General features: G+C 37.0%; 2 protein-coding genes across 3 annotated transcripts; both read left to right on the top strand.

Moving 5' to 3' along the window:
* Positions 1–35,914: 35,914 nt before the first annotated feature.
* On the top strand, positions 35,915–57,764 carry LOC311592076 (vomeronasal type-2 receptor 116-like; the record flags this gene model as incomplete). Its single annotated transcript, XM_084772027.1, has 6 exons — positions 35,915–36,120; positions 49,157–49,436; positions 49,800–50,606; positions 51,310–51,537; positions 51,895–52,018; positions 56,800–57,764. The coding sequence occupies 6 exons, from the start codon at positions 35,915–35,917 to the stop codon at positions 57,717–57,719; spliced, it is 2,565 nt and encodes an 854-aa protein (XP_084628153.1). The 3' UTR covers positions 57,720–57,764.
* Positions 57,765–65,000: 7,236 nt separating this feature from the next.
* On the top strand, positions 65,001–142,462 carry LOC311590021 (uncharacterized protein). Of its 2 annotated transcripts, XM_084768799.1 has the most exons (14): positions 65,001–65,406; positions 67,515–67,629; positions 67,804–67,977; positions 72,406–72,512; positions 73,663–73,800; positions 78,432–78,493; positions 94,980–95,010; positions 103,359–103,431; positions 107,309–107,396; positions 116,670–116,698; positions 124,080–124,186; positions 127,107–127,239; positions 140,748–140,845; positions 142,239–142,462. In XM_084768799.1, exons 1-11 carry the CDS (start codon positions 65,156–65,158, stop codon positions 124,107–124,109), a joined length of 1,098 nt encoding a protein of 365 aa, XP_084624925.1. In that variant the 5' UTR covers positions 65,001–65,155; the 3' UTR covers positions 124,110–124,186; positions 127,107–127,239; positions 140,748–140,845; positions 142,239–142,462. The 2 variants fall into 2 exon arrangements, with proteins under 2 accessions (XP_084624925.1, XP_084624924.1); XM_084768798.1 differs by lacking the exon at positions 127,107–127,239.
* Positions 142,463–144,179: the final 1,717 nt, after the last annotated feature.

The raw sequence follows: 144,179 nt of genomic DNA, 5'->3' as shown, positions 1-144,179 counted from the left end.
TTTCTCTTATGAACGTTGATGCAAAAACACTCAATAAAATACTTGCAAAATAAATACAACAGCATATGAAAGACATCATTCACCATGACCAGGTAGGTTTCATTCCAGGCATGCAGGAATGGTTTAACATATAGAAATCCATCAATGTAATCCACTATATAAACAAACTGAAAGAGAAAAACCACATGATCATCTCCTTAGATGCAGAAAAACATTTGACAAAATCCAACACCCATTCATGTTTAAAGTTCTGGAGAGATCGGGAATACAAGGCACTTATTTAAGCATAACAAAGGCTATATACAGCAAACCAATAGCCAATGTTAAATTAAATGGAGAGATACTCAAGGAAATCCCTCTAAAATCAGGGACCAGACAAGGCTGCCCACTTTTCCCATATCTCTTCAATATAGCTCTTGAAGTTCTAGCCAGAGCAAAAAGACATCAAAAAGAGATCAAGGGGATCCAAATGGGAAAGGAGGAAGTAAAATTATCCCTATTTGCAGATGATATGATAGTGTATATAAGTGAACCCCAAAATTCCACCAGAGAACTCCTACAGCTGATAAACACCTTCAGCAAATTGGCTGGATACAAAATAAATGCAAAAAAGTCAGTAGCTTTCCTATATACAAATGACAAACAGGCAGAGGAAGAAATTAGGAAAACTACTCCCTTCATGATAGCCACAAGCAATATAAAATATCTAGGAGTAACCCTAACCAAGCAAGTGAAGGACTTATTCGAAAAAAAGTTTAAATCTCTGAAGAAAGAGGTTGAAGATGACATCAGAAGATGGAGGGATATACCTTATTCGTGGATAGGGAGAATTAACATAGTAAACATGGCCATCTTATCAAAAGCAGTTTACAGATTCAATGCAATCCCTATCAAAATACTTACAAAATATTTTGAAGATATTGAAAGGTCAATTCTCAACTTCATATGGAGAAATAAAAAGCCCAGAATAACAAAAACAATCCTACACAATAAGAGATCCTCCGGAGGAATCTCCATACCTGATCTCAAGCTGTATTACATAGCAACAGTAATTAAAACAGCATGGTACTGGCACAGCAATAGGCTGGTGGAGAAATGGAATTGAATTGAAGACCCAGAGATGAATCCACACACATTTGGTCACTTGATTTTTGACAAAGAAGCCAAATCTATTCAATGGAAAAAGGATAGCATCTTCAACAAATGGTGCTGGTCTAACTGGATGTCTACATGTAGAAATATGCAATTAGACTCCTATTTGTCACCATGCAAAAAACTCAATCGAAGTAGATTAAACACCTCAACTTAAAACCAGAGACATCAATTCAGTTAGAGGAAAAAATGGGGAAGATCCTGGAACACATAGGCACAGCAGACAACTTCCTGAAGAGAACACCAACATTCCAGGCCTTATTGTCAACAATTAATAAATGGGACCTTATGAGGCTGAGAAGCTTCTGTAAGGCAGGTGACACTGTCAGCTGAACAAAGTGACAGCCTACAGACTGGGAAAAGATCTTCACCAATCCTTTATCTGACAAAGGTCTAATATCCAAAATATATAAAGAACTCAAGAAATTAAATGCTACCAAAACAAATAACCCAATAGAGAAATGGGGCTCAGAAGTAAACAGAGAATTCTCAACAGATGAATATCAAATGGATGAGAAACACTTAAAGAAATGCTCAACCTCCTTAGTCATCAGAGAAATGCAAATCAAAACAACACTGAGATCCCATCTCACACCCATCAGAATGGCTAAGATAAAAAAATTCAAGCGACACCACATGCTGGCGAGGATGTGGAGAGAGAGGAACACTCCTTCATTGCTGGTGGGAATGCAAACTGGTATAACCACTTTGGAAATCTATCTGGTGCTTTCTCAGAAAACTGGGAATAGGGCTTCCTCTAGACCCTGCCATTCCACTTCTTGGAATATATCCAGAAAAATGCTCTACCACAGAACAGGGACATATGCTCAACCATGTTCATAGCTGCCTTATTCATAATAGCCAGAACATGGAAACAGCCTAAGTGTCTCTCAGTAGAAGAATGGATAAAGAAACTGTGGTACATTTACACTGTGGAATACTACTCAGCTATTAAAAACAATGAATTCCTGAAATTTGGGGACAAATGGATTGAACTAGAAGTGATCATAATGAGTGAGTTTACCCAGAAGCAAAAGAGGTAAATGGTATATGCTCACTTATATTGAGACACTAGTCCATGGGATATGTCCAGTGAAAAACTTTACTTACCAGGAAAGTGGGTCAGAGGGGAGGACAGCCTATTGAGACTTTAGGTGAGAGAAACATGGGAGAATGGGGACATAGAAGGATCCTGAAAGTCCTGGAAACCTACAAGAGGAACCTTATGACAGGTGGATCTGGGTCTTCGAGTCCTCCTCAAACTATGGCACCAGCCAAGGAAAATATAGGCAGTAAACTTCAAACCCCTACGCAGACTAGCCAATGGACAGGATGTTCTCCACCGCTGAGTGTGAGAATGAGATCTGACTTTCACACGAACCATTTCTGACCATGTCCTCTGGATGGGAGGCCTGGTGGCACTCAGAGGAAGGATAGCAAGTTACCAAGAAGAGACTCAATACCCTAAGAGCATATATAGGGGGAGGAGGTCTCCCTCAGTCACAGACATAGGGGAGGGGAGAAGGGGGGAAGTGGGAGGGAGGGAGGAATAGGAGAATACAAGGGATGAGCTAACAATCGAGATGTAATATGAACAAATTAATTTAAAAAAAAAGAAAAAAAGAAGAAGAAAATTATCCCCATTTCCTTTAAAGAGGTTGGGTAAGTTTTTGGTTGCTTTTTTGGGATATAGAGGGTTACTTTCAATAGGAGTTGTTTATAATCTATTATTGGTCTTATTTAGAGAGAAAACCAGGTTAGACTTAAGGAAGTCTCTCTTTTCTTTTATCTTCCATTCTTAGGATTGGAGATAGGGTTGAAAAGAAAGAAGGAAGAATATAGAGATATATAGTGAAGATAGGACAAAAAGTAGAGTAGTGAATCTACTCCTTAACTTAATGCCTTAATTGTCACTCACATGTTTATTTTTAATTCATTGGTGTAGAATTTTGTATATAGATACAAAATAATGAGCATATACAGGGAGAGGAAATCCCCCTCAGGAACAGTCATAGGGGAGGGGAATAAGGGGAAAATGGAAGGGAGGGGAGAATGGGAAGATACAAGGGATGGGATAACCATTGAGATGTAACAAGAATAATTTTTTAAAAATAAAAAAATTGAAAAATATAAGTTTAATTTTAAATACAGTGGTATAGAATTCAATTTTATATCATATTCCATACACATTATATATATTTCTACTCTAATGAGGTATTGCACCCATATAAGTCAATTATAATACAAGGTTTACCTACAATATTTTGAAAGTGCTGTTGCAGGCTGTTTAGAATAAATACACTACAAAAGTTTATTGTTAGTTGTTCAAATCTTGGTCATATCAATTACTAGTCTATTTTTATTACAAGAATATACACCTTAGGTGCAACAGATAGATATTATTCTATAGAAAGATAAGGTAAAATAGTACATTAGGTCTTCGAAAACATCAGAGACATACAGAACATGGCATTCAGAAATGTTTTTATTATTTTAAAGATTCATTGACAATGAGACAGGTTAACTCCTGGCAACACCCAGCCTACCTCAAAGAGGATGATAAGCATCAAAGAACCTCCTTATGGAGATGGATTCAAATGTGGCAAACAAGCCACTGGGCAAAACATCCTCATTTCCACCACAGACTGAAATCTGCCCTAAAAGGGCAAGCTTGGATGCAGGCACAGTCGATAGTGAACCTCTGCCAAGACAGGGTAAGTAAGTCCTCATTAGTTCCTGCCCCACAAATATGTCTGTCAGATATACTGGTCCAGAGGGCTGAAGATGATACTACAATGTTATAGAGAAGTTTGGGTGATTGCTCAGGTAGCAAACTGTCTCTGCCATCTTCTCATTTGGAAAGCTGCTGCACTCAACCCCCTGTATACTCAGGTAATTAAATTTATTCCTTCTCAAGTCTCTGATGGAGTTGAAGACTAGATAGTTTAGTTTTACAAAAAAGCTTAGCTGTTTAGAAGTTAAGATGCTTTAGGTCTAGATAGATGTTTTTTTTCCTTTTTAAAATTAATTTACTCTTGTTACATCTCAATGGTTATCCCATCCCTTGTATCCTCCCATTCTTCCCTCCCTCCCATTTTCCCCTTATTCTCCTCCCCTATGACTGTTCCTGAGGGGGATTATCTCCCCCTGTATATGCTCATAGGGTATCAAGTCTCTTCTTGGTAACCTGCTGTCCTTCCTCTGAGTGCCACCAGGTCTCCCCCTCCAGGGGACATGGTCAAAGGTGAGGCACCAGAGTATGTGAGAAAGTAATATCCCACTCTCCACTCTACTGTGGAGAATGTTCTGACCATTGGCTAGATCTCTGTAGGGGTTTAAAGTTTTACGGCCTGTATTGTCCTTGGCTGGTGCCTTAGTTTGAGCGGGACCCCTGTGCCCAAATCTGCCTATCATAATGTTCTATTTGTAGGTTTCTAGGACCCTCTGGATCCTTCTACTTTGCCATTCTCCCATGCCTCTCTCATCTAGAGTTCCAGTAGAGGTGCTATCTCAGAAAAATGGGAATACGGCTTCCTCAAGACACCCCCTATTTCACTCCTTGGAATATACCCAGAAGATGTTCCAGCACACAACAAGAAAACTTGCTCAACCATGTTCATAGAAGCCTTATTCATAATAGCCAGAACATGGAAACAGCCTAAGTGTCCATCAGTAGAAGAATGGATTAAAAAAAACTGTGGTACATATACGCTATGGAATACTATTCATCTATTAAAAACAAGGAATTCCCAAAATTTGTGGATAAATGGATTGAGCTAGAAATGATCATAATGAGCCAGTTAACCCAGAAGCAGAAAGACTCAAATGGTATATACTCACTTATATCTGCATATTAACCCAAGGGGCATGTCCCATGAAAGCCTTCACTTACCAGGAAACTGAGACAGAGGGGAGGACATTCTATTGGGACTCTAGATAGATGTTTTAAGTTGGAAATGGTGCAATATGGTAGATATTGATTTTCATTTAGAATTTTAGATGCACCAAGAAAAGAAAGATGTTTTCTTCAAGGCTGCCAAATACAACTAGCCAAAACACTAAGAATGTAACATTTTTAATTCCTGATTATTTCATGGTTCTTCTTGCTGTAGTTTATTATAATAATATAAAGGTATATGTAAAAATAAAAAATATTTAATTAAAAATAAATATATGTGTATATCAAAATTAACCTTATATTTATATCACTATATGAAGATTTTCATCAGTGAAAATTGCCAACTGTGTGAATATACAATACTCTATAACAATGTATAGAAGAATAACCTTATTTTGAATAACAATTAAAGATTTAAGAAAGTAGATTTAAGAAACTACCTTTTGTCTTATTATTCTCAGACGATATCCCTATATTCTCTCTTCTTTCTTTTAACCTCTTTAGCCTAATTAGGATGGAAAGAGAGAAGAAAAAAGGAAACAGTGAAATCCATGAATCTATGTTTTAAACCTAGTTTTTTTTTTTAAAAAATCATGACTATTAATGACTTGTAACCAACTCCTCTAAATGATGACAAACATTCATAGCCCATTAGAACAACCAAAATCTACCCTCTCCAACCTATGAGACATCCATTGATTATGTTGTCTCCTGCTGAGTTTTGGGTGTAGAATACCTTTTTGGGGGCTGAAAGGAATTGGGAAAAATGGTTAAGCAATGTAGTGTCGCGCCTCGCTTGACCGGCAAGAAAGACGCGACCACCGGTTCTTCTCCTAAGCAGCTTTATTCAGGCCTTTCTTCTTTGCTTCGGTGAAAATCCCCCCAAGCCACTCCCCCTCACATTCATTTATAGCACTCAAACAGCCAATCACACCAAGACACGTCTCACGCTCTGATAGGCTCGCGAGCAGTGGGCCTTTTTCAAATAAGGGGTTGTTTAAATCGAAACAGCTCCGGCTGCATGCCGGGCGCCCTGTGGAGGTGGGGGTCCACAAAGGGCTCCGTGGCTCTCCACAGTTCCTCCTTTTTGTTTTATTAGTGCTGACGCAACAGGTGAGAGTAGAGGTCTGATCTCCAGGAGGACACTGATGTATAACAGCCCACAATCTAAGCCCTCCACCAGATTGAGTGCTGAACCCGTCCTGTTGAATGGACACTGATGTACAACAGTACTCAGCCAAAGCCGTTCACTTGGCTCAGCACTGGACCCATCCAGTACCTTTTTTTCTGGAGGTGGGGTCTGGGGTACCAACCCACATGCAATCAGACTTGCTCCCCAGGAGGCCATTAACTGCAAACAATGTACCTCCTGTGCAGTGCTCTGCCTCGCACCCTGAGCTTGACGAGGTGATCAATTCTTCAGGACCGCCAACCACACTTGTGGAGATTGCCCCGCCTCAACTGCTGCAAATGCCTGAGCCATCATAACTTGAGTACGCATCTGAGACACACACAAATGACAAATACACCAAAAGCATACCACACATACTGCAAACATCAAGAGCTCCAAGGCTCCTATCCCTGCCCACTCTTCCAGGTGGTTCATTGCTGCCGCCATCCATGAAGAGAAGCTCGTGGCAAGGGACAGGTCCCCGCGCATGGAATTAACAGCTGCAATCACGACACGCAAGTGGTTGAGTGCCTGCTCGAGAATGGCTGACCAATTTCCCTGGAGTTGATCTGATAAAAACTTAGACAGATTAGCGGCTTGGGTATAATCTTCATGAACCATCATAACTACCATTATATAGGATGAACAAAAAGGGGGGCCAATTTGCTCTTCCAAGGGTACAAAGGGCAATTCTAATTTAGCATTTGAAGTAAATAAACAGGGAAAAGCTTGCGCATCATGTCGAATCGGCATCAGCTTCGGGAAAACTGACAGTATCCCCCATTGGTGTTCCTGACTATGAATGCACGGGAGGAGGGTTATCATCCACAGGATCCACAGGAAGATCATCTCCATGGCACCTATGGACGAGACGTTCTGGAACCCACACCGGGTCGGTTGCTGTCCGGGGAAAAACACAAACAGATCCTCTCGCCCATGCCAGGACTGGATCGGGGCCGTGCCATACACCAGTCAAGACATCCTTCCATTTCACCAAACCTTGTCCACAAGGCACAGTGGAGGAATGGCGATCAGCAGAGGATCGTCCGAGTATATCCAGATTTAAAAAATTTAAAGTAAATAGGGCTAAAGCTATTCTTTCTTTCAGGGTGCGGCCATTGCTTATTCCCCCTTTTTGTTTTATTAAGCATTCCTTTAAGGTCCTGTGAGTGCGTTCAATTATTCCCTGTCCTTGAGGATTGTATGGCAATCCATGTTTTAATGTCACTTCCATATGTTCACAAAAGGAAGCAAAAGATGCTGCTGTGTAAGCAGGACCATTGTCTGTTTTTAGTTGTTGTGGTTTCCCCCATGCAGCCCATGCCTCAAGGCAGTGGGTCATCACATGGGAAGCCTTTTCTCCTGTCAAGGGAGAAGCAAAAATGATACCTGAGCAAGTATCCACTGATACATGCACATATTTTAATTTTCCAAATTCTGCAAAATGAGTTACATCCATTTGCCAAACTTGTAACGGCCGAAGCCCACAAGGATTTACCCCGTAGGACGGAGGATGGTGATGGATAACACATTGTGGGCACCGAAGCACCACTTCTCGAGCATTCGCTCGGGTTATGTGAAATTTAGCCTGTAAGGTCCGGGCATTAACATGAAACTTAGAATGAAATTCTTTTGCTAACTCCAAGCTAGAGGCCATGAAGGCAAATTGCATGCGGGTGCATTGATCAACTACATCATTACCAGTAGACAGAGGACCAGGAAGACCTGTATGAGCTCGAATGTGCTGTACAAAAAAGAGTTTATGTCTCTCCTTGATTATTGTCTGCAATTCTTTGACTATTTCAAAAATGGGCCTCCTATCACTGATATTCCCCGCTACTTCCAGGGTCTTTACTAGATTCACAACATAATTAGAATCAGAGATTAAATTAAAGGGTTCCGGATGTCTTTTGAAAACTTCTAAAACAATTTGCAACTCAATTCGTTGAGGTGATGTAGGATGGAATTGTATGAGGATTGGTTTTTGACCTTCAACTAAGAAAACCCCACAACCGGTCTTTGATCCATCTGTAAAGATATTAACAGCTCCACTAATGGGCTGGGATCGAGTAATTTTTGGAAACACTACGGGATGTACCTTAAAGAAGGTCATCAATGGATGTTTAGGATAATGATTGTCAAAACACCCATCATAACTAGTTTTTAAAATAGCCCATTCATCAACTGTTGCAAACAAAACTTGAAGTTGGTGACTATCATAAGGGACAATAATTCTTTCAGGGACCATACCGAAGAATTGTAAACTCTGTTTTAGGCCTTCCATGGCTAATTTTGCAATGGCTGTGGGATAATGATCTATAGTTTTTGCAGGAGAACATTTTGGGTGGATCCATAATAAAGGTCCATCTTGCCATAGAATTCCTGTAGGTTGGTCTGATGTTTGTAAAATGCACATTTGAATGAGAATTCCTTCTTTTATTCTATTTAGGCAAGCTTTCTGCAATTCCTGATTAACTTTATTTAAAGCCTTTCGTGCTTCTTCATTTAATTGTCGAGGGGAATTCAAATCACTGTCCCCTGCTAGAATTGCAAATAATGGCTTTAAGATATAATTTGGAATCTTTAAATAAGGTCTAATCCAATTAATATCACCTAACAATTTCTGAAAATCATTTAAAGTGTGTAGGCAATCCAGGTGTAACTGCAATTTTTGGGGGCAAACTTGTCTTGGTAGAATCTTTGCTCCTAAATAACTCACTATGGTGTCTTGTTGTACCTTCTCAGGGGCTATAGACAATCCCCTTCGTCGCAGCAATTGGTCTAGTTCGGAGAAAGCTGTATGCAAAAGGGTTTCATCATTGTGTGCCAGAAGGATGTCATTCATATAATGGATACATCTTAATTTGGGGTATTTTTTCCTCAATGGCTCAATAGCTTGTCCTACATAAAGCTGACACATCGTAGGGCTATTAGCCATACCTTGTGGCAACACTACCCATTCATATCTCTGGTCTGGCTTTTCATGATTACAAGAAGGAACTGTGAAAGCAAAACGTTCCCAATCCCTTTCATTTAAAAGAATGGAAAAAAAGCAGTCTTCGATATCAATAACAATTATGGGCCAATTCTGAGGCAGGGTAGAAAGTAGCGGGAGTCCACGCTGAATTGGTCCCATCACTTGCATTTGCTCATTAATAATTCTTAAATCATGCAACAGCCTCCATTTTCCAGACTTCTTTTTAATAACAAAAATGGGGGTATTTCAGGGTGACACAGAAGGTTGAATATGTCCTAAGCTAAGCTGTTCCTGAACAAGGGTTGTGGCTGCCTGTAATTTCTCTGAGGAAAGTGGCCACTGGGGAACCCATACAGGGTCCTCAGTCTTCCATGTAATGGGAGTCCCCTCCCCAGCGGCCCCTAAGAAAAACCCAAACCCTCTTTCCCTTGTTTTTGTTTTGGCTCTATAGGAGAATGCCGTCCCTGGAGATATTTTCCTAGGCCAAAACTGGGATGATAACCCATATGGTTCATTATTCCCTGTGATTCTTTCGAATATTCATTAGTTAGTCTAAAGCCCAAGTCTTGTAATAAATCTCTTCCCCATAAGGTGACCGGTAGGTCAAGGACATAGGGCTGAATTTCTCCAACATGACCATCCTGATCCTGCCATTTTAGCAATCTGGAACTCATGTCAGGGGCTTTGGCATATCCCAGTCCTTGCAAGATCTGTGAAGAAATTTGAACGGGCCAAGCAGTAGGCCAGTCCTTTTTGGCAATAATACTGCTGTCGGCTCCAGTATCTAGCAACCCTGAAATTCTTTTACCCTCCACTAACAGGTCCAAAATCGGTCTCTTATCCAATTGCAAAGAGAGGAAAGTTAAATCAACTCCACTGGACCCAAAACCTTTCTTTCCTCTCTCTTGTTTAGCTGATGGAAAATTAGTATGTAGACTAGGGAGAATCACCAATTGTGCTATGCGATCGCCTGGTGATATGGCCACAATACCGCGAGGCGAGGAAACCATAATCTTAACAGTACCATAATAATAGGGGTCAATGATGCCTGGATGTACTATTAACCCTCGGAGAGCAGTGGAGGATCTCCCAATCAAGAGCCCCACTGTTTGAGGCTTCAGGGGTCCTTTGAAGTCAGTCTCTATTAATTGGACACCCATTTGGGGAGTTAACACCAATCTGGTGGTGGAACGGAGGTCCAACCCTGCGGAACCCGAAGTGGCTCTCCGTGGTTCTTGGGATGACGGAGAGATGGCCATCTCTCCTCCTCCCAGCTTTCCTGGTTCCCATTGTCCATGGCCCCATATATTTGCGGGCCCTGGGGACATGGGCCCCGCTGTCCGTTTTTTGAATGAGCTCCACCATAGCCAGGTGTCAAATGCTGACCGTTAATATCTTTCACCAATCTACACTCATTTGCCCAGTGGTTCCCCTTTTTGCATTTGGGGCACAAACTTGGTTGTCTCGGTTGAATGTTTCCTCCCCTTCCCTGTCCACTTCCTCTCTCAGGACATTGTCTTTTTAAATGTCCATGTTTGCCACACTTGAAACAAGTGCCAGGGGGAGCAGACTTCCTTCCTCTTGAGAGCTGTACTACTGCAGCGGCCAGACCAGTATTAGTCAAAGGCCCACCCAGTTCTTGACAAACTTTCATCCAGACGGGCGACAAAATCAGAAAACGGTTCTGTGGTACCTTGCATGATCTTAGTCAGGTTCCCACTTACCTCCCCTTTATTGGGTAAGGCCTTCCATGCCCTAATGGCAATTTGGTTAATCTGCTCATACACTTGCATTGGATACCCCGTCTGTTGATTTGCAAATCGGCCCTGTCCTAGAAGCATGTCCCTGTCCCAGGCTGGATTTCCTGCCGCAGAGTTAGCGGCGGCCTGTTCAGCGGCAAATTCTATTACAAAGGCCTTAAAATCAAGGTATTGACCAGGAGTGAGGCAGGCCTTGGCAAGGCTACCCCAATCCGTGGGCGTCATGCAGTGTCTGCTCAGTGCTTCAACCTGCACCACTGTGAAGGAAGCCGAAACGCTATAGGCACGTACCGACTCGGCAAGGGACTTCACAATTTTGAACTCTAGGGGCTCGTGGTAGCGCTGTCCCTGAGCATCCTGGAACACTGGAAAACCCAAGGCACCAGCTCTAACGTCCCTCCAAACTTGCGGGCAGAGAGACCGAGCGCTTGCGGTTGCCTCTGGCCCAGGATTAGGAATGTTCACTTCCTCCTTTGGCAACTTCCCCTTTTTAAATGGAGTCAGGTCTGGATACAAGGTGGACCTCTCCATTTTTTCTGCTAATTCCTCAATATCTTCTTCCAAGTCTGAACTGTCGCTTGATGTGTCCCCTTTCTCTGACCTCAAAGACCTTTCTTCTTTGAGCTGCTCTAAGGCCCGTTTCCCTACTTCCAGAGCCTGTGAGCATCTGGTATCCTCCAAGCAACTGCGTACCAGCCTCCATATAGGTCTTATACCTCTTTTCAGATCGCCTTGTCCCCAGGCGAAGTCTAGATCTCTACCTAACTTGTCCCAGCTCGAGGAGGCTAGTTTACCCGATACAGCAAACCACGGGGCTACGGTATCACATTCTGATAAAAAGGTTTCCAAAGTTTTACTCTTTAATTTGATTCCCTTTGATTTTAACAGCTCTTGAAGAGCGGCGAAAACTGGATGAGACTGTGACGCACCCATATTTTCATTTATTGGCTCCCTCCCGGAGACCTAAGAATTAGCTCCCTTCCGGAGACCTAAGGATAGCCTCCCTCCCGAGGACTTTCCCCTTCCCCAGGGGTTGTAAGCTCCACTTACCAGGAACTTACCCGCCGTCAATCCCTGACCACTTGGCGTTCTGAACTTGACGGTGGGGGAGTCGGTTCCCCGTACGGGCCACCACTTGTCGTGCCTTGCTTGACCGGCAAGAAAGACGCGACCACCGGTTCTTCTCCTAAGCAGCTTTATTCAGGCCTTTCTTCTTTGCTTCGGTGAAAATCCCCCCAAGCCACTCCCCTCACATTCATTTATAGCACTCAAACAGCCAATCACACCAAGACATGTCTCACGCTCTGATAGGCTCGCGAGCAGTGGGCCTTTTTCAAATAAGGGGTTGTTTAAATCGAAACGGCTCCGGCTGCATGCCGGGCGCCCTGTGGAGGTGGGGGTCCACAAAGGGCTCCGTGGCTCTCCACAATGTAGAAATAACAATGGTCCAGTCTCTAAATGTTGAGAATATATAGGTTTAAATGAAGTCCTGTGGAACAGTATGAAAAGATCATTTGGGATCAGCACCTTTATTTGAAGATGTACTGTAAGCAAACTTAGAGGGCACAGCACCTGAAGCAATCTGTTGGATGCTGTCATATCTTGTGTCAGCATCTCAGCATCCTCCAGCATGAATCCTTTCTGGTCAGATCCAACTTTAGTAGTGCCCTGATCCTCTGCTTTGAAAATCATAATTTCTTGCAAGTAATATACAGTTCTAAAATTATAAATGCATGAGATGTGCAGGATGCACAGATCAATTAAGGTTATTTTTTTAAACTATGAATGACACTTTATTTAGTCATTTTCTTTACAACTGAAACTCTGGGAATTCAAAGTTAATATCTTCATCTGTGAGCTTGTTATACACACCAGAAAAGGTTTCCACTTCGTGTTCCATGTTGTTCTGTTGTGCTTTGTCTAGGTGAAACTTATGAGCTGGCTGACATCCAGTTTCATGCAAATCCTCTTACCCACAATTTTACTTGGGAAAATCATGTCCTCAGTGATTTTTTATGAGTAGGTGAAAGACATGTCTTTCTTAATCCAGTCTGAATTCTATATCATACTCTAATACTAATTTCCATTTCTTCCACATGAAGGGATTATATGTAATAATAATTTTTGAGGATTTTGTAGCCAATAAGATTTATTAGATATGCATGCTGAAGCTCTTCCAGGAAATATTTACATATCCCAGTCAGTTTTAGAGCTGTTCCAATTTGGAGGGAATCATCAAATTATGTTACCTGTCCTGTTTGATCTTCTTGATTACTTTCGCCTTATGTGTGGTCAAGATCTTCAGGGGATTTCCCCCTGTCCAATATGATCTTTATTATTTTGGATTGAATCGAAAGACTTTTCTTCTTTCCTGTTGACATAAACATAAAACTTTCTCTCCCAAAATGACATAGCTTTTGTCTTCAAGTTTGAAGTAATTATACATATAGACTGATTTAATTTAGCAGTCACATTCTTATCCAGGTCTGCTTTATCTTGTCCTCTCTCAAAGAGGGTGTATAATGTCACCATTGCCACTAAACATATAACAAGTTTCATGTTTATAAATAAAAGCAGAACTTTTGGAGCTGAAACATTCTATTTCATAGAAAATATTTTTACTAATTTTAGTGAGACAGGTTTCTCTGTGTAGCCAGGGTTGTTTCTGGATTTGTTCCATAAAGCTCTGTAGATTAGGCTTGCTTCAAATTCACAAGGAACTTATCGGTCTTTGTCATTGTCTCCCAAGTATTGGGATCAAAGGCATGTGTTTATTTATATTTTCTTTCCCTCTCTTCCTTGGAGTTTTAATTTCTATGTGGATATTCTCTCCTAATTGAGACAGTGTTTATATGTATAGCTTTGGTTGTATTGGATTTGCTATGCATATTAAGCTAGCCTTGAACTCACAAGAAGCCTATTTGTCTTTGTCTTTGTCTCCCAAGTATTGGGATAAAAGGCATGTATTTAATCATTTTTAATTAGATATATTTATCCTTTCATTTTCTTTTTTGATTTTAACATCCTTCCCTGTATTCAACTTCACTTAAACTGCTCTATGCTTAGTGCATAGTGCTCAGCCACATTTTTAAGTATTGTAATTATTTAGAGGTTTTGGTCTTGGTTCTGTATTTTGTGTTAGGCTAAGGTCAGTTCTCCTGTGGGAGTCTCACATCTTAAAGAGACTGGCTGGGTGCTCAGAGCAGTAGGGTATCCCATCTTTGTTAGCCTTCAATAACTCTGGGTTGTAGAAGGCATGCAATTTGCATGTTCATCTCTGATTTTAACTCTGGGTCTTCATATTGACTAATAGAATATATCTTTTCAAGGGCAAAGTTCCCTTTGTTCTCCTGTGGGAGCTCCACATCCTAAGGAGAGCAGTTGACTACTCAGAGCGGTGTAACATCCCTTCCTCTTTATATACATTTAAGATTGCTGTATATATATCTTTTAGATCAATAAGGAAATTGTTATTTATTACTAAGCAATATATATATATATATGTATATATATACATACATACATATATATATATATATAGTGTAATTAGGGAAAATATGTCATTTTAAATTTTAGACTATCGTGTGTCAGTGGTTTTATCTTGTCAGCAGGGGTCCCTCCATGATTTTATTGTGTAGTCCAGGCTTATGGAGAATTCACAGAGATCCTCCTGTCTTTGTGTTTTGTGTGCTGGCATTACAGGTGTGCTCAAATATTTCACTTCAATTCCAAATCACTGTAATCCTATAATTTTAGAAAACAAATTTGAAATGTAGTGACATTCTGAACTTATTTAAAATCTTTAAAAATTCCTTATGTTTTAGCAATGACAAACAACAAAAATATAAAGGATATTTCTTGTTATTAGGGAAAAACAGAAGCTTTAAAACAAAAATCAAGAAAAGAAATAAGAAAATTTTAAGTTTTGGGTCAGTTGTTTTATCTCATGCAATACCAGCAGAGCCTCTGTCTATTATTCCTTGGAATTTAGATGTATTACACTGTATTGGTGGGACCTTAACAGAAATAGCTGACAAACATCTTGTCGCCAGAGAGTGCTGAGTTCCAGCTGTCATCAATTTTGTTCTATTGAGAAGAACACTTTTCCTTTTTCTATTCTTATTGCTTGTAATTTATCATTCCACCTTTCAGTTCTCTCCTTATTAAGTATGATTTATTTTTTAACTTTATTAAAGAGGGCACAGAAAACTGTGATAATTATTAAATATATTGTAGTTAGCTCCATTACTTCCCCAACATAAAGAAAGAAATGCCCATAAATATATAAGAAGCCTATGGAATTCCAAATAGATTGGACCAAAAAAGAAAATCCTCTGGCCACATAATAATCAAAACACTAAGTGTACAGAACAAAGAAAGAATATTAAAAGCTGCAAGGGAAAAGACCAAGTCACATATAAAGATAAACCTATCAGAATTACACCTGACTTCATTTCCATAGACAATGACAGATGTCATGCAGATACTAAGAGACCACAGATGCCATCCCAGACTACTACACCCAGCAAAACTTTCAATCACCATAGATGGAGAAAACAAGACATTCCAGGGCAAAACCAGGTTTAATCAATATGTAACAACAGATTCAGCCCTACAGAAAATACTAGAAGGAAACTCAAACCCAATGAGGGTAATTTTACCCAGGAAAACAAAAAAAATAAATAAACCCACATCTGTGAAACCAAAAGAAAACACCACCACCACCACCACCACCACCACCACTACACTACTACTACTACTACTACTACTACTACTAATAACAATATCAAAGAAAAAACAGAAACCAATAACCACTGGTTATTAATATCTTTCAATATCAGTGGTCCCAACTCCCAAATAAAGAGACACAGGCTGACAGAATGGATGCAAAAATGGGACCCATCATTCTGCTGCATATAAGAAACAAATCCCAGTAACAATGATAGACATTATCTTTCAGGGAAGGGCTGGAAAGTGGTATTCCAAGCAAACAGACCCAAGAAGCAAACTTTAGTCACCATTGTAGTATCTAATAAAACAGACTTTCAACCAAATTAATCAAAAGACATGGTGAGGGACAGTTCACCATGACTAAGTAGGCTTCATCTCAGGCATTTAGATGTGGTTCAATGTACGGAAATCTATCACATAAACAAACTAATAGAAAAATCCCCACATTATCATCTCCTTAGATACTGAAAAAGCATTCGACAAAATCCAACACCCATTATGTTAAACATCCTGGAGAGAGCAGGGATACAAGGCACACACATAAACATGAAAAATGCAATATACAGTAAGACATAAACCACCATCATTCAAATGGAGAGAAACTTAAATCTATCTGACTAGAACCAAGGACATGACAAGGCTGTGCACTCTCTCCATATTTCTTTAGTATTTGAAGTCCTAGATAAAGCAATAAGACAACTGAATGATATCAAGGGGATTCATATTGGAAAGGAAGAAGTCAAACTTTCACTATTTGTGGATGATATTATAGTATACATAGTGACCCCGAAAATTCAACCAAGGAACTTCTACAGCTGATAATCACCTTAAAAAAACTGGCTGGATACAAAATCTACCAAAAATTCAGTAGCCTTGATGTATACAAATGGCAAAAGGGCTGAAAAAGAAATTAGGGGAATTACACCCTTTACAACATCCATAAATAATATAGAGTATCTTGGTGTAATTCTAACCAAGCAAGTGAAAGATTTCAAGTCTCTACAGAAAGAAATTGAAAAAGATATTAGAAGATGGAAAGGTCTCCCATGCTCATGGATTGCAAGGGTCAAACAACAACCAGGATAACACAGGAAATAGATAAATTCATGGCAGAAAACCATAACCAGACAAATACACAAATGCTCTACCATAACCAATATCAAAACCAAGAAACTTAACAGTACCTGGTCATTAATATCTCTGAACATCAATGTTTTCAACTTTCCAATAAAAGGACACAGACTAACAGAATGGGTGCATAAACAATACCCAATATTCTTCTGCATTCAAATCATATCTCAACTACAATTAGAAACATTACCTCAGGTTAAAAGGCTGGGAAAAGTTGTTCCAAGCAAATGGACTTAAGAAGAAAGCTGGTGTAGCCATTCTAATATCTAATAAAATAGACTTTCAACCAAAATTAATCAAAAGAGATGAGGAAAGACACTTCATAATCATCAAAGGAAAAGATCTCCCTTGCTTATGGATTGAGAAAATTAACATAGTAAAAAAGGCCATTTTACCAAAAACAATTTATAGATTCAATGCAATCCCTATCAAAATACATAGACAATTTTTTAAAAACCTTGAAAGAGCAATTTTAGCTTCATAGGGAAAAACAAAAAGTCCAGAATAGCTAAAACAATGACATAAAATAAGAGATCCTCTGGAGGAATCTCCACCCCTGATCTCAAGCTGTAGTTTAGAGTAACAGTAATTAAAACAGCATGGTACTGGCATAGTAATCAGCTGGCTTATCAATAGAATCAAATCAAAGACCCAGATATAAATCCACACACCTACACACTTGATTTGTTACAAAGAAGCCGAATCTATTCATTGGAAAAAGGATAGCATTTTCAACAAATGGTGCTCATCTAACTTGATGTCTACATTTAGAAAACTGCAAGTAGACCCATATTTATCACCATGCTCAAAACTCAAGTCCAAGTGAATTAAAGACCTCAACATAAAACCAGATACACTTAATCTATTAGAAGAAAAAGTGGAGAAGAACCTTAAACTCATTGGCACAGGAGACAACTTCCTGAACAGAACTCCAATAGCCCAGGGTCTAAGGTCAACAATTAACAAATGGGACCTCATGAGGCTGAGAAGCTTCTGTAAGGCAGAAGAACTATCCACAGAACAAAGCAACAGCCTACAGACTGGGAAAAGATCTTCACAACCCCTACATCTGACAAAGGTCTAATATCCAAAACATATAAAGAACTCTAGAAATTAAACACCACCAAACCAAATATCCTAGGAAATGAAGTTAAGAGTTAAACAGAATTCTCACCAGAGAATATTGAATGGCTGGGAAATATTCAACATCCTTAGTTATCTGAGAAATGCAAATGAAAACCACTCTGATAGTTCATCTAAACCCATCAGAATGGCTAAGAACAAAAACCCAAGTGAAAGCACATGCTGGCAAGGATATAGAGAATGGGGAGCACTCCTCCATTGCTGATGGGAGTGCAAACTCATACCACCACTTTGGAAATCATTTTGGCATTTTATGAAAAAACTGGGACTAGGGATACATCAAGACCCAGCTCTTGCACTCCTTAGAATATACCAGAAAGGTGTTCCACCACACAACAAGGACTCTTTCTCAACTAAGTTCATAGCAGCCTTATTTGTAATATCCAGAATCTGGAAACAACAGATGTCACTCAGTCGAAGAATGGATAAAGAAATTGTGGTACATTTACTCCAAGGAATACTACTCAGCTATTAAAAACAAGGAAATCTTGAAATTTGCAGGAAAATGGATGGAACTAGAAATGATCATCCTGATTGAGAACAATATACAGAACAATACACATGGTATATACTCACTTATAATGGGACACTAGTCCAACATGGATGTCTTCTGAGAGTCTTCACTCATCAGGGGATTGGAACAGATGGTGGTATTTCCTATTGAGACTTCAGGTGAGAGAGATATGGGACAATGGAAAAATAGAAGGATCCAGAGAGTCCTGGACCCCTTCAATAAGAGCATCAAGGCTTGCAAACCTGGACCTTGTTGCACCTGCACTACTGTACCAACCAAGGACAATGCATGCCATAAACCTAGACCCCCCTAATCAGATCTAGCCAATGGACAGATCATTCTCCACAGTTGTGAGCATAGTGAAGACTCAATCTCACATAAACTCTAGTGTCCTCTATCTGACCACTTCTCCTTGGAGTTGAGGCCTGGTTGCATACAGAGGAAGGGTAAGCAGGATACCCACATGAGACCTGACTGACTATGATCATATGGTGGGGGAGGAGGTCCCCTTCTGGCACAGACCTAGGGGAGAGGAGCAGGGTGAAAAGTGAGGGGCAGGAAGAAGGAACGGGAAAATGCAAGTGAGTGGATAACAATTGAGATGTAATCTGAATGAATTATTTAAATAAAAAATAAAAAGAACAAACTAATCTTAAATTTCTATCAATATACTATACAAATGTAAAATATTTGAGGCTAGTAGATCCAATAATCTTATCTTTTACTCTATAATTCTATTTTCCCTTTTACATTTACTTTCCCCCCTCATTTCCCCTAATAGTAGATAAGATAGAGATATAAGACTGAAAGAAGCATATAAAGAATAAAGAAAAAAAAACCGAATCTACCCTTTACTAGCTTATAACCAATCCTTCGAGACAATAACAAACATGTGTAACCCACCCAAAACACCCACCTCACCTATGAGAAAGGGGACATTGTGTTCTTAAAATTATTTTTGTCTTTGAGGGTAAAAACATCTTTTGGGTAACCTGAGAATGTTAGAATATTGGCAAAGTGCTAGAAAAGCTAGCTGTATCTTTTTCTGTCCAGTCTCTATGGGATCAATCATTTGGGATAGCTCTTTTGAAGTATATCTGAATGCAAAGTCTTGAGGAAACAATAGCTGAGGCAGTCTGTAAAACAGAATCACCTGGGATACTTTGTCTTCATTATTACCTGGTCTTTTACTCTGAAAATAAACAAAGTTTAAAAGGTAGTGTGTGTGTATATATATATGTTATACAAGGTTCACATATCAGCTTGCACATATCAGCTAAAGATAATATTCTGCCCTATATTTGAGCAGGTGAAAGGCATCTAACAACTTTATAGGTCTGTTTGAACTGTAATATCCATGATATATGAAAAAATGGCATGCCATGAGGACCAGGTAGCTCATAAGACTCCCTTGATATGCAAAGACATTCATATTTCAGATAGTAGGAAGTCTTTTTTGGTCAGATCTAATCTTTATAAATTTTGTTGGTAACCATATTTTTTCATTCCCTGTAGATATATAAGGATAAATATATCCACTTTACAAGAACTATTGAAGGTTTCCATTTCATTGTCAACAGATTCTCACAGTATATTGGTTGTTCTAGTTACTCAGTTTTTCTATAACCCAATGTCTCTCAACTTCTGTTGTTCCTATTCACCAACATTAAGAGAATTTCAAGTCAACAAAGCATTATTAATCTGTCTCTTGAGGCCTTTACCATTCCTTTTGTTTAGTAAGCATCTCTTTTAAAGTATAATTAGCTCTTTCTACAAATTCTTGTTGGGAAGGTTTGTATGATATACCAATAATGTGCTTTATATTATAATTACACAAAATTTTCTTCATCTTATTGCATGCATATGTGGGAGCATTATCAGTTTAAATTTGTGCGGGTATCCCCATAATTGCCATTATTTCTAATAAATGTATAATTACACAATCAGCCTTTTTAGAACTTAAAACAGCTGTCCATTGAAACACTGAATATGTATCAATGGTATGATGCACATACCTTTGTTTTCCAAATTCTGCAAAATGAAACTTATCCATCACCAGACTTCATTTCTTTTGGTACTTCTAGGGTTGCTTCCATCAGGCAATGGAGTTTGATTATACAGAGAACAGTTAAGAATCTTTTAAATTATTTCTTTGGCTTATTGTAAAGTGATAAAATATTTTTATTTAAATCTTTACTGATAACTTGATGTTTTTCATAAAGTTTTGAGGCTTCTAACACATTTCCTATTAGTAATTGGTCAATAACCTCATTTCCTTGTGTCAATGGACTTGGTAAACCTGTATGAGATTGAATATGGGTAATAAATAATGGATAGTTTTTACTTTTGATGTCCTGTTGCAATTACATACATAAAAAGTCAATTCTAAATTAACAGGAGTAAATTCAGCAGTTTCTCTATGCAAAACAACTCTTTCTGCATATCAAAAGTCAGTTATTATATTAAGAAATCCGGGGAGCAGGGGATCCAAGATGGTGGTGCCCAACACACACAGTATCTGATCTGCAGGATGGAGACTAGGGACGCAGCTGGCAACTACAGACCACAAGACCTGGAGAGGCCTAGGTGAGAGGGGTCCACACAGTGCAGAGCACAGTTGGGACTGGCCTCAGTCCAGCCAATTGGCCCCCAGAGGACCATTACCCAGGCCCCAGAGTCTGGACTCATACCCACCTATGAACTGCAGTCATGTTCTATATTGTGGACTGGTATCTGGAACTGTACTATGGAATGTGAAGAACCAGAGTCTGGAACTGCTGGCCTGGGGAAAACAGGAAAATGTGTGGATCTGACCTCACCCGCTGCCACCAGTCCACAGAGAGTGCCAGGGGCTGGCTACCATGAGGGCACAATATCCAAAGCCCAGCACAGCCTAGCTGTGCTGTACCTGTGCTCTTTCTCTTTCCCTCTCTGAATGATCTGTGGGCCACACATAAACAGGGTCTGCTGGCACAGGGGAAGCTGAGAGTGTGGATCTGGAATAGATCTGACCTCAGATCATCCTAACAGTCCACAGAAGGACCCAGGGCCTGTATAGTACCCAGGCATCTGTGGGCACATTCTCCAGCTATAGCTCTATAGCTGCACTCTTAGGTTGACTGATCTAAGGTGGCAAAATAGGAAGGGATCTGGCAGAAACCTAGCCAGCCACCCCAGCTGGCTGTTCCCACACATTTGGGTGGAAATGAAACAGCCTGAGTGGATCTGATTGTTCAGAAGCCTAGCCAGCCACCCCAACCCAGGGAGCCATTCCTATAAGCTCAGGCAGAGCCTAGCCAGATGCCACAACCCAGCAGGAGTTCCAGTGTACTCAGACAGGACTTAACCAGCCTGAAGGGAAGCCTAGCCTACCACTATAAGCTAGAGGGCAGTATCTGATCTCTCAAGCCAGACTGAACCTAGGCCCTATGGTCTGGATGGATCAGGAAGAAGCCTAGCCAACTACCATAAGCCAGCAGGGGTTCTGGCAGTCTAAAGTGGACTGACCCTAGACCCCCAAAGCCCCAGTGCCTGAGGGCAGGGTTTTCAAAGCCCAGCCAAAGGCAGGATAACCAGCTTTATGTACACAATGCTGAAATGATCCTTGGGCTGCAGAGCACCAGCACCTGCCTCTGCTGACTCAATGGGGAGCCCAGGGTGTGGAGGAAAGTCCTCCAAACCTGAAACCAAGTCACCTGTCTAATCCAATGAAGAGTTTCCTGATCCCACAGGTGAGGGCCCTTGATCTATGGACACTCATCAATGAACTGCTCTCAGATACCAGTGAAGGACACCAGAAACTACCTTCCAGCATCAGAGACAGAAAGATGACTAAAGGCCAGCATAAAAACACAAACAACAAAAACTAAAACAATATGGCATCCTCAGATGCCACCTACCCCAAAGAATTCAGCCCTGAGAACTCAAACACAAATGAAGCCCAACAAAAGGACCTCAGATCCTTAGTAATGAAGATGATAATGAAGGAAACAAATAAAATACGTAAACAAATGTGGGAGGATGCAGCCAAACAGACAGAAGACATTAAAAAGGCCTATGGAGAGGCACTGGAAGAAATTCAGGAAAATACAAACAATCAGATGACAGAAATCAATAAAACAGTTAATGATCTAAAGATGAAAATGAAAACAATGATAAATGCACAGAAAGAAGAAAGCCAGGCACAAGAGAACTTAGAGAAAAAAACAGGTAGTGCAGAGGGAAGCTTCTCTAACAGAATTTAAGAGATGGAGGAAAGAATCTCAGGAGGAGAAGATACAATTACAGAACTTGATGCCACTGTCAAAGAAAATTGTAAATCTGGAAATTTCCTCACTCAAAACATCCAAGAACTCAAGGGCACCATGAAAAGACAAAACCTGAGTATAATAGGCATATTCTGGGCTTCAAAGCCCAGAAAATGTTTTCAACAAAATCATAAAAGAAAATTTCCACAATTTAAAGAAGGAGATGCATATAAACATACAAGAAGGCCACAGAACACTAAATAGAATAGACCAGAAAAGAAAATCCTCTTGCCACATAATAGTCAAAACGGAATGTACAGAAGAAAGAAAAAATATTAAAATTGGCAAGAGAAAAAGGCAAACAAAGAAAAAGGCCAAGTAACATATAATTTCAAACCTATCAGAATTACATGCAACTTCTCAGCAGAGACCATAAAAGCCAGAAGGGCCTGGAAAGAGGTCTTTCAAACTCTAAGAAAGCACAGATGCCAGTCCAGACTACTATACCCAGTGAAACTTTCAATAACCATTGATGGACAAAACCAGATATTCCATGACAAAACAAATTCAAGCATTTCCTATCCTTAAATCCAGCCTTACAGAACTTACTAGAATGAAAATTCTAACCCAAAGTGACAAACTACACCAAAATAACACAGGAAATAGATAATTTCACTTTTGCAAAATATAATCATATAAACACTCTACTGCAACCAAAATTAGAACCAAGGGACTTAAAAGTTCCTGTTCATTAACATCTCTCAATATCAACAGTCTTAATTCTGCAATAAAAAGACTAACCAAATGGATGCATAAACAAGACCCAAAATTCTTCTATATTCAAGAAACGTCTCTTAGCCACAAAGATAGATATTACCTCAGGGTAAAAGGCTGGAAAAAGGTATTCCATGAGAATGGATACAAGTGCAAGCTGGTGTAGCCATTTTAATATCTAATACAAAAGACTTTCAACCAAAATTAATAAAAAGAGATGAAGAAGGATGCTTCATACTCATCAGAGGTAAAGTCAACCTAGATGACATCACAATTCTGAATATCTACTCTCCCAATACACGGCAACCCACATTTATAAAAGGAATATTAGCAAAGCTTAAAACAGACATAGAACCCCACACATTAATAGTGGGACACTTCAACACCTCAATTTCACCTAAAGATAGGCCAATAAAACAGAAACTAAACCAGGAAATAATGACACTAACCAATGTCATGTATCAAATGAATCTAACAGATATTTACAGAACTTTTCACCCAACCACAGAAGATTATATCTTCTCAGCACCTCATGGAACTTTCTCCAAAACTGATCATTTATTAGATCTCAAAGCAAGTCTCAATAGATACAAGAAGATTGAAATAATATCTTGTATCCTCTCTGACCAGCATGGACTAACACTGGACTTCAACAACAACAGAAATAACAAAAAGCCTACACTCACATGGAATCTGAACAATGCACTACTCAATGACAATTTGGTCAGGGAAGAAATAAATAAAGAAATTAAGGACTTCTTAAAATTCAGTGAAAATGAAGGAACAACATAGCCAAATTTATAGGATACATTGAAAGCAGCGCTAAGCACTAAGTACCTTCATAAAGAGATTGGAAACATTTCATATAGGCAACTTAATGACACATTTGGAAACCCTAGGAAAAAAGAATTAGAAATACCCAGGAGGAGTAGAAAACTGGAAATGATCAAACTCAAAGTTGAAATCAATAAATTAGAAACAAAGAGAACAATTCAAAGAATCAATAAATCCAGGATCTGGTTCTTTGAGAAAATCAACAAGATAGACAAACCATTAGGCAAATAACTAAAAGGCAGAGGGAAAGTATTCAAAAAAATCAGAAGTGAAATGGAGGATATAGCAACAGACACTGAAGAAATACAAAGAATCAGAAGGTCTTACTTCACAGGCTTATATGTCACAAAATTTGAAAATCTAGGGGTAATGGACAATTTTCTCTATTGATTCCACTTGCTAAAGTTGAGTGAAGATCAGATAAACAAATTAAATAGTCCTATTTCTCCTACAGAAATAAAAGCTGTCATTGAAAGTCTCCCAAGCAAAAAGACCCATGGCCAGATAGTTTCATCACAGAATTCTACTAGATCTTCAAAGAAGAACTAATACCCATACTCTTCAAAGTACTCCACAAAATAGAAACGGGTAGACTATTTACCAAACTCATTCTATGAGACCACAGTCACTTTGATACCTAAAACTCTTGAAAACCCAACAAAGAAAGAGAATTTCAGGCCAATTTCTCTAATGAACATCGTTGCAATATACCCAATAAAATACTTGCAAACCAAGTCCAAAAACACATCAAAGATATCATTCACCATGACCAAGTAGGCTTCATTCCAGGTATGCAGTGATGGTTCAATATACAGAAATCCACCAATGTTATCCACCATATTATCAAACTGAAAGAAAAACAAACACATGATTATCTTCTTAGATGCCAAAAAAAATTGACAAAATCCAACACCCATTCATGTTTAAAGTCTTGAAGAGATCAGGGATACAAGGCACAGACAAAACATAAAAAAGGCTATATACAGCAAGTTGACATCAAATTAAATGGAGAGATACTAAAGGAAATTCCACTAAAATCAGGCACTAAACAAGGTTGCCCACTATCTCCATATCTGTTCAACATAGTACTTGAAGTTCTAGACAGAGCAATAAGACAACAAAAGGAGATCAAAAGGATCCAAATGGGAAAGGAGGAAGTCAAATTGTCCCTATGCACAGATGATCTAATAGTATATATAAGTGGCCTCCAAAATTCCACCAGAGAACTCAGTTGATAAACACCTTCAGCAATTGGCTGGATACAAAATTAACTAAAAAAAATCAGAAGCCCTTCTGTATACAAATGACAATTGTGTTGAGAAAGACATTAGGGAAACTACACCCTTCACAAGAGTCACAAGTAATATAAAGTATCTAGGTGTAACTATAACCACGCAAATGAAAGGCTTGTATGAAAACAACTTCAAGTCTCTGAAGAAGGAAACAGAAGATGGTATCAGAAGATGCAAAGATCTCCTATGTTCATGAATTGGGAGAATTAACTGCAAAATGGCCATCTTACCAAAAGCAATTTACAGATTCAATGCAATCCTTATCAAAATACCTATATAATTTTTTAAAGACATTGAAAGATCCATTCTTAACTTTATATGGAAAAACAAAACAAAACAAAAAACCAAAATAACTAACACAATCCTGTACAATAAAAGATCCACATGAGGAATATCCATACCTGATCTCAATCTGTAGTATAGAGCAACAGTAATTATAACAGCATGGTACTGGCATAGCAAAAGACTGGTTGACCAATGGAATTGAATTGAAGACTGAGAAATAAATTCACACACATATGGACACTTGATTTTTGACAAAAAAAGCCAAAATATATTCAATGGAAAAAGGATAGTGTCTTCAACAATTGGTGCTTGTCTAACTGGATGTCTACATGTAGAAAATGTACATAGATCCATATTCATCACCATGCACAAAACTCAATTCCAAGTGGGTTAAAGACCTCAGCATAAAACCAGACACATTTAATCTGTTAGAAGAAAAAGTGGGGAAAAACCTTGTACGCATTGGCACAGGAGACAACTTCCTGAATAGAACTCCAATAGCCCAGGCTCTATGGTCAACAATTAATAAATGGGACCTCATTGGGCTAAGAAGCTTCTGTAAGGCAGAAGACACTCTCAACAGAACAAAACAACAGCCTAGAGACTGGGAAAAGATATTCACCCACCCTACATCTGACAGAGGACTAATATCCAAAATACATAAAGAGCCTACACCTCATGGAAACTGAACAAGTCTCTACTCAGTGACCTCTAGGTAAGGGTCAATAATAATGAAAGCAAACCATACACAAACTTATAGGACACAAAGAAAGCAGTGCTAAGTGCCAAGAACCATCCTGTTAAAAGAGCTCATTAGGTATGTGGGCTTTCTAGGAAGTGATCCAGTATTTTGCAATCTCTGTACTGTGATGCATCCCCAGAATTGCTTCCAGCCTCTGACATAATGTTAAGAGCCATTGATTTGGGGAGGTTCAGTAGGCATGACAGAATACTGGAAGGGATCTGGTATTTTACAATCTCTGTGCTGTCATGCACCCCAAAATTGCTTGAACCTCTAACAATCCCATCAACTCTGCACTGCTGCATCTCTCTAAAATCTGGCATTAGAGCCAGACATGGTAGTGTCTTTAATCCCAGAACTTAGGGAGGCCGAAGCAGGGGGATCACTGTGAATCTAAGACCAGCTTAGTCTACAAAACCAGTTCAGGACAGCCAAGACTACGTTCAAAGGCAGCCTGGTATACAAAGTGGAGTCCAGGACAGCCAAGGTTACACAGAGAAACTTTGTCTTGGAAAACAAAAAAGAAATAATATCTGGCATTTGTTTAAACTGTCACTTTCTGGGTATTGACCAGTTATGATTGAGCAAACCTCCTACGGGATCTTACTGAGTGTGTACTGTTGTTCATATGAATTAATACCTGATTATGGAACCCAAGATGACAAACCCTGGCCAGGGAGAGCATCCTGGAATGGGCCTGTTGTTCCTGCCAAGAGTAATTTATTGCAGCCTTCTTTTTTCTCATTGCCTTGGCATATTCTATCTCTTTTCTTTCTCCTAACCTTACTTCCATGCCAGGACTTTTAAGACATGACAACATTGCTATGAAATGCCCTAATATAGGAAACAAAAAGCCCAGAATAGCAAAGACAATCCTATACAATAAAAGATCCTCTGGAGGAGTCTCCATACCTGATCTCAAGCTGTACTATAGAGCAACAGTAATTAAAACAGCATGGTCCTGGCACAGCAATAGGCTGGTGGAGCAATGGAATTGAAATGAAGACCCAGAGATGAATCCACACACATATAGTCACTTGATTTTTGACAAAGAAGCCAAATCTATTCAATAGGAAAACAATAGCATCTTCAACAAATGGTGCTGGTCTAACTGGATGTCTATATGTATAAAAATGCAATTAGACATCTATTTGTCACCATGCACAAAACTCAAGTCCAAGTGGATTAAAGACCTCAACATAAAACCAGAGACATTATATCAGTTAGAGGAAAAATTGGGGAAGAGCCTGGAACACATTGGCACAGGAGACAATATCCTGAACAGAACACCAACAGCCCAGGCCTTAAGGTCAACAATTAGTAAATGGGACTTCATGAAGCTGAGAAGCTTCTGTAAGGCAGGAGACACTGTCAAAAGAACAAAGTGACAGGCTATAGACTGGGAAAAGATCTTAACCAACCCTTTATCTGACAAAGGGCTAATATCCACAATATATAAAGAACTCAAGAAATTGAATACCACCAAACCAAATAACCCAATTGAAAAATGGGGCTCAGAACTAAACAGAGAATTCTCAACAGAGGAATATCAAATGAATGAGAAACACTTAAAGAAATGTTCAGCCTCCTTAGTTATCAGGGAAATGCAAATCAAAACAACTCTAAGATTCCCTCTTATACCCATCAGAATGGCTAAGATAAAAAATTCAAGCGACACCACATGCTGGTGAGGATGTGGGGAGAGAGGAACACTCCTTCATTGATGGTGGGAATGCAACCTAGTACAGCCACTTTGGAATTCTATCTGATGCTATCTCAGAAAACTGGGAATAAGGCTTCTCAAGACCCAGCCAGTCCACTCCTTGGAATATACCTAGAAGATGCTCCAGCACACAACAAGAAGATTTGCTCAACCATGTTCATAGCTGCCTTATTCATAATAGCCATAACCTTGAAACAGCCTTAGCGCACCTCAGTAGAAGAATGGATAGAGAAACTGTGGTACATTTACACTATGGAATACTACTCAGCTATTAAAAACAAGGAATTCACGAAATTTGTGGACAAATGGATTGAACTAGAAATGGTCATAATGCTGTGTCCACTCAAGTGTTTGGAGGAGTTTCAGGGTGTGCAAAGGTTGTGACTCCTGAACTCAAGGTCATCCATCTGTGATGGGAGAGCGAGCTAGTTCTGATATTCACTAGCTTCTTCTCTTCAGTCCATGTTGCAGCCTCCAATCTCTGCTCCCTAGACATGGTAGATATTGCATGCTGCCATCTTAGTTTCCCCCCCTGAAAATGCATTTAAAGAAGCTAATAGAGGTTATGAATAAACTAGTCCTAACAGATATCTTCAGAACATTTCACCCAAACACAAAAGAATATAATTTGTCTCAGAACCTCATGGAACATTCTCAAAATTGACTATATACTTGGTCGCAAAAGAAACCTTATGAGATATAAGAAGATCAAAGTAATACCTTGCATCTTATCAGACCACCATAGATTAAAACTGGAACTCAACAGCAAGCCTACAACCTCATAGAAACTGACAACTATTCAAGGACCTCTAGGTCAGTCAGGAAATAAAAAAGAAATTAAAGACTTCCTGGAAATCAATGATAATGAAGGCACAACATAAGCACACTGATAAGACACAATGAAAGCAGTGCTAACAGAAAGTTTGTAACACTACATTCATAAAGAAATTTGAGGGGGCTGGAGAGATAGCACAAAGGTTAAGAGCACTGACTTCTCTTCCAGAGGTCCTGAGTTCAATTCCTTGCAACCACATGGTGGCTCATAACCATCTATTATGTGATCTGATGCCCTCTTCTGGCCTGTAGGTGTACATGCAGTCAGGGCACTGTACACCTAATAATTAATTAATTAATTAATTAAAAATAAAGAAAAGTGAAAGATCCCATACTAGAAACTTAACAGCACACCTTAAATCTGTAGAAAAGAAAGAAGTAGACTCACCCAAGAAGAATAGATTGCTAAAAATCATCAAACTCATGGAGGGAATTAATAAATTAGGAACAAAGACAAAAATTCAAAGAATCAACAAAACCAAGAGCTGGTTATTTGTGAAAATCAACAAGACAGACAAATTATTGGACATACTAGCTAAAAGGCAGAGGGAGAATACTCAAGTCAACAAAATCAGAATAGAAACTGAAGACATAATGACAGACTACGAAATATAAAGAACATTAGCTCTTATTTGAAAAGCCTATATGACAAAAAATTTGAAATTTTAAATGAAATAGACAATTTTCTAGATAGCTACCAATCAAGAAAATTGGATCAACATCAGTTAAACAAATTAAATAGTCCCAAGGAAATAGAAGCAGTCATCAAAAGTCTCTGAACCCGCCCCCCTAAAACCCAGGACCAGATGGATTCAGTGCATAATTTATACTGATCTTCAGAGAACAGTTAATAGCAATTATTTTCAAAGTATTCCACAAAATAGAAACAGAAGGCTCTTTACCAAACTCATTCTTTGAGTCCATGGTCACCTTGATACCTAAACCACACAAAGACTCAAAGCATCATTATTCATGGATGATATGATAATATGCATAAGTGACCCCAGAAATTCTACTGAGGAATTCCTACAACTGATAAACATCTTCAGCAAAGTGGCTGGATACACAATCAACTAAAAGTAAATCAGTACCCCTCCTGTATACAACTGGCAAATGAGCTGAGAAAGAAATTAGGGAAAATACACCCTTGGCAATAGACACACATATTATAAAGTATCTTAGTATAACTCTAACAAAGCAAGTGAAAAACTTGTATGAAATAACTTCAATTTCCTGAAGAAAGAAATCGAAGAAGATATCAGAAGATTGAAAGTTACCCCATGTTGATGGATCAAGAGAATCAACATAGTAAAAATGGCCATAATACCAATAGCAACCTACATATTCAATGCAATAGCTATCAAAATACCTACACAATTCTTTGTAGACCTTGAAACATCAATTATCAGCTTCATTTGGAAAAACCAAAAACCTATACTTGCTAAAACAATCCTGTAAAAGATCTTTCACCATCCCCGATCTCAAGCTGTTCTATAGAACAGCAGTAATATAAACAGCATGGTACTGGCATAGAAACAGGCTGGTTGATAAATGGACTAAAATCAAGACCCCAAAATAAGCCTACATACCTATGGACACTTGATTTTACAAAGAAGCCAAAACCCACATAATTGAAGAATGATAGCCTCTTCAACAAATGGTGGTGGACTAGCTGGATGTATACATGTAAAAAATGCAAGTAAATCCATATTTATCACACTACACAAAATTAAATTCCAAGTGGATTAAAGATTTTGGCATAAAACCAGACACACAAAAACTGTTAAAAGAAAAAATGGGGAATAACCTTGTACTCTTAGGTACAGGAGACACCTTCCTGAACAGAACACCAACAGCTCAGGCTCTAAAGTCAACAATTAATAAATGGGACCTCATGAAACTGGAAAGCTTCTGTAAGGCAATAAACACTGTCAAAGAACACAATGGCCTCTTACAGACTGAGAAAGGGTCTTTACCAATCCTACATCTGAGAAAGGGTTAACATCCAAAATATATAAAGAACTCAAGAAATTAAACAACAACAAAATAAATAAGCCAATTACAAAATGAGTACAGAGCTAAACAGAGAATTCTCAAAAGAGAAATATCAAATGGCTGCGAAACACTCATTTAATGAAATGCTAAATGTCCTTAGTCATCAAAGAGATACAAATCAAAACGACTCAGTGATTTCATCTTACACCTATCATAATGGCTAAGATGAAAATCTCAAGTGACAGCACATTCTGGCTAGGATGTGGAGAAGGATGAACAATCTTCCATTGCTGATGGGAGTGCAAACTTGTACAACCACTTTGAAAATCTATCAGATGCTTTTTCTGAAAACTGGAAATTGTGCTTTCTCCAGACCCAGCCACACCACTCCTGGCCATATATCGGAATAAGTCTCCACCGTATGAGGACATTTGCTCAACTATGTTCATAGCAATTCTATTCATAATTCCCAGAATCTGGATACCACCTGGGTGTCTGTTAGCCATAGAGAGGATAAAGAACATGTGGTAAATTTTCACAATGGAATACTATTGCATAAAACACAATTGTGGAATACAAGAAAATCTGGAAAATTTCAGGCAAATGGATGGAACTTGAGAAGATCGTCCTGAGTGAGGTAACCCAAACCCAGAAAGACATGCCTAGTACATGCTTACTTATATGTGGGAATTAGCCCAACATAGAGTCCGTTAAGAGACTCCACCCAGTGGGGAATCAGGACAGATGCTGGAACTCGAAGCTGGACTCTGGGAGAAGTGCTGAGAGTTACATGGAAGAGTTGGGGGCATAGAAGAGACCAGAGGGTTCAGGATCTCCTCTAGGAAATCTTCAAGTCCAACAGAACTGGACTCAGCGGTGCCTGCACAAACTGATACACCAACCAAGGGCATTGGAAGCAGAAAACCTTGACCCCTGTTCAGACATAGCCTATGGACAGCTCATTCTTCATTTTTGCCTGGGAAAAGAGAGAGGGGAATGCCTCTGAAATTTACTCTGATGCCCATAATTTGATCACTGCCCGTTTGTGGTGTGGCCTTGCAGGAACACAGAGGAAAGGGATGCTGATGAGACCTGATAGACTCAGGTAAGATGGTGGGGGAGGAAGGCCCCCTGTCAGAGGTCTCAGGGAGGGAAATAAGGCAGAATAGGGAAGGAGGATTTCAACATAAAGATAAGAGCAAGGGGATAACAATCGGGATGTAATGTGAATAAATTATAATAAAATTTTAAAAACCAAAAAATATTTCATGAAATTATTTCATTAAAAAAATTTAAAAATATGGTTATTGATTAGTCTGCCATAGATGCATTGTAGCTTACTGTTTTTTTAAAGTGTTAAGTTTTAAGGAAAAATGTTCTTTGATTAGACTGTTCTAAAATTTGCAGTAACTTATGGACTTTTAAGGTAAGATGCCTTAATTTATTGGTCTATTGAGTGATACTAGTGGAGCCATTTTAGTATTTGGATGAAATTAGAAATTAGCATGAAGCTAGAGAGAATATTAACATCTAAACTGTTTAACAGTATATGATTGCACCTTTCTATGTATACAAGGACTAAGAATAAGAACTACAATATAAACTCGGGCCATACAACCACTTATAACCCTTGAGTCTTTGGCCCTTTATTTATATCCATGTGACATTTTCATGGACAGGACAGGAGTGTGTCATGAAACGTCCCATGGGTATTGTCAAGAATCTACCGAGAGGCTGATAATCTTGACTCACATTACAATGTACAATATTTCAGAACAATTTAAGAAATTTGTTAGCTTCCTTAAAATCACTGTGACAGGAATTACTACTAGTGAACTTCTAATCAAGATGATATCTCTTTGTATATAATACTTTGGAAAACTTTTCTGGGGAAGATGTGCACATTTTAGACATGCAGGGAAGGTGTAAGTGACTAATCCATATGTATAATTATAGAAAAAACATGATGATAAGATTATGATAGGGATAAGGTCTCCAAAATTCTTAGATGATGTTGCAATTTAGATGTTACTGTGTCTTACTCTGAAATAGCATTGGAGACAAGGTATAAACACAAAGAAACAATTCTTTGTTCTAGTCAATACCTTTTAAGACTTTGTTGTCCATTCCTTCCCATCAAAAGTTCACCAAATTGCTCTAGCTGGTGTATTTTCCTGTATTTGTTTGCTGTGTCCTGAAATACTTGAAAAGATTTATTCTTGGGAGTCCAGAATACTGGACACTGTGGAAGTCAATAGTAAGTATGAGCTTTCTCAAGACAAAGTCATACTACATTCAAAATAGAGACCTCTTCTAGTATGAATAACATGTAAGCATATTGTCTGTATTTCATGCTTAGTTTAATGCTTAAATGATGAGAGAAGCTTCAATTCAACTGAATTTGGAGAAACTGTTGATTGTGCCAAAATGACCCACCACAGGAGTCTTAAGGGGCTCATAGAGAGAAGTAAAATTCCCCTCCTCCCTAAGTTCCTTCTATAGGCACAGAGTGACTGTATTAAGGAAAGTGAATATGTGGATTGTGAGGAAGAATAGTTAAAGGTAGAAAAGTATCTAATAGCATATAGATCAAGAAATGAGAGGCAACTTGAATATTTGTGGTGAAGCACATCTTTAATTCCAGTACTAGGGAGGCAGAGGAAGTTAAATTGCTGTGACTTTAAGGCCAGTCTGGTCTACAAAGGGAGTCTGGTACAGCCAAGGCTACACAGAGAACCCCAGTCTCAAAAAACAATCAGACAATCAAACAAAAACCCAACAACGATGACAACAACAAATGTCATCTAAGGTTTAACTTAAGAATGACCAGTACAAGGGACTCTGGTAAGAAATATGTAGCATCTGCCTTTTAGTTTAATATCATTATAAAAATACAAAAAACCTTGGCATAATGAATCATGATCCTTTCCTAAACCCAAGAGTTGTGAGATTAAAGTAACCATTTCAACCATGCTATAAAAATGGAAAAAAAAAGGCAGGCTGTACTGTAATCATTATGTGATTTGTTATCCTGTGTTTCTGACAGTGAGGCAGGTAATTTAACCAAATTCAGTTTGAAAAGACATTAAACTTCTTTTAGGTAAAGAAAGCATCAGGGCGAAATTTAAACCAATATTTTAGAGACTCGTCCATGCTAAACTAGAGGCAATGAAAATAATAAAAATCCATCATTGGCCCTCTAACACACCTTCAAAGCAGGCAAAATTGTTCTTTTGGGTGAAATATTCTGCCATAGCTCATTTTAAAGTAAAAACATGGTATTCCCAATGTGACTTAGTGGATGTATGAACCAACGAAGACATTCTTTCAGACTAGACACACTTTCAGACTTAAAAATATCATTTACATTTTTATTCTTTACCCAGATCCATTCAGGTTGAGGTCTATAACTTCACTGGGCAAAGTTGTGTTTATACACACGTCTCCTGTATTTTTGCCTGTGTATGTATGTTTACATGACCATGGGGACAAGAGTCCAATGATCAACGAGTTGCTAAATGACTCTTCATCTCTCACTGCACTTGAAGACCACATTAATGCTCTGTATTGGTGCATGTTTTTCAGTACTACCACTTTAATGTAAGAGATGACCTTATTGAGACATATAAATACACTATGCCCTTGGCAAATCATTTTCTGTAATGTGACAATATCAAGTCATTTTTATTGGAAAAATGAAGTAAACATTTTATTCATAAATTACAGGGCCAGTTGCCAATTTCAAATGTAAGCATTAAAATCAGTGTTGGAGATGAAGAAGTACCTGATCATAAAATATTCATCTCTGGAAAATGAGATTTTAGTTATGCACTAGAACCCTAATATGCAGTGTAGTTTCTAGCCTGAATATTGAGGAACTGGTGAGTAGTTCTGGACTCACAATTTTTATTTACTCTCTCACATTTGCAGCTCCAGGAGATTCTGTGCAGTAGCAGGCACTCAAATGTGTGTGAGTCATACAGTGCATGCTCTGTGAATGCTGGATGCCAAATATTTAAAAGTACTATTTCCTGTCATGAACAATACTGGTCACATTACCAGTATGTCTGTAAAAACTGTCTAGAAAAAATATTTTTGACACTTCCACTTCAAATCTCATTTGGAATGTCTGACGTAATCCAAGTCATATATTTTAAATGGTATCCAGAGAACTGATTTAATCAAATAGGCCTCTTAACAAAGGTTCCCTCAAAAGAATTAAGTCTGGGGACTTTATGTCAACTGTTTTAGATGTAACCATAAGGGATACGGAGGAGAAGGATAATAATAAACATTATTATTACTTCTTATTTGTCACCTGGACACAGAACTCAGATGCAGAGCCCCAGGCCAGAGAGTGCTTAAGAAACCTCCAGAGGCAAACAGGGAACTGCAAAGTACTGATAGAAGGGCACACATTCTTCTGTAGTAACTACAGTAATAAAAAGAGACTCCTGGATGTGTTCATGAATAATTGATACATGATATCTGCCTGCATGTTGCATAGTCTTACTTTTTTTTTTGGTTTTTGTTTTGTTTTGTTTTGTTGTTTTTCAAGATAGGGTTTCTCCGTGTAGCCTTAACTGTCCTAGACTCACTTTGTAGACCAGGCTGGTTGCAAACTCACAGAACTCTGCCTGGCTCTGTCTCACAGAGTGCTAGGATTCCAGGAGTGTGTCATTCCACTGGGATTGGCTCATTTCTTAGTGACATGAAAAAGATGTTCTCTTTTATCTTTATCTTCTTGGTTATGAAGCTTTTCTTTTTTTCCTGCAGTTTGACTGACCCCAAGTGCTTTTGGAGAATAAAAGACACAGAAAATTATTTAGGTGACAAAGATGCTGACTGCTTTTTTTCTATTTATACAAAGCACGGTTATGTGAAAAATAGTCATTTCAGTGGGAATCTAGACAAACAGTAAGTTCATCTTTCATTTACATGTTTTATTTTATCATGGTCGATAAAGAATTCTAGGGATTCTGACAGGTAAAGCCTGATTCTATTTATCTTCTTACTGTTCCTCTTCTTGTTCCAAAACTTAATCAAAATGTATTCCCTCTTTTACTGCTATTTAGGGCATAGCTTATTTGTAATTTTTGAGTCACAGTTTCCAGGTTGAAGCTGAACAAATGAACCCCATTGTCATCCCTGCTTCTAGAAATATGACATCAAGTTGACAGTTCCTAACTGGTGGTGTCATGCTATGTCCCTGTGAAACACAGCACCAAACACTGATTTCTATTTATTTCATAGAGGCTACAAAAAAGTGGTCTTTTTTCTGTCTGCTAGTGTTTCTTCCCTTAGTATATATACCCAAGTCCTTAAATCTGATGTTGGTATCCCTGCCTGACTTTTAGTTACATGTATTGAAAAGATACACAAATTTGTTCAAATAATACATTTGTCATAATTTCAAAAGTGTTGTATTTTATGATTCCTACATCTGAAATCAAGGATGGAATAGTGTGTATTTCACAATGAGAATTTTAATCTTTCTTTTTATTTACATTGTGTTTCATATGCACAGCCACATTTTTGTTGTATTAAAAATGTTAGAATCTTTCAAAGCCCTAAGTTAGAAACTTATAATGCATCCATCTATTCCATGAGACAATTTATTAGTTTTTAGAAGAGACAGTGCTCTTGCAAGCTATGACTTCCTATTTTCCTTTTCATGTGGTAGAATAAAAAGATGGTGTCCGTGGTGCCTGCTAAGAGATGAGAGTGGAATACTATGTTTACAAATTTCATCAGAGTTTTCATTTACTGATTTCAGATTTTCATGCCTCAAATTGCTGCATATTTTCATCTATTAAACACATTCCACATTCTAATCTTTCTCCTTTTCCCTAATTGTGTAAAATGTGTTTGTATATTGTGTGTATGAGTACACTACATATATTTTGATTTATATATTTGGTCATAATTTCTGTGTATTAAAGAGATTACTAGATATGGGATTTCACTTGAAGAAATTGTGAGAATGTCTCTTGTAATATGTCAGGGGAAATGTCACACATAGCATTCTAAATGTTCCATTAAAAGATAATTAAAGATGGGACATTTATGAGTTTGATGACTAGCACAGTTAACTTTATAATTTTAGATAAAGGTTGTGTTCATTTTATTATTTTTATTTTTATATTTATGTATTTGTTCCCTTTACCTCCTGATTGTAGCCTTCCTAATTCTCCTCCTAGTCACATCCTACCTCCCTCTCCTCTGTATCCCCTACATTAATCCTCACATAATGAGAGCCCCCCCTATCAACACACATCAGCACATCAAGTCACATCAAGACTGAATGCATCTTCTCCAGCTGTGGATTGGTGAGACATCTCTGCCATGGGAAATGATAAAAAATCAGGCAACAAAGTCCATGCCAGACAGAGTCCCCTCTCCCTTTTCTAGGCGATCCACATGAAGACCAAGCTGCCCGTAGGCTATGTATGTGTGAAGGGCCTAGGTAGAATACATGCATGTTCCTTGGTTTGTGCATCAGTTTCTGCAAGACCCTCTGGGCTCAGGTTAGTTGGCTTTGATAGCCTCCTTGTAGAGCTTTTGTCCTCTCCAAGGGTACTGGCAGAGAGAAGAGAAAATGTGGGTAGAGGCATCTCTATGACAAGTTGAGGACTAAGACAGACAGGGTAGGCTCCTGGGTGCATGTGGGGTTGATTCTAGCTAAGACTCTTCGTTGTGTTGGTCAAGAAGATCGAAGAGGGCACTATCTAGCTAGACAAGACTCTTTGTGGAAGGAAGGGAATGACAGCCCACTCACAAAAAATTTGTGTTCAGTTTTTAAGAGAAAAGCAAAGAATGAAATTCAAAACACAGTAGAATATCTGTGCCTGTGAAAAAGATAACTAAAAATTCTCAATGAATTTGGGAAATTGCGGTAGAACTATGTGTTGAAGTGACAGGGAAAGCCATCATTTAACAGTTAAAAAAAAAGAAAAATTCATGGCAAAATACAGAATGGAGAATATCATACAGAAGTCCAATTGACCAGAGATATATGAGAACTATTATAGGGTATGTTGAGTAGTTTGAAAAAAATATCCAGAAATAACTGTGTCTTGTTTCTCATAAGCCCATTATAACCTAAACCTCAATGCAGATGAGCCTTCTCCTAGATGTCAAGAAGACGGTGTTTGTAATTTATTTTAATTTGTTTTCAATTTTCATTAGCTAATGAATCAATATGTCTCACTGCTGCAAACTCTTGTTTTAAGAGTATGATATGTTGAAAGTGCAGTATTTTATAACATATGAGATTATGTATTTTCATGGTACAAGATGAGAGAGATTCAGAAAAATATTTTAATTTCTTCTAAGTCATGAGTAATGAAGAAAATAGCGAGGCAAGTATTTATTTTTAATTAATTTATTCAGATTACAACTCAATTGTTATCCCATAACTTGTATCTTTTCGTTGCTCCCTCTCACCCCCACTGTATTCCCCTCCCCTAGGTCTATGACCAAGGAGGATCTTGTCCCCCACTTTATGGTCACAGGCTATCAAGTCTATCTATTCTTTCTTTGAGTGCCACCAGGGCTCACCACCAAGGCAAGGTCGTTCAATATGGGGCACCAGGATTCATGTCAGAGTTAGTCCCTGCTCTCCACATAACTGTGGAGAATGTCCTGTCCATAGGATAGATCAGGGTAGGGGTTTGATTTTTACTACTTTTATTGTCCTTGGTTAGTGTAATAGTTTGAGCAGACACCCCTGGGCCCTGATCCATCCATTACGATGTTCTTCTTGTAGGTTTCTAAGATCATCTGGATCCTTCTATTTCCCCATCTCCTATATTTCTCTTACCTAGAGTCCCAGCAGGCTGTCCTCACATCCATGCCAATCTACTGGTAAGTGAAAACTTTCATGGAACTTTCCTCTTGGGCTAGTGCCCAATTATGAGTATATACCATGTGAGTCTTTCTGTTTTTGGGTATACTCACTCAGTATGGTCATTTCTAGTTCCATCAATTTGTCCACAAATTTCAGGATTTCTTTGTTTTTTTATAGCTGAGTAGTATTTCATAGTGTAACTGTATCACAGTTTCTTTATGCATTCTTCAACTGAGGGACATTTAGTCTGTTTCCAGGTTCTTGCTATTATGAATAATGGCTATTATGAACATGGTTGAGCATATGTCCCTGTTGTGTGGTGGAACATTTTCTGGATATATTCCAAAGAGTGGAATAGCTGGGTCTTGAGGAAGCCCTATTCCTATTTTTCTGAGAAAGCTACAGATAGATTTCCAAAGTGGTTGTACAAGTTTGCATTCCCACCAGCAATGAAGGAGTGTTCCTCTCTCCCCACATCCTCGCCAGCATGTGGTGTTGGTTGAATTTTTGATCTTAGCCATTCTGATGGGTGTAAGATGGAATCTCAGAGTCGTTTTGATTTACATTTCTCTGATGACTAAAAATGTTGAACATTTCTTTAAGTGTTTCTCAGCCATTTGATATTCCTCTGTTGAGAATTCTCTGTTGAGTTTTGAGCCTCATTTCTTAATTGGGTTATTTGGTTTGGTGGTGTTTAATTTCTTGAGTTCTTTATATATTTTGGATATTAGCCCTTTGTCAGATGTAGGGTTGGTGAAGATCTTTTTCCCAGCCTGTTGGCTGTCACTTTGTTCTGTTGACAGTATCTCCTGCCTTCCAGAAGCTTCTCAGCCTCATAAGGTCCCATTTATTAATTGTTGACCTTAGTGCCTGGGCTGTTGTTGTTCTGTTCAGGAAGTTGTCTCCTGTGCCAATGTATACTAGTTTCTTCCCCACTTTTTATTCTAAATGATTTAGTGTCTCTGGTTTTATGTTGAGGTTTTTAATCCACTTGGACTTGAGTTTTGTACATGGTGACAAATATAGGTCCAGCTGCATTTTTCTACATGTAGACATCCAGTTAGACCAGCACCATTTGTTGAAGATGCTATCCTTTTTCCATTGAATAGATTTGGCTTCTTTGTCAAAAATCAAGTGACTATATGTGTGTGGATTCATTTCTGAGTCTTTCATTTTATTCCATTGATCAACCAGCCTATTGTTGTGCCGGTACCATGCTGTTTTAATTACTGCTGCTCTATAGTACAACTTGAGATTGGGTATGGAGATTCCTCCAGAGGATCTTTTATTGTATAGGCTTGTTTTAGCTATTCTGTATTTTTTATTTTCCATATGAAGTTGAGAATTGAACTTTCAATGTCTTTAAAAATTGTGTAAGTATTTTGATGGGGATTGCATTGAATCTGTAAATTGCTTTTTGTAAGATGTCCATTTTTACTATGTTAATTCTCCTGATCCACCAACAAGGGAGATCCGCCCATCTTCTCATGTGTCTTCCTTCAGAGATTTAAATTTTCTTTTCAAACAAGTCCTTCACTTGCTTTGTTAGAGTAACTCCTAGATAGATATATTATAATGCTTGAGGCTAACATGGAGTGTGTCGTGTTCCTTCTTATCAAGAGTCCTGTCTACGCCTTTTTACCAACAAAAGGTAACACATTACTATGAAAACTGACTCATGGATGCATACATGCTTCTGTTGTAAAAAAAATGTTATTCGGTACTGATCATTTCCTTAATTTTCTTCATATAATTGCAATTGAATAAACTTTCCTATATAGTCTGACTATTACATAACAAATATGTATCCAAAGTGACATTGTGCCTTTGGATTGCTAAATAGCTATTCAATATTATTGTATTAGCAAGTTTGGATGTTTCTGTCATAATTGTAAGCATGTTATCACAGTCAATAAACAAGGTAAAATGTTGGATTATTAATTCATCTACATGAAGTTCTTAGAAAGAGATATACTATTATATCAAAGTAAGAAAAATATGACAAGTGATCCACACCTTTTTCAATGATCACTGATGTCGGGGAAGCTATGGCATCTATAAGACCCCTTTAGTGGTAAGCCGATTTTTCTCTACAGAATTTAGTTCTTATTAATTGAGAATTAATTATATTCATGTGTAAATGCCTAACATTCTTTATCCATTCATTAGTTTGCAGAAATTAAAACCCATTTCCATTCTCTGACTATGGATACAGGAAAGCATAGACATAAATAGCAAGCATATGTATGTGGTTTAGTTTCCTCTCATATAATACTGATGAATGAAGAGATTCATCATATGGCAATTCATTTTATAGGCACATCTATAGGTTAATCCACAGTGATTTAAGAGAATAACCCAAGTGATAATCCCTTTATGAATGCAGAAGTGATTCACTAATATTCTCACACAACTACACTAGTTTGTCTTATGTTTTTAAAAATATTTACTATGCATTACATGATTTCATAGGATCCACTATAATCATATTCATTCCTTTTCAAAACTCATACAGAACCATGCCTCATTCCAGTTTACCATACCATGTGTCATATTTTTTAAAAAATCATCATGTCCAATATGTACTGCCCACATGCTGCTGGATATATGGCCTTCCAATGGTCCATCTTTAATACACAGGGTATTCAATAGTTAAGACAACTCATTCTCTCTCATTCAGCAATTATCAATTGTCAATATTGGTCCAAATTTTAGTCATGTTTTTCTATGAGGAGCAATCTTTGGGGTAAGTTATGTCATATATATAATATGGGTTTATAAAGTACATTTATACTGCATAATTAGAGGCTAATGACTGAATAGCACTTTAAGTTTAATAATTCACAATGTCTCTTCACTTTAATGCTTAGAAATAGAAAATAATGTGGTACATTCCAGAAGAGAAATTTTTCAGATAAACACCAGCCTTTCCACAGATCAAAGATAAAACCCACAACTGATAAGTAGAGGCTACCCAAGCTTGTGAGAAAATGTAGCATTTTGATGATTACAGAAAGAAAAAATATTTTAAAATATGAATCTGAAGGCAATTAAAGATTTTACATAGATACCTTTTAATTAAACATGACTGTATAAAAGAAGTATTAATGAAACTGGAGCTATGATTCCAAAAGACAAAATAAAGACAAATTCTAAGACAGCTAATTTGTTTTATTGGTCATTTTTTTGGTTTGGTTTGGTTCAGACATAATTTATTATTTGTTAATATAAAGTATAAATGCAAGAAATACGGATGTATTATTTGCCCCAAAGCAGTCAGAAGGAACCTTTAGAAAATGATGCACCATTTCCACTAAGTGGAGTTGGTTAGGTTTTTAGTTTCTCACTTGTCCTACAGAGGTTTATTTTCACTGAGAGTTGGTTATAAGTTATTATTGATCTTATTCAGAGAGAAAATGAGTTTGGACTTATGGCTGTCTCTCTTTTCCTTTATCTTTCTTTCATAGATATGGAGATAGGGGTTGAAAAGAAAGAAGAGGGAATAGAGAAATATATAGGGTTGATAGACAAAATGTTGATTACTTACTCTACTCCTCAATTTAAGGATACACACACACACACACACACACACACACACACACACACACACACACATACCTATATATATGTACATATATATATATTTATATATATATATAAAACATGTGGCATTTTAACCATACAACTCAGTTATAAAACATGGTTTACTTCCAATACTTTGAAAGTGTTATTGCAGGCTGTTTAGGATAATTAAGTAATAAAAGTTAATTGTTAGTTAATCAAGTCATGGTTATATCAATTAGTAGTCTATTTTATCAAAAGACTATGCATCCTAGATTTACAGATACATATGATTATATAGATAGATAAGGTTTTCAAAATCCTCAGAGATCTGCAGAAATTGACATTTAGCAATGTTTTTAATATTTTTAAGATTCTTTGACAATAAGACAGGTTAACTCCTGGCATACCCAGACTACCTCAAAGAAGATGATGAGTATCATCAAAGAACCTCCATAGGGAGATGGCTTCAAATATGGCAAAATGTCCTAGTTTCAGCCACAGACAGAATTCTTCCTAAAATTGGACACACCTGTATGCAGGTAGTGTTGACAGCCAAATCCTGCCATGACAGGGTAAGCAAGTATTCATTAGTTCCTGCCTCACAAATGCTCCAACGTTATAGAGAGTTTTGAGTGACTGTTAAAGAAGCAAATTGTCTCTGTCATTGTTTCATTTTGGAAGCTGCTAACCTGCACTTCCAGTTTACTCAGGTAATTATTTTTTTATCTTTTTATTAATTTATTCATATTACATCTCAATTGTTAGCCCTTCCCCTGTTTCCTCCCATTCCTCCCTCCCTCCTACTTCCTTCCTTCTCCCCTCCCCTATGTCTGTGATTGAGGGAGACCTCCTCCCCCTATATATGCTCTTAGAGTATCGAGTCTCTCCTTGGTAACTTGCTATCCTTCCTCTGAGTGCCGCCAGGCCTCCCCATCCAGGGGACATGGTCAGAAAATGGGCACCAGAGTTCATGTGAGAGTCAGATCTCACTCTCCACTCAATGGTGGAGAATATCCTGTTCGTTGGCTAGGTTTTGGTAGGGGTTGGAAGTTTATTTGTGGACAAATGGATTGATCTAGAAATTATCATAATGAGTGAGTTCACCCAGAAGCAAGAGGAGACAAATGGTATATACTCACTTATATCAAGACACTAGCCCAAGGGATACATCTCATGAAAAACTTTACTTACCAGGAAAGTGGGTCAGAGGAGAGGACATCCTATTGAGACTTTAGGTGAGAGTAGCATGGAAGAATGGGCAAATGGTAGGACCTATAGGGTCCTGGAAACCTACAAGAAGAACTTTATGACAGGCAGATCTGGGTCCTGGGGTGCTCCTCAAACTAAGGCACCAGCCAAGGAGAATATAGGCAGTAAACTCAGGTAATTAATTTTATTCCTTCTCAAGTCTCTGATGGGGTTGAAGACCAGATGATTTAATTTTACAATTATGCTTAGTTGTTTAGGACGTTTTTCAGTTTAGATAGATGTTTTAAGTTGATAGAGTTGAGCTATGATAGATACTGATTTACATTCAAAATTTTAGACTCACCAAGATAGAAAAGACGTTTTCTTCAAGTTGCCAAATTAAAATAGCCAAAACAATATGAACGTAACATTTTTATAGTTCCTGATTGTTTCATGGTTCGCTGTATGTTGTTTATTGTATTTATGTGTAATAAGATAAATGTATACATAAATAAATAAAATCTTTAAAAATAAATAAACTAATTAATAATAATTAAAAAGAAATATAGATGTGTGTATCCAAAACATCAGTTAAGTTTCCAATATTTAGAATATTTCATTAAGAATCCCAAATGCTGTACATTTAGCTCTTACCTTTTTATCACCTCATCGCTATCCTTTTGTAAGATGAAACTTCTATCCCATACAGTTATATTGGGACAATTAATATAAATAGGATATTATGCTTTGTACACTGTTATGTTTTTATGATAGGCATAATATTTTCCAGGGCCATTTATATTTATAGCAAAAAATCAACCTTATATACCCTGCATTTATCATATAAAATATATTTTATATACTGTATTCAGAGTATGGTTTTCAACCTTCAACTCTACTTTTAAAAATTCATATTCCCATCTCTTCTGAACCTACATCATTTTTTTCTTTCATTAGAAAATGAAGTCATCTAAAAAATTGTAATAAAATAGATGAAACAAAAATAATCCATGAAAATAGAAATAAAATTCCCCAGAAGAGGACAAAACAGAAAAGCCAAAAAACAAACAAACAAAGAAATAAACCAAACCCCCCAAAACCAAAACCCTAACCCAACCCAAGCCAAAACAACAAAATAAAAAACAAACAAACAAACAAAAAACAAAGAAAAAGTATGAGATACACCAGGAGACATACACATACTTACTTACATATAGGAATCCCATAAAGGCAAAAATCAGGAAGCCATAATATAAATACAACAGACCATTTTTATTGACCCAATTTTAATCCTATAGCAAAATATTATAAAACAAAGAATCTCCAAATATGTCACAGAATTCTTTTGGTCAGCTACTGCTCTGCATCTGGCCTTCCTGTAGTGGTGACTTATATCACCAATGAGACCCTGTTGGAAAGAACTAATTTTGTTTGCAAGTGATGATCAATTGGATCTGTCTTCTGGCTTAACAATAGTGATGCTTGTACACATCTTTGAGTCTGAGAACCCAGTGCTCCTAGACCTATGCAGGCCCTGTGTATGTTGCCTCAGCTTCTGTGAGTTAATATGTGCACAAGTCCTTCGTTTTGAGAGTCTTATTTCCTTTGTGTTCTCCATCCACTCTGACAGTTAGAATCTTTCTTTTCCTGTGAAGTTTCTTGAGCCCCAGGGAAGAGGTATTTGATGGAGACATCTTATTTAGAACTGAATGATCCAAGTTCTCTCACTATCAGTACATTGTCTTGTTGTGGAAACCCTTATTTGTCCCCACCTTTTCAGATGATATCTGAGGAATTAAAAGTTCTATGTATATGGCAGAATGTTAAGATTCATTTTGTGGCTCTGTACTTTTAGCAAAACAGTAATTCACCTCCCCCCAGGTTTCTGGTCTGACTGGTTTCAGGTTGTTGAAGACAAATCAGTATCAGACGTGGGTTCTATCTCTTGAAATCTGCTCTAAAACAAATCATATGTTATTTGGTTGCTCTGACAAGCTTTGTGACATTATTTTTCTTGTTCATCTTGCAGGGCAGTGGCCATTGTAGATCTAAAGGTTTGTAGTTGGATAGGTGTTTATGCTTCTTTTTTGGTAGTCTGGAGAGTATCTTGGAGTACTATGAAGAGTAGCCAGTAGATATGAAGGCTCTAGGTAGACAGCAGATTTACTTCCTCATCATCAATAAACTGTATCATTGTTGTCTTCAGTCATATCCCTTACAGACAATTTGTAAAGAAATATATATAGCCAAGGCAATATCTTGGGTTGTTTGTGGTTCCTGTGGAGCCCAGTTGGTTAAGCTTCATTTGTTGACAAGAGATATTCTTTTGGTACTGGTCTCCTTTATTATTTGGAAATTTCATTTACATCACCTTCAGACAAGTATGTATATTTTAGGACCCATGATGTTTTAGACTTCCATACAATGAACATAGCTGAGCAAGTATCTTTATAGTGAGATGTAAATCCATTTGGATATGAGCCTCAAAGTGATGTGCTAGGTATTTTCATTTACACTTGACAGGAGTTAAATCTTCTGGCATGACGGAATCACAATTAAAATGATGCCTCCATAAAATCTGGATGTAGACATGCTCGAGAGGAATTTTCTTAATTAGAGATTGGTGGAGGACAATCTATACCATTATGAATGGAACAATTTCTGGGCTGGTGGTACTGGGGCTTCTAAAAATGGAGAACATATAAGAAGGAAGCCAGTAAGTAACAAGCCTTCTGTGGCCTCTATAGTCAGATCCTGCTTCTAGGTTCCTGCCATGGGATTTTTTTTGATGGCATTCTGTCATGAACAGGGATATGGATGTGTAAGGCAAATAACCTTTTTCCTTCCCAATTTTTTTTATTAATGGTGCTTTATCACAGTAACAGAAACTCTAACACAAGCAGTATAACTGAATCTTGAGGTAGATGTACGCCAAGCTTCCTTAGGAACTACCACATTAACATTAATAGTGCTATACAAATTTTATGCCCCACCAGCAATCGGTGATTATTCCAGTCACATGCATTTTTGTACCATGGGCTGTAATTTGTCTGACTTCTCTTGGATATTTTAACTGATATAAAAAATTTCAAGTTCTTTTGATTTGCATTTTCCTGATGACTAAGGATACTGAACATGTATGTGTTTCTCAGACATTTGTGCTATCTGTATTGAGAATTCTGTTTATATTTGTACTCCATTATTAATAAATGTTGTTTGTCTTATTGACGTCCAGTTTTATTTGCTCTTTGCTTAAGTTAGATATCATCTTTCTATCAGTTGTGCATTTATTTAAAAAAGAAAAAATTCTTAGTCTGTGTCCTGATACTCTATCCAAATGATGGTTCTCATTGACAAAAAAAAGGCTTTTCTGTTTTCATAAGGTCTCATTTATTAATAGTTGTTTTTGAAGACTGTACTATTAGTGTTCTGTTCAAAACACCTTTTGCTATTCTAATGAGTCCAAGAATATTCCACAAAGTTTGCTTTTATCAGATCTAGTGCATTTTGTTTTTCATTGAGGTCTTTGGTCAGCTTAGAGTTGAGTTTTGTGCTGGGAGGTAGGTATTTGTGTTCTTCTCCATGTAGACATCCAGTTTGGTCAGCAACATTGTTGAGGATGCTTTCTTTTTCTAATATTTTTTCTTGATGCCTTATCAAAAAGCCTGTGTCTGAATGTGTGTGTGCTTATGTCCAGGACTTCATTACATTACATTACATTGTACTCTGTATCTAATTTTGTACCAATTTTATACTGTATTTATTACTTCAGCTATGTAATACAATGTGAGATTAGGTATGGTGATATCCCCAGTAGTATTTAAGAGTGTTTTAGCTACCCAGTGTTCTCTGTTTCCATATGAACCTGATTTTTACCATTTATCTTCTAAAACAGCTAATTTGTAAAAAAAAAAAAAGTCCATATTATTTGACATATTTAACCTCAGGATGGTAGTTGCAGTTGGATTAATTGGAGAGCTCAGTTTTGTTTGTTTCTTTGTTGTTGTTTTTTGAGACAGGGTTTCCTTGTGTAGCCTTCGCTGTCCTAAACTCATTCTGTAGACCAGGCTGGCCTGGAACTCACAGCAATCTGCCTGCCTCTGCCTCCCAAGTGCTGGGATTAAAGGCGTGCGCCACCACACCTCGCAGAGAACTCAACTTTAACCACACACACACACACACACAGACACATACACATGTCTCCAGTACAGAGTGACAAAGGCCTAGAAAATATGGAATAACTCTAGGTTTTTCTTGAAGTAAGACAAATTTGCAGAAATAAACAAATAAGACACTATAGAAAAAAGCGATAAATGCATGAAAATAGAAAATTACCGAGAATGTAAATGGCTCAAGAAATGAAAACCAGCTTTACTGCCACAAAGTATGTCTAGTTACTTGACTCTGTACTGTAGTCACCATGCAATACAGAAAATACAGATGAGTCAAAGGCAAAAATACTCTGGAACAATGCACTGAAATGGTATGTTATTGCTGTACATTATTATCAAACAATATAGAAGTATATACAAAGCAGTTATCACCAGTTAAAGTATGTTAAATGAAAGAAAGAAGACAAAACATTTCAGGACAAATCTCAACCAGCTAGAACCTAAGGCCAGTTATGAGATGCCCAACTCACTATAGAGGAAGAAGGAATCTATACAACTGGTGTGTCCATCTGAAGTGAAACGAAGGCATTCCTCAAAGGAAAAAATTGTACTTATAACCAATCTTATATCAATCAGCATTGCACATCCTGAAATAAAAAATGAAAAGGCATCAACTGTGTAAAGGGAGAAGAAATAATAATAACTATTGTTCTATTTGCTTTACATAAGAATCCATGAGCCTTTTCAGAGCTTTTGACTCAGGCAGATTTGTAGCCGTAAAAATGTAATGACATCATCTATTGCTGTCTCTGTGTAAAAATGTATAACATACAGACTAGCACATAATTTTAATTTATTTTCCAAACAAGTCAGGATTGTAAATATAAGATCAAACCATGAGCAGAGTCAGTGCTGGCCAGGAAAAATTCTTTTTACCAGTTGACATCACACAGATTTATCAACATGTTCATAAAAAACAGGATGGAAACTGTAGAAAATTTCAAAATGATATAATATCATTAGTATGAAGTTTACATAAAAAAATCTTTAAGAATTCTCATGTTCTCCCACAGGTCTCATATTCTTACACACCATACCAATGGGCCCAAACTATAAAACAAAACAAACAAACAAAAATCCTCAGAATTTCAGTGCTTAGCTCACATTGAGTTTTATTTAAAATTGTCACTTATCATGTTTAAGCCTTAAACCTCTCATGATTGATGTGCTCCGTTGTCAGGGTTACACCTAAGGCCATCCACATGATTGTCTCTGTTTATTTTGCCATGGAAGAAATCAATAGGAACCCTCATATTTTACCCAACATTTCTCTGCTTGTTAAAGTTGAATGTAACTTGTTTGCTGATGCTAAGAAAATTGGATTTTCTTCAATAAGAAAGGCATATACTCCTAATTACTACTGTACAAACCAGAGAAGATATATAATTGTACTAACAGGACCCATATGGGCAGTATCTGCCAAACTTGGACGATTTCTGTACATCTCCAAAACTCCAGAGGTAAGTCTGGGTGGGTTAGTTTTAATGAAGAAGTATCTATCTTCAGTCTGACTTTCTGAGTACCAAAGCAGTTCAAAAGGCAAAGAATGTTTATGAGTATTTTGATCCATTAAGGATAACTACTCAGACAACAACTTTATCACAAATGGGCATGAGAAACAGAAGTAATGTGAGATATTTTGCCAGAATACTAGGTACTGGCTTATTGATACTTGTTTTGGTAATAAAAACAAGTTGGATATGGTCTTACTAATTAGATAAAAATTCACACTTTCAAAATCTCATAATTTACTTAGCACATTTATATCTTTGCACACTATGCACTCCATCTTCTTCAATTGTTGTTTATATTCTGTCCTTCAGCTTTACTATGGTCATTTTCATCCTTTCCTGAGTGAACTTGAACACTTCCCTTATCTCTACCAGATGTCTCCCAAGGATACATCTCTACCACTAGCCATGGTGTCCCTACTGGTTTACTTCAGATGGAATTGGGTGGGAGTAATCATTTCAGATGATGACCAAGGAGTTCAATTTCTATCTGAATTGAGAGGAGAAATGCAAAAATACATTGTATGTTTAGGATTTGTGACTATTATCACAAATAACCTAATATTATACATGAGAATGGCTAATAAGTATTATAAGCAGATCATGTTGTCATCAGCAAAAGTTGTAATTGTTTATGGAGACAAAGAATCTAAAGTGTCACTTTCCCTAATTATATGGAAACCTAATGACTTTGGCAAACTCTGGGTCAGTGTGTCACAATTTGATATGATCACACTTAAAGGAGATTTCCTGCTTAACCCCATTCATGGGACTCTCATTTTTTCACATCAGCATTCAGAGATGTCTGATTTTACACAATTTATGCAGACAGTGCACCCTTCTAACTACAGTAATGAATTTGCCCTTCCTAAACTATGGTGGAATTATTGTAAGTGTACTTTGCCTCTGCCTAATTGTAAGAAGCTGAAGAATTGTCCATTAGAAACCTTAGTCAAATGGATATTCAGACCTCCACATGGAATGTCCATGAGTGATACATCTTACAACTTATACAATGCTTTATATGCTGTGGCCCATTCACTCCATGAGATGCTTCTGCACCAAGTAGACACATGGTCAAAGAATAATGGGAAGAATCTGGAATTTGACTCTTGGAAGGTAATGAGTCTTACACTGCATAGAATGTGTGTCATAGAGATGACATTCTTAAGGGGAACCATATGGTTTAAGCACATGTGAAAAGAACACTTTTTCCAGAATTAATATATTTGTTTATTCTATCAGTGCATCTAAGGCAGATATATTAGTGTGATAAATTGTGATATAGTCAACACTGGCACCCACATAAGCATTTCATAATCTAAGTCGATAATTTTTTAAATATTTCAACCAGACATGCATCTCTAGTTTTTAACATTTGAAAAAATATTTATTCATGAAATTCTTAAGTATCAATAAAATGAATTGTATTTTGTGTCATCAAAAGTTGCTGATCAATGTGATAAATAAATCTCAACTAATATCCAGTAGTTCTTCCACCTTTTGTCTTATTAATAATCACAATTCCATAAGTATTGGTCAAATAACACTGTTGGAAGAAAGAAGTAGATAATGCCACATTAATTTCCAGGCATATAATTCAGGTGTGTGTGTATTAGGGCATCAAATTGAGTGAAAAATAGTTATTTTAAAGCATAGTGAATTTTTGCATCTCCATGGAATTACTTCCTTTTTGTTTACTATGGAGCACTTCTAATAATATTATATTTTAGGAAAGTGTAATGGAATTTAGGGGCATTTCAAACTTTATATATTCTGACTTAATGTATAGGCATCATTGAAACTTCAAATTGTGTTTTAGATGTTCTATTTTCTGAAGAACATAAAATTTGTAAATCCTGCTGGAGATGTAGTGAACATGAACCAGAGTTTAAAACTAGATACAGAGTATGACATTTTCTCTATCATGGATTTTATGAAACACTTGGGAATTAAAACAAAAGTAGGAAAGTTTTCTGGTCATTTTCCAAATGGTCAACAACTATATGTGTCTGATAAAATGATAGAGTGGGCCACCGATATCAGACAGGTAATTTAGTCTTAATAGTAATGCTTTACATGTAGTGCAACTACTCCAATATCTAATGGTCTACTTGTTCTTCATCATGGTATATGAGTTTTGACATTTACTTATTTATTGACTCATTTTTCACCCTCCTAGTTTCTTTCTCCCTCTTCCTTTCTCTTTCATTTTCCTACTCTCACTTTCTTTCTCATGTGTTCTTCATAATATGTAAATTAACATATATTCATATACAAATAATGCTTTATATTATATTGCATGTGTGTGAAAGGGGGTCTTTCAGTAGCTCTATGTTGTGAATCACTACACCTCTTCTCACATAAATTGACTCTTCTCTTCTATAACATATCTAATTTTCCTCAGACTCTACCCTCAGTATGTAGTATGCCTTGCAGCCCAGGACTCAGAAAATCCCCTCAGGAAGGAAAGGCTGTCTGCTGTTTTGATTGCAGTCCCTGCCCAGAAAACGAGATTTCCAATACCACAAGTATGTTTAACCAAAAATAACAGATTGTTTTCTTCTCCCATATTTAAGCAGTTCTCAAAAATCCTTTGAGTAAAGGAAAAGATAAATCTCATTATGCAATTAAAAGCATCATTAACACTGCTATTTAAAATAATACACTCTCTGTCTCTTGAAATACATTTTATCTCATCATTTTTGAATTAGTGAAGATAGCATTTTCTTTTGTACATTTATTTAGAGCCATAAACATTACTGTATCATTTCATTTTTCTACTTTTTAATCTTATTAAAAGTATAGATGCTATGCATTATTATTTTCCTAGTACACCCTATGGTTTCTCACAATGACTAGATGCCCAATGACATTTTATTATGTCCTAGAAACATGGTCATTTTTGTACTGTGCTATGATAAATCAGTAGTATCATTTTCAGCTTTAACTTTCCGTTGTACTGTAGTTCACATGTAGATGTGGAGTTGAAGATAAAGAACTATGCTTTAATATTTATAGTCTAATATTCATAACAAATGTGCACAGAGGTGCTCTGAATTAATTAAGTGCTGATATCTACAATGAGATTCATAAAAATTGTAAAAATAATGATATTAGAAGAGTATGAGTTAAGTGAATGGTGGAATTAGTAGCTGTTTGAGTGGTTGGAAATAGGTAACAAATGATGGAAAGTTTCATCTAAAAGACTTACCAGAATGTAAAGGCTTCTATATGATTTCCCTGTGATAATTATGATGTTGAAGTGCATATTTATAAAATTACATTAATATATTGACCAAATTTTATTATAGAACCCAGAGACTAATGTAAGCAAAACAAACAACTTAAGTGGAATAAAGCATAAACATATATTAACAAAAATTATACTATCCAGATCTCAGCTTGGCAGGAGGTGCTGTTTGTGGTTGTAGGTACTGTTGGGTGGAACACTGATCCTAAAAGTGAAGGACACCCACATTTGTAAAAGACCTATTAAAAATTTAAAGCACGCATCAATCCCCACACATTAATAGTGCAAGACTTCAACACCCCACTTGCACTGAAGGATAGGTCATTGAAACAGAAACTAAGCTGAGAAATTACATCATTAATCAATGCAATGAATTAATGGATCTAACAGATATTTACAGAACTTTTCACCGAAAAACAAAGGATTATACTTTCTTCTCAGCACCCCATGGAACTTTCTCCAAAACTGATCACATAGTAGGTCACAAAGCAAGCCTCAACAGATGTAAGAAGATTGAATGATACCTTGTATCATAACAGGTCACCATGGTCTTAGGCTGTACTTGAACAACAGCAGAAATAACAAAAAGCTTACACATACATGGAAACTAAACAACTCTCTACTTAATGACACCTGTGTTAGGGAAGACATAAAGAAAGAAATTAAGGACTTCCTGAAATTCAGTGAGTATGAAAGAACAGCATACCCAAATTTATGGGACACATTGAAAGTGGTGCTAAGAGGAAAATTCATAGCACTAAGTGCCTTTATAAAGAAACATCCCACAAAATCAACTTAACAGCACATCTGAAAGCCCTAGAAAAAAAAGAAGCAGAAACAACCAAGAGGAGTAGACATCTGGAAATATTCCAACTCAGGGCTGAAATCAATAAATTAGAAACAAAGAGAACGATTCAAAGAATCAACAAAACCAGGAGCTGGTTCATTGAGAAAATCAACAAGATAGACAAACTGTTAGCCAAACTCACTAAAAGGCAGAGAGACACTATCCAAATCAACAAAATCAGATATGAAAAGGGAGACAAAACAGCAGATACTGAAGAAATACAAAGAATCATAAGATCCTACTTTAAAGGCATACATTTAGGCATATAAAGGCATATACTTTAAAGGCACAAAATTTGAGAATCTGAGGAAAATGGACAATTTTCTTGATCAAATCCATTTGCCAAAATTGAATCAAGATCAGATAAACAAATTAAATAGCCCTATTTCTCTTATAGAAATAGAAGCAATCACTGATTGTCTCCCAAAGAAAATTAGCCCAGGGCCAGATGGATTCAGTGCAGAATTCTACAAGACTTTCCAAGAAGAGTTAATACAAATACTCTTCAAGCTACTCCAAAAGATAGAACCGGATGGAACATGACCAAATTCTTTCTATGAGGCCACAGTCACATTGATACCTAAACTCCACAAAGACCCAACAAAAAAAGAGAATTTCAGACCAATTTCTCTTATGAACATTGACACAAAAATACTCAGTAAAGTACTCACAAAATGATTACAAGAACATATCAAAGATATCATTCACCATGACCAGGTAGGCTTCATTCCAGGCAGGCAGGGATGGTTTAATATATGAAAATCCATCAATATAATCCACCACATAAACAAACTGAAAAAAAAAACACATGATCATCTCCTTAGATACAGAAAAACATTTGACAAAATCCAACACCCATTCATATTTAAATTTTTGAGAGATTGGGAATACAAGGCACATACCTAAACATAATAAAGGCTATATACAGCAAGCCAATAGCCAACATCAAATTAAATGGAGAGATACTCAAGGAAATTCCTCTAAAATCAGGGACCAGACAAGGCTGCCCACTTTCTCTATATCTTTTCAATATAGTTCTTGAAGTTCTAGCCAGAGCAATAAGACATCAAAAGGAGATCAAGGGGATCCAAATGGGAAAGGAGGAAGTCAAATTATCCCTATTTGCAGATTATATGATAGGGTGTATAAGTGACCCCAAAACTTCCACCAGAGAACTCCTACAGCTGATAAACACCTTCAGCAAATTGGCTGAGTGTTTCTTGCTTTTCTGTTCTCCTAGGCTGGGGTGTTTATGGGAAAGACACACTGGTGTTGGAGGCTTGTTAATGGGAGGTCACCCAGTGATTGTCTGAGAGATCCTTAAGAGGTATGAACAAAGTTGAGGAGAAGCTACCACTTGGGTTCTGTTTTAATGCTAGAGAAGACTCTGTGAGTTATTTCTGAGTTGATAGAGAGAGTGGGGGAAGGTCTGTAAACAGTCTATATGAACTTCTGGCATGCATGGCCTGTGGATGAGCATGGGGTATCTCTCCTTTGAATATTTATAAAAGCCTGAATACAGTGTTTTAAATTATACTTGGTGGGTTTTAAAGATATATAAAGATGGTGTATTTGAATACCTCTTCCCATCAATTTAGATAACATTGTTCAGCAAAATCACAGAGGAAATACTAACTGTAAGACAATGTACATCCTTCAATGCAGAGAGTCAGTACCACAAAGGTACAATAACATTTCAGTTTGATCTGTTCACTCATTTCATTTCAAAGAAAACTGAATAAAATTAAATATATTGTAGTATAAATTTCAAAGATATTGGTGGAATGACATTCTCAGCTACCATAAATTTATTACCTATAAAAATTATTTTCTTGAGATATGGAAGAGCATGATACGTCTCAATATATTCTAAAGCATTGGGAACATTGGACAGAAAAATATTACAGAAATTGTTAAAACTGACAGGTAATGTGTACTACCAATATTCATACACTAAAATATAAAAATGTTGGTGATATTGTTGACATGAAGAGAACTTGTATGGTAGTTATTTCATGTTATCTCTGCTTCCTTGACATTATAAATTCTTTTCCATTTTCTTATCTTATTTTTAGGTAATAATAATATTACATAATTTCCCTTTTACCTCTCTTTCCTCCAAAACTCTCCATGCTTCCATTCTTGTTCTCTTTCAGATTTGTGGCCTCTTTGTTATTAACTGATGTTATACCAAATTACATAATATATATTTATTACTTGTATGTGATCAGGGCTGACCACTTTGTTATCCAAAGATAATCAGATTGTGTGCTCTTCTCTGAGGAAGGCAATTTTCCCACTATCAATATTTCTTAGTTGTCTCTTGCATAGTTGCACTATGCAATATGGAAAGTTTTTGCCTAATCAGCTTTCCCTCATCCACTTTGTCATGTTTTTTCTTTGTTAAACTGCTGTTTAAGCACCTATTTTGGTGAAATCTTATGGTTGTTGTTTATGACTTCTTAGGAGACATACTTTCACAACAAAGTCTCTGATCCTCTAGCTTGTATAGTCTTTAAACCCACTCTTCTGCAATTTTCCAAGCTTTATATTAGGCATCTGATTTGTAGATATATAAATCAGACTGGACTCCAAAACTCAAAATATTCATTGGTTCTGGATTTCTGTAATGGTCCTTGTCTGTTTCAAGATAATTTTCCATGATAAGGGGTGATGAATATACTTACTTTTTTATAAGAACAAATATTTAGAAATAAGTTAAGGATTATAATGATTTAGTAAAATGTTGATTGTGAGTGCTTTTCTAAGATATGAAGTGGGTAGAGTTTATAAGTCAAAGGAGCCACATGAGGCCACGTGTGGAACTTACATTGTAGCTGAAAGATAGATCATAAGATGGGGAAGAGCTTGTTCTAAGTACTTTTTGCATGATATACAAAATTATTAATGACAAATGTATACCTCCATGAATAATCCAATCCAAGGTATGTTATTGTGGAAACATGAATATTATGTGGCAGTACATTAGTGCTTTTGAAAAATACCAAAAACTTCTTGACTATGTAATATAAAATGAATAAAATCTTACAAAAATATGATAGGCATTGAACTTTGGGATTAAAGCTCATGCAGCCTCCATATGCCACATGATGTAAGGCTAGTTTAGTTAAGATTATCCAATGTATTAATTTGTTGTATGTTGTAAATAATATAGAATACTTAAAATGATAATACTTCTCTCCTTATACTAGACATGGATCAATGTATAAAGTGTCCAGATGATCACTATGCCAACACAGATCAAACTCACTGCCTCAAAAAAGTTGTCACTTTTCTGGATTATGAAGATGCTTTGGGCATGACTCTGGCTGGCTTGGCTCTTTTCTTCTCTGCTCTTACAATTGTTTTTCTGTGTGTCTTCATAAAACACCAAGACACTCCCATAGTGAAATCCAATAACAAAACCCTCAGCTATGTCCTACTCATCTCCCTAATATTTTGTTTTCTCTGTGCCTTGCTCTACATTGGCCATCCCCAGGTGGCCAGCTGCATCCTACAGCAGATTGCATTTGCGATTGTGTTCACTGTGGCTGTCTCTACTGTCTTGGCAAAGACAATTACTGTAGTACTGGCATTCAACATTACTGTTCCAGGAAGAAGGATGAGGTGGTTGCTGGTGTCAAGGGTACCTAATTTCAGCATTCTCATATGCACCATGATCCAAATAATTCTTTGTGGAATTTGGCTTGGAACTTCTCCTCCTTTTGTGGATGCTGATCTACACATGGCACATGGCCACATTGTTATTTTGTGCAACAAAGGTTCTGATATTGCCTTCTATTTTGTCCTTGGATACATGGGTTCTGTTGCCATATCAAGTTTAGTTGTAGCTTTCCTGGCAAGAAACTTACCTGACACATTCAATGAAGCCAAATTCCTGACATTCAGTATGTTAGTGTTTTGCACTGTTTGGATCACCTTCCTCCCTGTCTACCACAGCACCAAGGGCAAGACTACTGTTGCTGTGGAGGCATTCAGTATCTTGGCCTCAAGTGCAAGTCTGCTTCTTTGTATCTTTGCCCCAAAGTGCTACATTATTTTGTTAAGACCACAGAGCAATTCTTTCCACAAGTTCAGGAACATACACACTAAAACTGAAAATACTAATTAAATTTAAATAGGTCATTTAACTATACAAATCATATCAACAAGTTGATAAGATGACTATATTTAATCAAATATTATGTCAAAATATGAGATGTGAATAATGAAAAAATCTACAAAATAGCTTCATAATAAAGTTTTCACACATGACTTGGTCGTGAGCTTAGTGTAAAGAAGCTTGTAAAGAAGCACTATTATACTGTAATGCTGGCATGTTATTATTATTAATTTGTATGCTACATGCTAGGTGAGTGTAAGAAATGGGCACTATCCAGGCCTTAGGGTCAATAATTAATAAATGGGACCTCATGAGGCTGAGAAGCTTCTGGAAGGCAGGAGACACTCTCAACAGAACAAAGCAACAGCCTACAGACTGGGAAAAGGTCTTCACCAACCCTACACCTGGCAAAGGTCTAATATCCAAAACATATAAAGAACTCAAGAAATTAAACACCACCAAACCAAATAACCCAATTGAGAAATGGAGCTCAGAACTAAACAGAGAATTCTCAACAGAGGAATATCGAATGGCTGAGAAACACTTAAAGAAATGCTCAACATCTGTAGTCACCAGGGAATTGCACATCAAAATGACTCTGAGATTCCATCTTACACCCGTTAGAATGGCTAAGATAAAAAATGCAAGTGACACCACATGCTGGTGAGGATGTGGAGAGAGAGGAACACTCCTTCATTACTGGTGGGATTTGCAAACTTGTACAAGCACTTTGGAAATCTATCTGGCACTTTCTCAGAAAACTGGGAATAGGGCTTCCTCAAGACCCAGCTAGTCCACTCCTTGGAATATACCCAGAAGATTCACCAGCACACAACAAGGACATATGCTCAACCATGTTCATAGTGGCCTTATTCATAATAGTCAGATCATGGAAACAGCCTAAGTGTCCCTCAGTAGAAGAATGGATAAAGAAGCTGTGTTACATTTACACTATGGAATACTACTCAGCTATTAAAAACAAGGAATTCCAGAAATTTGTGGACAAATAGATTGAACTAGAAATTATCATAATGAGTGAGTTCACCCGAAAGTAGAAAGACTCAAATGGTATATACTCACTTATACCTGGACACTAGCCCAAGGGGCATGTCCCATGAAAGTCTTCACCTACCAGGAAAATGGGATACATGTGAGGACATCCTATTGGGACTCTAGGTGAGAGAATTGTGGGATAATCGGGAAATAGAAGGATCCAGAGGGTCCTAGAAACCTGTAAGAAGAACATTTTGATGAGCAGATCTGGACCCAGGGGTTCTGCTCAAAATATGGCACAAACCAAGGACAATATGTGCAGTAAATATTAAACCCCTACCCAGATCTATCCAATGGACAGGACATTCTCCACAGATGAGTAAAGAGTGGGGACTAACTGTCACATGAACTCTGGTGCTCCATATATGACCACGTCCCCTGGATGGGGAGGCCTGGTGGCACTCAGAGGAAGGATAGCAGACTACCAAGAAGAGACTTGATACCCTATGAGCATACACAGGGGGAGGAGGTCCCCCTTAGTCACAGTCATAGGGGAGGGGAATAGGGTGAAAGTGGGAGGGAGAGAGGAATATGAGGATAGAAGGGATGGGATAACAATTGAGATGTAATATGAATGAATTAATAAATAAATAGTGGTGAAAAAGGTGATGAATCTAAAAAGTTCCTAGCACGAAACATCTAAACATCAGAAATGTTATGAAAATATGAGACCTAAGAATAGTAAGAAAAGAAGAAAGAAGTTTCCGGGCTCCAAGGACCAGGAAATATTTTTAACAAAAATCATAGAAGAAAAATGTCTCAACCTAAAGAAATTGATGTCTATAAATATACAAGAGGTTACAGAACACCAAATAGAATGGAACAGAAAAGAACATCTTCTGACACATTATAATCCAAACATTAAATGTACAGAACAAAGAAAGAATTAAAAGCTACAAGGAAAAATGCCAAATTACTTATAAGCACAGATTTATGAAAACTATACCTGATTTCTCAAGAGAGACTCTAAAAATCAAAAGAGTCTGAACAGATGTCTTGCAGACCCTACGAGACCACATGTGAAAGGCCAGACTACTATACCCAAGAAAATATTCAATCATCATAAATGGAGAAAAAATATATTCCATGACAAAACCAAACTTAAACAATATCTACCCACGAATTCAGCCATTCATTAGATTCTGGGAAGGGAAACTCAAATCCAAGGATGCTAAATACATCCAAGTAAACACAGGAAATAAATAACCCCACTGCAGCAAAACCAAAAGAAAAGAAGTGCACACACACACACACACACACACACACACACACACACACACACACACACATCCTACCACCATGAATATCAAAATAACAGGAATTAATAATCATTGGCCATTAATGTATCTTAACATCAATGGAATCAGTTCCCCAATAAAAATGCACATGTTAACAGAATGGGTGTGTAAACAGGGTCCATCATTTTGCTGTATACAAAAAAACACATCTCAATGACAAGGATAGACATTACCTCTGAGTAAAGGCTACAGAAAGGTTTTCCAAGCAAACAAACCCAAGAACAAAGCTTGAGTAGCCATCTTAATATCTAAGCTAGATGTTCCAGCATGATTAATCAAAATAGAGGGGAAACAACATTATAATATCATCAAAGGAAAAAAATTGACCAAGAGTACATCTTAATTCTGAACATACATGCACAAATACAAGTTCACCCACATTTGTAAAAGACATATTACTTAAGTTTAAACCACACATTAATTCATACACATTAACAGTGAGAGATTTTTCAAAACCACATTCTCACTGATGGATGATTCATAGAGACATAAACTAAATAGAGAAATAATGAAACTATCAGATGTAATGGATCGAATGGACCAAACATATATTTACAGAACTTTTCACCCAAACTCAAAAGAATATATCATTTTCTCCGCACCACACAGAATCTTGTCTAAAACTGACCATATAGCCAGTAACAGAAGAAGCCTGAGCCAATACAAGAAAATTAAAATGACGTCTTCTGTTTAACTAAATCCCCATGGATTACATTGGATTTTTTAAAACAGCAGAAACAAGAAAAAGCCTACACAGAGAAATCGAAGAATATGCTACTTAATGACCCCTGTGTCAGGGAAGAAATAAAGATATTAAAGACTTCAAAAACTTCAATGAAAAATGAAGGCATAGCCTGTGCAAACATATGGGACACAATGAAAGCAGCGCTAAGGTGGAGATCAGGACCTGAAGAGAGCATGGGCAGGAGGACAGAGGACCTGAAGAGAAAAGATAAACAGTGGGTAAGGGTATCTCTGTGGTGAGCTGGAGACCTAAGATATAGTGGGCTTCTGAGAGGGATACATCTAGCTGAGACTTCTAACATCAGGGATCTTGGAGACTGAAAAGGACATGCTCTAACTAGACAGGAATTCTAGTAGATGGAGGGAGACACCAACCTGCCCAAAATAACTTTGACTAAAATTAAACCTGTTTACAAGATGTGCAAGGATAAAGATAGAAGAGAGATTGGGGGAATGTCTAATGAATGCCTGGTCCAAAATGAGACCCACTTCATAGGGGATAACTAACTCCTGACAATATTAACACATTACTTTGCTATGCTTGAAGACAGGAGTCTAGTATAGGTGCCCTCTTATACGCTCCATCATGCAGCAGATGGAAGCAGATGCTGAGACTCATAGCCAAACATTGGGTGAATTGTAGCGATTGTTGTGGAAAAGTGGAGGGGAGGATTCAAGCCCCTGGAGGGGACAGTAGCTCCACAAGAAGACCAACAGGTCCAACTACCCAGAGCCTAGAGGGACTTAGAAAGAATGAAGCACCAACCAAGAGCATGCATGGACTGGATTTAGGCATCCTATACAGATGTAGCTAGTATGGAAGATCAGGCTTCATGTGGGTCCCCTGGCGAGGGGAGTAAATGCAGTCTCTGATGTGGACTCTTTTTTCCTGCTTTTTGACCACATCCCCTTGGCCCGGTTGCCTCACCATGCAACATGGGAAGAAGATGTACTCAGTCCTGATATGACTTGATGTACTTGGGAGGGTTGGTGGCGGGGTCCCCTTTCTGCAGAGAAGGAGAGGAGGGAATAGGGAAATATATATATGTCCTGGGAAGAAAGAGATATTTAAGACCCATAAATAGGCTCTGTCCATTAACCCTGAATGACTATTTCAGCTGCAGATAGTTAAAACTACCCAGTAAAATAAAAGTACTTTTGGAGGAATCATCATCCCTGATTACAAGCTGTACTACAGAGCTATTAGCATTTAAATCGACAAGTTGATAAATGGAATCGAATGGGGGCTTACAGAGGTGGAAACAACAAAGAGCAAACAGGGACTGGACCTAGGCTTCCTACACATATGTAACTGATTCGTAACTTGATCTTCATGTGGGTTCCCTCATAAGTTGACTGGGTGTGGTAATATGACATGGACTCTGCTACCTGGTTTTTGATCACTTTCCCAAAATGAAGCTAACCTGCCTGGCCTCAGTGGATGATGATGAGCTCAGTCCTAATGCAACTTGATGTGCTGGGGTAGGATGGTGGGTGGCTTCACTTTTCTGGTCTTTCCAAATTGTTATGCTTGAATATTCTTAGATGTGTCATTTTAAAGAGCAAAATAGTCAGCATGTTTGGTGTGGTGGTTCAAACAGGTTTGGCTCCGTAGACTTCTCTGTTTGAATGTGACCCACAGAGAGTGGCATTATTTGGAGGCATGACTTTGTTAGAGAAGGTCTTGTTGGAGGAAGTATGTCACTTTGGGGGCTGGCTTTGAAATCTCCTATTCTCAAGCTCTGCCCAGTGTGGAATCAAGTGCCCTGCGGCCTTCAGATCAAGAGGTAGAACTCTCAGCTCCTTCTCCAGAAGCACACCTGCCTTCACTTTGCTATGCTTTTCACCATGATGATAATGGTCTACACCTCTAAAATTTTAATCCAGCCCCAATTAAACGTTTTTCTTTATAAGTGTTGCCTTGGTCATGTTGTCTCTTCACATCAATATGGCACTAATTAATAAAGATGTTTGTACTGTTGAGGCTTGCTCCTTTTGGGTAGCATAACTATAGATATTGTTATTTCAGGGCCACCAGCCACATCATGTTAACTTGTTCTGACAAACAAGGTTGACCATAAACTATATTTATGTTCAATAGGATTCTCTGTGGCCTTGTTGTTTCCAGAAATTCCCTAAACATAAGCACCACTGGCCCCAACTGCTGGGCACACTTTCAATGTTAGCTAGATCTGCTTGTTAGAAAAGTAACTTGAGTCAGGTCTGACCACCCTCTTTCACCATCAGCCTCTTTGTATGAGATAATTGCAGCTTTTGCCTTTATAAACTGACTCTGGAAAGCAAGTCAATGTCACTGATAGGCTTCCTAGCTCTTTTGGCTGACCGGATTTCAATCATCTTGGAAAACAGTCTTTAATAGTTCTAGACCAAATATGACTAAGGATTGCTGATTTTTCTTAGACTCCAGGCCTCCTTATTATGTAGGTATAGCCACTATTGACTGTAAGCTCTTTCAGCTCCTGAAACTTGTCCCCCTAAATAACACAGTTTCATGTCCTTGTGAAACTTATATTACTCTGGGGAACTTACAAGGAAATGGTACTTGTTTCAGGGCATAATAATACCCATTACCAACATCACTATACTCCACTATACTCCAACATCCTCTTAACACTCACGTAATAAGATTATCTATCTCCCCTTAAAGCACACCCAATAGCTTTTGCCCCATCACTTGGACTCCAGTTTCTAGACTTAAACTTTGACAAAAATAGAATTCTAAGTTACTAGCAATGAAACTCACATTACTCCAATGAAGACAAAAATAAACAGCTGAGTGTAGAAGAAAAAGATCTCACAACTTCTATGAGAAATTCAGAGGAATGTGGAAACAATTGCATTCTTTTAAATCAAATCTCTGTACACTAAGCACAGAAATTCTGTCAAAAGCAACATCAGCAGCAAGAATTGGTCAAAACAACATAAGGACTTCAGATAAATGTGGGTGTGTTATCACATTTAAACTCAGGATGCTGCTATTCAGATATGTACAGTTATGTTAATTGTTCTTTTTCCGTGATTAAATATCATGACCAGAAGCATCTTACAGAAGGAAGAGTGTATTTGTGATGCCAGTTCCAGAGGCCTAAGTGTCTATCATGGTGCTGAGACATAGCAGCAAGTGGAAAGCAATGGTGGCAAGAAAAGGAAGCTTAGACATTATAGCTCAATCACAGGAATGAGGCAAAGAACAAATACGGTGTCTACGAACATTCAAGGTCTGCCTCCAGGCACAGATGTCAGCTGTCAAGCCTCCACAACCTCCCCAAATACTACCACCACCTGGGACCAAGTATTCAACTATCTGAGCCGCTGTGGGACTTTCTAATTAAAAGCCCCACAGAAACCAAATATATACATCTGGCATTGAAGTCTGTGTGGAGATATTCAGAGCATTGAAACACGTTCTATAAAATAATAGCAGAATTTTCCCCATATTAAAGGACAGCTACGGACCAGGATGTGCACAAGACATTTAGAACCACAACAGCCACTGCTGCATAATAACATCTTCACATTGTGTTATAATCATTTTACATTTTAAAAATTGTTTCACATTTTTTTCTTGACTTATTATGCATCTCTAACTTATGTAATAGAACTGGCTGACCTCAAATTCATAGGATCCCTGTGTCTCTGACTCCTACCAAGAACTGGTATTAAAGATCTGTGGTATCATTCCTGGGTGCACAAAAAGTGTAATTTTAAAGCTTTTTACTACTTCGAAAATTGCAAGAACACAGAACCAAAAGCACCCAGAGAGAAACTTCAAGAAAGAAATTCCATTTTTCTACATCAGTAAGCCCATTCATAACCTCTTGGTGAAAACAAAACAAAACAAAACAAAACAAAACAAAACAACAACAAAAGAAGAAGAAAACAAAAACAGAAATCCAAGGACAAGATTTTAGAATCTATAATTACACCCCACACCCGCTGCCGCCTCATCCACTAAATAAAGTGCCAAGAAAGATTACTGTAAGGGAAAAAGGTATTCATCAACTTTGAAGCAATCAAGAGCTTTTGGGAAAAGCATAAGCAGCAAAAGCTGAGGGAGACCGCCAGGCTTACACTGCACATGCGCAGTGCGCGCTATTTACTCCAGGAACAGTCAGTTATTCCTGAGTAAGAATGCGCATGCTTTTATTTACCAGCGTTGCTTAGTAATGGCTGACACATAACCGGCTGCTTCTGTTTGACTATTCAAACAAGAGCTCATCACTTCTGGCACTCCTAGAGTTAGGTTCTGACGATTAGATGATCAGTGGTTAAAAGTTCATATTCTTAAATTTTATTTAGTGTTGAGCCGACAGGAAGGCGGCCACAGCGATGTTCTCCACCCTGAGGAAGTTCTGCTGCTGGAAGAAAGAGCCAAAAACCCCATTAGGGTTTTGTGATGGCCAGAGCAGTGGAAACCGGTGTTTGGCCTGTTTTAACTTCGATAGTCAGGATAGATACAGCATGCCTTATGACCCAGAAAATAAATTCCATGAAGCAGTGTGCATGGGAAAGATCAAAGTGGTGCTGCATCTCCTCTCTAAGCAGAAGTTTCATGTAAATGACCAGGATAAAGGAAAAAGGTGAGAACGCTGAAAGCTAATGCCATAGGGAAATCGAGTGATGGTAGAAGTCTGCTCTTTCTAGCTCCGTTGAGAACAACATGCTTGGGTTGGAGAGAGCCCAGCTATACTTTCTGTACTGCAGTCTTCTTGCCACCTGTGACATCACACAGATGTCCACTGTCCAGATCTTCATCTGGAGGGGAAGAGCCATAAGACCAAAACTCCAACAGATTTATGGTCACCCTGAGCATTTTATTGAATATACGATAGAAGAACCTAGCAATATATAAAGAAATGGGGTGTCAAACAATGTATACAATAAACGCAATGTTATGTAAAGTGTAAAAAGTGCAGAATTCAACTAAAGATCCTTATAATGTTTCTTTCTCCCACATAATAGTAAACAAATTTAATTCGACATGAGTTTTATATCAGTTGTACTAACATCTATATTAGTTATTTATATTTATACTTAATATGTTTATTTTATAATATATTTATATTACTGAAGAATAATAGAAATAATCAAAAATTCAAAGCTGTGTGCTCCCCTCCTCTTCCTCTTTCATTTTCCTGTTATTTCTTACAAGTGTTGTAGATACATCATTCTCACATCTCAGTAAATTTCCCTCATTTCTCTTAAGCTTCTTCACTCATTATTTTACATATTTCTGTTTTTTTTTTTTTACATATTTCTGAAGGCTTATTCGTTGCTGCCTTGATCAGCCACCATTTCCATCACACCATTTGCTGACAAGCTCCACGTTATCTGCAAATTACTTCTGATGTCTTTACTTAGTTCTAATAGTCAAATAAATCTCGCTTTTCAAATTTGGGCTCAACTCGACATGGCCCAAAGTGTCCTAAATCTCCATTGTTAAACTGTTATTAGATACTGATATTAGGCATATCAAATATGTAATTTCTATATCTTCTATGAAGATAACTATTGTCAAAATGAGCCATATTTACTTATGTGAACCCCAAGGTTACTTTGACTTAAAGTTCCTTAAAAACCAAAGCAAAGTTTCATGTACATATATATTTTGCTGTTGATATTTTTCAGTTTTTTACCCATAGTACTTTCCATAACTAGCATTTTTTAAACTAATGGGTAGAGACTAGGAATGCAGTGCATATATGTCACATTTAATTTAGGGCAACACACCATGAATTACATGATGACATTTTACTTTATGAATTAAGAATGTCTTTTAAGGGCCGGGCATAGTGATGCATGCCTTTAATCTCAGCAGAGGCAGAGGCAGGCTGTGAGTTTGAGGCCAGCCTGGTCTACAAAGGGAGTCTAGGACAGCCAAAGCTATACAGAGAAACCTTGTCTCAAAAATGGCTTTTAAGTGTTGGTAACTGTTGTTTTATATTATGAATTGTACATAGCATTACAATATTAGATAACTTAAACTGTGAGGGAAAAGAGAATCTTTAGCTTGTTTCCATGTCATACCTACAATCCAAGCTGCTCAAGGCTGAGCAGCGGGAACATAAATTGAGAACACACCATGTCTCCAGTTTTGAGGAAATGATTTTAGCCTCTATGAAATATATAGTTCCTACTATTTTTTGCCAAATAGGTATAAGAAAATTAATCTTGACTTGAAATGTATCTACTAGTGTTAACATTAAATATAAAAAATGATCAGATATTTTTCAAGAATATTTTCAATACTTCCAAAAGTTCTTACTGATGCATCCTAATTTGACAGGAGAGAAATTCTTTGAACACAAACTTTATGGAAGAGGAAAGCACAAGACACAAAGGTTGAGAAATAGTTGGTTGAAATGGAGCTTAGAGCAAGATGCAAATTCAACAGAATTCAAACCCAGTGACTTTTATGTTCTTTCTGTTCAAATAGGCTGCTCTTGTCTACCTAGCTCAGTGTTATGGAATGCATCTAGGTTGCAATAGTTGTGGTTTTATTCACACTGCCATAAAAGTTCTAATATGGTATATAATAAAAAATAAAAAATTTTAGAATAAAGCTAAATATTTGTTTATGTCAGAGAACCTAAATGTTACATAATATTTGCAAATCCAAGAGTGACTGTTTAAGTTCACATAATGCCCTACAGTAGACGTTCACTAAAATTGCTTCTCATATCCACAGAACTGCACTCCACTTCGCATGTTTTTATGGTCATCTGCATCTGGTTCAGTTCTTATTATATAATGATTGCAAGATAGATTCCCTTGATGATCAAAAGTCCACACCATTAATGAAGGTAGTTCAAAGTCTTCAATTTCAAAAATAAATTTGATCTAAGTTGTTAGAATGAAAGTAAAATTAATATCGCTTAAATATAAACCAGAAAAAAACCTTGTGGAAGCTGATGTTGAATTCTTTGAATTGACAATATTTTAATTACTTAATTGATTTAGTATTACATTATCCACAGGCTGTACAGAGCTGGGAGACAAAGATTGTTTCCGTCCTCCTTGAAAGCGGAGCAGATCCCAATATTAAAGATTCCAATGGAGAAACGGCACTACATCATGCCGTGTACATTGACAATACAGATATTGCCGCCAGTATTCTGGAATATGGGGGAGATATTGAAGAAACTACAAAGGTAGAGATGTTATAAATGTAATTCCTAAGTATTTGAAAACTAAGTATTTTACCAGTCAGTGTGGGCCAATTTTCCATATTTAGAAGTTTAAGTATTTCTTGACTGACACTTTGAAATAACTTGATTGGGGTTCATTTAAATATTGATACATTGTTACTGTTCACTTGTTTTTTTCATTCACTGAGATTTATTTGTGAAGCATATATACTCTTGGGTATACGACCCTAAGGGGAGCTTGTTAGCCTTACAAAAGGGCTACCCTTGTAAAGCAAACAACTACTCCATCACAGCAGCTATCGGCTGTCAATAAGTGCTCAGCTAGTAGAACAATTCCTGTCTCCACACTGAAATATTTTTGTTGATTGAGCTTGCACAGTTCTTGTGATGATTTCACAATCACTATAACTCCATATGAATATCTACTCCGCTGTGTAGTGAAAACACTTTTTCTTTCAGCTCATTCAGTTTCTCTGACATTTACAGTACTTGCTGATTTTCTGCAGTGACCCCTGGGACTTGCAAGGAGGGTTATATCAATGAGGACAGCAACAAGGATGGGTAAAGAAGTGGAGTGGATTCAGGACATAGTTGATGGAAAAGATCAAGATACATTGTATGTGCTTATTCCCATCGGGAGGTAGTCATAGGTCATTATTGGTCTTATACAGAGAAAAAACTAGGGGAAAGTCAGGGATGTTTCTCTTATCCTGGAGAAGAGATAGGACCTGAAAAGAAAGATGGGGAAAGGTAGAGCAAAAGCTAGATGATTGATCTTACTCCTTAACTCAAAGCCTTAATTGTTACTCATAATGAAGGTTATGTCTAAGTCATTGGTATAGAATTTAGTTTATTGATACAAAACATGGGCATGTCAAATGCTTGTCAGATTCCAGCACAAGGATATATATCCTAAGTCTAAAAGATAGATATAACTCTACCAATATATGAGGTAAAATAGTTAAATAAGGTCTTCAAAAGCCTCAGAGACACACAGAATATGGCATTAAAGATTTTTTATAACTCTAAATTTCTTTGACACCAAGACAAGTTAACTCGTGACAACACCCAGCCAACCTCAAAGAAGATGATGAGCATCAAAAAGCCTCCTTATGGAGATGGCTTCAAATCTGGCAAACAAGCCATTGGGCAAAAATGTCCTTGTTCCTGTCACAAACAGAATCTGCCTAAGAATGTGCAGCTTAGATGCAGACAGAGTCGATAGCCACACTCTGCCAAGACAGGGTAAGCAAGTCCCCAATAGTTCCTGCCCTGTGAATAAGTCTGGCAGAGATATTGGACCAGAAAGCTGAAGATGAGGCTCCAACATTACAGAGAGTGTTGTTGGGTGACTGTTCAGGCAGTAAATTGTCTAAGCAAATTAGTACATTTTGGAAACTGCTAACCTGCACTGCTGGTTTACTCAGGAATTTAAGTTTTATTCCTTCTCAAATCTCTGAGGGGCACTGAAGACCAGATAGTATAGTTTTAAGTTCAAGTTTAGTTGGTTAGGGGATAAGATCATTTTAGATCAAGATAAAGAAGTTAAGTTATTAGAGTTGAGATAGGATAGGCAGTGAGTTTCATTCAGACATTTAGACCCAACAAGACAGGAAAGATGTTTACTTCAAGCTTGACAAATACAAATAGCCAAACCACTATGAATGTAACATTTATAGAACTGATGAGTCTCATGATGGTCACATGGTCCTTCATGTTGTATGTAGTTAGTTTTATACATGTGTAATAAAATGAATATATTTAAAAAGAAAAATACATTGTATGATTTAAAATAGAGGAGAAAAATAAATATTGATTTATTGAAAGTATTAGAGAATCAACTTTCATACAGCCATGGAAAATATTTGTGAAAACATTTAATGTGCTAAAAGATTTGTTTAACTTGCAGAGGTAGGGTCATAAGACAGCTGTTTCCAAACCAGGCTATCTATGGTGGCACGCACCAGGGGCTAAGTCTTCTTAATCAATTAACCATGATTCATCAACTGAAATCCTCTTCCTTGGTCACTCTGATTGGTGGTGTTGGAAGTTAAAAATAATCATCACAATGACTTTAGTACATTTGGGGGTTCATGGTAGTCACTTTTCTTATTATTGCCATAAAATTACTGGTAGAAGCAATATAAGGTAGAAAGAGTTTTCTCTTGTTCAGGGTATAGAGCCTTGTCTTGAAAAAGCATAGCAATGGGGTACAGGTTTGGTTCATGGTATCAAGAATTTGTAACTCATCTTTCTCATATCTCCACAGACTCAGAGGGCTCTAGAGAAATTCAGAATAGTTGTACACCCAACACTGCCTACATACCAATATCTCACCCAGAAAGCATCCATGCCTAAAAGTTCAATAACCTACCAAAAATGGTGAAGAGCTGAGTTAGGATGTCAGTCACTTGAGCCTATATGTGATATTCCACAGTTAAGCTGTTATCAGGGACTGATTCACTGTGAGTGAGGCATGTCAGATTGTACTACCAACACTTGATTTTCAAAAATCCATTGGTAAGCATGCAACTAAGGGTAGAAATGTAATAAATAAGCTAAAGAGCTATGAAATAATGTAGCCCATTCATACTCTTAGTTTAGTCTATGTATCCAGTGCACACTCAATCTCCATGAAAAAAATGTAAAGCTTTGACTTTGTTCTTATCTTGAGAAATTAAATTCTATCTCCTTTGAGCATATTTTATTGAATGGTTCCATTCAGGGAGCACTTCCATGATTCAGCATCCAAATGCTGTCTATTTGCTGACAAACTAGAGCCACACTTACTCATTTCATCTGTTCATTGAGTCTACTCCTCTTGTTTCTAGGTGCTTTTGATATAAATTTAGGATATCTGAAGATTAGTTTTCTCCTTTTGTCAACTTGCTTCATGCCTTGAAATTTTATTGGAGCTATTCCTTGGGTAGAAACCATTGGATCAGTTCCAGATTTATTCCTTCCAGTCCTTTCCCCCAAATTTTGGTGTCTTTAGCAACAAGATCATAGATTCTGGTGATTGGAGGCAACCAAGAGAAGTAGCAATGACTTATATTGTTTGGAAAAATCTCCTGGAATCCAAATACCTCCAGGGCAAGTTTTTTCTGGCCTAGAACTGGATATGTTGTTAGGTGTGGTGTTGGGCAAAGAATTCCCCGTCCCTCACACCCATGGTGAAATGCCATATAAACTACAATATATAGTTTTAGTCTCACTAATAAATATAATCTTAAAATCATGATAATTTTCCAATATTTATTTTTTTAAAAAAAAACTATCATTTAACTATTTAGCTCAGACTAACCTAGAAACCATGATCCTCCTGCAACATACTCAATTTTCTTGATGGGATTACAATTGTGTATGTGTGTGCAGTTATGGCTGGCTATTGGCATTGGCCATAAACACATACATATACACACAGAGGAAAACACACACACACACACACACACACACACACACACACACACAGAGAGAGAGAGAGAGAGAGAGAGAGAGAGAGAGAGAGAGAGAGAGAGAGAGAGATGCAGAGATAGGAGAAATAGGGAGACAGGCAAATGACATAAAGGTTAACATTATATGGAACCACTAGGTTGTACATATACACATGTGTATGTGACAGCAATAAAGGAGATCTCATGACTTTGAGAGGGAGTTGGGTCATAGAGGTAGTTAGAGGAGCAAGGGATGGAAATTATATAAATATAGTTCTCATATAAGAAATTATGAAACAAATAATTTAAGAATATTTTTAAATGATGTATTGGGCTTTCTATGTGCTAAGATAGTTTTCATATCACAAAAGGACAGAATTCTTTCCAAGCTAAGCAATCAAAATTTCTTTTAGGTATTGCTTATTTTGAGTCCATTAATTTGATAATATTTTTAGAGCAAGAGTTTTACATTGCTAACCTGAACATTTCCACATCATTACAAAGGTCTGAAGATTGTGCCCCTACTGCAGCCACTAATGTTTGCCCCACAGAATATTTTCCAGACAGTACTTCAGAAATCATATTTTAAAAAATGCTGGACAATTTCATAATTTCGACACACAAAAATTTTAGCTCATGCTGGCAATAAAGGAATGGAAACCTTTGCTACTGTGTGCTCTTCTGGGTCTCTTGAGATAATCTCTAAAGACACTCATTAGAGGGGAATAGTAACATGATTCCAAAATACCGTGATGAATGTAGTGATGGGAACCAAATGTCCATGGGACAGAAGTGTTTTGGAGTGGACTGTAAGTAACAACTATATGCATGGTTGGAGCATTGCAATTCTGAGAAACATGAGAAGGTGCAATAGGCTAAGAAAAAGACTACTGGGCTCTAGTCTATGGTAAACATTCTGATCATAGGGTTAGATAAAGTATTTTCAGTTTAGCTCTGGAATATGAAATATTATGAAATATAATTAATATCATTACAGGATGGAATTACACCTCTGCTGTTAGCATTCCAAGAAAAGAAACTATTCATGGCAGAATATTTAATAAAACATGGTGCAAATATTCATGTACGTGATGATTATCAAAGGTACTGTACTTTGACTTTTTAAAACACTACTTGTGGTCTAGGATAGTAAAAATCACTCAAGTTGAAATTATAATGAGGATATTCTAAAAAGTATCAATGAAACATCTGTTCTATCAAAATATACATTATATGAAATAATTCTGTCACAAAATAGTATGTAGTTAAATTTATATTCCCTATAACAGTAGAGCCCTTTCCCATTTACAATATTATTTTGTCTTCCATATGACCTTATATCAGCCATTAGACTTTATATGTGAACTCTGGATTAAGTTACAAATTCATTATGAAATTCTTAAGCACTATTTTAATTTTTTTGCAAGTATGAATAAAGGTTAAAATCATAAAATGGATTACTCTTTGCTTTACCTTTCTTTCTTTTAGTAATACTTACATCAGGATTTTCCCAAGTGACTATTACTACCAGATACTGTTAATGATGTTCTTTATATAATTTAAAAATTAGTATTTTCATTATCTCATATTAATGAAATAAAGAAACATATCTTTAATTGGAAAAACCTTAATGAAAATAAATGGTAATGAAAATAAATGGTAGATGAGTGGTAGAGAAGCCCTTAGTGATACAAGACAATGTTAGATCCAAATTTTTCAGGTTTCTAGTCATACAATTTTTGAAAACTCTTTAATCTGCAAATATGTTTTCATAGTGTGTGTACAGAGAAGAAAAAACAACCTGAAAGGTCATTGTAAACTTAGTGGTATTCAGTGCAATGCCTATTAGTATCAGTAACTGAAAGGATTATGTATCTTTGATCATTAACATTATTTTATAAAATTACTAATATTGTTTTATGCAAATGCTAATTCCTTATTTGACAGGAAATTATATGACATTAAGCCAAGAAGGAAATTTCATTCTTCTTCATACAATTTTTTTTATACTTTTGGTATATAATCTTCACATACTCATTCATAATAAACAAATTAAAATAGGGACTCAGCTACATGGTGTCACACAGTGGGCCAAGAATTTTTCTCTCTTTAGCCTTACAGATAATTTAGAAATCTGAACTCTGCATTAAAGATGCTTAAATTTGGTTAGTAGATTCCACACACACAGTCTATATGTCGAATTGGTAAAATATGTTAAGTTCAGTGTCTAAGTAAATTGTCTCTGTCATTCTAGAACAACACTAATGTATGCAGTTCAATGCGATTCTGAAGCCATTGTTAAGATTTTACTGGAGAAAGGAGTTGAGCACTCCTTAAAGGATGTGTTTGGGTGGAGTGCACTTCAGTATGCTGTGGCAGGGAAACGCAAAGTGTAAGTGTATATGTTAAAATGCTAATTAGCACTAGTTTTAGGCATGAAATATTTACAAGTGTTGTGTCTTATACTAGGTGAGAGTTTCTCTTTTAACTACTTTGAAATGGAAGTATTTAAATCCATTCCACCTGCCAAAGTACAAGTAAAGGGATAGATTAATGTGAAGTAGCAATGGATGTAGGAGACATTATCTCAGGACTCATTTATGGTGATGCTGGGAATCACATCCAGTGACCTGAATGTGCTGTCCATATATTCTACCACTGAGTTGCTCCCATACCCTCTCTTTTGAAGAATTGGGATCTATTTTTCATTATTCATTTATTTATTTTACATCCTGGCTTAGCCGCTCTTCTCCTCCCAGTCCCACACACTCCCTTCCTCTCCCACATTCCTCCTCCCTTCCCTATTATACAGAAAAAGGAGCATCCTTCCCATCTATGGCTTATCAAGACATATCAAGACTGAGCATATTCTCTTCCCCTGTGGCCTGGCAGGGCTGTCTCACAAGAGAGAAATGATCAAAAAGCTAGCAACAGAGTCAGAGACAGTTCTGGCTCCCTCTACTAGAGCACTCACATGGAACCTGAGATTTGCAATTGACTACATCTGTGTAGGGAGCCTAGATTCAGTCCATGCATGGTCCTTGGTTGGTGCTTCAATCTCAGCAAGCAACGCTGGGCCCTAGTTCATTGGCTGTTGTTCTTCCTGTGGCACTCCTGTCACCTCCAGGTCCTTTTCTCCTCCCCGCACTGTCCCACAAGACTACTTTCACATCACCAAGTGTTTGGTTGTGTGTCTCAGCATCTGTTTTAAATCACTACTGGGGTGAGCCTTCCCCCAACAACTCTGATAGGCCTCTGACTGGAAGCATATGGGAGTATCATCATTTATATTTATATTATTTGTGGCTATTGTGAAGGGTGTAGTTCCTCTAATTTCTCCCTCAGCACATTTGTCATTTGTATGCAGGAGGGCTAATGGTTTTTAAAAATTAATCTTGTTTCCAGTCACATTGGTGAAGGTGTTTATCAGCTGTTGGAGTTCACTAGTGGAATTTTTGAGGTCACTTATGTATACTATCATATTATCTGTGAATAGCGACACTTGAATTTCTTACTTTCCAATTTCAATCCCCTTAATATATTTTAGTTGTCTTATTGCTCTGTGTAGAACTTCAAGTACTACACTGAAGAGATATGCAGAGAGTGAGCAGCCTTGTCTTGTCCCTGGAATTGCTTGAAGTTCACTCCATTCAATTTGATGTTGGCTATTGGCTTGCTGTATATAGCCTTTATTATGTTTATGTGCCTTGTATCCCTGATCTGTACAAACTTTAAACATGAGAGGGTGGTGGATTTTCTCAGAAGGTTTTTCGGCATCTAATGAGATGATCGTGTGTTTTTTCTTTCATATTTTATAAGGTGGATTGCATTGATGGATTTGCATGCGCTGAACCATTCCTGCATGCCTGGGATGAAACCTACTTGATCATGGTGGATGATGTAATTGATGTTTTCTTGGATTTTTGTTTGCCAATATTTTATTGAGTATTTTTGCATCAACGTTCATAAGAGAAATTGGTCTGAAATTTTCTTTCCTTGTTGAGTCTTCGTGTGGTTTAGGTATCAGGGCGAATGTGGCCTTGCAGAATAAGTTTGGCAATGTTTCTTCTGTTTCTATTTTGTAGAAATCTTAAGGAGTATTGGTATTAGCTACTCTTTGAATGTCTGGTAGAATATTACACTGAAAGAATCTGGCCCTAGTCTTATATTGGTTGGGAGATTTTTGATTACTGCTTCAATTTTCTTAGGGGTTACAGGACTGTTTAAACTGTTTTTCTGATCTTGATTTAACTTTGATAAATAAAACCTACCAAGAAAATCATCTATTTTCTTCAGATTGTCCAATTGTGTGGAATACAGGGTTTTGAAGTAAGACCTAATCATTCTTTGGATTTCTTCAGTGTCTATTGTTATGTCTTCACTTTTATTTCTGATTTTGTTGATTTTGGTACTGTCCCTCTGCCTTTTAGTTAATTTGGCTAGAGGTTTATCTATCTTGTTGATTTTCTCAAAACAAAAACAAAAACAAAAAAACAAAAAGCATCCAGCTATTGGTTTTGTTGATTCTTTGAATCTTTCTCTTTGTTTCTAATTTATTGATTTCAGCCCTTAATTTGATTATTTTCTCTTGGATGTGTTTGCTTCTTTTTTTCAAAACTTTCATATAAACTGTAAAGTTGCTAGTATGGGATCTCTCCAATTTCTTTATGGTAGCACTTATGATACAACTTTCCTCTTAGCACTGTACTCATTGTGTGTCAGAAGTTTGGGTATGTTGTACCTTTATTTTCATTAAATTTTAGGAGGCTTATAATTTCTTTCTTTCTTCCTAGTCCAGTGGCAATGAGCAAGGAGTTGTTCAGTTTCCATGAGTATGTAGGCTTTTTGTTATTTCTGTTGTTGTTGAGGTCTAGCTTTAATTCCTGGTGGTCTGATAAAGAATGATGGGTTAATAAACTTTCTTGTATCAGTTGAGGTTTGCTTTGTGATCAACTATATTTGTCAGTTTTAGAGAAGGTTCCATGTGGTGTGGAGAAGAAAATATATTATATTATGTTTGAGTGAAAAGTTCTGTAGACATCTATTAGGTCTATTTGAGTTATGATCTTTGAAAGTTTCATTATTTCTCTGTTTAGCTTTTGTTTTGATGATCGGTTCTTTGGTGAGAGTGTGGTATCAAAGTCTCTCACTATTAGTTTGTGGGGATTGCTATGTAATTTGAGTCAAATGTTTTATGGGTGGGTTGATGTCCCCTTCAATCTACTGGAAGTCCCACCAGAGTACAGGAGGTGGTGACTCCATGTTGTAAATCCCCTGCTGCTAGGAATTTCAGCTAGGGTCACCCCTATAGAATCCTAGGAGGCTCTCCTGTCCCAAAGGTGCACCCTACAATGATTTTCATTCTCTCTCCCAGTCCTTCTCCCATTATCCCAACACCTGATTGCCCATCCCTGTTCCCAATCCCAGTCTTTCTCCAATCCAGTACCCTCTCTCCATCTACTTCAGATGTCTATTTATGTTTCTAAATGAGATACAACCATCCTCATTTAGCATGGTTGTCCTGTACTTTATGGATAATATTCAGTTGTGAGTTTATACCATGTGTGTCTTTCTAGGTCTGGGTTAATTCATTCAGGAAGACCATTTGTGGTTCCATCCATTTTCCTGTATGTTGCATGATGTTTTTGTTTTTAATAGCTGAGTAGTATTCCATTGTGTAAATGTACCATATTTTCTTTACCCATCCTTTCGTTGAGATTCATTTAGGTTGTGTCCAGTTTCTGGCTATTATTAACAAAGGTGCCATGAACATAGTTAAGCAAGTGTCCTTGTGTGGTGTGGTGGAGCAGCTTTTGGGTATACATCCAGCAGTGGTATAGCTGACTCTCCTCAATTTTCTAAAAAAACATCACTTTGATTTCCATAGTGGTTGTACAGGTTTGCAATCCCACCAGCAATAGAGGATTATGCCATCACTTCACAGCCTTGCCAGCTTGTGCTGTCACTTGAGTTTTTGATAGGTGTAAAATGGAATCTCTGAGTAATTTTGATTTGTATTTCCCTGATGATTAAGGAATTGAACATTTCTTTAAGTGCTTCTAAGCCATTAGAGATTCCTCTGTTGAGACTTCTCTGTTTAGCTCTGTACCCCATTTTTAATTGGATTATTTGTTGGTGTTTAGTTTCTTGATTTCTTTAAATATTTTGCATATTATCTCTCTGTTGGATATAGCATTGGTGAAGATCTCTTCCTATTCTGTAGGCTGATGTTTTGTCCTATGGATGATGTCCTTTGCCATACAGAAGCTTTCCAGTTTTATGAGGTCCAGTGTATGAATTGCTGATCTTAGTGCCTAAACTGTTGATGTTCTGATAAGGAATTTATCTCCTGTACCAACAAATTTAAGGATATTCACAACTTTCTCTTCTATTAGTACATCTGTTTTATGTTGAGTCTCTGGTTCTCTTGGACTTGAGTTTTGTTCAGGGTTATAAATATGGATCTTTGCATTCTTCTCCATGTAGACATCCAGTTAGACCATCAAAATTTATTGAAGATGCTATTCTTTTTCCATTGTATTTTTGGCTCTTTACTCATTAATTACATTATCTGAAGCACTTGATAATAGGTGTATTGATTAGTTAGACAGTGGTTGTCAAGTTCAAATGGTAATCAGTTCAAGATTATGAAGCACATTATATAATGCTTTACTATTTATACATTTAGATAAATTAAAGCAGTAAAATTCTTGTTTTTGGAAGCCTAATTTGGAAGCCTAGGAGAAACACTGTCCCAGAACAAGGATACCTTGGCACTTTCCTTCCTGTCAGGATAATTTAGATGGTATGAACTGTATTGCCTTTATTCAACACCATTTTACTTTATTCTCTCCTCCAATGAGAAACTTTTTAAACCTTAGAACTTATAAATTTGAAAAGTATGGCAAATGTTGGAATGTGTAGTGCTTTTTGAAATATTATTTAGAATTTAGTATATTGATAAAAGATTTCCTATTAGTATCAAAATAATAACTTTATTACCACCGCTTCTGTACATGGCAGAAAGACTGTGATTATGGAATACGAGGACTCACTCTTCACTACTGAACACAATGTCTCCACAGGTAAGTCTTCTTGCAGTTGCATTCTCCATAGTTATTCCATAGATTAGAAAGATTGGGCAGCCTTTTCTGACCATGTCCCTTGGATGAGGAGGCCTGACGGCACTCAGAGGAGGAATAGCAAATTACCAAGAAGAGACTCGATATCCTAAGAGCATATATAGGGGGAGGAGGTCTCCCTCAATCACAGACATAGGGGAGGGGAGAAGGGGGGAAGTGGGAGGGAGGGAAGAATGGGAGGAAACAGGGGAAGGGCTAACAATCGAGATGTAATATGAATAAATTAATAAAAAAAAGACTGTGACAATCCAATTTCAATAGAGAGAAAGGGGAATGGAACTGACTGGGGAAAGAAATAAGAAAATAAATAAATAAATAAATAAATTTACACCAATAAAAAAAAAGAAAGGTTGGGCAAAATAAGGCTTTGATTCTCTGCAATAGGATATCATTTGGGTATATGTTTAAGAGCTGCATAGCAAGATGTCAAGGTTAATCTATTATCAGTTTCCCAAAAGCCCACACCCTGCTTGACATAATGTCGTTACAAATTTGTACTCCTCCAACAAGTGAATGAGTGTTCCCTTTATATTTCATCTGCAAAAAGTAGTTTTGGTCGTTTGGATACATTTAATTGAAATATTTTTACATCACTTTCCCCTTCCCCTTTCCTCACATCAGTGTTGTCTATAAAGTTTTTCTATTCTTCACTGGAAATACATACTTGAATCTAAGAGTGTTTTTAAATTAACATGTTGGGAAGTCAAATCTTCTGCTTATGTCCAGCCCCCATAAAAATTTCCTGGGCTGAATAAGTTTTTCTTTCTAAAAACATTAACATGCAGAATAGTTCCTTAATATTCACTGCACACTGCATTTGTCATCTATATTTTTATTTCATTTCATGTGGGAGTGTTTTTTTTCCTGCATGTGTGCATGTACAGCATGTTCATGCCTGGTGCTTGTCTAGGGCAAATATGGTGTTGTATCCCATAGAACTGCAGTCATGAATATTTGTAAAATACTACATAGGTTCTGGGAACTGACCTCCTAAATGTTGTAATCTTTTCAGCCACTCACAAACATGCTTCTATAAAAACACATTTTATTTTACACTAACAATGAATACATTACAGTAAGCGAACATTTCATATATGACACTGAAAACATGGTTTGAATCAGTCAAAAAAATACAATATTCAAGCATTTCATGATTTCCTTTCCTAAGAATGTTATTTAAATGAGTTTTTCTTTTGATAAATTTTAACTAAAGTATATTTAGATTACTTTCTCTTTTCCTTTTCTTCCCTCAGGCAGCTGCACACTTCAGCTTTTTCCATATCCATCCATGTCTCAAATTTATATACTCTTGTTCCCTTGTAATTACTGTTAAATGCACACACACACACACACACACACACACACACACACACACACACACCTGCAACCTAATGAGTTCAGTTTTATCATTTGTCCTTTATTAGGTTCATTGCTGACTACAATTTCATTGGACAAGCAATTAGAATGTTCATCCCTGAGAGACACTAACTCTTCCTGTTTCAGCACTCATGTTTTTTTTTTTACAGTTCCTTATCCAGGAATATTAGCTTCTGAGAGTCCCCTGACCACTTTTCTTTCATTACCATGCCTGCTGATAGTGCCTTTGTTCAGATCTTGTTTAGATAGATATTTCTATGAGAGACTGTTTCACAGCAGACTTTCTGACTCTTACACTATTTCATTATGTCTTTTCTGTGATGTACCTGGAGCCATAGATGATGGGGTTGTGATGTATATGTATCCACTAGGAATGTGATTCCTACTCTCTGTTGATATTTGCTTTGAGTCCACTTGTAGATTGGTCATGGTCTCCATTTGCTATAAAGAGACTTATTTTTGATGAAGTGGGTCAATTGATCAGATTTATCTTCCTAAAAAGAAAAAAGTTCTTCGATTCATTGATTCTATTTACCATTTTCTTTATTGCTATTTCATTAGTGTCTGTTTTAAATGTTATTATTTCTTATCATTTGGTGCTTTCATTTGTTCTTGTTTTTCCAAATTCATGAATTGCATTTAAAGTCATTATTTGTTTTGTGAATCTTTAATGTAAGCACTTAGAGCTATGAACTGACCCTTAGAATTGTCACAGAGATTTTGCTGTGTTGTGTTTCCATTTTCACTTAGCTCCAAGATTATTTTTTTTACTTTATTTCCTCTTTCATATATTCAATAATGAGTTCTTAAGCTCTACGAGTTTATATGTATAGTAGACTTTTGTTTTCAATTTTATTAACTTTTATTATACAGTGGTCAGATAAGATTCATGCCATTATTTTACTTGTCTATGTTTCTTAAGCATATACTGTATATTAGAGGAATTCTATGTGCTGTATAATAGAATGCATATTCTTTGGTATTTGAGTAGAATATTTTCTTAATTGACTCTTAGATCCATTTTATGAAGTTGTCACTTCATTCCAAGATTAATTCATTTAATATGTTGGACAGATGACTTTTCTATTGGAATAATTAGGGTTTTGCAATCGTCTACAATTATTGGGTTTGTATTCATCTGAGCCTTCAATTCCATTAAGACCATTTTGACTGACATAACAATATCTTCTATCTTGTATTTAATACTTGAATTTCTCTCTTCCGTACCTTGTATTCTGTTGGTAAGGCTTGCATTTGTAATTCCTCTTCTCTTACCTTTATTATCCATTTCCCTCAGTTTGCATTTTCTTTATTTCCATTTTCAGGTCTTGAACAGTTTTGTTTGTTTCCTTTGACTGTTTTGTTTTTTCTTGGCTTTCTTGCCTTTTTTTCCAAGAAAAATTGCCATTTTACTTTTTCCATAATTAATTAATTTATTTACTTTACATCTTAAAAGGAAGTTCCCCTTTCTCCTCTCTTCTCAGTCCCTCTCTCCACCTCCTGTCACTTCCTCCTGTGCTCTCTTCCTTTCTTCTTGAAGGAGAGACATATTTGTTGATGCCCAGTTATTAACCCACCTTCACACATCAAGTTGGACTGGGTCCATCTTCTTCTATTGATGCTCGAAGAGACTGTCCAGTTAGAGTACAGGGATCCAAAGGCAAGCAATGGAGTCAGAGACAGTCTCTATACTGGCTTTTAGAGGTCTTACATGAAGACCAAGATGTACATCTCTTCCATATCTGTGTGGGGCCTAGAACCATTCCATAAATGCTTTCTGGTTGGTGTTTCAGTCTCTGTGAGTATCTATTGGTCCAGGTTAGATGATTCTGCAGTTTTTATTGTCATGTCCTTGATGTCTTTGGCTCTTTCTATCCTTCTTCCCCTCTCCCATAAGATTTCCCAAACTCTGCTTAATCTTTGGCTGTGGGTCTCTGCATATATTTTCTTTGGCTGCTCTGTGGCCTCTCATATGAGTATTATACTAGCCTCTTGTTTTCAAAACTAGCAGAATATAATTTATAGTGTCAGAAATGGGCTCTCTCCCATGGCATGTGACTCAAATTTTGCCAGTCATTGATTAGATGAGTTGGAGGTTTTGTGTGGGTATGGGTGACACCCTCACTATACTGGATATTATGCTTGGCTAAAGGAGGTAGCTACTTTAGGCTCCAGATTCCCCACTTCTAGGACTCTCAAAATTACAATCATAGATTTCTGGGAGCCTCCTTTTTCCCATGGATGACCCCCCAACCAATTTCAGTTTTCTTGAATTTTCTTTGTGAGTTTTTTATTGCATAGTTTAGTACCAATGTTCATAAGAGAAATTGGTCTGAAATTCTTTTTCATTGGACCTTTGTGTGGTTTAGGTATTAGATTGACTGTAGCCTCATAAAATGAGTTTGGCAATATTTCTTCTGCTTTTATTTCATGGAACTGTTTGAGGAGTATTGCTATTAACTCCTCTTTGAAAGTCTGGAGAATTTTGTACTAAAAACATCTGGCCCAAGGCTTTGTTTTTTGGTTGTGTGACTTTCAATGACTGCTATTTCTTTAGGGGTTATAGTTCTACTTAGTTTGTTTGCCTGATTTGGATTTAACGTTGGTAAGTAGTATCTATCATGCAATTCATCTATTTCATTTAGGTTTTAAATTTTTGTGGAGTACAGGCTTTTAAAGTAAGATTTAATGATTATTTAGATGTCTCTTCTTATGTCCCCATTTTTCTTTCTGATTTTTATTAATGTGAATACTGGATCTTTGCCTTTTAGTTATTTTTCTAAAGGTTTGTCCTTCTGATTTTCTCAAAAAATTCTCTTGGTTTTTAAAAATTCCTTGTACTATTCTCCTTATTTCTAATTTATTGATTTCAAACCTGAGTTTGATTATTTCTTGCTGTCTACTTCTCTTGAGTGTGATTTTTGTTACTGTTCTAGAGCTTTCAGATGCACCTTTAAATTACTAGTATGAGATCTCTCCAAAATTTTATGAAAGCCATTAGTGCTATGAACTTTCCCTTTATTGCTGCTTTCTTTGTGCCCCATAATTTTTTAAATATTTTAACGAATTTATTCAGATTGCAAGCCAATTGTTATCCCCTCACTTGCAACTTCCCATTCCCCCTTCCTCCCTCTTTAACCCTATTCCCCTTCTCTAGACCTGTGAGAGAAGGGGACCTCCTCCCCCACCATATGATCACAGCCTATCAGGTCTCATCCACATAACCATCTTCCCCTTCCTCTGAGGGCCACAAGGCTTCTCCACCAAGGGAAAGTAGTCAAATACGAGGCACCAGAGTGCATGTCAGAGTCAGTCCCTGCTCTACACACAACTGTGCAGAATGTGCTGTCCATTGGCTAGATCTGAATAGGGGGTCTAGCTTTACTGCATGCGTTGTCCTTCGTTGGTACAGCAGTTGGTGGAGGCCCCCTGGATTCAGATCTGCCTGCTTTGATGATCCTCTTGTAGAGTTGCTGGACACTTTGGGGCCTTCCATCTTGTATTCTACTATTCCAGTCTCCTTGATTCCCAATAGCAAGTTCCAGTATCTGTGCTAATCCCCCGTGAGTGCAGACTCTCAGAGGACATCCATTTTGGGCTAGTATCCAATTATAAGTGAGTACATACATGTGTATCTTTTTAGGTCTGGGTTAACTCACTCAGGATGATCATTTCTGGTTCCATCCATTTGTCTGAAAATTTCAAGAGTTCTTTGGTTTTAATAGCTGAGTAGTATTCCATAATGTAAATGTACTGGCATTTGTTTATCCATTCTTAGACTGAGGGACATCTAGGTTGTTTCTAGATTCTGGCTACTATGAATAAATCTGCTATGAAAATAGTTGAGCAAATGTCCTTGTTTTATGGTGGAGCATCTTTTGGCTATAATCCAAGGAGTGAGGTAGCTGGATCTTGAGGTAGCCCTATTCAAAATTTTCTGAGAAAATGCCAGAGTGATTTCCAAAGTGGTTATACAAGTTTACACTCCCAACAGCAAAGAAGGAGTGTTCCCCTTTCTTCACATCCTTGCCAGCATGTGCTGTCACTTGAGTTTTATTAATTTATTCATATTACATCTAAATTTTTATCCCATCCCTTGTATCCTCCCATTCCTCCCTCCCCCCCCCCCATTTTCCTCTTACTCCCCTCTCCTAAGACTGTGACTGAGGGGGACTTCCTCCCCCTTTATATGCTCATAGGGTATCAAGTCTCTTCTTGGTAGCCTGCTATCCTTCCTCTGATCTTAGCCATTCTGATAGGTGTAAGATGGAATCTCAGAGTTGTTTTGATTTGCATTTTTCTGATGACTAAGGACATTGAGCATATCATTAAGTGTTTCTCAGCTGTTCAATATTCCTCTGTTGAGAATTCTCTGTTTAGCTCTGAAGCCCATTTTGTAATTGGGTTATTTGGTTTGGTGATGTTTAATTTCTTGATTTTTTATATATTTTGGATATTAGTCCTTTGTCAGATGTAGAGTTGGTGAACATCATTTCCCAGGATGTAGGCTGTCATTTTTGTTCTATTGACAGTGTCCTCTACCTTACAAAAGCTTCTGAGTCTCATGCAGTCCCATTAATTAATTGTTAACCTTAGAGCCTGAGCTGTTGGTGTTCTGTTCAGGAAGTTGTCTTCCATCTCAATGAATTCTTCTAACAGATTTATTATCTCTGGTTTTATGTTGATGTCTTTAATGGACTTGTATTTGAGTTTTGTCAATGGTGATAAATATGGATCCGCTTGCATTTTGCTACATGTAGACATCCAGTTAGACAAGCACCTTTTGTTGAAGATGCTCTCCTCTTTCCATTGTATAGATTTGGCTTCTTCATCAAAAATCAAGTGTCCATAGGTGTATGGATTTATTTCTGGGTCTTTGATTCAATTCCTTTGATCAACCAGCCTATTGCTATACCAATACCTTGCTGTTTTTATTACGGTTGTTCTATAGCAGAGCTTGACATCAGGTATAGAGATTCCTCTGGCACATCTTTTACTACACAGAATTATTTTAGCTGTTCTGGAATTTTTGCTTCCAATATGAAGCTGAGAATTGATCTTTCAAGTTCTTTAAAAATTGTGTATGTATTTTGATAAGGATGGCATTGAATCTATAAAATTTTTTGATAAGATAGCCATTTTACTCTGTTAATCCTCTCAATCCATGAAGAAGGAAGATCTTTCCATCTTCTGATATCATCTAGAATTTCCTTCTCCAGAGACTTGAATTTTTTAAAAGTAAGTCTTTCACTTGCTTGATTAGAGTTATACCTAGATACTTCATAATACTTGTGGCTATTGTGAAGCATGTAGTTTCCCTAAATGCTTTCTCAGCACAATTGGCATTGTATACAGCAAAGATACTGACTTTTTGAGGTGATTTTGTATCCAGCTACTTTGCTGAAGGTGTTTGTCAGGTATAGTTTTCTGGTGGAATTTTGAGGGTCACTTATATACACTATCATATCATCTGTGAATAGGAATATTTGACTTCCTCCTATCTAATGTGGATCCCCTTGATCTCCTTTTGTCATGTTATTGCTCTAGGTAGAACTTCAAGTACTATATTGAAGAGATATGGAGAAAGTGGGCAGCCTTGTCTGGTCCCTGATTTTAGAAGAATTTCCTTGAGTATCTCTCCATTTAATTTGATGTTGGCTATTGGCTTGCTTTATATAGACTTTATTATGTTTATCTATGGGTCTTGTATCTGTGATCTCTACAAACTGTAAACATGAATGTGTGTTGCATTTTGTCAAATACTTTCTCACAATCTAAGGAGATTATCATGTGGTTTTTGTCTTTCATGTCTTTCAGTTTGTTTATATGGTGGAATACATTGATAGATTTCCGTATTTTGAACCATCCCTACATGCCTGGGATGAAGTCTACTTGGTCATGGTGAATGATTTCTTTGATGTGTTCTTGGGTTTGGTTTCTGAGTATTTTATTGAGTATTCTTGCATCAATGTTCATAAGAGAAATTGATCTGAAATTCTCTTTGTTTGTTGGGTCTTTGTGAGGTCTAAATATCAAGGTGACTGTGCCTTCATAGAATGAGATTCATGATATTCCATCCATTTCTATTTTGTGGAGTAGTTTGAAGAGTATCAGTATTAGCTCTTCTTTGAAGATCTGGTAGAATTCTGCACTGAAACCGTTTGGCCCTGTTTTTGTTGGTAGTGGTGTTGAGTTTTTTGTTTTTTGTTTTTTGTTTTTTTGTTTTTTGGTTGGGAGACTTTTGATGACTGCTTCTGTTTCTATAGGAGAAGTAGGACTGTTTAATTTATTTATCTGATCTTGATTCAACTTTGGCAGGTGGAATCCATCAAGAAAATTGTCCATTTCCTTTAGATTTTCAAATTTTGTGTTGTATAAGCTTTTGAAGTCATACCTAATGGTTCTTTGAATTTCTTCAGTGTCTGTTGTTTTGTCTCTCATTTCATTTCTGATTTTGTTGATTTGGATAGTGTCTCTCTGTCTTTTAGTTTGTTTGGCTAATGGTTTGTCTATCACGTTAGTTTTCTCAAAAAGCCAGCCCTTGGTTTTGTTGATTCTTTGAATTGTTCTCTTTGTTTCTAATTTATTGATCTCAGTCCTGAGTTTGATGATTTCCAGCCATCTACTCCTTCTTGGTGTTTCATCTTCTTTTCTTTCCCTAGGGCTTCCATATGTGTCATTAAGTTGCCTATATGAGATGTTCCCAATCTCTTTATAAAGGCACTTAGTGCTATGAACTTTTTCCTCTTAGCACTACTTTCAATGTTTCTCATAAATTTAGGTATATTGTACCTTCATTAGCATTGAATTTTAGGAAGTCCTTAATTTCTTTCTTTATTTCTTCCCTGACCCTGTTGTCATTAAGTAGAGAGTTATTTAGTTTCCATGTATGTGTAGGCTTTTTGTTATTTCTGTTGTTGTTGAAGTCCAGCCTTAGACCATGGGGATCTGATAGAATATAAGGTATTATTTCAATCTTTTTGTATCTGTTGAAGCATGCTTTGTGACCTACTATATGGTCAATTTTGAAGAAGGTTATGTGAGATGCTGAGAAGGTATAATCTTTTGTGTTTGGATGAAATGTTCTGTAGATATCTGTTAGATTCATTTGAATCATGACATTGGTTTGTGTCATTATTTGTCAGTTTAGTTTCTGTTTCATTGACCTATCATTAGGTGAAAGTGCCATGTTGAAGTGTGGGGATCAATTGTGGTTTAAGCTTTATTAATGTTTCTTTTACAAATGTGGGTGCCTGTATATTGGTGGCATAGATGTTCAGAATTGTGATGTCATCCTGGTTGAATTTTCTTTTAAAGAGTATGAAGTGTCCTCCCTCATCTCTTTGGATCAATTTTGGTTGGAAGTCTATTTTATTATATATTAGAATGGCTACACAAGCTTACGTCTTTTGTCCATTTTCTTTGAAGACTTATTTACAGCTTTTTACTTGAGGTAATGTCTACCAATGTGGCTGAGATGTGCTTCTTGAATGCAGAAGAGTGTTGGGTTTTGTTTATGAATCTATTTTATTAGTCTGTATATTTTTAAATTGTATGAGGTTTATTAAATGAGCATGGGGAGAGAAGGAATGGGGAGAGGAGTATCTCAGAAAGGGATAGAAACAGATGAAGAAAGAAGAGAGGGCATGAGAGAGAGAGAGAGAGAGAGAGAGAGAGAGAGAGAGAGAGAGACAGAGAGAGAGAGAGAGAGAGAGAGAGAGAGAGAGAGGGAGAGAGAGAGAGAGAGAGAGAGAGAGAGAGAGAGAGAGAGAGAGAGAGAGAGAGAGAGAGAGAGCAGGTACAGCCTGATAGGCTGTGCTGGGGCTTTGTAGACTCTGCCCATGACCACAGGGCTGTGGGGCTTTCTGTGGACTAGCCAGGTGGTCTGAAGTCAGATCCGACTGTTCTCCTGGGTTCTCCTCTGGGCTAGCAGATCCAGGTGCTGGTGTTTCACCAGCCACAGTTCAGTGCCATTTACAGAGTCTGAGATACAGAGCACAGAAGCAGCTCACTGGCGAGTGTGTGTCCAGTCTCTGGGGACTGGGCACTTGTGCTCCCTGGACCAGTTGGATGGCCTGAGACCAGATGCACCTGTGCTCTGCATCATGTATACACCTCTTATCTAGGGCTCTCCAGGTCTTGTGGACTGTAGCTCCGAGCCCAGTCTCCAGGCTGTGTCCTGCTGATCAAACACGGTGAGTGGTTGGTGCTGACATTTTGAATTGTGCCCCATAAATTTTGGTATGTTTTGCCATTCTTTTCATTTAGTTCTAGAAAATTCTTAATTTCTTTATTTCCTCCCTGAGCCAGTGGTTACTGAATAGAGAGCTTTTCAGTTACCGTGAGTTTTTAGGCTCTCTCTTATTTCTGTTGAAATTCTCTTATTATTTTTGAAATACAGCTTTAATCCATGGTGGTTGATAAGATGTAGGGGTTATTTCAGTTTTCTAGTATATGTTGAGACATGGTTTGTGTCTAAGCATATGGTCCATTTTGGAGAATGTTCTTTTAGGTGCTAAGAAGAAAGTATATATATATATATATATATATATATATATATATATATATATATATATATATATATATATATATATATATATATTGTTTGTTTGTTTTGGTAAAATGTTCTGTAAATATCTCTTAGGAATGTTTTATTTGCAGTGTGTGTTGGTTTCATTATTTCTCTGTTTGGTTTCTGTCTGGGTGACCTGTTGATTGGTGAGAATAGAGTGTTAACATCTCCCGATATTAACGTGTGTAGTTCAGTGTGTGATTTATGCTTTAGTAACGCTTCTTTTACAAATCTTGATGTATTCACATCCGGGGCATAGATAATCTATATGGAAAAGTCATGTTGGTGTATTTTTCTTTGATAATTATTAAGTATCCTTCACCATCTCTTTGATTAATTTTGCTTGAATGTCTATTTTGTTAGATATTAGAATATTTACTTCAGGTTTCTTCCTGTGTCCATTTGCTTCTAAAATCTATTTCCAACCCTTTACTTTGAGGTATTGTTTCTTTCTTGCTGAGGTAGGTTTCTTGCATGCAGTAGAATGATGGATCTTGATTTCACATCCATTCTGTTAGCTTGTGTCTTTTTATTAAGAATTGAGTCCACTGATGCTGAGAGATATTAGTGACCAATGATTGTTAGTTAATTCCTGTTATTTTGATTCTATTGAGATTAATGTGTTTGTGTGTGCTTCCTGTTTATTTTTCTCTTGTGGAATTATTTATCTCCCGTGTTTTCTTGGACTCAGTTAACCACCTTCAGTTGGAGTTTCCCTTCGAGTATTCTCTGTAGAGCTGTATTTGTGGATAGATGGTTTTTAAATTTGCTTTTGTCTTAGAGTATCTTGATTTCTCCATGTATGGTGATTGAGAGTGTTTCTGGGTATAGTAGAACAGGTTGGCATCTCTTCTCTCTTAGAGGCTGTGGACATCTTTCCGAGCCCTTGTTGCTTTTAGAGTCTTTGTTGAGAGGTCAGGTGAAATTCTGAAAGTTATGCCTTATTAATTTACTTCATATTTTACCCATGTGGTTTTAATATTCTTTCATTTTTGTACATATTATGTTTTGATTATATGTGGTTGGAGGACTTTCTTTTCTTGTTCAATCTAATTGATGCTCTGTATTCTTCTTCAATGTTTACAGGCATATCTTTCTTTAGGTTGGAGAAATTTTCTTCTATTATTTTTTTTGAAAATATTATTTAGGCCTTTGAACTAGGGATCTTCTGGTTCATCTCTTGCTATTATTTGTAGTATACCAAATATCCTGAATATTTTGTGTTAGAGTCTTTTTATATTTGACATTTTCTTTGGTGCATCAATTTCTCTTATTGTATCTTCTATGCCTGACAATTTCTCTTCCATCTCTTGTTCTCTTGATGACAACTGTGTCTGCAGTTTCTGTTTTTTATCTAGGTTTTCTGTCTCCAAGTTTCCTCAGTTTGTATTTTCTTCATTGCTTCTATACCCATTTTCAGGTCTTGAACCATTTTATTCACTTCCATCAGTTGTTTGCTTGAGTTTTCCTCTGTTTCTTCAAAGGATTTATTCATTTCTTCCTTAAAGGCCCCTATCATTTTGATTAAGATTGGATTTTTTTCTTTTTATTTAATTTATTAAGAATACACCCAGATTGCTGTCCCCTCACTTTAATCTTCCCATTCCCACCCTCTTTCCCTCTTTCACCTTATTCCACTTCCTTAGACCTCTGACACACCATATGACTACAGCCCATCAGATCTCATCCAGAAAGCCTGCTTCCCCTTCTGTGTGGCATTGGACCTTCCCCATCAAGGGGAAATGATCAAAGACAGAACTTAGAGGATAAGATTGGATTTATGGTCATGTTCTTATGTTTCAGATGTGTTAGGATATCCTGGTCTTGTAGTATGATAGCTGGATTCTGGTAGTGCCATATTGCATTGGCTTTTATTGATTGTGCTCTTATGCTGGTTTTAGCCATCTTGTTGTTTCTGGTATTGGAAGTCCCCCCATAATGCAGGCAGAATATTGGACCAGAAAATGGAACACTGGGGAGCTTCATATGGTTTGCATCTGTTGGGAGTGTTTTAGGGTGACCAGGAGGCAGCAGACACAGGGTATGGGTGGAATCTTACCTGGTGGTCCCTGATGGCATCAAGTCTCTTGAAATGCAGGTCCAACTGTGGTCTAGAGATGGAATACCCAGAGAACATGGTGTAGATCACCACTGCTGGGCTTTTCCAAGGGGAACCAGCCAGCAGGGTGCTGGGTGTGTGTGTAGGGGGGTATAACCTGTCTGTCCCAGGTGGTAGCATGGCTCCAGGTATGCAGGCTAAGCTGTGGGCTTGGAATAGGGATCATAGGGTATGGGGTGGGTCACAGCACTGCTAAGTGAGCTGGGATGACAAAGCAGGCTGTCTGATCTAGTTATAGCAGGCCTCCTGGAATGCAGGGTGTCCTGGAGGCCCCTAATAGCCACAGGCCTCTGTCTGACCTATGGTGCAGCAGGCCTGCAGGGATGCAGGCTGAGATGTAGCCTCAGAATTGGCTGTACAGGTGATGGGATGGGGCTCATCAATGCTGGGTTGACAGGACTATGAAGCAGCCTGTTCCAGGTGGGCCTCAAGGGATACAAACTGAGATGGTGGTCCCTGATGGCTGCAGGATTCTTGGAATTCATGTTGGATTGTGTTCTGGGAGATGTAGCTCACAGGGGACAGGGTGTAGGTCACCACTACTCATTTTGTCCTATGGGACCCAGCAAGTGTGATGCTGGGATATGAGGTGTATTCCTTGTCTATCCTTGGAGGCAGCAGACCTCTGGAGATGCAGGCTAAAGTGTGGGCTAGGAATGGGGTGCACAGTGGATGGGTAAGGACTCACCTCTTCTGGGTTTGCCAGGAGGACAAAGCAGGCTAGGATTGTGGGGAAAGTGGCCTCACCTGGTAGTCCCTAATGTCCATGGGCCTCTGAGAATGCATGTAGGGCTCTGGTCTGGGAGATGGTGCATGCAGGGTTCAGAGTGTATCTCACCACTGCTGGGCTTGTCCAGGGGGATCCAACAGGCACAATACGAGGGTTCCATGGCTCACCTGTTTATCCCAGGTGAAATAAGGCCTCCACAGATGCAAGTTGAGCTGTGGGCCAGAAATCTTTCTTGACATTTTTTAAGAGATTTATTAATTTTGTCTAATTTTTAATTATTTCTTCCATTTCTTTAATTTTTTTTTAAAATTTCATCTTTTAAGGACTTCTATCATCTTCATATAGTTGATTAGGAGATCATTTTCTTGTTCTTCAGCTGTGCTGGAATATTCAGTGCTTGTTGCAGTGGGATGCCTGGGATATGATGGAAACATAATTCCATATGTGTTGTTGATTATTTTCTTATACTGATGTTTATGCATCTGGGTTTGGAGTGATTATAGGTGTAAGTAGTGATTTCTGGGTTTGTTTTTGTTGGATGGATGCTTTGTTCCTTGGGTTCTTTTTCCTCTCTCATCCTCCTGCTAGAGCAACCTGTGGTTGAGTAAAAAAGGGCCTCTGCCAGAGTTTGGGCCAGGACTTCTCATGGCCTCTGATATAAAAGTGGGTTACTGCCCAATTTGGGGGTTGGAGTTCTGAAAGTATTTGTGGCCACTGATATGGCTTGGAGTTCTATGAGGTCCATGATCATTGGCTGGCTTCTGGTGGTCTAGGAGGCTTCTTTCTGGTTTCCAAGGAGCTGGTCTGGTCTCTGGGGTCCAGCATGCTGGCCTGGTGTCTGGTGGAGTAAGGAGCTACTGCGTGTCCTGTGGCCCAGAGTATGGTGAAGAAGAGGAGAGGGTAGATTGAAGTTATGCTGAATGAGCATGGTTGTGAAGGCGTGATTTCCTCCTAAAAATTTTGTTATATTTATTCTTCTCTTCAGTTAAAAGAATCATATTTTATATTCTGTTAAGAGTTTTTCATTTGATATGGTTTTAGGCTGTTTGTACCATGGCAAATTTTTCTTTCTCCTTCATCTATGGAAGATGTTTTGACTGGGCACAGTAATATTGGTTGGCATGTATGGTCTTTTAGGTATTTGAAAAACCTTGCTTCAGACTCTTGTAGCTTTCAGAACTTCATTAAAGAAATCAGCTATTATTTTGATAAGTTTTATTTTTCCACATGACCTGAGTTTTTTCTTCCCTTGTGGTATTCCATATTTTTCTTTTCCTGTATACTTAGTAGCTTAATTATCTTATACTTTCGGATCTCTTTTCTGATATTTTCTCATTGAGGTTCTGTTTATTTCTTGTATCTATACACACATATCTTTCCTTCAGTAAAGTTTTTCTTCTGTATTCTTGCTAAATATTTTGTCATGGTATTGACCTAGAATTTTTCTCCCTCATCTTATGCATACTCAAAGATCGGTTCTTTGATAGTGTCTCAAATTCCCTGCTGTTCCTTTACTTTGCTCTTTTATTCATACTATTTGCTAACTTGATCCAGCTCTTCTACTTTTTCTTTACATTTGATATTTATTTTTGCTTGATTCTTTATATTGTTAACACTTTCTTTTGAGTTGAATTGTGACATTAAATTGTTCAACTTTATCTTAATTTCAGCCACCGAGTTATACCTAGTCCTTTGGGTATGGATATGGATCCAATGGGAAATGGTAGGGTTTATAGAAGTGGAAAATAGTAACTTACTCAACAAAAGTGCTTCACAAATGTAAAATAATTGTATTTTTGGATCCAAACACTGCAGTTTAATCATATTCACACGTATAGTGGTAAGAAATGTTTGCTTACACACCAATCACTTCTTTCTCTACTATATGGTAGTGGGAAGATCCCTATTTGTATGATTATAAATTAATATATTTATCTATGTTGTATTGAACCCAAAGTTTCAGGCTTCAGGGGAAGATGCTTTACTCATCTCCTACTCCACTGGCCCAATTTTCCTTTTCCTTTTTGTTTATGAGCAAAAATAAGGAAAATATTTTCCATGTCATAGAATTTCTATTTCTTCAGATATCTGATTCATAATAAGGGTGGAGAAATATGGCATCATGTTTTATGACACAGCTGTAACTAGATCTTCCTGTTCTTTGTTGCAAAATAGAGTCAAGCACTGAAAGACAATCTATAAAGGACACACTTTTCAAAGCTGAATTTTAGTTTTACATATTTTACATGCACAATAATAGTCAAAATGTGAATATTATAAAAGAAGCAAAATGATCCTCTTTTTTGAGGGAAAAAAGTGAATCCAGTCTACTCATGCCTAAGTTAAGTTCTGTTTTTTGTTGTGATCAATATCCATAGGGTTAAGCATTAAATGTAATGTCACACAGACACCAAGAGAATACTTAAACATCACTCCAAATCCAATTTTATCTTTTATCTGATTTTCCAATCCAGACATTCTGCCACTTGGACACATTCTTAGTCTTCATTTTCCATGGAAAGAAACTTTCTCAAGAGTAGTATCAATAGGGCCTCACTATGAGTTGTTTGTCTTTCTTTCTTTCTTTCTTTCTTTCTTTCTTTCTTTCTTTCTTTCTTTCTTGTTTTTGGTATTTTGAGACAGAGTTTCTCTGTCTAGCCTTGGCTGTTCTAGACTCACTCTGTAGATAGACCAGGCTGGCCTCAAACTCACAGAGATCAGTCTGCCTTTGCTTCCCCAAGGCCTGGGATTACAGTCATATGCCACTGTGCCTGGCTGTCTTTCATGTTTTATATAAAATGAAAACTAGTTTTCTATCCCAATAGAAAGAAATTTAATGAGTTATTAAGTGACATGTGCACATAACTTCATATGCATCCATAATTTTATACAAATTCATTCTCTATAGCAATTTTCCCTGACCTTGCCCTCAGAGGTCATACTTTTAAACTTCTTACATGAGAAATATTTGGAATATTTATGTTTTTACCAGGTGTTATTTGCAAGAGTCACAACAACAGCAATATATAGCATAATGCTTATAGTTAAGAATTGGAATTACAGCCAGAATTAAATGTCAGGGGGCACGGACAGCATTAATTTCACCTCAGCTCTCTTTTCTGATACCTTGCAAGTCCTTACATAAAATATTTTCCAGATCTGTTGCCATCATTTCAGGGATGGAAAGGTACAATGTTCATTGCCTCAGATTCTCTGATATGTTGATTCATCATTACCTGAACAAATTCAGTGGTGTATCTGGAGAAGCTTTGTTGTGTCATAACAAAATATTTATATTGATCCTAGCACCACTATTCCAGACAAATTACTCTCTTTGCTAGTTATTTATGATAGGTACTGATTCTGATAATAGTATCATTTTTCATCAGTCTGATATTTCAATTGGGATTATGGTCACTGTATATGCCCACTTAATGTTAGGTATCAAATGTTGACAATTTCTTTCATTCTTTTCTTCAATAAATTCAAAGAAGGTAAGTTTTTTGATGCCTTAATTATTTCCCAGTAGCATAGTTATTATTTAACATAGAAGCTTCATTATGTGTAATTTTTATAATTTGTTGACTAATTTCTTCTACTGAAATATGTTTTACCATTGCTTAAATCACAGGAAATCAACATGAAGACCTCTATTCACCAGGGTAGGATTTTAGAGTTTTAAAATGTATGTTAATTTATTATTTAAACCAGGGATATGTTGCTGTTATTTTCATTATTGCTATTGTTGTTGTTGTTGTTATTATTATTATTATTATTACTATTTGTTTTTTAGATATAGAAATTCTCTTTGTGTTGCCCAACTCTCCTGGAATTCACTCTGTAGATCAGCCTGGTCTGGGATTTAGAGATCTACCTGCCACTGCCTCTCGAGTTCTGGGATTTAATTTGCATGTGCCACCACCACTACCACATGACATAAATCCTACCGTTTATTCAGTGTTCTATCCTGCAGTGGATTCCATGTGGTTCATTTAATGTACATTAAGTGTTATTAAGATCATACATTTTAAGCATTTATATCATTGTCACTAATTGTCTTACTAGTATAGCACCCTTCATCTGAATATTTTTTATTAATTCCATGATCTTATAGTTAACAACTAGTCATCTCATGACTTAAATTTCAGCCTGTGTATTCTCATGGTTCCCTGAATCCATTGAAATGGTCCAGTATGTAAACTATGCCTTAGAGTTTTCCCGAAAGACCTACTGATAGCCTGACAGTTTATTTTAATCTTATGGTAATTGTCATTAGTCAATATATAACTACATTGTATGACTATAGAAGAATGGAGAGCCAACACTAACTTAACTGCGTCCATAGAGCCATAAATTTGAAGTGAACAAGATGGAAGAAGTCTTAACATTGTTTTAATACAGTTGTAGTGCATGCACACACACACCATGTTATATTTACCAAATTAGAGGACAACACTAATTTATTTTGGGTTTGTTTTCTCTTAAAAGTCCTGGCATGCCAGACTACAGGAAAAAAACTTTTTTATCAATTCTTTTTCTCCATGACATTAGGTTTCTTGTAATTTTTACTGTACCTTATAATTTTTCAGGATTCTTTATAGGTAGTATATTTTTCATCTGTTGTGTATTCTAGGTTTTAGAATCTCAGATTAAAAAATTGAGTTTTCAAGGAATCTAAAATGACTAATAAAACATCCTGAGAAAGGCAACTAGATTCAACATCATAGGCAAATGGTTGTTGTGATGGAGCACCTGAAGCTACAGGGCAATATTATGTGGATGTATAATGTAAATGGCCCAATTTAGATTTGCATGTGTTCCTTACCTAGAAGGCTAGTTATTTTCCTTGTTAAACAGTATTTGGTTAAATGTCTCAATAGAATAGGGGGGTGCTTCAAGTGTTCCAACTGAAGTAGGACAAGTATGATGTTAAAAAGCTGGACCAATGGTGGATGATTAGAAAGCCTTTATCAGCAAGAGTGCAATTTGAAAAGGAACATCATGGCATTCAATAGGACCAAGAGTTTGGCCTTATGATGAGTTCTAAAAAGACAATGAAGTCAATTATATAGGACACAGGACGTTGAAAGCCATCTAGAACTGGATAGTAAAATAGGGTTGAAAGTAATTTGTAAAATGCATTGACTTTGTGCTTAATTGTAAGAAATGGCAAATATCCAGGTTTCTGTAGAAACTTGCTTGAGCCATAGTGTTTATAAAAAACAGGAATCCTGTATCACAGTGGGTAGGATAGAGAATGTACCAAGGACTGGAAGAACTGAAGGAAATATGTATGTGAGACCATGGGTCATAGCTCCCTTTCCTGTGTATCATTTCCCAGGTCTTATCTATTCTTTAGAGATTGGCATGGAAGACAACATACTCATTAAAAGTAGTAATATGCCTAGGTCTAGGGTGTCTCTTTCTGACCCTCTATTTACCTTCTTTGCCTGAAGCAGGGGGCTATTTGCTACTCAAGTCCTTTGAGCCTATATGTTCAGGAATCTGTACCTTCATGGGATGGATATTTAAAAGCTGGAGAGTGTAATTGAACACTGCAGAAGAGTGAACAAGTAATGATATCCTATAGAAGGAAGACATTGAGAATACAGAGGGGTATATAGGCAAAAGTTCATGGGATCTTCATTTGCAGAATTCTCTCTTATTGACTGAGCACGTACGAAGGTTTTTTAGTGCTTGGAAGTTTTTAAATAAACATGACCCAATTAGGAAGCATTACTTTAAACCGTTTGTGTTTTTTTAAATTCTTTTTAAAATTAATTTATTGATATTACATCTCGATTGTTAGCTTTTCCCCTGTTTCCTCCCATTCTTCTCTCCCTCCCACTTCCCCCCTTCTCCCCTCCCCTATGTCTGTGATTGAGGGAGACCTCCTTCCCCTATATATGCTCTTAGGATATCGACTCTCTTCTTGGTAACTTGCTATTCCTCCTCTGAGTACCGTCAGGCCTCCCCATCCAGGGGACATGGTCAGAAAAGGGGCACCAGAGTTCGTGTGAGAGTCAGATCTCTCCACTCAACGGTGGAGAATATCATATTCATCGGCTAGGTCTTGGTATGGGTTCAAAGTTTACTGTTTGTATTCTCCTTGGCTGGTGCCTTAGTTTGAGGAGGACCCCAGGACCCAGATCTGCCTGTCATAAAGTTCTTCTTGTAGGTTTCCAGGACCCTATGTGTCCTATTATTTCCCCATTCTTCCATGCTACTCTTGCCTAAAGTCTCAATAGGATGTCCTCTCCTCTGACCCACTTTCTTGGTAAGAAAGTTTTTCATGGGACGTATCCCTTGGACTAGTGTTTTGATATAAGTGAGTATATACCGTTTGTCTCTTTTTGCTTCTGGGTGAACTCACTCATTATGATAATTTCTAGGTCAATCCATTTGTCCACAAATTTCGGGAATTCCTTGTTTTTAATAGCTGAGTAGTATTCCATAGTGTAAATGTACCACAGTTTCTTAGTCCATTCTTCTACTGAGCGACACTTAGGCTGTTTTAATTACTGTTGCTGTTTTAATTACTGTTGCTCTGTAGTACAACTTGAGATCAGGTATGGAAATTGCTGCAGAGGATCTTTTATTTTATAGGATTGTTTTTGCTATTCTGGGTTTTTTATTTCTCCATATGAATTTGAGAATTGATCTTTCAATATCTTTAAAATACTTTGTAGGTATTTTGATAGGGATTGCATTGAATCTGTAAATTGCTTTTGGTAAGATGGCCATTTTTACTATGTTGATTCTCCCGATCCATGAACAAGGTAAATTCTTCCATCTTCTGATGTCATCTTCAATCTCTTTTTTTCAGAGGTTTGAAGTTTTTTCTAATAAGTCCTTCACTTGCTTGGTTAGAGTTACTCCTAGATATTTTATATTGTTTGTGGCTATCATGAAGGGAGTAGTTTTCCTAATTTCTTCCTCTGCCTGTTTGTCATTTGTATACAGGAAAGCTACTGACTTTTTTGAGTTTATTTTGTATCCTGCCAATTTGCTGAAGGTGTTTATCAGCTGTAGGAGTTCCCTGGTGGAAATTTGGGGGTCACTTATATACACTATCATATCATCTGCAAATAAGGATAATCTGACTTCTTCCTTTTCCATTTGGATCCCCTTGATCTCCTTGTGATGTCTTATTGCTCTGGCTAGAACTTCAAGAACTATATTGAAGAGATATGGGTACAGAGGGCAGCCTTGTCTGGTTCCTGATTTTAGAGGGATTTCCTTGAGTATCTCTCCATTTAATATAATGTTGGCTGTTGGTTTGCTGTACATAGCCTTTATTATGTTTTGATAAGTGCCTTGTATTCCCGATCTCTCCAGAACTTTAAACATAAATGGGTGTTGGATTTTTGTCAAATGCTTTTTCTGCATCTAAAGAGATGTTCATGTGGTTTTTATCTTTCAGTTTGTTTATATGATGGATTTCTGTATGTTAAACCATCCCTGCATGCCTGGAATGAATCCTACCTGGTCATGGTGAATAATGTCTTTGATATGCTGTTGTATTCACTTTGATAATATTTTGTTGAGTATTTTTGCATCAATGTTCATAAGAGAAATTTGTCTGAAATTCTCTTTTTTTGTTGGGTCTTTGTGAGGTTTAGGTATCAATGTGACTGTGGCCTCAGAAGGAATTTGGTAATATTCCGTCCATTTCTATCTTTTGGAATAGCTTGAATAATGTCGGTATTACCTCCTTTTTGAAGGTCTGGTAGAATTCTGTGCTGAAGCCATCTGGCCCTGGGCTTTTTTTGGTTGGGAGACTATCAATGGTTGCTTCTATTTCTATAGGCAAAATAGGGCTATTTAATTTGTTTATCTGGTCTTTGTTCAATTTTGGTAAATGGAATCTGTCGAGAAATTTGTCCATTTCCCTTAAATTTTCAAATTTTGTGACATAAATGCCTTTGAAGTAGGTTCTTACGATTCTTTGTATTTCTTCAGTGTCTGTTGTTATGTCTCCCTTTTCATTTCTGATTTTGTTAATTTGGATAGTGTTTCTCTGTCTTTTAGTTAGATTGGCTAACGGTTTGTCTATCTTGTTAATTTTCTCAAAGAACCAGCTCTTGGATTTGTTGATTCTTTGGATTGTTCTCTTTGTTTCTAATTTATTGATTTCAGCCCTGAGTTTGATTATTTCTAGGTGTCTACTCTTCTTGGGTGTTTCTGCTTCTTTTTATTCTAGGGCTTCCAGATGTGTTGTTAGGTTGTTTATGTGGGATGATTCCATTTTCTTTTTAAAGGCACTTAGTGCTATGAATTTTCCTCTTAGCACTGCTTTCAATGTGTCCCACAAATTTGGGTATGTTGTTCCATCATTTTCACTGAATTTCAGGAAGTCTTTTATTTCTTCCCTTATTTCTTTTATGACCCATGTGTCATTAAATAGAAAGTTGTTTAGTTTCCATGTATTAGTATGCTTTTTGTTATTTCTGTTGTTGTTGAAGTCCAGCCTTAGACCATGGTCATCTGGTAAAATACAAGGTATTATTTCAATCTTCTTGTATCTGTTGAGGTTTGCTTCGTGACCAACTATGTGATCAATTTTAGAGAACGTTCCATGGGGTGCTGAGAAAAAGGTATACTCCTTTGTGTTTGAGTGGAAAGTTCTGTAGATATCTGTTAGATCCATTTGATTCATGACATTGGTTAAAGAGGTTATTTCCTGGCTTAATTTTTGAACAAAGACCTATCCTTCAGTGAAAGTGGGGTATTGAAGTCTCCCACTATTAATGTGTGGGTAAAGATGAGTGGGGCAAGCTTTGTTAATAACTCTTTTACAAATGTGGGAGCCCTTGTATTCAGAGCATAGATGTTCAAAATCATGATGTCTTCTTGGTTGACTTTACCTTTGACGAGTACAAAGTGTCCATCCTCATCTCTTTGGATTAATTTTGGTTGAAAGTCTATTTTATTAGATATTAGAATGGCTACCCCAGCTTGTTTCTTGTGACCATTTGCTTGGAATATTTTTCCCCAACCTTTTACTCTGAGGCAATGTCTGTCTTTGTGGTTGAGATATGTTTCTTTAATGCAGAAGAATGCTGGGTCGTGTTTATGCATCCACTCCATTAGTCTGTGTCTTTTTATTGGAGAATTGAGACCATTGACGTTGTGAGATATTAATGACCAGTGATTAGTAAGTCTTTTCATTTTTGGTATTTGTAAGTCAAGATTTTGTGAGATTGTGGTTTTGCAATGGTATAGTTACCTATTTCCTATGTAGTTTTAGTTGTAGTTTGACCAGTTAGGATGGAGTTTTCCTTCTAGTAACTTCTGTAAAGTCGGGTTTGTGACTAGGTACTTTTTGAATTTGTTTTTTTTTTCATGGAATATCTTGTCTTCTTTGTTAATGGTTATTGATAATTTTGCTGGATATAGTAGTCTTGCCTGGTATCTGTGTTCTCTTAGGGTTTGCAGAACCTCTGTCCAGGCCCTTCTTGCTTTCATGGTCTCTGCTGAGAAGTCAGGAGTAATTCTGATAGGTTTGCCTTCATATGTTACTCAGCCTTTTTCTTTTGCCGCTTTTAATATTCTTTCCTTGTTCTGTATATTTTGTGTTGTTATTATTATTTGGCGGGAAGATTTTCTTTTCAAGTCTATTCTATTTGGTGTTCTGTAGGCCTCTTGTATGCTTGTATGCATCTTCTTCTTCAAATTGGGGAAAATTTCTTCTATTATTCGGTTAAAGATATTTTCTGGACTGTGGAGTCGGTTGCCTTCTCTTTCCTCTATCCCTATTATTCTCAAGTTTCACCTTTTCATGTTGTCTTTTATTTCATGAATGCTCTGTGTCAGGAACTTTTCAGATTTAGCATTTTCCTGGATGGTTGTTTCCAGTTCTGCGATAGTATCTTCAAGTCCCGATATTCGTTCTTCCACTTCTTGCAATCTGTTAGAGAAGGCCACCTCTGAGATGCTTGCTTTCTTCTCTGATGCCTCTTGATCATGTTTTTCTTCTGTGTGTTCCTGTATCATAGCTTACATTTTTATCTTCATGTCTTGGACTGTTTTAATGGTTTCCTTCATCTGGTTATTTATATTTTTCTGAAATTCTTACAGTGCCTCTTTATATGACTCTTTTAACTCTTCAGCCCTCTTGTTTGCCTCCTCCTGCATTTATTTACAGATTTTATTTGTTTTTTCCATTATTATCTTCTTTACCTAGGACTTGAGGTCATTTTCTTGACTATGCATCGCTGTTAGGTTCCCCAGGTTGTTTTCATTGGGAATGCTGGGATCCGGAGATACCAAACTGTTTTGGTTTTTGTTAGCATTCTTTCGCTGTCCTCTTGTCATTTTGATGGCTCTGATGTTGGAAGATATTTTGTAGTTACCTTTGCTGGTTGAGAGTGGTTAATTGATGACTGATTATAGGTCAGGTGCTCTTGCCTGTGGGGATCAGGGAGTATTTCTGTAGAACAGGTAGGTGATCTGGTTTCCCTCCTGGTGATTTTCCTCTGCAGCGTGGGCTCCAGGCTGAGTCAGCCAAAGTAGATTTCTGTTTGGACTTTACTGCTATAATTTAGATCAGCAGTTTTGGGACCTAGACTAAGGTCTGCACACAAACGTTCTGGTTGTGTAGGTTGATCCCAGCTGCCTGTCCTTCCTGTGGCTTTATACTCAAGACCTCAGGTAAATCAGATCTTCTAGAGGTGTAGCTGTCTTTTAGGTCTGTCTCTATACCCTGTAGAGGTGTTCAACCTCTCCCAGAACTATATGCCTGGAGGGACCAAGGTCGCTCTTGGTCAGCAATTAGACACTGCAAGCAAGACCCACATTTTGTCTCCTGATAATGTGAGAGTGCCTGCCCTTCTTGGGCCAGGAGCCCCTGCTAGGCTCTCTTGTTCAGGGAGTGCAGAGCCAGTGCCTTGCAGCTTGGCTGGGTAGGAAAATAGGGTTGCAGAGCTCTGGGGGTCGCCCACGGAATTAGATCATCCCACTGGGCTATGAAGCTCCACTAACGCTCTAGGTCAGCAATTAGACACTGCAAACATGACCCACCCACGTCTCATCTCCCGATAATGTGAGAGTGCCTGCCTTTCTCAGACCAGGAGCCCCAGTAGGCTCTCTCATTCAGGAAGTGCAGGGCCAGTGCCTTGCTGCTCAGCTGGGTAGGCACAATAGGGTTGCAAAGCTCTGGGAGTCACCCCGTGGAACCAGATCTTCCCACAGGGCTCTGATGCTCAGCTATCACTCTAGGCACACATCTCAACCACAAGGACAGACATTGCCTCAGAGTAAAAGGTTGGGGGAAAATATTCCAAGCAAATGGTCACAAGAAACAAGCTGGGGTAGCCATTCTAATATCTAATAGATCTGTGGGCACAATCCAAGCTGATTTCTCACTGCCGCTGTTTGCAGGCTCAGTCCGCTATTATCAGTGTTAGGTTGGGCCCCGGATGCACTTTATACCCTTTGTAAAGAGCATTCCTAACTACAATGTACACAGTTATTTGTTAATTTACAAATTGTGTATTCAAGAATTTTAAAAGATATTTTGGTGACTTCCTAAGTTGTTTTTAGTTGAATGGATATGATGGTTTCATTTCAATGGTTGTTCCTGATGCTCAGGAATGAGTGCTGCCATTTGTAAATTATATAGTTTGGTGTTTTATGAATAGAGAGTAGAATGGGGACATTGTATTGTTTTGCTCTGTTCTAAAGCTATCATGTTTATTTAAGTTTATATTGAAAGTACAATAATTAATTGTAGTTTGAGTTCAATCATCATGACAGTCAATTTCAAAACAAATTATTTTCAGGTTCCACAATATATATTTACAAGCACAATTCGATGTGGAACCATGTATAAATCTTATAGATATGTACAAAGATTGGGAGAAGTGGTAGAAGAAAGTAGCACCTGAAAAAAATTGTAAAACAAATGTATAATAACAATATTACACAATTTGGTATCCAAAAATATAATATATCAGAATATTTTATTTACTACTACTCACTTATTTTGTTGTGTGTTTTTGCTTGAAAGCTATAACTTCAAATCTGAATCACTGATTTCTGTGTATTCAAAGATTGAGGATGAAGCTATTATTCAAATTCAGGTAATCAGAGCTTTTATAAATAAATTATTGGACTGAATTTATTCTTTGTGGTGTTTGAACTGTTAGCAGTTGTTGAGCTATCGTAATTTTAGATGGACAATTGGCAAAAACCTTTCTCATAAAATGATAATGTAGTGTTTACTTTGAAAAATACAAAGATATAGTAAGTATTTTAAGGTCATAAAAGGCAAAAGTGAGATGAGAAATACATAAGAACAGGAAAATTGTAGTTTTACCACAGTGAAGAATTTTGTGATTTGGTGTTATTTTGATAAATAAACACAATAGTTTTATGTTTTATTTGGAGTGGAAAGAATTCTTATAAATTCATGCTTCTCTAAATATAAAGAATAGCTTAATAATTATGTGAATCAAAATATATTCCCAGTAGATACCATTTTTAAACTATGTAGCATAGAATATGGAATTTATAATTAAGTTTAAAGTATTTTGAAAAAATCTTGCATTTGAGGCTAAGTTTTAAAAGTTTTCTATATTTTCATACTCTGTTTAGAAAAAGTATAATAAAAACACAAAAACTTAGAAATTCAAAACTTTCAAAATTACTATAAAAATAGATTTATATTACTTTGTTCTGATAATATGTTGGATCCAGGCATCATGGCAAAGTTTTTATCAGAAAACTTGGGGTACAAGGTAAAATAAAAACTCAAAATTCAAAATGGCTTTGATTTTCATGTCCCTGGTGACTAAGGATGTTGAAATTTCTTTTAAGTGTTATGTAGTCACTTTTGATCATTCTTTTGAAAAGTCTGCCTATTTCCACATTCTATTTTTGAAATGGGTTATTTGGTGTCCTGATATACATAGTTTTTAGCTTCTTGTATCACTTAGATGTCAATCCACCATCATATGTATAAGTTGTAACAATACTTTTCATTCTGTATAATGCAATTTTTCCTTAAATGATGTTGGTCTTTGCTATACAGAAGCTTTTCAGCTTCATATGAGGTCCCCTTTATTGATTGTTGGTTTTAAGGCCTATACTATTGGTATCCAGATCAGAAAGTCCTTCTCTATGAAAATGAGGTCAATCCTACTCCATACATTCTTGTCTATCAGAGTCAGGGCTTCTGGTCTTGTGTTGAAGACCTTGATCCATTTGAAGTTGAGGTATGTGCAGAGTGAATATATATATATAATTCTTTTACATGCAGCCATAGGGTTTGACCTGAAAAATTTGGTGAAGATGTTGTGATTTCACAGATTTCTAAAAACAGCAAACTCTGGGCAATGAAATAGGTTGCAAACCACAACCTAATTAGTTGGGCTTATGGCTGAAGACAACACTTATGTCATAAAACACAAAGAAGTCGGGTTCGTGCCCATGTACAAGCTTCACTCCTGCTGATAATACTCATGGTTCTGGATGACACATTTCATGCTACAAGAGGAGAAATGTAATCATCAATACCACCAGAGAAAAACCCTGTGATCTACAACAATGACCTCCCTTCAACATATAGTGGTCCAAAGCAGCACAAATATCATGGGAGTAACCAACTACTTTTTTATTGGATGCAAGCACTACATTAGACGGAAAACATACCTGACACATATAAAGAATTCAAGAACATGTGACTAGATAGGATATGGACTTATTGGCAAACTGAATACTACTATTATGATACAGGAATACAGCAAGAAAATTAGTCCTAAAGGTGTATTACTATATCCATAGATAAATGCTTTGCTCAGTCTGCATCAGAGAAGTTCCTGCTTGTAGTAGATGGGAATCAACCCAATAACCCACAACTGGACAATATACAGAGAGTGGGAGAGTTTGGAGCACCCGGTCATGAACTGGATGGCTGTCTTTATTAATCCTGCCCCCTTCAAGTTCAGGGTCTTTATAGAAGGGCAAGCAGAAAGAGCATAAGAGTCAGTGGTTATGAGTAAGTCCAGCAACACTTTCTTCTAGAAACAACAGGACCAAGACCAGTGCATATATGAACTCACAAATGTCTAAGCACACAGATGACCTGCACAAGTTTCAAATAGAGAGGGTCCAACCCTGAGAGGTAGAAGACATGGGCTCCTACCCTTAGGAGGAAGATATTTGTAGTTGATACCTTCAGGCAAAAGAAAAATAAGTTTTCTACCTGTAGTCTTACTGGGTATATCAACAACAGTCCAGGTCACACCCTTTTCCAGGAGTAGTCTGTAAACCTAAAAACAAACATTTTTAACATTTTGGCAGAGTGGGGATTATTTTGTGTTTTGTGGCATTTTTGTCTTATTGCTTGTAAGTTTGTACTTACAAGTTTTGGGAGGATGACTGAAAGAGAATGATTATAAAGATGTGTGAGTTTGGATTTGGGAAAGGTCTAGAGGACATTTGGATGAGAAAGCATGATTAAAAAAATATTTTTATGCAAGTTTTAAAAAGAAAAATGAATTTAAAAAACCTCCATAGGTAATTAAGGAGCAAGCACACGTTTTGTCCCCAATTGTACCCAGTTTTAGAATGAGGCCCTTGATAACCAATGGCAAAGGCAAATTTTTCATTGCATTTTATTTTTGCTCTCAAAATCTTAAAAAGTAACCTTAAATTCCTCATAGCATATTTGATATTTCAAGTTTTATTAAAGAGTGTCTACTTTCTGGTTTCTGTACTCATTTATATCTCCAACAGCACTCTGGTTTCCAAGAAGTTAAGCTTCCTCCTTCAGGGCGTCCTAGATCACTTGTCATTTTGGTTTTGTACTTTTAGTTGTTCTTCCTCCTTTTCTTTTTCTCCGTCCTTCTCCTCCTCCTCCTCCTCCTCCTCCTCCTCCTCTTCCAATTCTTCCTCCTCCTTCTGCATCTCTCTTCCTCTTCCTCTTTTCAAGTAGTAAGTCATCTGGAGTTAATGAGCAAGGCAGGTACCCTATAAATTCATCCGCTCATCCTTCCCTTCTAGTGTAGTGTTAAAATCTATACCTACATTCTTTAATCTTGGATTTCAAGATACAGTCAATTAGGCTCACTTCTTACACCTATATTTGTTTATTTTATGAAAATTTGGACCAGATTTTCATGTACTTTGCATAGTATTTGAAGACACAAATCTTCAACTGCCATAATGACAATGATGTTTCATCATGTCATGCTATTAGAGAACAGAATGGAATTCTAAGTGAAATATAAGTTGCCTTTTTCACCTCACACTGGTGCATTAAAAATGCTCAGTGTGTAATTACACGAAGGTATTTCTTTTCCTTTACTATTGCCAAATAAAAGTAAGTACCTGGATCACTCCAGACACCGAATGAGAGCTCTGATGCTTCCCTTCATATTGATTCTTACCAGGCACTAATAACATTCTCTTTTCCCTGTAGAAGACCTTAATATTTTATTGAATATTTTCATAATTTTGTAAATAAAACAGATTTGTTTATTATTTTTTAATTTCTAATCTATTTTTCTTATTTCTAAAATTTTCATAAAAGTATTTATACTTTTTAAATCGTTCTTTTTCCTAAATAAAACTGTTTCTGAAATATTTCATTTTTTCTCCACATAACATAGTAGGTACTCTCTTAGAAAGCAAAATGTCTTATTGTAATACTAAATTGATTTTTCTCAGGAGCATTGTTTTTAAACTGAATTTTTTGATGAGAATATAAGTTTATTATGATGAGCTTAGTTTCATATTTATTTCTGTGGATGAGCATTGTTCTGCTTCTGCTTCCAGATTTGGGTTTTAGCAAATGTGATGTGAATATATAAGGTGAACAGATGATCTCAAGAGCATGCCAAAGTTTTTCTATGAAAATATTTTTATTTTTAGTAATTTCTTACTCTTATATTTAATTGAATTCAAAATAGGAATTTTATGTGTTCTCATGTTGATGTCTATTGTTATCAATTTTAGCAAGGCATTCTTGAAAATATTGTGGGAAATGGTGTGGATGACTTACAAACCTCTTCTAAACACTATGAAAATCCAGAAGAAAAACAAGGTAATGAGCATTCTTATCTTCTAAGGGAAATTGAAAAATGTTTGCTTAATGATCACAGATACCCTCACCAAATAGAATTAGCTACTAAATTTACATTAATTAAAACAGAAGTAAAATATAAATAAGTTAGGCTAGAACAACCTTTATCCAAAAGCTGAAAAGATCATCAGTAAAAAAGTTGTCTTTTGTTTTAATGTGTATAGTTTCTGAGAATTTTACAACTGTTTATGGTATTTACATCACTTAAACCCTTCCCACTATTCCTCCACCTCTTCCTGTGTCCCTGAACCTCTCTCAAGTTTGTGACTTATTTGTCTTTACTATTGCTATAGACACACTTTGTGTTTCTGTGTGTTTGTGTATCTGCTTAGTGTTGCTTGTATGTCCATGAGTTCATGACTGACTACTAGAATTACATAACCTCTTATAGAGCTAATCTTGGGAAAAACAACTGATTTGTCTTCTTTTAACAGCCACTAATTGCCTTCAACTCTTTGTCTAGTGGTGTGCACTGTGAGATTTCCTTCATCCATATTAACATCTCAACTGGTGTTATTCTTATGCAGGTGTTCTTTGTGAAATCCCACTTCTCAATTTTCATTGTAGCAATGTCCAGATTATGTATAGAAGATGCTATGTAGCAGCAAAGTAGCTATCCTCTGATCTTATAATCTATCTGTTTTCACTTTTCTTATTTCCCTGTGCTTTATATTTGGGAATGTATAGGTGGGCACTGGGCACTTTGTAGCCACCTCCTGAATTTTGTCCATTCTAGATATCTGAAATATCTCTGTATGATGCATAAAGAAACTTCTTTGATGAGAAATAAGAGCTACAATTTTCTGTAGGCATAACGTTGGGTATAAGAATTGCATTTGGCCTGATAGGCTATGATCTAATAGTGGGAGCCAAGGTCCCCTTCTGTCACAGACCTAGGGGAGGGGAAAGGGATGAAAGAAGGAGGGAGGAGGAATGGGAAGATACAAGTGAGGGGATAACGTATGAGATGTAATCTTAATAAATTACTCAAATAAAATAATTTTAAAGTTTACTATAAAATACATCAGGTGTCTATATATTCATTGATTTCTAGTGGGTTACAACATTCTTCTGTAATAAAAATTAGCCTAATAATAAATATTTATTAGGCAATACTTCTACATTAGTCACAACATATATTCATCAACACTCCCAGGTCCCTTCATTTACTGTGAGATATTCTACATTAATATATGTCTTTCCTATGTTAATATCATGAATAAACTCACTTTCATAAAAGCCCACTCTTTTTGCCTGGTGGTGGTGGTGCACACCTTTAGCACCAGAATTCAGGAGGCACAGACAGGTGCAAAAAGAAAGAAGTGTATTTGGAACACAACAACTATAATGATATAAGAAAATAATAGTAGGAGATTTACCCCTAGAATCTATAATTTCTCAAGCCAAAGGTAGTTGACTTGGCTTATAGTACCAGACATGAATTGCTCATTGAGTGGGAATACAAATGAGATATCTGTTTTTTACTTTAGTATAGTTGTTGTGCTCCAAGTCAGTTCAAGCTCAGTTCCTCCAAATCCTGTGTCTGAAGTCTGTGGCATCTTCAGCAATAGGGTCTTATAACTACAACTATTTTGCTCATTTTAATCAAGAAAACCAATCATTTCCAAATATTTGCCTATTTTCCCTAATTTGTGTATGTATGTTTGTGTGCATTCACAGGATGGATTTGTATGACATCTTAAAATGTGGATTTTAGAAAATTTTGCCATTTAGGTGAGGTTTATTACTTACTTGATCAATTTGTCAAATGATTATATTTCACGGACCTGGCAACATTAGTATTTATACAAGCAATATGCTGTTATTTCTGTAGTTAGAAGATTTGTCTAAGGATGTAAGGATTATTCTATAGATTAATCTATAGATTATCTTAAATTGAAATACTTAATGAAAGTAATTTTAAATTCTAATTAAAACTATTTTAATCTATCATGATGGACCATTATTTAACAAACTGCTGTTAATATTTTAATATATTTTATTAATTTATTCATATTACATCTAAATTGTTATCCCATCCCTTATATCCTCCCATTCCTCCCTCCCTCCCATTTTCACCTAACTACCCTCCCCTATGACTGTGACTGAGGGGGATCTCCTCCTTCTGTATGTGCCCATAGGTATCAAGTCTCTTCTTGGTAGTCTGCTATCCTTCTTCTGAGTGCCACCAGGCCTCCCCATCCAGGGAACATGGTCAAATATGGGTCAGTAGAGTTCATGTGAAAGTCAGACCCCACTCTCCACTCAACTGTGAAGAACGTCCTGTCTATTGGTTATCTCTGGGTAGGTGCTCGAAGTTTACTGCATGCTTGGCTGTGAAAATACCTACACAATTTTTTTTTGTCTTTTGAGACAGGGTTTCTCTGTGTAGCCTTGGCTGTCCTGGACTCGCTCTGTAGACCAGGCTGGCCTCAAACTCACAGCGATCCGCCTGCTTCTGCCTCCCGAGTGCTGGGATTAAAGGCGTGTGCCACCATGCCCGGCTCTCCTACACAATTTTTAAAGATATTCAAAGTTCAATTCTCAACTTCATATGGAAAAAGAAAAAACCCAGAATAGCTAAAACAATTTTGTACAATAAAAGACTTCTGGAGGAATCTCCATACCTGATCTCAAACTGTACTATAAAGCAATAGTAATGAAAACAGAATGGTACTGGCACAGCAATAGGCTGGTTGATCAGTGGAATCAAATCAAAGACCCAGATATGAATCCACACCTATATGGTCACTTGATTTTTGACAAAGAAGCCAAATCTATTCAATGGAAAAAGGATAACATCTTCAACAAATGGTGCTGGTCTAACTAGTTTTCTACGTGTAAAAATAAATGCAATTGGACCCATATTTGTCACCATGCACAAAACTCAAGTCCAAGTGTATCAAGGACCTCAACATAAAATCAGAGACACTAAATCAGTTAGGAGAAAAAGTGAGGAAGAGCCTGGCACACATTGGCACAGGAGACAACTTCCTGAACAGAACTCCGACAGCCCAGGCCTTAATGTCAACAATTAATAAATGGGACCTCATGAGGCTGAGAAGCTTCTGTAAGACAGGAGACACTGTCAAAAGAACAAAGCGACAGCCTACAGACTGGGAAAAGATCTTCACCAACCCTACATCTGACAAAGGTCTAATATCCAAAATATATAAAGAACTCAAGAAATTAAACACCACCAAACCAAATAACCCAATTGAGAAATGGGGCTTGGGACTAAACAGAGAATTCTCAACAGAGGAATATCAAATGGCTGAGAAACACTTAAAGAAATGCTCAACCTCCCTAATCATCAGGGAAATGCAAATCAAAACAACTCTGAGATTCCATCTTACACCCATCAGAATGGCTAAGATCAAAAATTCAAGTGACACCACATGCTGGTGAGGATGTAGAGAGAGAGGAACACTCCTTCATTGCTGGTGGGAATGCAAACTAGTACAGCCACTTTGGAAATCTATCTGGCACTATCTCAGAAAACTGGGAATAAGGCTTCCTCAAGACCCAGCTATTCCACTCCTTGGAATATACCCAGAAGATGCTCCAGCACACAACAAGAACATTTGCTCAACCATGTTTATTGCAGCCGTATTCATAATATCCAAAACATGAAAACAGCCTAAATGTCCCTCAGTAGAAGATTGGATAAAGAAACTGTGGTACATTTACACTGTGGACTACTACTCAACTATTAAAAACAAGGAATTCTCAAAATTTGTGGACAAATGGATTGAGCTAGAAATGATCATAATTAGTTCACCAGAAGCAGAAAGAGTCAAGTGGTATATACTCATATCTGGACACTAGCCCAAGGAGCATGTTCATGAAAGTCTTCACTCACCAGGAAAGTGGGTCAGAGGGGAGGACATACTATTGGGATTTTGGGTGAGAGAAGTGTGGGAGAATGGGAAAACAGAAAGATCCAAAGGGTCCTAGAAACCTACAAGAAGAACATTATGACAGGCAGATCTGGGCCCAGGGTTCCTGTTGAAACTGTTAATATTTTTTAATAAAATGTGTCATTGTCAGAAAAACTAGAATTTGAAACAATACTGAATTTAAAACTGGAAATTGAAAATGTAATAAAAATCAAGGATATAAAAATTGGTATGTAACTCTTTAAATTTAAGTTTCTTATTTAATACTGCTTAGTTTAATGGTCTTATCATAGTCCAATGTACATTACCTTTCAGGCTACTCCATGCAGTCAATAGATAATAGTTGAATATTAAAATAAAAGACTTTTATCTATTATAGATCACACGTCTTAGAAACCAGTCACACTACTAATCATTATCTTTTATTGTTGAGTAAATAATTATGTGGTTATATCTGTGTTTTATGTTAAGTTCTTTGCATGGATAGAGTGCTTCATGCATCTCCATTAAAAATAGTGGTAAAAATTTAATGACTTCACAACTGAATTCATTTCAAAAAGGTGATTCTCTCTGAAGAAGCAAAATTTGTGATTTGATGATTACACTGAGTCACAGCAAGGAATATTTTTTCCTTATGGTTATTGAATAATTTCAAGATCCTTATTTGAGGAGACAATATGGTCATTTAGTCAACTAAGCTTCCTATTAATGAGTGTTTGCTTCTATAAAGGAAGTTTAGTTGTAAAGCAACAACTAAGACTATTTTGCTCATTTCAATGAAGAAAATCAAGTATTTTCCAATTTTTGTCCAATTTATGGATATGTACATTAGGATTAAGTTAATGTAGAGAATTAACATAGATGCAAGACACTATAGATTTCTTTTTTCACAATCTTCTCAGATACACAGCACACAGTAAGTAATGTACTCACTGCCGTATGAGGATATTCTGAAGTTTTAACTTTATGAATCTACATAAGACTTAATAGTGAATATCTCCTATATACTGAGAAACTAAGCACTGAATATTCCAGAAAGAAGCCTATGCTATAGTGATAAGATGAATAAGAAGTAATAGCTCTTCTAGTTTGGATAGATACACTTTGAAAAAAACATATAGTAGTAGGGGGATTATGGGAGATTGTAGATATTACACAGAGTAGGAAAGAGAATGTTATTTTGTCATCAGAGATCTAGGCATGAAGGTTGAGATGTCTTAGGAAATGACTATGTGACAATTCAGTGAAGGTCAAGTAAGATAGCATGACTAAACTTAAAGATTTGTCACGACATCTTCTCATAACTTGTAAAGTTCTTGAATATGAGAACGCAAGATGTGGTTATTCTTCTAAACATGTAAAGAAAGTATGGAAATAATGTGTTTAGGAAAGATTTCTATCTGTGGATAATCATTTGCATAGAACACCCACTTAGTATTCTAAAATAATAATATGGAAAAACACATGTCTTCTTTATCATTTTGTTCCACGTTTTCTATCTATAAGACATTAATGAAAATTGTCAGTTCTGTCAGCTCATTTTTGCTGAAATGAAACATTATTTTGCCTTTCTCTCTTCACACACAACATAATATATTATAAATACATAACTCATGATCCATATCTTCTGTTATGCTCAACCACAGAAATGTTGTCATTGTTACAATAGTTTATGCTTAATCTTGTAGAAAAATGGCCCTACAAAGAATGTTAATATTTATTTCATAAACCACCTCCAACTTTTTGAAGAAACACAAATTAGTTTTAGGTATTATAATATGAAATCACTTACTGTTATTGATATATGCATCTGGGGAAATACTTTCTTTTGTATTGCTTGTTCATAATGCTGTGGCACGAGAAATGAAATATAAACTTGAACTTGAGTGTATTTGTAAGATTCTCCATGAAAATCCTTTTCAAAATGTACTGCATATGTTCTCAAGTACAGTTCTCATAAAATCAGAAATCAAAGTATATTCATAAAAAGAAAATAAGACATTTCAATATACATTACTAATATTTGACCCTAATCCACTTCAGGAAACTTCCAGAAATGCTGCGAATTTATCCAACATAGGAAATTATACAGACAAAAATGAAGTAAATCAAGATAAGTGTCATCATGAAGAGATTATTTTGTAACACAAAATAGCTTTTACCATCCAAAGAAATCACTGAAAAAATTTATATAAAGGCAAAATACAACTAAATGGTAATATGACTCATGTTACTAAATTTGAGCAATTTGTAAAATTGACAGAATCACAGGAATGTCTATGAACTCTCATATACCTGAGATATTTGGAGTTCCTGTTGCGCCCTTTTGGCCATTGACTCAATTAGACATAAACAAAAGTTTCACATGATTTCCAAAGATATCTAGTTTGGGCATTGTCTCCTGTTATTTGGAGACTCCATTTGGATTTATTTCATATGCATATATATTTTAGGGTGATTCTACAGTAGCAGATTTCCATGTGGTTTTTCAAATGGCGTGATCCTCCCCCATATTCCTACCTTAACACTTTGTGTCCATTGCCCTTCCCATTTAATCCTCCCACTCTCTCTATAACTATATATTTTATTTCCGTTTACTTGAGTGATTCCTTGCAGTGCCTTAGTTGATATAGAATCTCTGTTGTTATGTGGATTTTATGAAACATAGGGGGAAACATACAATATTTGTATTTTGAATCTAGGATACCCCAGTCAAGATGATTATTTTTCCAGTTCCATTCATTTACCTGTAAGTTTCATAATTTCCTGTTCAGTCAAAGCAAAATACTCCACTGGCAAATTTAGTACATTTTCACTATCTATTAGTGAGTTGACAGACATCTTAGCTGTTTTCAAATTCACTTTGTGTTTAATCTTTTGAAGCTTTCCTCTTTATTTCTTTCTGAATACATTTCATTTTAGGAGGTTGTTTTCTGGAAGTTCAGTTTTATTTATTTATTTTTACATATTTTAGATATTAACTGTATATCAGATGTGGAAATGATAAAGTTCTTTTCGTATTATGTAGTCTGATGCATTCATTACTCAACTGATGGTGTCTTTTGTCACACAGAAGCTTTTCAGGTACATGAGGTCCTCTCTCTCTCTCTCTCTCTCTCTCTCTGTTCTGCCTTTCATCTGTCTGTCTTCATTAATTTTTAACATTTTATTGATTTTTTGTGAGTTTCACCTCATGTACCCCAGTCCCACTTACATTCCTGTCCTGTCATATCTGTCCTCTGCCCTTGCAACCTCTCCCCAAAAAGAAAATAAAAACACAGAAACAAAAAATAAATAAATAATACAAAACATTAAAAAAAAACTCATCACAGAAGCTGTAGTGTATCACAGTGTATCCAACAATATAGCTCTGTTTTGGCATATCTTCATTTGCAAATATTTATTGCAATGAGTCAGTGGTCTGGTTCAAGGGTCCTGGCTTCTGTTATACTCCAACAATATTGGACCCTTACAAGGAATTCTCTGGTTAAACTGTTGTTGCCCTATGTCATGGAGATCCTGCAGCTTTGGATCAGCAGGATTTTCATGTGCCCCAATTGTTCACAAATGATATAAATTTTGAGGGTAGGCTAAGTATGAGCCCTAGATCTTAGCCTAGGTGATAGCTGAGATGTTCAGCCTGCTAGATCTCCTGTATCCTGTTCTCCAGCACTGCTCAAGCTAGGCCACGCAATGCTGCCATTAACAGGAGGCTGGTCCAGATATCCTGCTCTCACAACCTTGGAACTTGCTTACCTGTACTGTAGCCATCAGGGACAGCTCCACTTTGTTGCCCCTGCCAGATAGAGAGCACACTCTTCTGTGAGCTATAACAAGTGAGGGATGGTGCCACCTCTCCCACTCTAATGACCTGTTGACTATCTCTCCAACGACTGCAGGTCAGGAGTGAGAGGGGAAGTGGTCATCACCTCTGTGTCCATTACAGCAGAAGAGTGGTGAAGGAAGCTCTCTTCCTCAATCTCACCCTCAGGGCCAGCTTACCCTTGCCCTGCCATCACAGCCAGCTCTACTGTGCTGCCCAGGATAGTTGCAGGGGAGGGACAGCCCTCCCAACTCTCTCAGGTGGTGCAAAGCTAGGGGCAGAGAGCATCATCTCATGAACAAGCCACCTCACACCCAAAAATGAGTGGTGGGGCAACTCTCCTGTGTTCTCCACTCAGGATCAGTTTACCCATCCCTCCTGTCACTATGGCCAGTCTACTTTGCTGCCCAGGAAAGGTAGAAGGTCCTCTCTTACCAAGTGCATCACTCAGGATAACTGGCCCTGCACCTCTCCTGGACATCACAGAGAAGCTGGACTTGGTAGCAGGGGCACATATGAGCCAACACCAGGGGCATGAGCAAAGAAGTTCTGTCCCTGCCACTCCTTTGAAGTGAAGCAGTAAGGGCGTAGTGGCAATGCCATACCCCACCAAGCCCCTTGTCACCTGAAGCAGCCAGGAGAGGTGGCTCCAACCTCATGTGGTCTCGTGTATTAAATGTTGGTCTTAGTGCCTGTGGTATAGCTTTCCTATGCTACAGCCTTTTTTTTTTTCAGAGAATCTTTTCTTATACCAGTGAGTTCAAGATTATTCTCCACGTTCCCTTCTGTCATAATTAGGGTACCTGCTCTTATGTTGAGGTCCTTGATCCATTTTGAATTGAGTTTTGTTCAGGGTAAAAATACAGTTCTGTATGCAATCTTCACGCAGCTATCAGGTTTGGTCAGCATGATTTCTAGACCATGTTGTCTTTTATCCACTGTGTGTTTCTGGATTCTTTATCAAAAATCAACTGTCAGTAGGTGTGTAGACTTATGTGTGAGTCTTCAATTTGATTTCATTCATCAACATGTCTATGTTTATGCTAATACCATGCTGGTTTTATTACTACAGCTCTTGAATAAAACAAAATCTGGGATGGTGAGGTCTAAAGCTTCTTTTACTCTTTGGGATTTTCTGGGTTATTTTAGCTATCCTGTGTTGGGTGTGTGTGTGTTTGTGTGTGTGTGTGTGTGTGTGTGTGTGTGTGTGTGTGTGTGTGTGTGTGTGTGTGTTTATACAAAGCTGAAAGGTTTTGGTTTTTTTTGTTTGTTTATTTATTATTTTATCTGACAAGTTATGTTAGAATTTTGATGTGCATTACATTGAGGATATAAATTGTTGTTGGTATATTTTTCTATATTTCTGTCAGCTTCTCTCATAACTAGTAAAATAGTCAGATTTTTTTCCCTTGAAAGAAGAGAGCAAGAGCTCATTGCCATTCAACTCCTACACAGGGATAGATTTGTAGTTGTCATTGTATATGAGATTGACTATGTACCCTTCTCTTTTAGTGTGGGCTGACAAATGCCTGGACCCAGAGGTAATTCCCTTTTAATATTTATGTAGAATAATTACATATTGGTTGAAGTCCTAAACATTGATTAAACGTCTCATTTCAAAACCTATTCAGATTATGAATCATTCTCATGCAACCTCCAAATCAAAGCCTTAACCACAGCAATCTCAACCAGGTAAATACGGAGTTTAATTCGTTTTTAATTTATTATGTTTCCTTTTTAAACACATACATATATATTATTACTCATGGATAAAATAAACTACATACAGCAGGAAGAACCATGAGACAATCAGGAATTATATAAATGTGACATTCATAGTGATTTGGCTATTTGTATTTGGCAAACTTGAAGTAAACATCTTTCCTATCTTGGGTCTAAATTTCTGAATGAAGATTGTTATCATATCTCATCTTTATATACTTAAAACATCTATCTTGATCTTAAAACATCTTAACTCCTAACCTACTAAGCTTAATTGAAAGACTAAACTATCTGGTCTTCAACCCCATCAGAAATTTGAGAAGGAATAAAACTTAAATACCTAAGTGAACCAGACATTCAGGTTAGCAGCTTCCAAATGGAAAAATGACTGAGACAGTTCAACGCTGAAGGTTAATTCTTATAACAAATGCACATTTAATACATTTCAAGTGCTCAAAGGCTTCTATATGCCAATTGTTTTGATGATAATAATGGTAGTACTTGATATAAGCAATGACATCTCACTAATGGCATATATCCTTCAAATTATTCACAAAATGCAAGATAAAGTATTTGCAAATATAAGCTCAACATACATGTTTATTACTTAGTTACCATTGCCTTAACACTTCCAGTGCCCAATCCCTGTTTGTTATAGATGTATTGATAGACTAATGAGATACTACCAAAGGCCAAGGAAGAGGCATATTTGAGCCTACAGATTCTATTCTGGACTTCAGAAACTGCAATATATCACATCTTCAAACAAAAAAATCAAGTGTTGCATTGTTCTAGAAACTCTAGTCAACTGATTAACTTCATGTGTAGTAAGTTATAATTTATTTACAAGAAAAAATGAACAGCATTTATAAACATGTCTATAATCTGTTTCAATCAAACATGACACAGTATTATATGGTGGAGCAATCAATGAAAATCCAGTTACTTCCTTATACACCTTCTTTTGTCTGTTTTAACACCTATTTATTTCTCTGCACTTATTGTCTGAAACTCAACCTATTTGTGTCAAAACAGGCATTTTAGTAGAAAAGTTATGTCTGGAATGTCTTATTTACTTTCAAAACCCAGTGTCAGGATCTATTAGGAATATACAAAGTAATTTAAGAAAAAATGAGAACTCCTTACATAATATTCAAAATATAGTTTCTGCCTGTCAAGGAGAAAAATGGATACATCTGTAATAAAATTGGTTTTAGCTGAAGGAGCAAAGAAGAGTTTAAACATTAATAAAGAACTCAGGTACCCCCAGTGAAATTAACAGATAAATTTGTGGCAAAGTAAGGATAATTTTTATGAATTAGTCATTGAGATATTTAATTGATATTTTTACAAGTCAGAGAATAGTTCATAGGATGAATGTGTTCCTTTTCTATAGTATACCTTCAAATACGGATACTACAAGAATATGTCATTTATGGACTTCCAGACAAAGCATGTAAAGGCAGACATGATCTGAAACTATCTAATATATAATATCTATACAAATAGAGGGTTGTATCTACACAAATAAAGAAAGTTCCAAGGACCAGCAGCCTGCATGGCAGGGCATTTAGTAGCATCTGAGCTCGGTGTCTCCAATGGAATGGTGGGCTACAATGACATTTTTTTAGTGATTAAATATATGGCTATACAACATGCTTAATTTCAATAATATTTAAAATATGTAACTTTAAATTATTTCTTTTTATAACATATTATTTTGCATAATTTTTGTTCATATATTTTATATAAAAGATACAAATTTGTCAGAAGAACCAAAAGAAATATGAGAATCTAAACTGAAAAATGAGAGAAGTTTTGATAAGGGTGCAGAAAATCAAGCATTTGTATGTAAAAATTGAAATTTAAATCTCCCAGTTAATATTGTTTGCTTCAATGATCTTGCCATAGGCCAACATCCTACATCATAAACTATCTTAAACAGTAAACAGATTAATACTTCAATATTAAAATGAGAGCATTGAACCTATCAGTAATGACAGAATATTCTCAGAATCATATAACATAGATAAATATTTCCTTTTATGTGTAGTATGTAAATATGTGATTAATATAATTGCTTCATTTGGAATAAAGTTACACACGTGGACAAAGATAAGGTCAAATGTGAATATAATGATTTATCATTTGAAGTAATGCATGGGTTCCTTATATTTTGTTGATATCCTCTCTCACTATACAACTGGTAAATAATTTTTACCATTGTGTGAAATTGACTTTCCAATTAAATGATAAGTGCCCTTTGCTGCAGAGATTTTTTAGTTTCACGGAATTCCATTTATTATTTGTTGATCTTACTGATTGTGTTACCAGTATCCTGCTTATAAAATCTGTGGCTGTGCCAATGAGTTAATGATTATTTTGTACTTTCCCCTCTATCAGATTCAAGATATTGGTCCTTAAGTTCATAAAACTGCTTCACTTGAAGATGAGTTTTGTCCAGGGCTAGAGATAAGGAACTAGTTTAGACACACACACACACACACACACACACACACACACACACACACACACATCCAGTTCCACCAGCACCGTTTGTTTCTACAGTGTACATTGTTTTCCTCATTTACAAAACCAAGTATCTTTAGGCCTATGGGCTTATATGTGAGTCCGAAATTATTTTCTAGTGACCAAGATGTTTGTTTGAGAGCCACTGCCATGCCGTTTTATTTACTATAACTATGTCATATAACTTAAAAACTGTAATGATGCTTCTAGCACTTTTGACTTTGTTCATTTTGTTTTGTCTTTCTTTTATGGTTCAGGGTTGTTTCAGTTGTACTTGTTCTTTTGTGCTGCCATATGAAATTTAAATTTTCCTTTTCATGTTCTATGAACATTTCATAGGAATTAAATGAGGATTGTGTTGCATATACAGATTGTTTTTATTAGTATGTCCATTTTCACAATATTAACCCTATCAGTCCTTGATCATAGGAGGTTTTTCCATATTCTGGTAACTCAATTAATTTCATATTTTTACTCTATTACAATTTTCTTTTTTATGTTTGTTTATTTATTATTTATTTATTTATATTCACATGAAATCAGAGCTGCATTTCAGTCAGCTACATCATTGCAGGGGGCCTAGGTCCAGTCCATGCATGGCCACTGCTTGGTGCTTCATTCTCCTCATGCTCCTCTGGACCCTGGTTTATTGGCTCTGTTCATCTTCTTGTGCAGCTCCTGTCAACTTCAGGTCCTTGCATCCTTTCCCCATTTTTACACAATACTTGCTCCACTTCACCCAATGTTTGGCTGTGTGTCTCAGCATCTGTTTTGATCTGTTGCAGAAAGGAGCCTCTCATAGGACAACTATGCTAGGTTTTTTCATCTGCAAGCATAGCAGAGTGTAGTTTACAGTTTTAGGTATTGGCTCTTTCCAATCAGGTGGGTTTCTGGTTGCACGAGATGTTGGCTGGATGTTTCCTAAGTCTCTGCTCTATCTTCATCCCTGAAGGGTAAATTTTGAGTCAAAATTTTTATGGATGGTTGGTGCTCCCTTTTCTCCAATAGGAGTGCTGTCTAGTTTGAGGGTGTCCTCTTTAGTCTCCATGACCCCTGCTATTACAATTCTAAGCTAATGTCACTCCTATATACTCCTAGAAGCCTATCCTGTTGTAGTTCTCCAACTTGTGTCACAGATGCCCTAACACAGGGTTTCTCTTCTCTTTGCAGGGCCACTGTGCTCCCACTCTCATTCTCCCCATGTCTGATCTCAACCCTCATTTCTCTCTGTGCTCCTTCTCCTACTTGTTCCCTCTTTTCAACCACTTCCACTGTCTACTCTATTTCCCCATTCTTAGTGAGATTTAAATATCCTTCCATGGGTCTTTCTTGTTACTTAGCTTCTTTGAGTTTGTCGATTGCAGTATGCTTATCCTGTACCCTCTGGCTAAAATCCACCTAACTTCAAAGCATAACAAGTGTGTATGGATGTGAGTTCCCTCACTCAGGATGATTTTCTCTAGTTCCATCCATATGCCTGCAAATTTCATGGTTTCCTTGTGTTTAGTAGCCAAGTAGTATTCCATTGTGGAAATGTACCACAGTTGCTTTATCCATTCTTCAGTTGAGAGATATCTAGATTGTTTCCAGATTCTGGCTAATATAAATAAAGGTGATATGAACATAGTTGAGCAAGTGTACTTTTTGTATGGTGGAACAACTTCTGGGTAAATACTCAGTAGTGGTATAGCTGTGTCTTAGGTAGAACTATTCCCAAGTTTCTGAGAAACTGCCAAATTGATTTCCAAATCAAGTAACCAGGATTCTCTCCTCTCTCTGGGAAAACTTGGAGAGATGCTGGTGTTTTGGAGTCAGAAGTACAGCTCTGCAGTCTGTGCTCCTGCTGCTCAGACTCCACTGGGTGCTTCCATCGTGGGACAGGACCCTGGGTACTCCTATTGTCTAGTTGCTCTTCATAGCCGGACAAGTAGAATAATGGACCATGTCCTTAGTATCCAGGATCTGTGTGAATGGGTGGAGCCTTGTGTATGAGTGCTAGGTCTGTGAGACCCTGGAACTCTGGAGGCGTATTCAAGATAGGCACACGGCACAGCGTAGCAGAAGGTTAGGACCACATGCATCCCTGTGTATTCTGCAAGTGTACATCTCTAGCTCCCTTGATGTCTGTTACTGTTTGGGAAATGCAGATGTTAGCATTTTGGATTCAATGTCCATGTCACTGATTTCTTCCTCAGCTTCCGATCTTCTGCTCCTCAGAACCTGTGCACTCTGGGCACCCCATCATGGACACTCTCTCACAGCTTTCATTGTACAAGTCTTTCACTTCTTTTGTTGAGATTTATTTCAATTTATTATACTTTGAACCAACTTTAAGTGGCATTGTTTTCTTGATTTCTCATTATGTCTGTTGTTTGTATATAGGTAGGCTACTTATTTTAGATTCAATTTTATATTCTGTTACTTTGATAAATTTGTTTATCAGATGTCAGAGTTTTCTGGTAGAGTATTTAGGATATTTCTTTAATATAATCATCTCACCTATAAGTGAAAAATTGTTTCACACCTTCCTTTTTGGTAATCCCTTTAACTTCTCTTGTCTTACACCACTAGTTAAGAATTCAAGAACTATATGAAAAGGGAGATGATGAATAGACATCCTTGTCTTGTTCCTGATTTTAGTAGACATGTTTTGTATTTTCTTTGTTAATGAAATGTTGGTTGTGTGTTTGCTGTTAGTGCCTTCGTTATGTTGAAATGTGTCTCCTTTCATTCTCAGACTCTATGCGATATTTTATCATGAAGTGATGAAGGATATTGTAAAAGGCTCTTTCTGAATCTGACATAATTGTGTGGTTTTTGATCCTTGATTCTGTTTCTTTAATGAATGATTTGAAAGTGCTAATTTCTGAATTGAATTCACTACAAACTTGTAATTATCATTGAAAAAAACTGTGGTTATGTATGTCCAGTCTGTCAGAGTAAGTTTCATATTTTTCCTCAGGATCAGAGGATACTTTTAATATATTCATTTGAGGAATGAATTTGATCATATAATGCAATTAACAGTCTGTTCAGAGAATTATCACTTCTAGAATAGAGGTTTTGGTTTTTTCAAGTAATTTATTCAGATAACATTTAAATTGCTTTCCCCTCAATTGTATCCTCCCATTCATTACTCTATCCTGCTTTCATCCTATTCATCTTCCCTAGGTCTGTGACCAAAGAGAACCTCCTCCCCCAGCAAATGGCCACAGGCTATCAAGTCACATATTGGCAGCCTGTTTATCCTTTCTCTGAGTGCTACCAGGCCTCCCCACCAAGGGGAAGTGGTCAACTATAGGGCACCAGAGTTCATGTCAGAGTCAGTCCCCACTCTCCATGCAACTGTGGAGAATGTCCTATCCATTGGCTGTATCTGAGCAGGGGTTCAATGTTTACTGCATGCATTGTCATTGGTTGGTGCAGTAGTTTGAGCAGACCCTCTTTGGTCCATATCCTTCCATGGTGTTGTTCTTGTAGGTTTCTAAGACACTCTGGATCCTCTATTTCCCCCATTCTCTCATAGTTCTCTCATGTAGAGTCCCAATAGGAAGTCCTCACATCTATCCTAATCTTCTGGTAAGTGAAGACTTTCATGAGACCTCCCTTTTGAACTAGTGTCCAAGTATAAGTGAACATATACCATGTGAGTCTTTCTGCATCTGGTTTAACTCACTCAGTATCATCATTTGTAGTTCTATCCTCCCCTCTGTCCCAGTTTCCTGGTAAGTAAGGCTTTCATGGTATATGCTCCTTGGGCTAGTATGCAGATATAAGTGAGTATATACCATTTGAGTCTTTCTGCTTCTGGCTTAACTCACTCATTATGATCATTTCTAGCTCAATCCATTTGTCCACAGGTTTTGTGAATTCCTTGATTTTAATAGCTGAGTAGTATTCCATAGTGTATATGTACCACAGTTTCTTTATCCATTCTTCTACTGAGAGACACTTAGGCTAATGGTCAGATCAGTCTCCACAGTTGAGTGAGAGTGGGATATGACTTTCTCATGTACTCTGGTGCCTCACCTTTGACCATGTCCCCTGGAGGGGGAGACCTGGTGGCACTCAGAGGAAGGACAGCAGGTTACTGAGAAGAGACTTGATACCCTATCAGCATATACAGGGGGAGGTAATCCCCCTCAGGAACAGTCATAGGGGAGGGAAATAAGGGGAAAATGGGAGGGAGGGAAGAAGGGGAGGATACAAGGGATGGGATAACCATTGGGGTGTAACAAGAATAAATTAATTTAAAAATTAAAAAAAAAACAACCCCCCCCCACACACAAAAGATTTTCTGATAATAGCATACATGTTGATTATTTATTTATTTATTTATTTAAAATATTCTCCAAATTCATTTGCATATACAAACTAGTATTAATAATTCTTAATCTAAAAGTAATTGCCTTTGTTAATATGGCACATCACATTCTGCCCTATGAATGTGTTGCCTTCTGTATTCTTCTTACAGAATGAGGTGTCATGAGATTTGAAAGGCGGATTTCTAAGCTTTGGTGCATATATTAGATTTTCCATTAAAATATCTTTGTCTTCAACATATACTTCATAGTTGTTAATGTACAATTTTGGTAAAATTAGGAATTCAGGTTTATTCTTAGAAATAAAATAACATCTTTCTAAAATATGTTACCATTACTGATTTGACAGAGTGTATCTGACCCTAATGGACTTCACTAAGCTTCCATGGAAGCTCTACTTTCATCCAATCCTGAAAATGATGCAAAAAAAAGATGTAGTAGAACATCTAGAGAAAAGTAAGTAGTACGATTTAAAATATTATTGTTATAGAGAATATTTGTATAATTCAGAACCCCATCTGTTATAAGAAGACAAAAAAATCACCTACCAAATATATAATAAGCTAAAGGATGAGTAAAATGGTAATAATACTCACGTTGTCAAGTCTGTGCAACAGGTAAGATGTAAGTTGTAGGCAGTCTGAAAGATTCCCACACCTCCTAAGAATTTCAGATGTCCATATGTAAATTGTATCATCTCCAACAATTTTTGAAATAAATTCAAATATATAAGAATAAGATTGTTTTCAATAACCCTATTTTTTGTTACAAAAGTGAATGTTAGAATAATTTAGAGTGTACTTTATTTAAGTGAGAACCTTCAATCTGGTTTTTTCTTCTGTATTGTTTCAATGAATGTATCTCTGAATTCGGTGCCTTTGATCAGTCATAAATTCAGGTCTTAAGCTAAAAATGCTACAATATAATGTTAACATATGTTTTCTTTTGTCCTTATCTTGCACAATTAACATTATTTTAAAGACCCCTTTCTAAACTCCACTAAAGAAATTCTTGCCAGGTCTAAAAACAAAGTCACAGATCAATAGAACTTATATACTCTCAATTCCTTGCTTGTAAATGCTTGCACTTTACTTTATTATTTTTTCTCATTGTTGATAGTGGGTTTTTTTTAGCAATTTTTACCAAGGCACATGCTGTGCCAATGAGCTAAGCATCCCAGTGACTATTGCTGCATTGTGGTGTGCCTCAGAGTTACAGATACCGTCTCAGAATCTAATGAATGGCTGGATTCGTGGGTAGATATTGTCTAAGTTTGGTTTTGTCATGGAATATATTTTTTCTCCATTTATGATGATTAAATATTTTCTTGGGTATAGTAGTCTGGCCTTTCATATGTGGTCTCTTAGAGTCTGCAAGACATCTGTTCAGACTCTTTTGACTTTTAGAGTCTCTCTTGAGAAAGCAGGTATAGTTTTCATAAATCTGTGCTTATAAGTAATTTGGCATTTTTCCTTGCAGCTTTTAATTCTTTCTTTGTTCTGTACATTTAATGTTTGGATTATAATGTGTCAGAAGATGTTCTTTTCTGTTCCATTCTATTTGGTGTTCTGTAACCTCTTGTATATTTATATACATCAATTTCTTTAGGTTGGGACATTTTTTTCTATGATTTTTGTTAAAAATATTTCCTGGTCCTTGGAGCCTGGAATCTTCTTTTTTCTTTTCTTACTATTCTTAGGTCTCATATTTTCATAACATTTCTGATGTTTAGATGTTTTGTGCTAGGAGCTTTTTAGATTCATCACCTTTTTCACCACTATTTATTTATTAATTCATTCATATTACATCTCAATTGTTATCCCATCCCTTCTATCTTCATATTCCTCCCTCCCTCCCACTTTCACCCTATTCCCCTCCCCTATGACTGTGACTAAGGGGGACCTTCTCCCCTTGTATATGCTCATAGTGTATCAAGTATCTTCTTGGTAGACTGCTATCCTTCCTCTGAGTGCCACCAGGTCTCCCCATCAAGATGAAATGGTCAAATATGGGGCACCAGAGTTCAGGTGAAAGTCAGACCCCACTTTCCACTCAAATGTGGAGAATGTCCTGTCCACTGACTAGATCTGGGTAAGGGTTCAAAGTTTACTGCATGTATTGTCTTTGGCTAGTGCCATAGTTTGAGCAGGACCCCTGGGCCCAGATCTGCCCATCATAATGTTCTTCTTGTAGGTTTCTAGAACCCTCTGGATCCTTTTATTTCCCCAATTTCCCATGCTTCTCTCACCTAAAGTTTCAATACGATGTCCTTCCTTCTGACCCACTTTCCTGGTAAGTTAAGACTTTCATGGGGCATGCCCCTTGGCCTAGTGTCCAGTTATAAGTGAGTATATACCACTTGACTCTTTCTGCTTCTGGGTGAACTCGCTCATTATGATAATTTCTAGTTCAATCCACTTGTCCACAGATTTCATGAATTCCTTGTTTTTAACAGCTAAGTATTATTCCATAGTGTAAATATACCAGAGTTTCTTTATCCATTCTTCTACTGTGGGACAGTTAGGCTGTTTCCAGGTTCTGGCTTTTATGAATAAGGCCACTATGAAGATGGTTGAGCATACATCCCTGTTGTATGGTGGAACATTTTCTGCATATATTCCAAGGAGTAGAATAGCTGGGTCTTGATGAAGCCCTTTTCCCACTTTTCTGAGAAAACACCAGATAGATTTCCAAAATGATTGTACCAGTTTGCATTCCCACCAGCAATGAAGGAGTGTTCCTCTTTCTCCACATTCTCCCCAGCATGTGGTGTCACTTGAGTTTTTTATCTTAGCCATTCTGATAGGTGTAAGGTGGAATCTCAGAGTCATTTTGATTTGCATATCTCTGATGACTAATAACGTTGAACATTTCTTTAAGTGTTTCTCAGCCATTCAATGTTCCTCTCTTGGGAATTCTCTGTTCAATTCTGAGCCCTATTTCTCAATTGGGTTATTTGGTTTGGTGGTATTTAATTTCTGGAGTTCTTTATATATTTTGTATATTAGACCTTTGTCAGATATAGGGTTGGTGAAGATCTTTTCCTGGTTTGTAGCCTGTCATTTTGTTATGTTAACAGTGTCTCCTGCCTTACAGAAGCTTCTCAGCCTTATGAGGTCCCATTTATTAATTGTTGACCTTAAGGCCTGGGTTGTTGTTGTTCTGTTCAGAAAGTTGTCTCCTATGCCAATGTGTTCCAGGACTTTCCCCACTTTTTCATCTAATTTTCCTCTAATTTAATGTCTCTTTTTATGTTGAGATCTTTAATCCACTTGGACTTGAGTGTGCATGGTGACAAATTGCATTTTTCTACATGTAGACATCCAGTTAGACTAGCACCATTTATTGAAGATGCTATTGCTTTTCCATTGAATAGATTTGGCTTCTTGTGAAAAATCAAGTGAACAAATGTGTGTGGATTCATCTCTGCGTCTTCTATTCGATTGCACTGATCAGCCAGCACCATGCTGTCTTAATTACTGTTGCTCTATAGTACAGCTTGATATCAGGTATGGAGTTTCTTACTGAGGATTTTTATTTTATAGGATTGCCTTTGCTATTCTGGGCTTTTTATTTTGCTATATGAAGTTGAGAATTGATCTTTCAATGTCTTCAAAGTATTTTGTAAGTATTTTTATAGGGATTGCATTGAATCTGTAAATTGCTTTTGGTAAGATGGCCATTTTTATTATGTTAATTCCCCTGGTCCACAAACAAGGTATATTCCTCCATCTTCTGATGTCATCTTCAATCTTTTTCTTCAGAGATTTAAAGTTATTTTCAAACAAGTACTTCACTTGCTTGGTTAGAGTTACTCCTAGATATTTTATATTGCTTGTGGCTATCATGAAGGGTTTAGTTTTCCTAATTTCTTCCTCTGTATGTTTGTCATTTGTATATAAGAAGGCTACTGGCTTTTTTGAGTTAAATTTGTATCCAGCCAATTTGCTGAAGGTGTTTATCAGCTGTAGGAGTTCCCTGGTGGAAATTTGCAGGTCACTTATATACACTATCATATCATCTGCAAATAGGGATAATTTCACTTCTTCCTTTCACATTTGGATCCCCTTGATCTCCTTTTGATGTCTTATTGCTCTGGCTAGAACTTCAACAACTATATTGAAGAGATTTGGAGAATGTGGGCAGTCTTGTCTGGCCCCCAATTTTAGAGGAATTTTCTTGAGTATCGCTCCATTTAATTTGATGTGAGCTATTGGCTTGCTGTATATAGCCTTTATTATGTTTAGGTTTGTGCCTTGAATTCCCTATTTCTCCAGAACTTTAAACAAGAATGAGTGTTGGATTTTGTCAAGTGCTTTTTCTGTATGTAAAGAGATGATCATGTGGTTTTTAATCTTTCAGTTTGTATATGTGGTGGATTACATTGATGGGTTTCCATATATTAAACCGCCTCTTCATGCCTGGAATGAAGCCTGCCTGGTCAGGTTGAATGATGTCTTTGACATGTTCTTGTATTCATTTTTGCGAGTCTTTTATTGTGTATTTTTGCATCGAAGTTCATAAGAGAACTTGGTCTGAAATTCTCTATTTTGTTAGGTATTTGTGGGGTTTAGGCCTCATAGAAAGAATTTGGTAATGTTCCATCCATTTCTACCTTTGGAGTAGCTTGAAGAATATCGGTATTAGCTCCTCTTTGAAGTTCTGGTAGAATTCAGCAATGAAACCATCTGGCCCTGGGCTGTTTTTATTTGGGAGACTATCAATGATTGCTTCTATTTCTATAGGCAAAATAAGGCTTTTTAATTTGTTTATCTGATCTTGATTCAATTTTAGGAAATGGCATTGATCAAGAAAATTGTCCATTTCCCTTAGATTTTCAAATTTTGTGGCATAAATGCCTTTAAATGGGTTCTTATGATTCTCTGTATGTCTTCAGGGTCTGTAGTCATGTCTCCCTTTTCATTTCTGATTTTGTTTATTTGGATAGGGTTTCTCTGTCTTTTAGTTAGTTTGCCTAAGGTTTGTCTATCTTGTTGATTTTCTCAATGATGCAGGTCCTGGTTTTGTTGTTTCCTTGAATTGTTCTTTTTGTTTCTAACTTATTGATTTCAGCCCCGAGTTTTATTATTTCCAGACGTCTACTCCTCTTCGGTGTTTCTGCTTCTTTTTTTTCCCCTAGGGCTTCCAGATGTATCATTAAGTTGTTTATGTGGGATGTTTCCACTTTCTTTCTAAAGGTGCTTAGTGCTATGAATTTTCCTCTTAACACCACTTTCACTGTGTCCCACAAATTTGCGTATGCTGTTCCTTCACTGAATTTTAAGAAGTGTTGTATTTCTTCCTTTATTTCTTCCCTGTTTCTGGTGTCATTAAGTACAGAATTTTGTTTCCATATGTGTATATAGGCTTTTTGTTATTTCTGTTGTTGCTGAAATCCAGCCTTAGACCATGGTGTTCTGATAGGATACAAGGTATTATTTCAATCTTCTTGTATCTGTTGAGGCTTGCTTTGTGACCTACAAGTGATCAATTTTAGAGAAGGTTTCATGGGGTGCTGAGAAGAAGAAAAATTCTTTGCTTTTGGGTGAAAAATTCTGTAAATATCTATTAGATCCATTTGATTTATAACATTGATTAATGAAGTTATTTCCAAGTTTAGTTTCTGTTTCAAAGACCTATCCTTCAATGAAAGTGGGATGTTGAAGTCTCCCACTATTAATGCATGGAATCAGTGAGTGGTTTAACCTTTGTTAGTAGTTCCTTTACAAATGTAGATGTTCAAAATTGTGATGTCTTCTTGGTTGACTTTATCTTTGATGAGAATGAAGCGTCCTTCCTCATCTCTTTTGATCAATTTTGGTTGAAAGTCTATTTTATTAGATATTAGAAAGGCTATGTCAGCTTGCTTCTTGTGACCATTTGCTTGGAATATTTTCCCCATCCTTTTACTCTGAGGTAATGTCTTTCCTTGTGGGTGAGATGTGGTTCTTGAATGCAGAAGAATGTTGGGTTATGTTTATGCATTCACTTAGTCGGTGTTTGAAAATGCTTTCTTGTGCCTAAATTTTATTCATTATAACAATGAATAGATTTTTATCTTATATATTCATTGTAGTTAACTTAGCTAAATATGTGAACTTTCCAACAGAATCTGTCATGAAAAGCCAAAAGCAGACCTCAGAAGAAGAGCAGGAACAGCAAAGTGGTAGAAAAACAAGGAGACCATTTGTACACAACCTTTTACATTTAAATCAAATAATGTATGCTGCTTTCACCATAATATGTCATAGGCAAAATATATTAAATATTTTTTATCTTAGAATTAATATATCAAATGTTTAAATACTAGTTTTATTCATTCTTTGAAACTTTCATATATCACCAACTCCCTCCAACTGATGCTGGTCCTCATCAAACTTTTTATTCTGGGCTTAATGTCCTGTGTAAAATGTTACTAAGCAAGAACTGAGTCTAATTAGATCTGCCCTAGTGTAAATGTGTTTAAAGACATCTACTGGGATATGACCAACCTGACCAGAGCCACAACCCAAAAGATAAATTGGTCCCCTCCTTTCAGAACCATCAATTACCAATTGCTCCTAAGCTAGCACTGGGGCCTTGGGAGGTGCTTCCTTATTCATGATGGAGTATTGACTAGCCAGCATAAAACTTGATCTTATGCAAGTCTATTGTAAGACACAGAGCCACTATGAGTTGATCTGTTCATCAGCTTTGTTGTGAATTAAGTAATACATTTCAAAGGACTTCAGTCCAGATTTAGACTCATATACTTTTTTCTATCTATTCTTCCTCAATGTTTTCTAATCTTCCATGAGGTTAATACAAATGGCCGGTCTGCCTAGGAGCACTCCCCTAAAGTTATTCTTATCACATTGAATAATTTGGAGTCTCTGCATTAACCAATGATTTATGTGAAAAATAATCCTCAGACCAAAGTTGAGAGAACAACAAACCTATGGGTATAAATACAAATAAAAAATATCACCAGTACATTGCCCTAAGATAGCCTATGATTTTTCCAAGCAAAAGCTTTGATCAGATTCCAGCATCAGACAATCAGGATTCTGTGGAACAAGTCTCACATCCATTCAGGACTTGGTTGGTTTTTTATTGTGGAAAGCATTCCTGTCTGTTCAGTGTTGTCATATGAAAGGCCCAAATAAGAACTTTAATGTATTTCACCACCAGTGTCCTGAAACACATCTGCTAATGTTATGAAATCCAGAGTTTTCTTGTCAGTTATGGATTGTTTTCTGATTATCTTGCAATCAGACTGTGAGATGTCTTCAGAGAGAAGGCTTCAACATGTAGTTATAAAAACCAACCAGATCTGTAGCAATAGCCTGTGTTCATTAGGGGTGTCATTATTATTTGGGAAGCCTCCTTGACCAATAACTCATAAGGAGGTAGCTTGTTTATGATTCTTGATGTTTCACTTAAAATTCATCCCTTCCAAGGGGAGGGAACACATTTCAGGTACCACTGAATAAACTCTTTTTAGAACATATTTTTTTGTAATTTCTTTTTTTCTCCTTTATTAATTTTTTCTTGTTACATCTCAATGGTTATCCCATCCCTCGTATCTTCCCATTCTTCTCTCCCTCCCATTTTCCCCTTATTCCCCTCCCCTATGACTGTTCCTGAGGGGGATTACCTCCCCCTGTATATGCTCATAGAGTATCAAGTCTCTTCTTGGTAACCTGCTGTCCTTCATCTGAGTGCCACCAGGTCTCCCCCTCCAGGGGACATGGTCAAAGGTGAGGCACCAGAGTATGTGAGAAAGTAATATCCCACTCTCCACTCTATTGTGGAGAGTGTTCTGTTCATTGGCTAGATCTGGCTAGGGGTTTAAGGTTTACCGCCTGTATTGTCCTTGGCTGGTGCCTTAGTTTGAGCGGGACCCTTGGGCCCAAATCTGCCTATCATAATGTTCTACTTGTAGGCTTCTAGGACCCTCTGGATCCTTCTACTTTGCCATTCTCCCATGATTCTCTCATCTAGAGTCCCACTAGAATGTCGTCCCCTCTGTCTCAGTTTCCTGGTAAGTGAAGGCTTTCTTGGGACATGCCCCTTGGGCTAATATGCAGATATAAGTGAGTATATACCATTTGAGTCTTTCTGCTTCTGGGTTAACTCAGACATTATGATCATTTCTGGCTCAATCCATTTATCCACAAATTTCGGGAATTCTGTGTTTTTAATAGCTGAATAGTATTCCATAGTGTATATGTACCACAGTTTCTTTAACCATTCTTCTATTGAGGGACACTTAGGCTGTTTCCATGTTCTGGCTATTATGAATAAGGCTGCTATGAACATGGTTGAGCAAATGTTCTTGTTGTGTGCTGGAGCATCTTCTGGGTGTATTCCAAGGAGTGGAATAGCTGGGTCTTGAGGAAGCCCTATTCCCTTTTTTCTGAGATAGCACCAGATAGATTTCCAAAGTGGTTGTACTAGTTTGCATTCCCACCAACAATGAAGGAGTGTTCCTCTCTCCCCACATCCTCGCCAGCATGTGGTATCGCTTGAATTTTTTTATCTTAGCCATTCTGATGGGTGTAAGATGAAATCTCAGAGTTGTTTTGATTTGCATTTCCCTGATTATTAAGTAGGTTGAGCATTTTTTAAGTGTTTCTCAGCCATTTGATATTCCTCTGTTGAGAATTCCCTTTTTAGTTCCAAGCCCCATTTCTCAGTTGGGTTCTTTGGTTTGGTGGTGTTTAATTTCTTGAGTTCTTTATATATTTTGGATATTTGATCTTTGTCAGATGTAGGGTTGGTGAAGTCTTTTCCCAGTCTGTAGGATGGCATTTTGTTCTTTTGACAGTGTCTCCTGCCTTACAGAAGCTTCTCAGCCTCATGAGGTCCCATTTATTAATTGCTGACATTAAGGCCTGGGCTGTTGGTGTTCTGTTCAGGAAATGGTCTCCTGTGCCAATATGTTCCAGGATCTTCCCCACTTTTTCTTCTAAGTGACTTAGTGTCTCTGGTTTTATGTTGAGGTCTTTAATCCACTTGGATTTGAGTTTTGTACAAGGTGACAAATATGGGCCCAGTTGCATTTTTTTACACATAGATATCCAGTTAGACCAGCACCATTTGTTCAAGATGCTATCCTTTTTCCATCGAATGGATTTGGCTTCTTTGTCAAAAATCAAGTGACCATATGTGTGTGGATTCATATCTGGGTCTTCGATTCAATTCCACTGATCAACCAGCCTGTTGCTGTGCCAGTAACATGCTGTTTTAATTACTATTGCTTTATAGTACAGTTTGAGATCAGGTATGGAGACTCCTCTGGAGCACCTTTTATTGTACAAGATTGTTTAACTATTCTGGGTTTTTTGTTTTTCCATATGAAGTTCAGAATTGAACTTTCAATGTATTTAAAAATTGTGTAGGTATTTTGATAGGGATTGCATTGAATCTGTAGATTGCCTTTGGTAGGATGGCCATTTTTACTATGTTAATTCTCCTGATCCATGAGCAAAGAAGATCATTCCATCTTCTCATGTCATCTTCAATCTCTTTCTTCAGAGTTTTGAAATTTTTATCAAACACGTCCTTCACTTGCTTAGTTAGAGTAACTCCTAAGTACTTTATATTGCTTGTGGCTAATGTGAAGGGTGTAGTTTTCCTAATTTCTTCCTCTACAAGCTTGTCATTTGTGTATAGGAAGGTTACAGATTTTTTTGAGTTAATTTTGTATCCAGCCAATTTGCTGAAGGTGTTTATCAGCTGTAGGAGTTCTCTGGTGGAATTTTGAGGTCACTTATGTAGACTATCATATCATATGCAAATAGGGATAATTTGACTTCCTCCTTTCCCATTTGGATGCCCTTGATCTCCTTTTGTTGTCTTATTGCTCTGGCTAGAACTTCGAATACTATATTGAAGAGATATGGAGAGAGTGGGCAGCCTTGCCTTGTTCCTGATTTTAGAGGAGTTTCCTTGAGTATCTCACCATTTACTTTGATTTTGGCTATTGGCTTCCTATATGTAGCCTTTATTATGTTGAGGAAAGTGCCTTGTATTCCCGAACTCTCTAAAACTTTAATGGGTGTTGGAATTTATCAAATGCTTTCTCTGCATCTAAAGAGATGATCATGTGGTTTTTTATTTTCAGTTTGTTTATATGGTGGATTACATTGATGGATTTCTGTATATTAAACCATCCCTGCATGCCTGGAATGAAGCCTTCTTGGTCATGATGAATGATATTTCTTATGTGCTCTTGTATTCATTTTGCAAGTATTTTATTTAGTATTTTTGCATCGATGTTCATCAGAGAAATTGGTCTGATATTCTCTTTCTTTGTTGAGTCTTTGTGAGGTTTAGGTATCAATGAGACTATGGCCTCATAGAATGAATTCGATAGTGCTCCATCCCTTTCTATCTTTTGGAGTAGCTTGAAGAGTATCGGTATTAGCTCGCCCTTGAAGGTCTGGTAGAATTCTGCACTGAAACCATCTGGCCCTGGGCTTTTTTTGGTTGGGAGACTATCAATGATTGCTTCTATTTCTGTAGGGGAAATGGGACTATTTAGCTTGTTTATCTGTTCTTCACTCAACTTTGGCAAGTGAAATTGATCAAGAAAATCGTCCATTTCCCTTAGATTTTCAATTTTTGTGGCATATATGCCTTCAAAGTAGGATCTTATGATTCTTTGTATTTATTCAGTGTCTGTTGTTATGTCTCCCTTTTCATTTCTGGTTTTGTTGATTTCAATACTGTTTCTCTGCCTTTTAATTAGTTTGGCTAATGATCTGTCTATCTTGTTGACTTTCTCAAAGAACCAGCTCTTGGTTTTGTTGATTCTTTGGACTGTTTTCTTAGTTTCTAATTTGTTAATTTCACCCCTGAGTTTGATTATTTCCAGACATCTACTCCTTTTGGGTGTTTCTGCTTCTTTTTTTTCTAGGGCTTCCAGTTGTGTCGTTAAGGTGCTTATGTGTGATGCTTCCAATTTCTTTTTAAAGGCACTTAGTGCTATGAATTTTCCTCTTAGCACTGCTTTCAATGTGTCCCTCAAATTTGGGTACGTTGTTCCTTCATTTTCATTGAATTTCAGAAACTCCTTGATTTCTTTCTTTATTTCTTCCCTGACCCAGGTGTCATTTAGCAGAGAGTTGTTTAGTTTCCATATACGTGTAGGCTTTTTGTTATTTCTGTTGTTGTTGAATTGCAGCCTAAGTCCATGATGATCTGATAGGATACAAGGTATTATTTCAATCCTCTTGTATCTGTTAAAGCTTTCTTTGTGAACTACGATGTGATCAATTTTGGAGAAGGTTTCATAGGGTACAGAGAAGAAGGTATATTTTTTCTTATTTGGGTGAAAGGTTCTATAGATATCTGTTAGATCCATTTGACCCATGGCATTGGTTAATGATGGTTTTTCTCGGCCTAGTTTCTGTTTCAATGTCTTGTCCTTCAGTGAGAGTGGGGTGTTGAAGTCTCCCACTATTATTGTGCGGGGATCGATGTGTGGTTTAAGCCTTTTTAGCAGATCTTTTACAAATGTGGGTGCCCTTGTATTGGGAGCATAGATGTTCAGAATTGTGATGTCATCTTGGTTGACTTTACCTTTGATGAGTATGAAGTGTCCGTCCTCATCCCTTTTGATTAATCTTGGTTGAAAGTCTATTTTGTTCGATATTAAAATGGCTATGCCTGCTTGCTTCTTGTGACCATTTGCTTGGAATATTTTTTTCCAAATTTTATCCTCAGGTAATGCCTATCATTATGGGTGAGATGTGTTTCTTGAATGCAGAAGAATGTTGGATCCTGTTTATGCACCCATTCAGGTAGTCTGTGTCTTTTTATTGGAGAATTGAGACCATTGATGTTGAGAGATATTAATGACCAGCTACTGTTAAGAGTCTTAATTTTGATGTTGGTTCCAGTTGAGTGTTTGTGTGGTTGTGTATTTGCTATGGTATAGTTATCTATTTCCTGAGTAGTTTTGGTTGTAGCTTGACCCTTTGGGATGGAGTTTTCCTTCTAGTACCTTCTGTAAAGCTGGATTTGTGGATAGGTACTGTTTGAATTTGGTTTTATCATAGAATATTTTGTTTTCTCCATCAATGGTTATTGATAGTTTTGCTGGGTAAAGTAGTCTGGCTTGGCATCTGTGGTCTCTTAGGCTTTGCAGGATCTCTGTTAGGCCCTTCTGGCTTTGATAGTCTCTGCTGGGAAGTTGGGTGTAATTCTGATAGGTGTGCCATTAAATGTTATTTGGCCCTTTTCCCTTGCAGCTTTTAATATTTTTTCTTTGTTTTGTATGTTTTGTGTTTTGATTATTATGTGACGGGCAGTTTTTCTTTTCTGGTCATTCTATTTGGTGTTCTGTATGCCTCTTGTATGTTTATAGGCATCTCTTTCTTTAGATTGGGGAAATTTTCTTCTATGATTTTGTTGAGAATAGTTTCTAGGCCTTGGAGTCTGATATCTTCTCTTTCTTCAATGCCTATTATCCTCAGATTTCTTCTTTTCATGGTGTCCTTAATTTCTTGGATGTTTTGTGTCAAGAGTTTTCCAGATTTGGCATTTTCTTTAATGGTTGCTTCAAGATCTGTGATTGTATCTTCTAGACTTGAGATTCGTTCTTCCATCTCTTGGATTCTGTTAGAAAAGCTCAGCACTGTGTCATTCGCCTTCTTCTCTGAGGCCACACGTTCTCATTTTTCTTCTGTCTGTGTGTTTATCATTGAATCCATTTTCATCTTCATATCTTGAATGGATGTTTTTATTTCTTTCATCTTGTTGTTTACATTTTCCTGAAAATTTTCCAGTTCCACTCTATGTGCTTCTTTTATGTCTCGCACCTGCTTGGCTGCGTCTTCGTGCATATGATTTCGAATTTTATTGTTTTCCTCCGTTATCATCCTCATTACCAAGGATTTGAGGTCATTTTCTTGTGTTTCTGTTGTATTTGAGTTCTCTGGGTTGTTTTCTTTGGGATAGCTGGAAACTGGAGATGCCATGTTGTTTTGGGGATTTTTGCATATGCTTTTATGCTGTCCTTTAGACACCTTGCCGTCTCTGTTTTTGTTGGGTAACTTCCAGAGTTGGGTGGAGGGAGTCTGATGATAGATTCACTTGTTTTCTCACGATTTCCGTAGGCTGGAAGCCCTGATACTTCACTGGTGTGGATGGCAGGAAGTTAGCCCTGTTGTTTTGGGCTCTCATCGCCATGAATCCTCAGCTCCCCTTTGCTGTGGGTCCTGCAATCTTCTGGGTCTCTGAATGAGAGCTGGATCATGCCAAGGTATCCACAGCCTTTTGGATCCCCTGCCAAGTCCAGCCAGGGATACTGGGCCTGAACCACTCGTCGAGCTCAGCTAGTTTCTCGGGGCCTGAACCATCTACCACAGCAGGAGAACTGCGACTGCACTGAGCAAGTGCCTAGGGTGGAACTGAGCACTCCACCCAGCTTGTGTCACAGCAGGAGAACTGCGACTGCGCTGAGCAAGCACCTAGGGTGGAACTGAGCGCTCCCACCAGCCTGCGTCACAGCAGGGGAGCTGTGCCTTGGGCAGAATTGCTTGCTGAGCTGAGCCAGCTTCTCCACGGCACAGCTCGCTGAGCAAACCCAGGACACTGGGCCTGAACTGTCTGCTGAGTCCAGTTTAGGTCTCAAGCCACCACGCGACCCAAATCCTGTCCAGACTCTCCTCTCCCACAGCAACTTCCACCGTCCACCACACCAATCACCTCCACTGGGAGGCTCTGAGCTGCAAACCTCAGCCACTGCCACTGGTGTCGCTGCAGCCGCTGATGCCGCTGGTGCCACTGGTGCCACTGGTGACACTGCTGTCTCTGCTGCTGCTGCTCTGGTCTGAGAAAGTCCATGCTCCTCCCTTGTGCAGGGGCAGGCAGGTCCTCTGCACCCTGGTCCCTCTGAACTGTGGAGCACTTTTGCTGCCATGGTGTGGGGACCTTGGTGTTCCTGGCTCAGAAATCTGTGCAATTCCCTGAATTGTTCACTAGAGCTTTCAAACATGGTTCACACTGCTTGCCGCCATCTTGGATCTCCCTTTAGAACATATTTTGAACTATCTTACAAACTAGTTTCCACAAGGCTTCATATAGCCTTAAAGTATGTTTACCTAATACTTACTCCCTGCTCTCATTTATTCTCTAACCTTCATTGCCACTTAAACCCTTAGCTGAGAGTGTTCCCCCAGTGTTATTTCTTCTCACCCGTGTTCTACCACCTCTCTAATTAGATTTTACTTGATCTGCAGGAGCATATGTTTCTATATCCCTTTTTTCATAGCCCCTTATTTTTACTAATCATTCCATTATCACTCCTTAACGTCCAACCCCTCCACAATTGAATCTATCAACACTCAGTATTACCCTTCTCTGATTTGATTTTACTTATTTTTTAGTATCTCCCTCTCAATGGGTTCCTCCACAATAGACTATATCTAATTAATTGGGTTCCTAATGTCACCTAAGTTAATCATACATGATTCTAGGATCTACACACAAGGGAAACATACAAAATTTGTTTTTTGGATCCTGGCTACCATAAGTGAGTAAAGCTTTTTCTAATTACATTGATTTATTTGCAATTATTATTATTTCATTTCTTTTTGTAGGTAAGTAATATTACATTATATGTCTACCACATTTTCCTCACCCATTCATCTTCTCATGGATACATAGGTTGATTCTACACCCTAGTGCTTTTGAATGGGAATCTTTTCTTTTGTAATCTAATAATTTACTAAAGTAATTTTCAGCTGTAAAATTTTTGTGGACTCTTCATAGTCTTTACAGGTGAAAACATACTACCATCTTCAAGTAGGGGCATTTTGAGTTTTTTAACTCTCTGTAACTTTAATTTCCTTTTTGTCTTCTTGCTCTAGGCAGAACTTTATCTTTTTATTGAATACATATGGAGAGGGTGAACAAGATAGTTCTTGTTTCCCAACTTAGTGGGGATATTTTAATTGTTTTTATTCATTTACCAAGATGTAAATTGCAGGCTTGTTGTATATAGCTACTATAATTTTATTATTATATTTTTATTATTATCCATCCAAATCTATCTTCTCCTACCATCTATAAGTAGTGGCAACTTGAGTTCTTTTGCTGTTTGTAACCTTTAATTTTCTTCTTGCCTTATTGCTTTAGCTAGTACTTCAGCCCTTTGCTGTACACATATGGGAAGAGTGAACAGTCACTGTCTTGTTTCCCAAATTAATTGAAATACTTTGATTTTTTTCCTTCAGTTACCAAAATGTAGATCATAGGTTTATGTATATGGCTAGTGTATTTTGGTGTATTCTCCATCACTATTTAGTCTTTCCTTGACTTTTTTCATTAATGTACAAATGTTGAATTTTGTCAGTAATCTTCCATGCATATGTTGAGAGGACTATGTGATTTCTTTCATGATATCTATGTGATGAGTAATATTTATTTATGCCCATACACTGATCTCTCGTTGCACTCTGGGTGAAGCTGACTTGATCATGATGAGTAATCTTTTTCTGGTGATCTTAAATTCACTTTGCCAATATCCTTCTTTATTTTTACACATATGGATATTTTGTCTGAGTGTATATTTTGTACATCACAAGTGTTCCTGATATGCTGAGAGGCTAGAAGACAGCATCAGATTCCCTGGAATTGGACTTGCAGACAGTTGTGAGCTTTCATATGGATTCTGGGGAGTGACCAGGATCCTCTGGAAGAGATTAGTATGTGCTGGTAAATTTAGTATTCTGTCTCCAGTCTCAGCTTGTCAATGTCTTATTAGGAGTTTTAGAAAATAATCAAATTTTCATTGTATTAATTTTTGAAAATTAGCCCCATCCTAATAATGCCTCTACTGAAACATAAAATAACTTGAAAACATGAAAAGGAGGAAAAATCCACCCAACTAGCAAACTACAGTATCTTATCCAAAAATATTGATCACATCATGGAAATCATTGCATTCAGACTTTAAAATGATATGGAATGGAGAATTTTAAACAATGTATTTGTAATTTCTGAATTACATTGGAACTGGCTGTCATATCCCCTTTTCATCTTTTATTTTGCTAATTTGTGTCTTCCCTCTCACTTGGATAATGATATTTTATAATCTCATTCATATTTACACAATCAATGTTTTCATTTCATTAATTTTTGAAAATTAAAATATTTTATTAGTTTTAGCCCTGATTTCTATTACTTTAGATTTGCTTGGATCTAGAATCATTCTATGGAATTCTTTGTCCTGAAGTTTAGCCCTATCTTTCTGTATCATTTGTGTCCCTCAGCATCAGTGATACAGAAAAAAACTTGTAGCTTAACCTTCTCTGGAATTAGCCCCCTCCTAATCATGCCTCTACTGAAACATTCAATGCCTTGAAAACATGAAAAGGAGGAAAAAACATCCATCTAACAAACTATAGTATCCTATCAAAAAATATTGATCACATAATAGGACGTCCAAAGAGAAAGATATGTTGAATGTGTAGAGTGAGTTTCTTGTGTCAGTAGACATGGAGCCATGCAGATGAAGCTTAGCCAACAGAAAAACAGTCCCAAGAAGTGTAAATAGGCGTAACCGGTGGAATGAGTGCCTCTCACACTGTCTTGGACAGTGCCAATTGCCATTAGTGGGCCTAATGTCTAGAAGGTATGGTCTCTCGTTTGCACAGGAGGTCATTCTGCCTAGCATGCTGAAGGAAAATCCAGGGCTCTATGTTGATGTAGGAGACTTATCCAGGCCAGGACCGAGGAAAAAGTTCACAGCTATCCTACATGGCTCCAGGAGGAAGTAAGCATCTTGAATCTGGTTCTGGAACTTTAGGGACAGCAGAAGTAGGCCTAAGCCACTTAGTGAAGGAATCTGAATAGTCTGGGCTCTGGAACCTTAAACTAATTTAACAAAGTTGTAACTTATTCTAAAATTGGGAGTGTATATAAAATATGCAAAAACTCATAGGTGTACTTTTCATTTGGATAGAATGATTCAAATATTTCATGTTGTTTGAATTTCATAAACTCCTTACACAATCTCTTTCAGATCGATGCTATGAGAACACGTTTCGTGCATGTTTCACCAATAAACAGAGTTATTCCCCCATCCAGAAGAAACAGAAGAGAAAACATAAAGAAGAGGAGGTCAGAGTTACACTTTGTTTTAAAAGGCTTTGGAATGAATGTTTCTCTAAATTATATACTCAATTTTCTAGCTCAAGAATACTAGCATCTAAATGTACCATGGGGGATAAAAAAAGTATTAACTGTCAATGGGATGCTGATCTTATGAATCAAAAACAGGATAAATCAAGACTGTAATACATAGAGAGAGAGAGAGGCATATAAATATATGATATAATGTTATGTAAATGATATATACACATATACATAGATATATAGATCATGGGTAGAAAGGCATAAATATATAGAGATGATAGATAAATAGATAGGTAGGTAGGTAGGTAGATAGATAGATAGATAGATAGATGTGGATTTGTGTTTATGTACATTTTGGGTCACATTTCAACAGATCAGGAATATTAGGAAGCAAGGCATAAGATAGAATGATATCGTTAAGGAATATGAAGTTTTAATTGCAGGAAATAAATGGAGAAAAATGTAGCAGTGTGTATGGTGGAGGGAAACAGAAGGATATTTTAGAAAAAGACTATCATGGTGTTAGAAATGAATTTCTAACTGAAGGCTTTCATTAATAAAGAGAAAATTTACTCCTAACCCCCCTTATGATTTCCTTACTATTGGAAAGTACTATAGCTAGGATCCAGTGTAGAGTTTAAGCCTAGGTAGAGCTTTATGATGAGGACTAAGGTTATATAGGTAGGGTCTATTTAATTTTTTTCCTCCTTTATTAATTTATTCTTGTTACATCTCAATGGTTATCCCATCCCTTGTATCCTCCCATTCTTCCCTCCCTCCCATTTTCCCCTTATTCCCCTCCCCTATGACTGTTCCTGAGGGGGATTACCTCCCCCTGTATATGTTCATAGGGTATCAAGTCTCTTCTTGGTAGCCTGCTATCCTTCCTCTGAGTGCCACCAGGTCTCCCCCTCCAGGGAACATGGTCAAAGGTGAGGCACCAGAGTATGTGAGAAAGTAATATCCCACTCTCCACTTTACTGTGGAGAGTGTTCTGTCCATTGGCTAGATCTGGGTAGGGGTTTAAGGTTTACCGCCTGTATTGTCCTTGGCTGGTGCCTTAGTTTGAGCGGGACCCCTGTGCCCAAATCTGCCTATTTATTTAAGATTAGAGATAAGTGTTCAAGTTAAGAATCACATCTGTCATGGTGCATATAGGCTAGTCATGAACAATAACAAATAAGCAGTTATTAACTGGAATGTTCGTTATGGAAGACAGATGTATTTCGCAGAAGAATCTTTATAAGTTCATGCATTCTATAACTTCAGATATAAGTGGTGTAGCTATCTCTTTTACACAGCATTTAATATAGTTTTATAAAGCAGAAGATCGAATTGTACATTTTGATGGGATATTATCATTCTTGAAATTTAACAGCCCTGCCGTGACTGCCAAGCAATTCCTTTGTCCACCCACAACACGACAACTGAGGAGAAAATCAATCTCACCTCCAGTAATTGGTTTAAGAAAAAACATATTTTATTTTTATTATATTATAGTGAAGTATTATATTATATAATCTTTAGTATTTATTTCCTCATGTTTGATGTTATATTAACATGTCATATTATTTTCAGTGTTTATTTTATATTTTTGTTTCTTTTTTCACACACACACACACATCATGTGTTTTGTAATATGCAAGTCCTTATAAGGCATCATTTTTGAGTGTCTAAGGTTATTGAATAAATTAATTGGAGTTATAAATTCAAAGTTGTTGGAGTCCACTTGAGTTCTCTAATTCTCTTTAGCTCTTCTAGTTTCTAATTCACGGATACAGTACTTGACAAAGGTCACTGACTGTCAAGTAATACCTTCTTTAGCCAAATAAGCACTGCTTAGTTAAACAACTGGATTAGAATGTTCTTCTGTGTCATCGTTTACAACTTGATATAAATATATATAAACAATTTGTATTTTAAAAACTGCTATAAATGAAAAAGTATCTGTGATATGTTAATACTTCGTTTTAAGACTTTTTAAGCATAAGAACAAATCCCTGATGATAATTTATTTTGAATAATGTTTGTATGATATAATTCTTACTTTCACTTGTCAAGCATAGAAGGAGATAAGAAATTTTACTAAGAATTTTTATCTATTCTATGATACTGCATTAATTACTTAAATCGTGTTACAAACACCATTTGTCAAAGAAAAGATGGCTTTGACACATCATTTTAGAGAGTTTAAGTCCATTAGAATGAGGAAGGTGTGGTGTAGAAAATCAGTGAGATGGCAGATGTTCATGTTATAATAAGCCTGTGAACTGAGATGTTCTGAAACTAAGGCTTGGTCTAATCTTCAATGACATGGCCCTACTGCTCTACTGGACAGGGCATACCTCACCTTTTAATGACACTAAAGCTTTCTCAAAATGTTATCACCAGTTATAGACTTGTAGTTACTGCATGTGCCTGTAGGATACATTTCACAAATAAACTAGAATATTCTTCATGGGTATCTCATACTGGAAACTGCATTTAGGCCAGCTTTCAGGGTCCCCATACAGTTAAACAAGTCCAACAGTATGTAAACATCCAAAGTTCAAAGTCTTTTCTGAATATTGTCTTTGATACTTTGCAAAATCAGAATGAATATTGTGTCCTTATGCTATATAATGTTACAGAATCAAGACCAGCAGTCTAAAAAGAATGTTTGTATAATGTCAAGGAAAAGCCTGTCCATGTAAAGACCATTTCCCAGTGGTAACACATCAAACCATTAGCTCTAAGTCCAGCAACTCGGGAATATGATTGCACAAAATGAACTCAAAGGACATTGGCAGAACTTCTATATCCTTGCCTTGTGCAGTATTCCTGGCCTTTCTCCCAAGCTTTTTCTACTTGTTACCTGCCTTACACACATCCGAAAGTTTCTGGCAATTTCAGCATCCTAGAGTCCCATTGCAACTTATAACTCACCCTGCTCTGGAGGTCCCTTTTCTCAAAATCTTGGAACAATTCTTCATGTTTCCATAACTCTTGTTGTCCTAGTTATCTGTGTCTGTCAACATCACATAGGCTAAAGATATATGAGGAAGTCTCAACTGAGTGATTTTTTGAGACCAAGTCAGTCTGTGAGTGACTGTCTTGATTGATCAATGATCCCACGGAAGATCTAGCTGACTGTGAGTAGCACCATCCCAGGAGAGTTAGTCCTGGGTTGTATAAGAAAGCTAGGATGATGGCTACCAGCACTGGTGGGGTTTACAAACCTGAAAATAGATCTGTGGTGTTTGCAAAAGTGAAGAAACTGACCACCTGTTGATGTTCAAGCAAGTGGCGCTCAATAGCTCCAGCCACCATTGTTTATACA

Source organism: Acomys minous, assembly GCF_964271855.1.
Source record: "Acomys minous genome assembly, chromosome: 2".
Classification (NCBI taxonomy): Eukaryota; Metazoa; Chordata; class Mammalia; order Rodentia; family Muridae; genus Acomys; species Acomys minous.
Note: the sequence above shows the minus strand (reverse complement) of the source record. Positions and strands in the feature narration are given on the sequence as shown.

Bases quoted from the DNA above. Each gene is read 5' to 3' on its own strand.
- LOC311590021 (XM_084768798.1), top strand. From the start codon at position 65,156: ATGTTCTCCACCCTGAGGAAGTTCTGCTGCTGGAAGAAAGAGCCAAAA. The intron at 72,513-73,662 runs GTACTGTACTTT...CTGTCATTCTAG, and splicing joins GTACGTGATGATTATCAAAG to AACAACACTAATGTATGCAG. The intron at 107,397-116,669 runs GTAATGAGCATT...CTTCTCTTTTAG, and splicing joins AAATCCAGAAGAAAAACAAG to TGTGGGCTGACAAATGCCTG.